General features: G+C 43.8%; 2 pseudogenes; both read left to right on the top strand.

Annotated features, from left to right (window-relative positions):
* The first annotated feature begins 4,621 nt into the window (after positions 1-4,621).
* On the top strand, positions 4,622-84,692 carry LOC127199049 (heterogeneous nuclear ribonucleoprotein K-like; annotated as a pseudogene).
* Positions 84,693-123,910: 39,218 nt separating this feature from the next.
* On the top strand, positions 123,911-124,744 carry LOC127199060 (keratin, type I cytoskeletal 18-like; annotated as a pseudogene).
* The last annotated feature ends 19,435 nt before the right edge of the window (positions 124,745-144,179 follow it).

Consider the following 144,179-nt stretch of genomic DNA (forward strand, 5'->3'; position numbering starts at 1 on the left):
CCCCAAGAAAGCCAGAAGAGAGAGATGGATCTCCTAGAGCTGGAGTTAGAAGCTGACTGGTGCAGTGCTAGGAACTACTTTCATGTGCTTTGGAAGAGCAGTAGGTGCTCTTAACCACTAAGCATCTTTCTGGCCCCTTGACTCTGCCTTTTAAAACAATGTTTATTGCCCTCACAGAGACTTATTTGGGGCCCTATCTATCTACTAACACATACCCACACATGAACATTAAATCCAACTTGGGTCTGGTTATCAGGCAATCTCCTGTATTTCTATATGGGATATTTCTATCAAAGTCTGGCATTTCCAGATAGCTTCTGAGCTCAGTATAAGAAAACAGATTCCATTTCTCAGCAGAGCTCCCTCTCAACCTGATCTGGGGAATCCCAGAACCTCTAAGGAATGTCACATAGGTCTCAGGGAAATTACAAGCCCAACCATTTCCTGATAAGAATCCCATTCATCAAGCACCTGGGGAATCCTGGAGATACCTACCTTATGTGTCTCAGCTCTCAACTAGTGACCTTTGACAGTACCTGGAGTTCTCCCCCCCCACCATAGGATAATTGAGTACTGGTTTCCTCCCCTTACGATAGGGTTGTTTCACTGTATGTAGATCAAGTATCCCTAGCATCCTTAGCCCCAGATAATAGAATTCGTGTACCCTTGAAACTCTCTCCACTGCCCAAGGTTTATATGTCCCTGTTTCACAAAATAGAGCTCTCTCGCTCCATTCCTTCACTATGGCTTGCCTGAATCTCATTTATTCTGGGGAAGGAAGAGCTCCCATCCTCCTTGAAGACCACCATAAGCTTCTGGATGCCACAACCCTCCCTTCAGCTGCCAATTAGGCAGCCTCCCACTCAGCCACTGCAACCTGCTGCTGTCCACTTCTATGTGATGGTCAGGCAGCAAGCAACAGCAGAACTGTCCCCAAGAGCCACTGACCATGATCAGTGCTCCCCTGGGCGTGCATCTTGCCTGAGCTGTGTCTCACTGGACCTGCCTTCCAGGAGGATTTCAGCCTTTTACTAGCACCCTTGCTGTTAGTACAGCAGCTTAACCAAAGAGCTGTAACACTGCAGTATCAACCCAGGCTTTTCGAACTCCCAGTTCCCACTGCCATCTGATACCAGAAACCTCATTTTAAAAGAGCTAACTGTAACATCCAGTGGAAAACTCATTTCTACCTCCTCAGATGAGGCTAGGAGCCTTGCCTAGCTCATAAGCCTCACCCCGAGCACTCTAATAATTCCTGAGAGAAACAGAACCTTTAATCCCAAGGTTTCCTCTGTTCTTGTCCAGGATCAAACAACACCTGGACCCAGCCTTTGGGAGAAACACATCTGTTTCCTGCCCAGAAGCCCAGCATTCCAGCAGCTCAGAAGCCCAGCAGCCCAGCAGCCCAGCAGCCCAGCAGCAGACTATGCCCTGGGACTGCCCAGGTTACCTAACAGTTATAGCAGTAAAGCACTGAAACTCCTTTGCAAAGTACATATTTTTTTTTTTTTTTTGCAAAGCACATGTGGCCTCTTTGATAAGAATGGGTTCTACTGAGTGAGAAACAGTGCTAAGGATAGTGTCTAGGGAGGAAGAGATTGTAATAAGCATAATTGTAAACTCTTTTTACAAAGTACATGAGACCTTTTTCATAAGAATAGATTCTATTGACTGAAAAACAACTCTCAGGAGTCTGAGGGATTGGAATGAAGCCTAGCTCTACAGAATAGCATCACCCAGCTATTAGCAACATCTAGCTTTATGGGTGGAAAACAGGTGTAAATCCCTCTCATTGAAGAGAAAAAAGGCTGTGTGCATAATATTCCTGGCTTCTCTATTTCTATCTATGAACACAAGGACCTAGTGCCCTTCTACAAGGGGCTCTAAGAAAAGTTCAGATTCTGATGCCTTAGATAAGCAGATAGCATTGAAGGAGCCCTGAAGAGACATTGGGCCTGGGAGGCTGTCTTCTCTTAGAAATCTCAGTGGAAGGAGAGTATTTTATGCTGCATAGTTAATGAATAGTCCATAGCATGGGCTGGCCCAGGGACACAGCCACCTACCTAGTGCACTAGGAATTTTCGGAGGCCAAATGGCAGCAGGGGGAACTGTGTCAGTTCTCACCCAGTGGGAACTGTCCTAGCTGTAGGTCAGCAAGAAGATCCAGCCTCAATCATGGAGACTGGGGTTGGGGTTCCTCTGCTCCCCATGAATCAGAGAGGTGTCCACAATCTCTCCGAAAAAGGGAAGCGTTTATGTGACTAGGATAGGAGAATTCGGCTGGTGTTGTGTGCAGAAAGGTGGCAATCAGGTAGTTCAGGGGAGCCCCAAAACCAAGGAAAAGGAGAGGAATTCCACCCTCAGAGATAGGTGAAAGGCAGGAAACTTAGGCTGTTGATTGGCACTACTTATCTGGATTCCATTTGAGCCGAGAGATAGATTTTCTGTAGCTTACAAGAATCCTTGTAAGGTCATAAAGGGAGATAATTTTTAGACACATTAGCATCATCATTGTTTGAAATCTGTGGTGAAATACACATTGTTAGACATGTACACATTGTAGGAAAAGGCAGTAGATATACAGCCTAGTAGAGGCTTGGGAAAATAACTTTGTGTTAAAAACACAAGTACTCTTTGAGGTTCGGAAGGCAGAAACCTTTCTGACATCTCTGGAACAGCAAGATGGGGAGGACAGAAGTCTCCTGTACTGCAGAAGGCAAAAGCTCACTTTAGCATCAGTGCACATCATGAAAGAAGAGCTTCTTTCCTCTGTTCAGAAGACTGGAGTTATATAACTTAAGCACAATAAGAAACATTTTAAGAAAAAGACAAAAGGAAATTTAAAATCTTGAACTCAGAGTTATGATAGGATTTTATAGTGGAATGTTTTACCATAGTTAGACTAATAAATTAGAGCTCCATTGGTGAGTGTCAACACTCTGAACAGTTAGTACAACAATAGCATAGCAACAGGATAGCAACAGGAATAAATTTTAAAAATCCTTTTAGGCATTTTGACCTTTACAACTTGCATTTACCAACTTAAAACACTTTCTTAGACCTTCTGTCATTCATAACTTACATGTATCAACCTTAAAACACCTTATTAGACCCTCCAATATTCATAAACACCTTCTTAGACCTTATAACATTCATAAAATTTCTTTCTGAAAGCTTTAAGGCATAGGGGAAATTACTATAAGCAGTAACTGTAACTGTTCTTGAGTGAAAAGAATGGTGAAAAGAAGATAGGTAACAAGATAGACTGTATCTAGACCTGACAGTTAAAGTTTGGTCTCCTGCATATGAAGAGGGCTTGGAAGGTACCTGAAGTCTCCCATGATAGACGCTGGCCATGTGACTGGGTAGCCCAAGTATGAGTTTAAAACAGACCTGTAGCATTACCCTGTTTGGCAAGGCTGCTCAATCTAAGAGCCGCCTGTACTCCACCAGGTTAAGGAGCTTGAAGGCTGAAAGTGTCTAAAGCTCTTGTGCTTGAACCTCCAGTGGCTTGGCATGGAGAACAAGCCTGTGTGTGAGCAGTGACATCCATAGGCTAAATTTGCCAACAGGCAAGGCTGTGGGGCCAGTGTCCTTTTCTGGCTGCAGCAGCTGTGGGACCAGTGTCTTCTTTTTAGCTGCATCTGAAACAGGTCCCTGGCAGAGCTGGCCCAGGCTGGACCCTGGCACGAGAGGGCATTGCAGACCTCTATTTTCTTCCCTCAAGGATAGTGGCTAAGGCCTGGAGCACAGTTTTTGCTGTAGCTGAGCATGTCAGGGAGGCTCCTCTCAGGTTTTAAAGATTTTAAAACTACTTTTACCAGTTCTTATATGGAGGTTTAGTAAAAATCCTCAGCCATTTAGTTGAGATGGCAATAAGACTGCAGTCTATCTTAAGAATATTTACATAGACAAACTTTGTTTATAATTTATTTTAATACTTAAAGACTAAGACTTTAGATTTTATCCCTGTTAAGTTGGAGCATTAAAAACATAAGTACAGTCCAAAAAAGGGCAGAACAGTTTTTTGTATGATCAATAACATCACATTCAGAAAATAAGGATAAATACATTTATAAGGCAGTGATTTAAGTCTTAACTTTGTAAATACGTGACTGTTTATACAGTAGAACAATTATAGAATAATTTTAAAACCATGTCAAACACATTGGCCAGGAAGCCTGTAGTTGAATGCAGGGTAGCTGGTGACAGAAGGAACAGCATTTATTTACTTCTCTAGGAATTAGTAAAGACAGAAGTTAGAAACGAAACCATGTTGGATCAGGGTAAAAACAGCCTTAAAAATGTGAAAGTCAAAATTAGGTAACCATTGTAAAATACAGAAACTGTATTTGGAGTTTAGTAAGGATTTGAGCATGGTTGGTGAGTGGATTTACGATATCCAGAAAGCAAAGATGATGGGTAGTCATGTGGTTGCCCTTAAAGATGGCGGCTAGTCATGTGGTTGTCGGTAACAAAGATGGCGGCTAGTCAGGTGGCTTTCCTTAAAGATAGCGCAGAGGACAAATGCTCCACCTGCTCTATCCCGAAGCAACATGGAGGCTGACACGGGTTGTGAGCAACCAGTGGTGGGCAGATTTTAAAATGCTGTCAGGCTGCCATGACTTCTAGCTGCTGTAGCTGCCAGCGCAGGGGCACGATTGTACAGCAGGCTGCAGTAACCAGGCTGCACAGTGTTTTAGCAGCTAGGGAAGCGCTGTGGTACCCAGGAGTACCAGAGACTAGTCCCCAAAACCCCAAGAGCCCGAGGCTAGGATCCTGGAGCTGCAACCTCATGGCAATAGGAGGGACCCAAAATTCGTCACATTCTGCGGTGGCCATTTGCTTACCAGCCGCAATAGACAGTCTGTCAGGAACAGTGATGGCGGGGCATTTGGACAGTAGCCAGATTACTCCAAGTCCAAGGCAGTGGCAGTCCGCTGGTCCACACCGGGGTGCGCCACAAACAGCGCCATGGTGGGGCGGGTGGCCAGACATAAAGCAGAATGGATCACCTGTGCTCCACGCTGGGCTCCAGGAGAGAAGAAAGAAGCAGAAACTTACCTCATCTTAGAATCTAGGTCTGAAGGCAGGGCGGTGATGGGTTCAGACAAGAATGAAGGGAGATATAGAATGAAGTTTGGAACAGAAGGAAATTGTTGTGGGAAGTGTGTTAGACAAAACAAGTTCGGTAGAAAGGACTCCAGACTTAAGACAATTCTGGAAGATCCTTCCCAGTATGGGGGCCACCAATTTAATAATAAGGAATAAGATAATAAGATGCCAGACACCAGATATTAGATTATATGCGATTTATTAAATGAGCATGTGGAGAGAAGGAAAGTGGGGGGAGGGGTACCCTAGAAAGAGAGACAGAGAGAGAGACAGGGAGGGGTGCTGCACGGGTTGGGGGTTAGGAGTGCTGCAGGGGCAGCAGCTCCAAACAAGAGCAAACAAGCAAGAAAAGCAAGCGGCTTTTTGCAGGAGTGAGTTTTTAAGAAGGAAATGGGGAGTCTGTTTTCGGGTGAGTTGGTAAATTCTGATTGAACATGTTAGTCAAATCATGAATTTGGATTGTTGGACCTTGGAGTTTTTCTCAGGAAGGAGTCAGTGGCCAAGGAAAGAATGGACTGGCTTAGGGGGCCCCCTTGAGGAATGTTAACTTACCATTTAGCAAGGGGAAGAAGGGTGAAAAGCAAAACCTGTCAGAGCCATGTTTGCCCGCTAGAGCTCTCCACGACCTCTACACACACTAGAGATGGCTAGGCTCCTTGCAGTTGCTTCAGCCATCTCCCTGTCTTTGCAGGAATGTGAAACCACATATTTGTTATGATTTCATTACTCAAACCATGTATACTTTATTTCCTTGATATTTTGTAAAGTCCCCAACTGCCAGACCAATCAAATTAAGTGTCAGTTAGAAATTCTTTGTCTAGGGAGTCAGAATGATGTGAGGCTGCCCTCCCCTTGCTTCCTACACTGGTTGTTTTTACCTACCTGGTTGGGTTTTGTTACCTACCTGGATGCGGTTTTGTTACCTGGTTGCAGTTTTTCTCATAAAAAGCCTACCTCAGAAGCAGTTTCTGAGTCTGAGCTGCATCCCTGATCATGATCGGTCTTGGGTGTACATTCAATGAACCATCAATGTTTGAGATCCATGTCTGGGTGATTTGTGTAGCTACTCTTGGACTCTAACAGTTTCTGTTGTTGTTAATATCCAGTTTAAATTGTAGTGGTCAGATAAGACGCAGGGTGTTGCCTCAGTATTTTTGTATCTGTTGAGATTTGCTTTGCATCTAGTATGTGGTCAATTGTGGATAAAGTTCCATGAGCTGCTGAAAAGAAATTATATTCTTCTGTTTTGGGGTGAAATTTTTTATAAATATCTGTTAGGTCCATTTGATTTATGACGTCAGTTAGCACCAGTGACCTATCTATTGGTGAAAGTGGGTATTAATTCACCCATTATCACTGTGTGAGGGTCAGTGTGTTATTTAAATGTTTGGATTTTTTTTTAATGAACTTGGGTGCCCTTGTGTTTGATGCATAGATATTAAGAATTGCAATGTCCTCTTGGTGGATTTTTCTTTTGATGAGTCTGGAGTGTTCTTTCCTATCTCTGTTTTGGTTTAGTCTTTGTCAGATATTAAAATAGCTATACAAGCTTGATTCTTAGGTTCATTTGCTTGGAGTATCCCTTTCTATCCTTTTGGCCTGAGGTGAAATCTATCCTTGATAGTAAGGTGTGTTTCTTTGATGCAGCAGAAGGATGGTTCCTGTTCATATTTATTTTGTTGGTCTGTGTCTTTTTATTGGTGAATTGATAACATTGATGTTGAGATTAATCAATGAGCAATGTTTATTGATTCATGTTATTTTGTTGTGGTAGTGTTTTCCCCACCTCTTTTAATTTTCTGTTCTGGGATTATTCATTCCTTGCATTTTCTTAGATGTTAGCCTCTTTAGGTTGAAATTTTCCTTCTTGCTCCTTCTGTGTGGCTGGATTTGTAGGTAGATACTACTTAAATTTGGTTTTTTATCATAGGATGTTCTATTTTCTATATCTATTGTGATTGAAAGTTTTTCTGGGTATAGTAGTATGGTTGGCACCTGTGATCTCTTAGAATTTGTAGAACATCTGTCTAGGCCCTTCTGGATTTTAGAGTTTCCACTGAGAAGTCAGGTGTTATTCTAATAGGTTTGCCTTTATATGTTACTTGGCCTTTTCTTTTGCAGCTTTTAATATTATTTCCTTTTCTTTACATTTAGGGTTTTGATTATTGTGTGCCAATGGGAATATTCTTTCTGGCCCAGTCTATTCGGTGTTCTGTGTGCTTCTTGTACCTTGATAAGCATCTCCTTCTTTAAGTTAAGGAAATTCTCTTTTATGATTTTGTTGAAAATATTTTCTGTGACTCTGGCCTGGGTTTCTTCTCCTTCCTCTAAGTCCTATTAGTCATAGATTTAGTTTGGTTTTGGTTTGGCTTGGTTTGGTTTGGTTTTTCAAGACAGGGTTTCTGTGTATACTTGGCTGTCCTGGACTCACTTTGTAGAACAGGTTGGCCTCGAACTCACAGCAATCTCCCTGCCTCTGCCTCCCAAGTGCTTGGATTAAAGGCATGCACCACCATGCACAGCTTTAGATTTGTTCTTTTTATAGTATCCCAGATTTATTGAATGTTTGGGGCCTAGAGTTTTTTAGATTTAATATTTCCTTTGATGGAGGTATTTATTTCTTCTATCTTGTCTTCAATGCCTGAGAATCCTTCTTCTTCTTCTTCTTCTTCTTCTTCTTCTTCTTCTTCTTTTTCTTCTTCTTCTTTTTCTTTTCTTCTTCTTTCTCTCCTCCTCCTCTTCCTCTTCCTCTTCTTCCTCCTCCTCCTTCTTTTCAGTTCTTTGAGACAGGGTTTCTTAGTATGTAGCCCCAGCTGTCCTGGAACTCACTGTTTAGATCAGGCTGGCCTCAAACAGAGATCCACCTGCCTTTGCCGCCAGAGTGCTGGGATTTAAGGGCATGTCCAACCACCACCTGTCTGTTTCATTAATTTCTGATCTGATTTTTATTATTTTTTTGCCATCTGCTACCTTTAAGCTTGGATTCTTTTTGCTTTTCTTGAGCTCTGAGAAACATCATTAGGCTATTTGAGAGCATCTTTCTTATTAAGATGGACACGCATAACTATAAAATTTCCCCGTAAGATTCCCATGGCCATATCCTAATATTTCTCATATATTCTCATCTCATTTTCATTTGACTCTAAGAATTTCTTCATTCAATGCCTGGTTTCCTCAATGACGCATTTCCTAAGTGATACCGTTCATTTAAAACTGTGTTATTGGTTTGGTCAACAAAATGGCTCAGTGGGTAAAAGTGCCTACTTCATGAAGTTATCCACCCCTGACAGCCTGAATTAAATCCCCTGAACACATGTAAAAGTGGAAGAAGAAAAATGACTTCACAGACTTACCCTCTGGTCTCCACATGCATGCTGTGGTACACACACACACACACACACACACGCAGTGAAATAAAATTTACTTTTTAAAAATACATTGTTGGATTGGGAAGACACTTTGTGGACAAAGTGTTTGCTGTGCAAGTATGCGGAGCAGAGTTCAGCCCCCAAGGCCCACATGAAAGCTGGGCAGGCATGGTGGCCACCAGTAACCGCAGCACTTGGAGACTAAGACAGGGGGGTCTGATATAAGCTAACTACCTAGACTAGCCAGGATTAGTAAGCTCCAGATTCAGTGGACTCCCTACCTCAGTGAATGAAGTGAAGAGAAGTCCAGGAGGACACCTTACGGCAGCCTCAAGTTCCCCCCACATACAAATACCCATGTGTACATGCTTCAATATAGACACACATGTATTCATACATGTAAGTACACATGCAGATACAACACATACGATGCACACATATAGAAAAGTGTATCTTTTGATTTCCAAAATACATCTATGTATTTTCTGAGGTTTGCTAACTTTATTTTTTAGTGGTTTGGGCTTTTCTTATGTGCCCAACTCTTTTTTCTTGTTTAAATTATTTGCAAGGGGTTGGTGAGGTGTCTGGTGAAATATATAGGTGGTTTCTGCTATGCCTGCAGACCTGAATTCCATCCCTAAAGTCCCACGCGATAGGGGAAAGGAAAGACTCCTGGGAGTTGTTCTCTGACCTCCACATGTTTTCTGAAACTCATGGGGATGTGCACGTGTGTGCACACGCATGAGCATACATGCACACACACATGCACACACAATAAATAATAAGTTAAATTTTCTGCCTCAGTATCTTTATTTACATTTTATCCTTCCTTTGAATTCAGCCCATTCTTGCTTTTATTTTGTTTTATGAGGATATTTGTTTGGGAGGGGTCTTTTGAGGTAGGTTGGCACTGTTTGGTCCACTTGCACAGATCTGACTTCAACCTCTCGAGGCTGGGATCACAGGTGTGTGCCACTACGTTCAGCTTAGCTGACTCCCCCATCCCCACCCCCAATTCCTTATAGTGGAAGTTGATATCATAAACTTTTTTCCAAACCCAATAATTTAGTAAAACAGACTGATTATCCTTAATCCAAAAACCTACACACACACACCCAAAAAATTGAGAGCTGACATGAAAAAAAAAAAGTTTCAGGCTTTAGAGAATTTTTGATCTGGGGTTTCCTGGCTAGACATATTGAACTTATAGTGTCTAAGCAAGACTTCTGAAAAACTTCTGGTCTCCACATTTTTGGAAAAGGAGATGGATCCTGAGTAAAGGCCCCTCAGTGCTGCCCATGTCCCTGGTATCCTAGGGAATTGTGTTTTGCATTTTTCACTCAAGCCAAAAGAGTCCTAATTTTGTTTTAATTCTTTGATCCGTGTGTTATTTAGAAGTTATTTTTAGTAAATAGTTGGAGATTTCCCAGGGATCTTTCTGCTTTTGATTTCTAAAATAATTTCATGTGGAAAGAGAACATTTCCTAAAATATCAGAGTTTTTTTCATTACCAAGCTATGGTTATATTTTCTATTTTTAGGGGCAAACTAAAAAAAAAAAAAAATGTCAAAAATACGTGAAGGCTGAATTAGAAACAAAACAGAAAGTTCCAGTTTGTGCTCATTTCTTGCCCTTTATCCCAGAGGCAACAGCAGGGGTTGCTGGTGGGGGATTCCAAATCTGGAGCCAGCCACTGAGAGTCAGTCACATGCTGGCAAACTGTGTGGACAGGGGACAAGGCGTGAACCCACTTTCACACTGGTTTCTGTGGTCCTGTAAGCAATGATGACACCTCAGGTGCTTTGGCTGCCAAGAAGACCAAACAAATGCACAAATGCATCATAAAATACTAAACGCCGACCTGTAGTGAGTCCTGTGCGCGTGTCTGATAAAAGAAATTGTACTTCTGGTAATTCATTTGATAGAACATGGAAGAAACTCAGCTTCCAGAGATCTGAACTTAAAACCCATCAATTCCACAGCTGGCTTTGAAGAGCATCCATATGTAGGACTTTGAGATGTCGTTTGATGAGAGAGTTTTCTTAAATTCATCCTTGGAATGTGACAAGCGGAGCGGTTGGGACACCTATTGCTGCAAGGGACCACTCAGCCACCACCACACGAGGTGAATCCGAAGCTGAAGTCTACGTGAACGTGAGTCCGAGACCTGTGACACACAGACTTCCAAGAAGTGAAAGAGGAGAAAAGACGGGAAATTTGTTTTTGAAACACTCCCCAAAATTTTTGGCATCGATGTCATTACAGCCTAAAACAGTTTTATAAAATCCGCTTTATTGTCTCGACTCCTCTTTCCCTGCAGGTGGCGCTCGTGGGCCGCTGTGGCCCGCGTTTAAGCTCTGTGGTCCCCAGAAGCCAGACACCTTGACTGGTCCAGGAGGTCCAGGAGCGTTTCTGAGTGGGACCGCCGTGCTTTCCTGGGGGAAGATGTTTTCTCACAGTGGGAAAGGCTTTCTTATAGGAAGTAACCCCAGTTACTCGGTAAAGTAAGGGCCAACCCGGAGAAGCCTGTCACATGTCAGAGTCCCTATGCTCCTGCTCCTGCTCAGTGACTTCCCGAGCTCAGGGCCTGCTTGGGGTTGAAGGTGGGGGCTTAGAGGGAGGGTGTGCCCTAGGTAACAGCCAACCAGAAAGCTCCAGAGCCTGATGTCCACCTAGAGCACCTTTGCCTCCTTCTCATTACAGATACCTTGTCGCTAAAGAGCAAAGGTCATCAGAGTGCAGGGACAGGAGGCCATGAGGGACCCTGTGAACACTGACTGTTTGAGACATAGGAGACCCAGAACTTTCTTCTTCCTTCCTAGTCCCTTTCCTGTCTATCCCTTCTTTCCTCCTCCCTATGCCTTGCTTTCTTTCCCTGTTCCCTTCCCTATCTCCCCTCCCCTCCCCTTTCTTTTTCTCCGCCTCCCCGCCACCCCCCCCCCCTTAAATCTTGTCTAAACAATTCCATTGCTTAACCACCCTTCCAAGCCTGTGTTCTTTTCAACTAATCTGATTCCCAGATGCAAAAGCAAAGCCCATGTGGTTTGGGGTTTTTATCAGGCTTGCTGAGAAAGGCTAGCACTTGTTTGCCGCCCTCCAGTGGAGCTGAAGGCCCCTGTCTGCTTTTTTTTTTTTTTTTTTTTTTTTTTTTGTGGCCTCAGAGTCCAGACTCTCTCCCCTGGTCTTCCTCTCACTTTTGAGTTCTGGAGACCACACTGGAATCCAAAGGAAAAGCGATCACCCTAACAGCCAAGAATAATTAAATTTACTAGTTGAATTTTGTTTCAACAAATACAATTACAACATCCAATCTCGTCTCCTGGGGCTTTTTGCATGTCTCAGCAAGGAGGCCTTGGTAACAATGCTCCAGTGATAGAGAAAAATGTTTTCTGCAGAGGAGAAAACCGAGCATACCAGGTGCACAAGTTGCTAGCCATCTCTAAAGGAAACTACACACTTAAGATTGTCCTGGCTAAGTGACGGTTGCATTACAGAAAGTCTAAAATAAACCCAGTGTCACCAGGGAAGGTTATTAAAAGGATAATATTACTCTAATGTTCACGAAGTTTTTAATATCTCTGAATCCCCATACTGTGTGACCAATACGAACACACACAGAGCTACAAATAGCCGACCTTCTAAGAGAAGCTTAAAGAGATAGGGACTCATATTCCGCTCAAAATAAGAAGCTCTGAGTTAGGAGGGGCTGGCACCTAGTGGTGTGATGACACTACCAAAGGCCAAGCTTCCTTCCTTTTCACACTTCCGAGTACAGAATGCTGGCCCTTGCTTCAGAGGCTCTATGATCACTATGGGGCTGCCAGAGCTCCAGGCTTTACCTCCGTTCAAGACCACGAGGCTGGGAAAGGGGGAAGGATGACGATGTTGGTTCCTACTTCCGTTTCAAAGCGGAGGGATACTTTAAGATGGCTCCGTCCGTGTATGCAACGCAGGAAAGCAAACTTTCCCGCAAACGTGAAGACTTCTCTGTTAACAATGCAGCGCATTCATTCATTCAGGTACTCAGTTATTGTGATTTAGTGGATAGTTTACCCCCTTTGCTACAAAGCAAAGTCAAGGTTAGCCTGAGCAAATTAGTGAGACCCTGTCTCAAAACAGTAAGGAAAAGAAAAGAAAGATGTAGCTCAGTGGTAACATACAGCAATTCCCATTACCACTGTGTGTGTGTGTGTGTGTGTGTGTGTGTGTGTGTGTGTGAATGTTTTCCACTTTTTTTTTAAACTTGGAGTTCTTAGCACTTCAGTTAGAATATCAGATACGATATCCTGTGCAGCCTAGGGTAGGGCACTTGGACATTTCCTAAGAAACTGTTGTGAGGGGTCCTAAAGTAAAGTCCTCTCTAAATCACATTTCCAGTCCAAGAATGGCTCAGCACACAGAAACAGTGGAATGGCCGAGCCCATTCTTGTTCGGAGTTGCCTGCTTTCTATGGAGTAGAAGATTTGGTAACATTCACTAAACTAGGGTCTCAGACTAGGGTGTCACAGAAGACCCAGCTGCAAAAGCTGCTGGTCTAAGACCAAAGGTCAACCTGTAAGCCCCACCCGCCCAATGACCAACTTACTTCCTGGAATGCTGGGAGTTGTAGTTCTTGGGAAATAACAAAGCCACATGGGAAAATTTAACGGTGTGGGCAAATGGTTTTGCCCTTAAAAGCCCCTACAACACAAAGCTCATCGCCACTCACTGGGAGTTCCAGAGAGTGGTCTTGACCAACACCCGTGCTGGTCACCGTTTAATTAAAACTTGCTTAAAATTTTTGGCTCAAAACTGTGGAACTGATTTTTCTTTTGTGAATCACTGGCCAAGCCCTGTGGTTCCAGACACTAAAGCTCCCATCTAAAATTCAAGAGATGGAGCTAAGCCCAGAAAACTCCGTGCTACACGGTCTAGGGCAGCTGGCTTCTCATCTGTGAGTAAACAAGGCAGCCTGTGCCTGGGACTGGTCGCCAGGAGGAGTCAGCATTTAACACTTTGCCTGGTCAGAAGCTGAGCTCCAGGACTCACTTCCCTCTGTGGAGACTGCAGCTCTGCTTCAATGGCCCGCATCTCCAGACCAGCATCTCAGCCAGCGCCCTGGCAGTTAGGGTCCTCGAACCGTTCAATAAAGACTTAGACCCAGAAAAGCTCCACACCCTTTTTTTCCATGTCTCTAACTTGGGTTTGAATGTATTAATTTGGCCAAAACCTAAAGGGCAAATCAGAAGGCACCCTGACGGTGTTCTCAGACTCTAGCGACTGGGAAGGGAAAGCGCTCTACTTAGATTAAGAGAGAAGGGCTGTGCAGTAAGGACCTGGCTGCCGAGTTTAGTCAAAGTATTTACATAGCATCCTACTTGGTCTGTAGTGGGAGCCGGGGGGGGGGGGGGGGGGGGAACGGGACACGATTCCTAGTAAAGTCAAAAATTGAAAACAGGGAGAGAATTAATCCAAGAAGCCTTAGAAACTTAGATCTAAATTGATACAGCCTTCTAAATTCAATTTGCTTTTCATTATGAAAAGACTGGGTGACCATATATACATACATGTTGTTAAAGAGACATCGGTATCCATGTGTCTACTGCAGCGCCATTTATAACGTCCAAGATAGAGGATCCATGTAACAGCACGGGGATGGATAAAGAAAGTGTGACAGGTGCACACGATGGCCTACCTTAGTAAGAATGGAATCCTTTCACCTGCAGCGACACGGACTGAAGAATGTGATAAGTGAAAGAAGCCCAAAAGAGACAAAACCATGTGTGGATGCTAAAATTTAATCTCACAGTAGGCAACAGAATAACGGTTACCAGGTCCCAGTGAGGGGATGGGAGAAGGGAGCTTGGAGAAAACAGCTAGCTGATGCCAGGTGCAGCCGCCAGGTGCAGCTGGAGAGGGAAACAGGCTCTAGCATTCTACAGCGCAGAAAGACAGGCGTTTAGTGATCATTAACTGAATACTTGGAGTCAGCAAGCACAGAACCATTAGGTGCTCGCAAAGCATAGAACTAATACATGTCTGAAGCAGTGGGCACACAATTACCCCATCTGACGTCCCTGATGTGCCTGTCTTGGAATGTGTCATACTGTGCCCACAAATAATGCACAATTACTGTGTCTGAAAATATGTTAAATGATGAAAAGATTTTTAAAATCAAAGAAAAATATTAATATATGCACATTAAACCAGCTTACAATTTTCCACAAGCTTTTAGTTAATTTATCTTTGTCACATGGGCAGTCTCCCTGTGGACCACCTGTGGGTGTTAACCCTGCTTGTTAACAGAACTGGATTGAGAAACACTTAATAAATGTGAATAAACATACTTCTGAGCCCGTGTGTGAGGACATTCCCAAGATTATTGGTCTGTGGGTCGGTGAGCTGACTGGGGAAGGGCTGCCCTCACTATGGGGCACTGTGCGGTGGCGTGGGTGCCCAGATGGGACAAAAAGCAATAGAAGAGGAGGCGCGCCCACACCATAGACTCAGTGCTTCTCAACATGTGTGCTCTGATTGCTGCCGCCAACCCATGGACTTCAGACTCCAGCTTCTTCAGCCTGGAAACCCTCAACTCATGTCAACTACTCTCCGGAGACTGGGGCTGCATCATTAGGTCAGTCATCTGGAAGTTTCTAAGGTCTTGAACTGAGCTACTATTGGTTCCTGCAGCCTGAAGATGGCAGCAGTGGGACTATCCACCGCTCATCATAACAAAGCCCCTTTATGATTCTATATTCTATGTGCACTCTATTGGTTTTCCCCCCTCCTCTATAAAATCCTCAATAATATATCAGGATTCTTTATGGGGGTACATACCCCATTATATCCATTTGAAGACCTACAACAGTATGATGATAAGTACCTCTGTTGGTCACAAAGTGTATCAGCTACCTTTGCTATGTAACAAATGGCCCCTCAACCTTAGGGTCTGTGGTGGTTTGAATAGGTGTGGCACCCCTTAGACTCATGTCTTTGCATGCTTACCATAGGGAGTGGCATTAGGAGGTATGGCCTTGTTGTAGGATGTGTGGCCTTGTTAGAGGAAGTATATCACTGTGGAGGTGGACTTTGAGGTCATATATGTTCAAGCCATGTCCAGTGTGGTACACACTTTGCTTTTGTTGCCTGCAGACCAAGATGTAGGACTCTCAGCTCCTTCTCCAGCACCATGTCTGCCTGCATGCTGCCATCCATGCTCCCCGCCGTGATGATAATGGATTAAACCTCCAAAACTGTAAGCCAGCCCCAAGGAAACGCTTTCCTTTCTAAGAGTTGCCTTGGTCCTGGAGTCTCTTCACAGCAATGAAACCCTAGCTAAGACAACAAGTACTTACTTGTCTCCCGCTTCTTCCTATGAATTTGTGTTAGGCTCAACTTTCCAGCTCCTCTGGGAATTGCACGCTTGCCTATACTTTTGTAGTCAACACCGAGCTCAGATGCTGTCTGGTCTAGGGGCCGCAGGCCCAGGGCCTTATCTTTGTTCTCTTTGGTCTTTTGTCCTTGAATGGGCCTGCACAGACTTGGTCCCCGGACAGCAGACTAGGTTTCCAGAGAGAGAAAATAGAGGTCCCTTGAGGCTCCAGGTCAGACCTGGCACTTCTGCTAAACTCTATTATGCAAAACAGCTCACAAGCCCAGACCAGACTTGAGGGAGGCTAATAGCTCTAGCTCTTACCGAAGGAGTTGCAAGGGCGCATTACAAAGGCACGAGTGCTGAGAAGAGACTTGCTGGGTACCACTGAGCACATAGGTAAATCAATGGCGGCTTCCTCCTCCATCTCCAGGAAAGGCTCATCTTTGCATTCATGTGCCAAGCATTAAGTAGGGGGTAGGCTAGCTCTGCAATAGATGGTCTGCAGTTTTGTATAAAATATGAAAGACAGACCAAGGCTAGAGAGACAGCTCAGTGGTTAAGACCACAGGCTACTCTTGCAAATGACGCAAGTTCAAGTCCCAGCTCCCACATTTGTCAGCTCACAACTGCTTGGAACTGCAGTTTTGGGGGAGCCAGCATCTCTGGCCTCCAAGGGCACTCATGTTCCCATGCACACATCTATACACAGATGCACATGCCAACTCATAATTAACATAATAAAAAATGTAGCTGAGCACGCTGGCTCATACCTGTAATCCCAGCACTCTGTGAGGCAGAGGCAGGTGATTGGTGTGAGTTCGAGGCCAGCTTGGTCTACAAAGCAAGTCCAAGAAGCCAAGGATACACAGAGAAACCCTGTCTCAGAAAACAAACAAACATCCAAACAAGACCTGCCACCAACAAAACCAAAAGCAAAAATAACAACAACAAAAAACAATTTAAAATATGCTTCTCCTAGATAGGCTAGAGCAACTTATTTCAGGGTTTTAAGCCAGAGCAAACTTTTCTTGCTGTTTGGCAAAAATGAAGCTGTTTCCATCTTACACTGTGAATATATTTAAAAATCAACCAGAATATAGAAATTTGGAGATCTGCCTCCACCACCACCACCACCCCCCGCCTTTAAATCAGTGGTTCTCAACCTTCCTAATGCTGCAATCCTCAAGTTGTGGTGACTCCGTCGCCCCAATCATAAAATCATTTCATTGCGACTTCATAACAGTAATGTAAACATTTGATATGCAAGCTATCTGATATGCAATCCCCAAAGGAGTTGAGAAACGCTGCTGCAGATGCTATGTTCCACAGGGGCTGAGAAACCCTGCTGCAAATGCTATGTTCCATGGGGGTGAGAAACCCTGCTGCAAATGCTATGTTCCATGGGGGGGGGGGAGGCTGAGAAACGCTGCTGCAGATGCTATGTTCCACGAGGGGTTTGCTGGTTCTCCTTGCTGCTGGGTGTCTTGTACCTCATACCATCTGCCATATATGAAGCGCTCAAGCCATATTTGAATGCTGATGTATCCCTGTACCTAGTGCCTCGTGGGCAGGAAAGGCAGGTCAGATGACAGTGTCCTCTCACACACAGCATAGTTTTTTTTACTGTTTATTTCTTCTTTTCTGATATTATTGAAGGAGAAGAAGCTGTGAGAGTGGATTGATGCAGTGACCATGTGGTCAGCTACACTGGCCAGCAGATGACGGAATAGAGTTGGGAATTGCCTCGGATGCTCGGATGGTTGAATAAACAGGTTTGCAAATGAAGGACTACGGCAGTCACAGCAGGAAACAGGCAAAAGCAGCCTCTGCAGTTTATTCTTCCGGAACTAAAAGCCTGGGTCCTCCTTCCAGTGACTTTGAAGTTGCCTTCAGCTAGATCTGGACCAACAGAGAGCACTAAGGTTGTGGGCTTGTTTTTGTATTTGTTCGCTGACTGTGTTGCAGTGTTGGTGCGTACGTGGTAAGGAACACAAGGCAAGAGAAAGAGCTAGTCGTCAGGTGATGAATGAGAGAAGTGAATGGGGACCAGCCAGCGCAGGTGACGGGCAGACAGGCCGAGTGGGTGGGCTGAGGGAACCGCAGCGGTGTAAACCGGCAAGGTTTGCTGAGGACCTAAACTCACCGCAGCAAGTCAGTCACATCCTCTGCTTGGGATGCATTACCGACGGGGCTGTTTATTTAAATGGTGAATTGAGAGATCTAGGATGAGAGACACGAGGTAAAGGTGCTTTCTGCCAAGGCTCACAATCTGAATTCAATCCCCGGGGGCCACAATGATGGAAGGTGAGACCCGGCTCTTGCAAGTTGTCCTCCTCTCTACACACGGGCACCATGGTACATACACCACCACCCATAGACACAACAAAGATAAGCAAGTAAACAAATGTAAAAAGAAGAAAAGAAAGAAACCAGGACGAGGAGAAATTTTGCTTAATTGGGAATCTTACAGGCGCACTGGCTCTTTCGTTTTAGGATCGAACAATATCCATTAATTTTATCTCAAATGGAGAAAACTGTATTCTGGAATCAACTAGACTCAGCTCAAAAGTGCACTCCACCGATTCTTGGCTGTGTGGGTTTTTAAAACTCCGTTTCACATCGTAAACGGAGAAAATAATAGCGGTGTCCACTGAGGTCTTGCAGTTAGATGATCCATAAAGTCCGCCGCCTATTGGTGGGTTCAGAAAATGCCAGCCAGAAGGGCGGGTGCAGGAGGGAAATCTGGCAGAACAGCTGCCTGGCATGCCTGAGGACCTGGGCGTGCCTAAGGACCTGGGCTCCATGGCGGCGAGTTCTGAAGAAAGAAAGAAAAAATTTAAAAGGAGAGTAACGGTGAAGGAGAGGGAAAGAAAGGAGTGGGGAAGGGAAGGCGGAGGGAGGGAGAGAGGTTTGTGTTGCGTAGAGGAATGGTCGTAAGGATTATATCAGAACGTGGTAGAGGGAAAAGTAATAAAATGAGACCCTTCGTTACTCAGAAAACTCAAGAGGAGCAAGGCAGGGAGTATCAAAGAAAAGTGGGGTCGGAGGAACCCCTTTTACCTTCCCTCCTGCAGGCGCTCTTCGCCCCAATCAGAAACCGATATTCCTTCTCCTCTGAACAACAGTGTGAACTGCCCCTCCCTCTTCCGCAAGGTCTGTTCTGCTTTCCCGAATTTCCAGTGTTAGCATACCTGCCCTCAGGCTGCCTAGCAACTTATGATGTCATCATAGGCCACCTACCACCAGATGCGTCCCCCTGCCCAGGATATAAAAGAACAGGCCCACCTCATCTCTCTCTTTTCCTTTCTTCCTGTTCTGTCTGTCCATCTGTCCATCTGTCTGTCTGTCTATGTGTCCGTCTCTCCCCTTTTGGGTGGCCATCCCCCTTTCCTGCTCTCCCCATGCTTCTACAATAAACGTGTCCATATCATTTCTGTTACCTGGCATCCCATTTTTCATTATTTACACCCAGCATTAATACCAAGGTTGTGAGGAGCACACAGCCAAGCCTTCTGCTCATCCACAAAGAAAAGGCTGGTTCTAGAGCCCACAGGCACAGCTAAGCGCCCAGACTCGCATCTGAGCCCAGCCACTATTGGCCTTGTACTGGACCTCTGGTGCCCAGGCTCCTCCTCTGGTAGCTGAAAATAAGAATACTGAGGGCTTCATGGGAGCCTGTGAGGATTAACCGACTTAACAATTCTAGTGGCCAGAACCATAGCAGTGTGATCCAAGTAGACCCTAGTAGGGCACTATACCATGTTGCAGTTGGAGGAAGCTGTGGGCAGTCAGGCCTCCTGTGTCCCTGTGCTCTTGCAGCCCAGCAGAGGTATCCTGGCATTTTGGGTGCCCCACAATGGATGGGAGGAGGCGACAATGACCACACTTGCCATTCGTCAGCTAGGCTTGGTGACTCTTGCCTGTAACTCCAGCCTCCCAGAGGAGGCTAAGGCAGGAGGATTGCTACAGGTTAAGGAGCAGCCTGGGCTGCGGAGTGAGTTTCTGGCTAGGCTGGGTTACAGAGTAAGACCCTGTTTCAAACAAGCAACAAGAGTTCCAAATAATCCTCGGGTTCACAGTTCATTAGGAAGAGGCTTCCAGTTGCTGAGACTGGATAGCTAATAGGAGACATTAAGAATCTCTGTTGAGCCAGGCGTGGTGGTGCATGCCTTTAATCCCAGCACTCAGGAGCAGAGGTAGGCAGATCTCTGTGAGTTCAAGGCCAGCCTGGTGTAGAAAGCGAGGCGAGGACTACAAGAGAAACCCTGTCTGGAAAAACAAAAAAAAAATTAAAAAAAAAGAAAAGAAAAGAAAAAGTCTGTTGAAGCCAGGCACAATGGAGCACGCCTGTGATCCCAGCACTCCGGGAGGCAGAGGCAGGTGGATCTCTGTGAGTTCGAGGCCAGACTGCCCTACAAAGTGAGTCTAGGACAGCCACTGTTACACAGAGAAATCCTGGATAAAAAACGAATATACAACAACAAAAGATTAGAGCCCAGGATAGAGGCTGCATAGCTCTTGGAGCATCAGGGAGATTTAAGCACCAGACAGCTGCCTCTGCAGGGCCCTGCGATGCCCCACCCCCAAGCTTCAGCTCTGACTTGGGACATGGATATCTCATCTGCTCGCCTCCTCCTCTGCCAGCCTGGTGACCTGGCAGACTGCCAGCCTATCAGCCAGAGTATTTGGGGAGGCCTGATTCTAATCAATTTCTATTTCCTGTAGAAACAGGTTTTTTCAGTGGCTTTGTAACGCAAGCGCTTTTGATCACATTAGGACTCTCTGTGGCAGCCAACTTGGCAGCTTGTGTGCAGATTGCCTAAATGGCAGATTGTTTAGCCTTTATTACAATTCAAAGCCACCAAAGGAAGAGGGAAGGAAGAGAAGAAAAATGAAAAAGTGAAAGGAAAGAAATAATAAACCAAGCCCCGTGTTATATAATTGCATAAAGCAGTGATAATTCTCTTTAAGGAAAAATCAATTCCTCCTCTCACCTGTCCTATCTCTGTCTCTTGAAATGCAATTTCTCTCTCACAAGCACTAGTGTACACACACACACACACACACCACCACCACCAACAACAACAACATGGTTTAGTGAATAGAGTGAGAGAACCCTCAAGCAACAAGCTCCAACTTGTAATCTTTTTTTTCCTTTGTCTTCCCCCTGCCCCATCATATCTTGTATTTGAGGAGAGCTGAAATAGTGAAAAAATCAAGAAAACCCTGAAGTGAAAATGTAGATTGAAAGACCTCAGTGATAGGAAGAGAAAAGTGGCTGGTTTTGAGTAAATGAGAAGATGCAAAATCAAATAAAAGGCAATAAGAACCAGAACACTGGGCCAGCTAGATGGCTCTCCAGGCAAAGGTACTGGCTGGGAATCCGAAAGACCTGAGAGTTCAATCACTGGCATCCACATGGCGAAAGGAGAAAACTAAATCCCACAGGTTGTGACACACATGTGTACACACACACACACACACACATGCATGCGCACACATACACACATGCACACAAATAAACACATTAGTACACACATAAATAAATGACTTTAAAAAGAATCAGCCTATTAAAATATTTGAGTTAAGGGGGGTATTGGGGACTATGGAATTTGGAATTAAATGAGTTTAATGATCAGATAATATCTAGTTCAGTCACATATTCTTAAGCCTGGTTTCTCAGCTTGATCAAACATTTCTGCCCTGCCTGCTCCTCCCATGCTGTGAATGCATTAATCTCACAGTGCCTTCAGAGAGTCCCTGCAGGCCGCCCATTTGGTTCCCAGGATGCCTTCCTAGCTGTCCAAACTTGATTGACGCATGTTCTACTCTCGGGGCTATGTGAGCTAACTGGATAAGCTAGTGTGTGTTTACAGACTGCAATGTGTCCGTGCTATGCTTGAATTGCTCTAGAGGAAAGAATACATATGAAATCAGGAACTCTGGGTGCCTATGCAAGCATGTTGCAGAGGAGTTCTCTGAAAGAACTGTCCTCCTGGGTTCAGTCACGTGAGCTCCATGAATCACTTGCCTTGGACCTGGTCATGTTGGACATACTTTATCACCAAGGGCAAACACTGGTTTATGGCACCTACAGCAAACCTCAGTGTTCTCAGTAGCCAGGGACCAATGGGCTGAAATGTCCCTGGATCCCACCAGCTATGCACTCCAGCAGGGAGAGATTGCTGAGAAGGTAAGCCACTGAATAAAACCAAAAGTGTGAGCTTGTCTATGCTGCACGGCCAAAGGATTTTAATGGAAACAGATGAGAAGACAGAAGCTTTAACCCAACTGCACAGTGAGTGGCCTCTGCGCTCCATCACAGCCTTGGTGCGGCTTTGCATTTAAGCTTATAAAATGGGCTTCTTGACACCCATACTTCAGTCTCCTTGGGGGAGTGAGGAATGGTGGTCAGGGGTCATCATGCACATTCACGGAGCTGTGAGAGACAGAGACGGGGAAAGAACCAGAAAGCAGACTCCTGATGCTGGGTATGAAAGCGACCTTGTAGAGAGGAAAATGTGCTTACCTGGCTTGAAAGCTCCCAGAAGATTCAGGAGTACATGTGGGTCCTGGACATTGATTAGCACCTCTCAGCATTACTGATCATAAATTTATTGAACTATAGGCTCCCCAGCCTCAACTGCTTCCAGAGTTGTTGGTTCAGCAGTTAGAAGTCGCCAAAATGAATGTTTTCATTTATTTCTTCTAAATGACAAATAAAAAGTCTATGTTTGTATTGTACATTATGCTTTGCTATATTTATATATCCTGAACTCTGTGACTCTAGCTACTTAACACACCCACTCCCTTGCACACTTGTCACTGTTTTTTGATAAAGATACTTAAACTGTATTCCCGGTCCTTTGAACTGATTCTTCTATCTGACAGAAATTTCATAACCTTTGACCAACTCCTCCAGAACTTCCTGCCTGTGCTGACATCTACTCTGCTGTCTGCTTCTATGAACTGGGTGTTTAGATTCTGCATGGTGTTTCTGTTTGTGTGCCAGCTTATTTCTCTTAGCACAGTGACCTCTAGGTTCATCGATGTTGTGACAAATGATGGGATTCTTTTCTCTACAACAGTATCCTGTTGTATTTGTCTACCATATTTTGTCCACTCTCCAGCTGATGGACACTTGTGCTGCTCTGGGTTGGCTGTTGTTGTAAGTGCTTCTGTGAACATGGCATGTAGACTTGTCTTGACACGAAGCTCCCCAAGACATCAGCTGCTGGAGCATGTGACAGCTGTTTGGGGCTTTCAGGAGCCTCTATGTTGCCGTCCATCATGACCCTACTAACCTACACTCCTACCAACGATGTACAAAGGTTCCCTTTTCTCCAAGACTTAATTTTCTTCTTTCTGGTAACCGCTGTTCTGATGGAGTGAAGTGGTATCTAGGAGGGGTGTTAATTTGCAAGAAACGCACATTGCAAACAACTGTTCCAAATAATTCTGAAATAAGTATGTTTAATGAGTACTAATTTTTAAAAAATTAAAAATTACTGAGCTAGATAAAATTCAATTACTGGAAATATATATGGCTCAGTGGTTAAGAACCCTTGGTGCTTTTGCAGAGAACCAGGGCTTGATTCCCAGCACCTTCATCAGGTGGTTCACAACTGCCCATAACTCCAGTTCTAGGGCAGCCAATGCTCTTCTGCCCTCCCCAGGCAGCTGAAGGCATGTGACGCACACACGTGCACATACGTACATACACATAGATTTAAAAAAATGAAACAATATTTTAAAAAGAAATGTTGTTAGGCGTTTTCCATGAGGCTAACCACTGAAGAACTAGGACTCAGGAGGTCCTTCCACCCTGTATGAGAGAGAAATGCCACAACAGAGAGGTGCAGCCAATGGATTGTGGACAAGGGTGATATGTGGTGAGGGGTGGGGGCTGAACAAGGCTGTGAGAACTCAGCTCTGAAGAAAGAATAGAAAGTCTATCAGAACAGGAGATGATAAGTGTAGCATACTCTAAAACACTGAGAGCAAGAAGCTGCCGTGGAAGCCTGAGTTAGGGTTGTGCCACTATGGTGTCCCACAGAAAGCTCAGTCACTGGGTTCTGGGGACATCTAGTGTTCAGTTCTTGGCTCTGCCACCATCATTGTCAGCAAGATGCATGAGTTAAACCAGGTCTGTCTCAAATCTTGAAATAAGATAACAGTCAGGTTTGCATCCACAGAAGTGCTCCATAAGTGTTAGCATTATCAAATACTCTACAGTGTCTAATGCTGAGCCAGCTCTCAGGGCACTGAGTCTTTTGAATCTCTCCATAACCTTGAGAGGCAGCCAGTATGACTAATCCCGTTTTACAAAAGTGAACGAAACTGAAAGAGGATAAGAAATCCATACAGGCTAATCACAGTTTAGTTTTGAACCCAGGTCTCTTAATCTCTAACATAATCTCTTAATCTCTAGCATAATCTGTCCTTTCCCTTACAGCAAAACAATGAAATCGGATTATAGAAGCTTTGAGCATGGAATTCATAAATCATGCGGAATTCTGCATACGAGAGGGACTATTGCAACAGAGAATGGGCATGCTGGAGTAAGTGATGCCAAAAGATGAGAGTCACCTGAGGTGAGTGGGAAATGGACCCCCTGAATCTTGAGAAGGAGGAAATCAGTTGGTAACAGCATTTGGGGGAGAGTTCGGTTTTGTTTGTTTGTTTTTGTCAGCTTGACACAGCTAGAGTCATTTGGGAGAAAGGACTTTCAATTAAGAAAATGCCTATAGGCAAGTCTGCAGTGCATCGTCTTGATTAAAGACTGTTGTGCGTGGTCCAGCATATGGTAGGTGGTGCAGTCCCTGAGCAGAACGTCCTGAGTTGCACAAGAAAGCTGCTGTAAGCCAGTAAGCCGTGTTCCTCTATGGCTTCTTCTTCCGTTCCTGCCTCTAGGTTCCTGCCATGCGTTTCAGCCTTGTCTTCCCTCAGGAATGGAGTATGACATAAGAGTTGGAAGCTGAAACAAACCCTTTTCCCCCTAATTTGCTTTTGGTAATGGTGTTTTATCACAGCAATAAAACCCCTGATTAAAAAAAAAAAAAAAAACCAGGTAAAACAGAGCTGTAGCACAGAGAGGTTTGTGAGTACAGAGGAAACAGAGGAACCATGGGTGGAAAAAAAAAAATAGGAATGAATCTTAACAAGCAATCAGAGTCAAAACAAAATGTTTAGAATTGTATTATTCCTAGCTGCTGTTTTCACTCTAGCTCCTGGGGTCAAAGGCTGGTAAAATTAATTTCTGTTACTTTCTCAATTCTGCATGACCTAGCATTCTTTCTGCAACTTTCCACGAAATTTTCTATTCGACAAGTGCTGTGGTCATTGTGTTTTTGTTTTGTTTTGTTGTGCTTTTGTTTTTGTTTTTACTATTTTGCAGATTAATGTTCAAAGTCTTAGCACTTAACTCTGAAAAGTGACATGTGGGACTGGCTCTCAGGGCCTTGGTGGTGAGGAAAGCTGTTCAGCATTGGAAGCACTAATATCTCTCAAGTAAAAGCATTGATTGGGAAGGCTGAGTAGACAGACTTAATTGAGGTAATCTCAGAGACGTCTGCTTCACATCCTGGGTATAAAGAGGAAGATGTTTTATGCAGTCTGTTAATGTCAAAACTAAATGCCACAAAACTGCACTCTGGGAAACTCTTTTCCAGAATCCCATCTATTCCATTATGGGCTATTCTTTCATGTGCGTCAGTGCAGGTCCCGTTGCACAGCCAGGCTTAGGGTTAGGTCAACTATAGGTCAGGAGGTGGAGCAAGCAACCAGTTGACAAGGGTAAACAGGAAAAAAACCACAGAGAGTGAGAGTAATTCAGGAGGATGGATAAAGAGATGCACAGGAAGTAGAAAGGAGGGACGTTTAGTGTGAGAGGTTTTTTTTTTTCCGGTTGTTTTGTTTTTGAGACAGTATGGAGAAAGAGGGCTTCTTTTGGGACATTGGCTGAGGAGGAAGGTCAGCTGGGTGCTTTCTATGCCTCTTTGAGGTAGCAGGCTTCACCCCAACATCTGGCTCCCTATTCTATTTTTCAAGACAGGGTTTCTCTGTGTCACCCTAGCTGTCCTGGGCTCGCTTTGTAGAACAGGCTGGCCTCGAACTCACAATGATCCACCTGTCTTTGCCTCCCAAGTGCTGGGATTAAAGGTATGTACCACCATGCCCAGCTGGCTTCCAAGTCTTTATTGGTAAAATTGAATGACTGAGATTTTGTTAAAAAACAAAAATAAAAACATTTATTTTTATTGTTTTTGGGCTTACTGAAGAACGTGGCCTTTACGGGTAATTTTTAGATAACTTGTGATAAAAAATGTTCAAACAGCAATGAGGTAGCTGGATCAGAAAGCAAAGTCACCTTCATATCTCTGTCAAAGGTCAAAGGTCATCAGCAAATGAAGTACCATCTAGAAAGCTCAGGCATGGGCACCTCGACTCTATATGTTGTTACCTTTGAAAAGGTCTGAAGGACATCCCAGCGGCCCACTCAGTAACCTATGTTCCTCTTCCGTAACAGCACAACACAGACTGCACTGACAAAGATCTGCTCCGTTGGCCTTCAAAGACCCTTTCCAGGCCATGGGAGTCAATTTAAACCATTTCCCCAATGAAGGGTATTAAGATTTATTTGATTTTGCTCCTTAAAAGATACTTACAGGGCAAAGATGTAGCTCAGTTGGCAAGGTGCTTGTCCAACATGCACAGACCCCTGAGTTTAATCTCACCTCTGCATAAAGCAGGTATGGTGGCCTGCCGTCCTAGAACTTGGGAGGTAGAGGTACATACAGATGAATTTGAAGTTCAGAACTATCCTCAGCACATAGGAAGCTTGAAGCCAGATGTGATACGTGAAATCCTATCTCCAAAATAAAAATACCTTCATCACTACTCATGGCTTGTGTGTCCTTGTGAAATAGTGTTGATATAAGAAAACTAAAAACCGGGCTGGAGAGATGGCTCAGAGGTTAAGAGCACTGTCTGCTCTTCCAGAGGTCCTGAGTTCAAATCCCAGCACCACATGGTGGCTCACAGCCATCTATAATGTGATCTGATGCCCTCTTCTGGCATGAAGCTGTCAATGCAGATAGAGCACTGTATACATAAAAATAAATAAATATTTTTAAGAAGAAACTAAAAACTGAGTTACTTGAATCAAAGAAATATTTGTCTTTTACTTTAGGGATATTTAAAAGGCCTAGCTGCCCCTCTAAAGTCTCATCTCAATGTATCCTTCAACAGATTTTGATGCATTTCTCAAATCCTTGCAATCACTAAGTATTGCTAATTTAAAAAATTTCTTCCAGTGGGATCAATTCATTGATCCATGCAATACATAGGTGTTACATACCTCTCACACACAGACACATTTCCAGCTCCACGAGTTTTTTCAACATATAAAAAAAGGAAGTCTCTATCCACATAAGTAACTTTGCTTATAAATATGATAACAAAAAAGTCTATCCTGTGTATAATAGGAAGGCAGTAATAACCGTTGTGAAGAAAACGGCACAACAAGGTAATCCTGTGCCATGCAGCTTTCTCTTTCCCCTGGTGCTGGGCTAGAACCCAGGGCTCCCAGCATGCCGAGCATGCGCCTTCCCACTGAGTGATGCCTTTCCATGAGAATGTTACATCATACCTTTTGGGACTCACATGTGAGGTGCTGACCTCAGCCACTGGACTCCAAACTGCTACAAGCTTGACAGACACCAGTAGCTCAGGCCCTGGCAGCTGACCCTCAGCCTGTAATGGGACCACACCTATTTAGCACAGTGAAGCCTTGTCTACCAACAAGCTCACGGGCCTGGGCATGGAACATGCTATGCCTTTGCTGATCTGGTGTTAAGTTGGGTGAGCTCTATCTCAAACTTCTCTGACATTTGTTTTTGCTTTTGTGCTAGCTCTTAGCCAGACTTCAATACTAGGACCCCCCAACAGGATTATACCAAACTTGCCCTGTGATTTGTGTATCTCATCTATGAGGTGTGCTCTCTCTCAGATGTGTCCATTGGATCCTCCCTGTCTCTAAGCATGGGAAGACAAAGTGGGAGGACCTCTGCATGACAATACATCATATAGTATGTGAACCCATACTTTATCTCCTCATTATAAATATACAAAACAGGTTGGTGAGAGATGTAAGAGAGAAAAAGAGCTGGAATTGAGTGGTATGCTTATGGAAGCCTCTTTTTTAAAATTACTTTATTTATTTTTATTTCATATACATGAATATTTTGCCTGCAAGTACATACATACATCACATGCACCCCAGGTGCCCACAAAGGCCAGAAGAGAGCATTGGAGACTCTGGAACTGAAGTTCCACACAGTTATGAGCTTCCGTGTAGATGCTGGGAACTGAACCTGGATCCTCTACAAGAGCAGCAGTGCTCTTAAGCACTGAGTCATCTCTCCAGCCCATAATAAAGCCTCTTGTCAGCCACGGAGAAAACTGTGAGTGTAGGGAACAGGCCTAAAGCACTCACCTGGTTCAGAGAAAAGCAGGTGCTTTAAAGACCCCAGGAAGGAAGCCTACCTACTGGGTCCAGAACAGAGAGAGGACTGTATGGTGGGGAAAGGATGAACAGAAAAGGAAGAGTGGCAATAGGTTTGAGCCACAGCATTGAAAAGCCATGTCAAGACTTGTTTTACAGTTAGAAGGATGGCTCAGCAGGTAAAAAGCCTTTGCTATCTGTCTTAGGGTTTCATTGCTATGAAGAGACACATTTAACTGAGGCTGGCTTACAGTTTGGAGGTTTAGTCCATTGGTTTCACAGTGAGAAGCATGGCAGCGTGCAGGCAGACATGGGGCTGGAGACGCAGCTGAGAGTTCTACATCTGGATCCACAGGCAGCAGGAAGTGACAGTGAGCCACTGAGCCTGGGCTTGAGCTTCTGAGACAGCAAAGCCACCCCCTAGTGACATACTTCCTCCAACAAAGCCACACCTACTCCAACAAGGCCACACCTACTCCAACAAGGCCACACCTCCTAATAGTGCCACTCCCGATGGACCTATAGGGGGCATTTTTATTCAAATCTCCCAACAATGCAAGCCTGGAGACCTGAGTTTAATCCCTGGGACCTGAATAAAAGGAGAAGAAGACTTTTCATGGAGGCTCACCACACTACTACTAGTAGTAACAACAACGACAATAATAAATTAATAATAACAATACATTATTTATTATTATTATTATTATTATTATTATTATTATTATTATTATTATTAGTGGTGGTGGTGGTTGTTTTAGTCAAATCCCAAGTGACATGAAAACCTTGGGATGTTTTGGGTTGAGGTAGAGTATAACCTAACCTGACTTAAAAGGCATTGCTCTTATGTGAAGAATAGAATAAAGGGAAGAAACTCGAGGTGAGTTAGGAGCCCAGTGATACACAGAGGGCCACAGGATGGAGTACAGAGAGACTTTAATGTGCAGTTTATAGAAATTGCTGATTGCTTAAATGTTGGATGGGAGAAAGATTTGGTAGTCCAGACCAACTTAAAAGGTTTGGGCTGAAGAAATAAGAAAATAGAGTAATCGTTTACTATGTGAGAATGTTGTATTGTGCAATGAACAGGTTTAAGACTAGAAGAACTTAGGTTAGTCTGTCATGGTTAGCTTGAAAAAAGACAAAAGGCTAATAGGGTGATAGAGAGAGGGAGGGAGGAATGGGAGGATACAAGGGATGGGATAACAATTGAGATGTAATATGAATGAATTAATAAAAAAGAAAAAAAAAAGAGGCTGCCATTCCAATAGCACCAGTGGTTCTCACTGAGCTAGGTGGGACAATCAAGGCCCATCTTTAAAGGCTGCTGTTAGCACAAAGCTCTCTCCCTCCACAAAGCAGAAAGAAAAAGAAAACGAAGCCAAGGTTAGGATCAGTAAGCACAAGGCCAAAGACTTCAGCCAGAGCTGAAGAGAGCCTCATAAACCATGAGCTGGAACTGTACTTCATTCATAGCTTGGGAAGGCAGCAAATAATCTAGATGTGACGTAGGCAGGCCAGCATTTCCTGACTGACAGGCCAAATCCACCTGAGGTTGGGCTTAACAGAAGCTTGTCTTAATCAACTTTGGCTATTGTAACAGAGTATCAGAGACTGGGCAGCTTAACAGAAGACATCACTCCTACACTCCTAGAGGCTGGGACGTCCAAGGCCAAGGAGCCAGCAGAGGAAGAGCCTGGTGAGGCTCTTTTCCTTAGCAATGATGATATCCATCTGTTAACACCACTATGGAGCCCACAGTCATGTTACTTAAAGCAAGTGCCCTAACTCTCAGCTCTTTCGCATGGTATATGAAAAGAACAGTCATGCCGACAGCCCTTGGATCTCCAGCCTGGCTCCTGGTATTTGCTGTACAAACTTGCTCTGGTCTACAGCACAGGACCACACCTTACTCATCTGTAAAATCAAGATAATAACATCTATACACCTTTTGGGATTTTGCAGGTTTCAAATAAACAAATGTACAGCAAAGCACTTTATAGACACAAAGCAGAATTCACGTAAAAGGTCACATCTCTTGAATATCATTATAGCATGATAGCAGCTCTCATGGGACTCTACCTGCGGACGAGTCAGTGAGGTTCTGGAAACATCCATCCAACATTATGTCCTTACAACCTGTGGCATCTCTTTTCTCCCTGATGATACAGGTGCTTGAATGTTTATTGACTTGAACCCTCCTTGTTGCTAACTCTTACAATATGCATATAAGAAAATTGCCTCTCTTTGAGAATGCTAAAGCTTTATTACTGGCGTAGGAAAGCACTCATACTCTCAGGGAAAGCAAAGTTAAGCCTTGGGTTGCTTGGCTTTCTGTTTAGAATTTTCTCTCCTTTCAAGACATATGTGGGCATCTTGCAGGATTAAACAAGATGTTAAAGGACAATTAACATCAAAACAAAATTAGTCCCATTAAAATGAACAAAGAGCCTACAGAGCAGCGGGGTAGCATTAAGCACCTGGAACGGGTTAGTTACTGCATTTAAGGCAATTAGTGCCGAAAGCATCCATATTTTTCTTTGTTTTATTTCTTCCTTAGTGAACAGTAGTTCTCAGAGAATGGGACTTGTTCCCTCTCATATGCCTGCATGTTAGATTTGTATTTGCTCTAGATATGCATCCGACTGGTTTCCACACTTTTTAGCAGCTGTGCAGCCAGTGTTTGGGGAGCACCCTCGGATCTGAAGGTGTCATCGCTCTTAGCTGCAAGCCACACTCATTCTTGAGGCAATCGTGCCTTAAAAGCACAGTACATTAATTGTTACAGCATTGTGCGATCCCCTTGGAAAAGCATATTACAGCCTCATTAAAACCGCGTCACTTTATCATGATTCACAGGGAGTAGAAGAGGAAATGAATTATTGAGTAACTTCTTATTAACACAAAAGAAGTCTGTCACGCTAAATTATGCGCTGTAGCTTAAGACATCAATTACAGGCCCTAGAAGCCGTGTATACAAAGATATTCTTCAACCCAAATGCCTCTACTCCCCGGCGCTGCTCACTGCCTTCTTAAACATCACTATCTGCAAAAAGATGCACTGCCTGGGCAGGCAGGCTCCGACAAATTATTTACACAGAAATGAGTCTTAGCGGCACAGGTTGTCATAAGAGATAAATAATGAGTGTAGGGCCTGGGATGCTTCTATGGCAGGGAGGTTCCAGTCGGCTTCACATCTCAAGCATAAAATCCATTAAAAGAAAAAGAAGTGAACAACCACACAGCACCCACCAGGCCAGCATGCTCACGCAGTTGTCTCAGCACTGTGGTCCCTGCAGTTCACTACTACACTGCATGAAACTGAGGCCCCAGTGGGATAAAGAATCTCTAATTTGGAGGCACAGTTAGGATCCCTCTGTCTTGTTATATATAAGCATATAGCTTTCAAATCATGAGGCTTCCTTTATCTACCAAGTCTGGAAGGAAGAATACAAAAGTGATCCTTCCCTTAGGCACAGCGCTTTAGAACAGGCCATATTGGTGAAGTGTGCTGCTTTTCTACCTCAGTAAACACAGTGCAGGCCAGTGCAAGAGCACTTGCCTAGTGTGCACAAGGCTCTGGCTTTGATCTCCCAGCATCACACGAGCAAAGTTTTTTAGTAAATACAACTTACCATAAAAAGGACATTGTGTAATGATTAGTCGGCCCTTCATGGAGATATACCAATTTTACATGTCCAGGAACTAGTCCATCTACTAGAGTGGATCAGAAACCAAAGAAACAAAAAAATAATGATTGAAAAGGACAAATAAACAAGTCCATAGTCCTGGGATGGAAGGGCAAGACTCTGAAATAATGCATAGCAACTGAATTCACAGGCAGGAGGAAAAAGACATTAATGAGGGGCTGGAAAGATAGCCCTGTCCTTAAAGGTTAAGGCTCCCAGCCAAAACTTCCAAGACTTCAGTTCCCCACACCCACATTAAAGCCCATCTCTCGGGGGCTGGAAAGATGGCTCAGAGGTTAAACGCACTGTCTATTCTTCCAAAGGTCCTGGGTTCAATTCCCAGCAATCACATGATGGCTCACAAACATCTATAATGAGATCTGGTGCTCTCTTCTGGTGTACAGGCGACAAAAGGGTACAGAACACTGTACAAATAATAAATAAATCTTTTTTTAAAAAGCCCATCTCTCCAGCTTCCCTTTTCTCTTCTACAATGGCACCTACATGCACACTCATCAGTTTAAGGAAAGAAAGAGATACATATATAAAGTGAGGAGAGTTAGAGAGATGGCTCAGCAGTTAAGAGCACCGACTGCTCTTGTAGAGGACTTGGGTTCAGTTTCCAGCGCCCACCTGGTGGCTCACAGCCATCTATAATAGCAATACATCACTAACTAAGACAAAGGGACATATAGCTCCTGCCAGGAGGAAAGTTCCTGAATTCTCAACTCTCAGACCTAGGCTCAGGATATCTAGCCAGGATTTCTGCTGTGCGCTACACAAGCTTGCACTGGCTTGTGAGAGCTGACTGTGTGCCGCTCTGTTTTCAGTGTCATAATGTCACTAGCATGGAGGTGCCATGCTTGGAGTATTTACACTATAGGAATCCTAAGTGCTATTTAAGTGAGGTTCATGCCTGAACTCTTAACATGTAGGACCAACTTGGCTGTGATAGGTGTGGCAGGCAGCATGAATTATTCTGTCAATTAACAGGTGTTAATAACACATACTGTGTGCTATATTGCAGGTAATATATGAGGTTCTTTAGATATAATCTTCTTATAACCCTGTGAAACACAAGTATTAGCCAGTCCCAGATCTTATAAGCAAGGCACAGAAGGACAGAGTGGTCACGTAAGCTTGCCAGAGGTAGTGAGTGACAGGACAGAGATGAGTGAGTGAATAGTAGCTGGCATGCAAGCAAGCAGTGATGACAAGGGGAAATCTACTGTGCTGTGAGGCTTCTTTCTTTAAAGCAACACACTTAGCAGATTACAGGGCTGACAGTGAGGGACCAGTAAACTGCCTGGCTTCCACTCCAAGCTCAGGCCATGCACGGTAACAAAGAGACTTAAGGAGTGTGTGTGTGGCTCTTGCTTTGCTGTGCGTAGTTCCAGTTGAGGCTGAGTTTGGCTAACCCAGCAGCCCCAGAGTAAGCCCCTGGCTGGCATCCGTTTCTGATATTTGCCCCTTGGAGTTGTCAGTTTTCTGAGGGTCTGCATCTCCTCTCACTCCTGGCATCTGGCCACAAGGAAAAGGCCTCAAAGACCAGGAGTTGTTTCTGTTTGGATCCTCCGAATGAAGCTGCTGCTGCCAGAGGCATTTCCAGGGGCTGGCCCAAGGCCTAGCAAGTGTTTGAATGTGGCCAGACTCAAAAGCTGAGCAAACCTCAAAAATGTTGTAGTTGGGAACCCCCTGGAACTGGGAACCGCCAAGGGCCTGGTACCAAGGAGTAGAAGTCTAGTGCTGGAAACTCCCGCTTTCTGCTCAGCAGCCTTGAGTGTCCCAGTCTAGATAGGTGACTGCACGCCCCTCTTGCTTTCCTAGTCATTGTGAAAGCATCCTAAGACTGACAAGTCCCCATGGCATCAGCCTACTACATCTGCAAATCCGGCCATCTAATGCTACCTAAGAGCGGGTGGACAGAATGGAATCGTCCTCAGCCAAGGCTCTGCATTTCATAGCAGGGAGATCTTGCTGGCTATATTGTTAACTCCCTGAGGCCCCTCCCTGGGAAAGGGAGACTCATGCTTACCTCAGGGAGTGAGTGCAGAGATACATTTGATGACATGATCATGCCTCAGGGTCATATAAGCAGTATTATCACTGCAGATCAATTCCTACCACACTCTAGAGACTGGAAGCTGGGAGGCACAATGGCTCATGCACTTACTGGGGAGGCTGAGGGAGGAGGGTTGCCATAACTTCGAGGCTAGTCTGGGCTACAGAGTAAGGCTGTCTCAAAAACACAAAACAAAACAAAGTCTGGAAACTAATTTAGATAATGCAAGCATCCTAGCAGGGGATGCTTAGTATGTTCATTTGTGGATAGATGGGTCTGAAGAGATACTGAGTCCATCAGGAAGTTCTTGCAGTTTTCAGTAATAACCCTACAAGGTAAATAATAGCATCCTCATCTTAGAGACAAGGAAAGGACAGCGAGACCGAGGAACTTTCTCGAGAGCATGTAGATAGTAAGTCAGCACTAGATTTGAACTTGAACCCAGGCAGTCTGGCAACAGACAGGTCTTTTCAGTCAACTCATACTTCCTTCCAATAGTGCCTGTTCCTTTGGAGGAAATGAGAGGATCATTTATATCTTATTTATTTCAGTCATATCATTGAATCAGTTACTACCTGATAGCATTTCAGAGAATCCAAGTCTTGCTCTCATTTTACACAGGAGACTCTGCAAAGTTATGCTGTTTGTTGGGAGAGGATAGGGCTGGAACCAAGCATCCCTGACCCCTCTAGCTTAGGCTATCATCTGTAATTGCTGCCCAGGTCCTTATCTGGAAAGAGCATCTTCAGGCTGTCTCTAGATATATGGCACTGGCCCTGGGGAGAGAGTTTGGAAATAAAGGCAGGTCCTTTAATGATGGAGCGACCACCCCTGTACATCCCTGGTTTGGAATATGGTTTCAGCTAATATTTATTCAACTATCAGTCACGCTGGACACCGTTAGGAAAACACAGGGTCTCAGCGTTAAGGGCAGGGTATCTTCTGCCTAACTCCCTCCTTTCTTTTCCTTGTGTACAACTTTCTGAGGGATGTTGGCTGCTGAGTATGAGCTCAAGATTTGGAAGCACAAGAACAGGGGGCTTGGGAGAGCAGCCACTGCAATGAAGCAAGACCTGGGTGTTTAAATGCCCTGGCCAGTGCTCAGAGGCCAGATGTAAGTAATGGCTCCAGTTTCCAGAGAGATATTAACCAAGTCACTCACCATCTCTAAGTACTAACTTTTTAATTTGTGAATAAGTCCTGGATTTACCTGTTATGGGTAAGCTGTCCGAACCAGATGGTGTCCACTCACAGGAGAAGAGGCCTGTGGTATCCCACGACATTTAGCACAAGCATTTAGGAGACTGCTGCTCGCTGTGGGGCTCACTAGTGATGCTGAGAAGGATAAATTATGTTTTCCTATCACGCAGTAACCTGCACAAGTGTCTTGCTGTTAGCTGTTGTTAGAACTGACCTGAAGCTTTGGGCTGGAATTTAAAAGTTGTCTGAGTTTAGCTTTGCATTGCTATCTTCCTTTAGCAGAATAACTGGGGTAGATTTTCCCCTCGGCCCAGGATCTATCTAGTGTCTCGTTATTGGCCGCTTTAGTAGTGTCATGTATCGGGTCTATCTCATGGAACTGGCCTTGAATTCAATCAAAAAGTGATTGTTTCCTCCAGTAGCATTTGTGCTGCTATTGCACGGGTATAGCCTGTGAGCAGATCTCTGCTGCCGGTTGCAGGGTTTGTAGCCTTCTCCTCCAGGAGCGTGTAAAGCACCATCACCAAGAATGCCAGTCAGTAGGGGTGAGGCTCCTAGCTGAACACTATTTCAATTTCTCCATGTTTGGTGACATAAGTACGTTGCGTCTTACACAATAGGGCCTTATCATAAGGTTATGGAGAGTAACCAATAGCTCTAGCAATAGCCTGTGATGTTTGAGGTGGGGCATGTGGGACCTCTTTGGCCAAAAACTCAACAAGATGTAGCCCATTTCTGACACTGGAGGTTTTTCCGGTGCCATAAGGTGTCTAGCTGGGGGACTGTTGCCTCCCTTATTTAGTGACTTCACTTAAATCCCCTTCATACATGTACGTACGTCATGATGTTTCCATGGCAGTGGGTGTCCAGGTGGCTTTTCAAAAGCCTTTTAGTGTTAGTTGTTCCACCCCATATTCTTTACTTTCCTTATCCTGCCCCTTCCCCATTTAACCTTCCCATTCCAGGTTCCCCCTTTTCTCTTTATAGCACTATATCTATTCCCCCTTCTTTGGAAGATCTTTCCTCCATCCTGGTCCCTTAGTAGCTACCTAACCTCTATGGTTGTTCAGGTTAAAACACTCATATATAAAGTTTTAAAACTAGCACCCATATATAAGATAAAACATGTAATATTTGATAAAGAGAATTTTTTAAATGTGGAAGTCATGAGTTCACTCTTGAACATATAGTGATGAAGGATTTAAAGAATCCTTTAAATTAAAAAAAAAATAGCTTTTTTTTTTTCCTTTCTTTCTCTTCTGTTCCTGGCTTTTCATTCTAAATATTGCTTCATTCTCAGAGAGGGTTCCCTTTGAAGTACAAAGTGGTACCAGCTTATCCCAAGATGACATGCTTCCTACTTCTTATCCAATGAGAAAATCCAAGTATCTCAGGTGGACCACAGAAAAGAAAGAGGTTAGTTATACCCTGAGGACTCAGAAAATGTCTTTAAGGGGCTAGACACCCATCTCTGAACCAGTCTGCGAGGCAGGAAGAGAACTGAAATGCTGTTGTTTCTCTGGTCCATCTGATTCTATTCTTGAATGTTGTGTCAGTCACGTTCAACCACCTGGGCTGAGCACAGGAAATCAGGTAGAACAAGAACACAGATGCTGGGAAGCATCCAATCAGTGTCAACTTCCCGTTCTTTCCTTTTCAGCCCCCTGGGTCTTTATCACTTCCTTCCCCTTGTCTTCAGAGACAAATTAGTGCTAGGAGCCAGAGCTACACACATGAGACTAACTGACGGCAGCAGTGGTCATTACAGTAACGGATGCATGTTAACTCTAGAGAGATGGGAAAACACAGAGACACTGAATGCTGATGGACTGAGAAGGACAAGGTAGGCTTTCTAGAACTGTAGAAACATGCGTTTATTTTGCAGGCTGAGTAGAAATGTACTAGTTAGTGACAAAGACCAGTTCTCTTCCCATTGGAGGAAACAGAAAACATTAACTCAAAATAGAGGAGAAAGACTGAAGGGAACTCCAGGTGATTCTGCATGAGCCGAAGAGGGTGATGAGAGGCCTGGAAAGAAAGAAAGGAAAGACAGGGTTTCTCTGTGTAGCCTTGGCTATCCTGGACTCACCTTGTAGACCAGGCTGGCCTTGAATTCACAGAGACCCTCCTGCCCTTGCCTCCCAGAGTGCTGGAATTACAGGTGTGTGCCACTGTACCAGGCTAGGATGCTTCTTCTTAATGGGTTATTATCATGGGTAATGTGTTGATCAGATAGTTCAAGTTAGATGTAAATTCAATATAAGGAGGTAAGGGATCATATGCAATTGGAGGAGCCAAGATAAAAGCTTGGCAAACTGCTGGCACCTCCTCCTCCTGCAGCTGGCCTGCACTCAACCAAGTGCTCTCTTCTCTCCCTTAATGGACTCAGATAAGTTGGTACATGTGATTTCTAAATTTTCACTGCTGCAGAAAAATGATTCCCAAATATCTAAACTTGCTCTGCTCTACACTCCCAAAGTCTTCTATCTCTAAGACTCTACTTCCCCACCCTTAAAAAGTCTTTTATCACATATTTCTTTGAATTCTGCTATCAAAAGAAATCTTAAGATGATGTTGTAAATTCTTACATAAGGATTTGTAAGTTATTTATTGGATATGATTTAAAATGTATATAATCTGTAATGATATTTGGCTTTAAACTTATAATTGTATACACACACACACACATATATTTCAGCTATGTGTGTATGTAACTCTAATTCAATTCCATATATGTATATGTGCATGTATATATATTTTCAAAAAAAAAAAAAAGCTTGGCAAAACTCTTTCTCACTGCAGGGAGTCTTTAAGTCCTAGAATCCCAGGACAGCTGCCAGGGTCTCAGTGTCCAGAATCACTCAGTCAATGATTTCCAGGAGGGCAACCCGGGGACCCCAAGCTGCTTCCAATAAGCAACAGTTCTTGTTTACCTTTGAAATCTCATTTGCACACATGTCACTGGCAGAGTCTAATCAGAGCTCTGTTGACAAGGGGTTCTGGGAAATGTCACTTCTAGGTTTCAGCTTCTCTGGTACAAGGGACTTTTGAAGGGTAGAGAGGGCATCAGTCCCAGAAGTTCAAGAGTGCTCCCTGGCACTGGTGGGTGGTCAGTGCTCCCAGACTACCAGGATGAATCTCCTGGGGAACCTGCATTTGCTTATGATGGATGGTAGGATATTATTTGGAGGGCAAACAATGCAAATGACAGCTGAGATTTCAAAATGATTACCCATGGTATCTTCAGTATCATTCGGTCCTAGCAGTAATGTGTCATCAAGGTTATGGATTTCAGAGTGTTAAAAACCAGTGTGTAAACAGCCAGACTTCAGCCTATTAATCCTCCTACTTCTCAGTTTCTTATCTGTAGAATAGAGATAACAGATTCGCTTAAGTTTGTTTGAGGATTCAGTTAAGTCCATAAAATAAACAACACAAGGCTGGGAACTCATGAACCCCTTGAGAAGTAAGGACCATTTGTATCCAAGACTCACTACGTTTAGCAGTTACAAAATCCTCAGCATGTATGTGATCGCATAAGGAGGAGAACTGTGATGAAGAAGGACGCGAGACAGGACTTCAGAAAAGGGCCTAGAGGTACCTGGGAAAGGATGCGATGCAGGAAGTGGCAATGGAAGGCTGGTGTGGAAAGGTGGCCTTCAGGGTCACTGCTGGGTGTGGAGCTGGCACACACACCGTCTTGTCAGCAGCCTCCCTTGTGATGGTTCTGTTAAGCTCGGGGACAGGAAGTATAAAGAAGTGCTAAGAGTCTATAAAGGCTCCAAGTGCTTAGATCCCATGACGACTATGGCTTTAGGTATCTTTTTGCCAAATATTAAAACAGAACATGTAAACACTGCAGTTTGCCTTGGGCCCTCATGCCAGCCCCCGCGACTCCTATCTGCATTTATGACTAACAGTTAAAGAGTAAGAGACTGTTACTTTCCTGGGCCCATGAACTTGGTCTCAGTCACTTGGGGAATCTGCATTTTATCCTTTGATGATTGATCACAGATGAGATATTTCAACTGTCTTTGTGATTTTTTTTTTCTCTTTACCGATTCTTCAGAGAGCAACACTCAGTCACCATCTGTGTCTTGGTTTTGGTCCTTTTCTCTGGGAACAGAAACTCAGTCTTATGTACTGTGGGCAGGCTCAGAGAGCCACTGTGCTGCCCAGAGAGGTCAGGAATTCACAGCCACACCAGTGACACTTCAGTGTCACCACTTTGATCTTCTTTATTACTATTTTTTAACACGACCGTGTGATATTTTCTCAGTCTCCGTATTTGTGAATCAAAGCCTTTGTAGATTATTTTTTAAGTTGCATTAATCTGTCACATGCTGCAAGTTAACGTGTTTGTTATGCAGAGTTGGATTTAAGTCAAGTTTCAAGCACCCTTTACAGTTAGCTGCACTCCTTATCCTTAACAAAAGGCTCGGAATTGGTATCCTGCATCTTGTTAACCATATAATTGAGTTATCTACAATTCTGCAAACCTCAGGCTCTTCTGTAAACACAGAATAACTGTCTCTGTTTCTTGGAGTTGTTGCAAATATTAAGTAAACAAAACAGGCATGATATTTGGCATACAGCAAATATTTACTAAATATTCACTGTTATTATGCTTAACCACAGTCAAGTCTGAGATCTTACAGCTAATAAAAAGTAAAACCGTTTCCAAAGAAAATGGTACGTTAGACGCTGCCTCTATGTGACCTAGTGAAGGATTTTGTAAGAATACAAAAGGAAAAAACCAAACAACAACAACAAAAAAACCCAAAAAGACTCTTTTCCAAAGAGAGAGACAGAGAGCTTTGGAGATACACAAAAGGTGCAACAAGATTGCTGAGAAAGTGAAGAGAACAGAAAGGCATGAGCCCAAAAGAAAAAAAGCCAAGCTGAACCCTGCTGCCTGGTGGCTCCCAGTGGCCAGAGGGGAAGCAGGAGTCTCACCTAAAAGGTGAGCGAGAAGGCCTAAGTGAGAAAAGACCGGCAGTCCTACCCACAGAACAGGACCTTGGCACTGCCTGTCTTGAAGAGGAGACAGTGACAGGTCAGCAGTGGGCAGGGCTCCACGCAAAGGCCTGTGGCCAGGTACTGTTCTAATCTGAGTTGCCTCGGGAGCCTGAGGCCAGGGAACAGGTCAGAGAGTCAGAGCTTATCCTGACATAGCCAGAGGGTGAGAGAAACTTGTGGACCGTGAGAGTCCAAGACACTGAGAGTCCCAAAGTGAGGATAGGAGGAAAAGGCTTTGCTCAGGCCGTGGAGTGTACAGAGAAAGACACACGGGCCCTCAGAGGCAGGGAGCGGGGCTCCCCAACGGAGAAAAACTCTGGATACTGGCAGTGGCTTTGAAAATGCTAAGGCAGGTCACGTGTACTAATGTCAGCACTGCGGTTGCTGGCCCAACTCTCAGTGAGAGACTTCCCCATGTTAGAACTTTTAGTCGGTACAGTGTTTGAAATTGGGAGTCTCGGAAGGGTGGGACAACCTGACCAGCTAATAAACTGCAAAGCTACATATGGCCAGAAGAGGCCCCTGGTAAGCAAAGTAGAAAAGTTGCTACAGGAAGACAGCTCTGACAGGAGCTTGACCCACACTGCACAGTGTAGGAGAGGCAGTTGAGCCGCCCCACCTCACACACAGGCTGCAGTCTCAGTTTTCTAAGGATCAAAACAGAGGTTGCTCCAACACTTCCCCTTCATTTTCCTTTTATTGTCCCTTGTGTGTCCCTTCTTTCCTTTAACTATGCAGTAGTGGCATCTTCATTGTACGAAAAGCCAATTTGAAAAAAATTTTACTCCCCTCCAAACATTTATCTAAAACTTTTGTATATTTTTCATTGTTAGGAAAGGTTGCTTTCTTTCCTCCGTTCATCTGCTCCCCTTTTTCCATCTTCTCCATTTCAGCTCATGCTATTTTCCTTTTTCTTTATTTTATAATAAAGTGTAATCTGACTTTATCTCATTTTTTTCAAAGCTTTTATGATTATATTTTTATTCCTCTTCTTACATTTATCTAATTTGGCTATAATCTTTGTGAATTTTGTAAAAATATTTTTGTTTTAATTTCATATTTTTTCTAATTTTTACTTTTAATTCCTCTTCATATTCTACTTTTCTACTCTTCTTAATGTAACCTCACTTTTCTGTTTCCCCTCTTCCTGCTCCTATATTTGCCAGAACCACTTGCTCTTTCCATAGTTGTCCTATAATTCTTTTTTTTTTTTTATTAATTTATTCTTGTTACATCTCAATGTTTATCCCATCCCTTGTATCCTCCCATTCCTCCCCCCCCCCATTTTCCCATTATTCCCCTCCCCTATGACTGTTCCTGAGGGGGATTACGTCCCCCTATATATTCTCATAGGGTATCAAGTCTCTTCTTGGCTACTTGCTGTCCTTCCTCTGAGTGCCACCAGGTCTCCCCCTCCAGGGGACATGGTCAAATGTGAGGCACCAGAGTACGTGAGAAAGTCGTATCACACTCTCCACTCAAATGTGGAGAATATTCTGACCATTGGCTAGATCTGGGAAGGGGTTTAAAGTTTACCTCCTGTATTGTCCTTGGCTGGTGCCTTAGTTTGAGCGGGACCCCTGGGCCCAAATCTGCCTATCATATTGTTCTACTTGTAGATTTCTAGGACCCTCTGGATCCTTTTATTTTGCTGTTCTCCCATGCGTCTCTCATTTAGAGTCCCAATAGGATGCCTTCCCCTCTGTCCCAGTTTCCTGGTAAGTGAAGGCTTTCGTGGGACATGCCCCTTGGGCTAGTATGCAGATATAAGTGAGTATATACCATTTGATTCTTTCTGCTTCTGGGTTAACTCACTCATTATGATCATTTCTAGCTCAATCCATTTATCCACAAATTTCGGGAATTCCTTGTTTTTAATAGCTGAGTAGTATTCCATAGTGTATATGTACCACAGTTTCTTTATCCACTCTTCTACTGAGGGACACTTAGGCTGTTTCCATGTTCTGGCTATTATGAATAAGGCTGCTATGAACATGGTTGAGCAAATTTTCTTGTTGTGTGCTGGAGCATCTTCTGGGTATATTCCAAGGAGTGGAATAGCTGGGTCTTGAGGAAGCCCTATTCCCATTTTTCTGAGATAGCACCAGATAGATTTCCAAAGTGGCTGTACTAGTTTGCATTCCCACCAGCAATGAAGGAGTGTTCCTCTCTCCCCACATCCTCGCCAGCATGTGGTGTCGCTTGAATTTTTGATCTTAGCCATTCTGATGGGTGTAAGATGGAATCTCAGAGTTGTTTTGATTTGCATTTCCCTGATGACTAAGGAGGTTGAGCATTTCTTTAAGTGTTTCTCAGCCATTTGATACTCCTCTGTTGAGAATTCTCTGTTTAGTTCCAAGCCCCATTTCTCAATTGGGTTATTCGGTTTGGTGGTGTTTATGTCCTATAATTCTTAATTTCATAATATATACTCCATTAATGTTGACATTTTATGTTTTATGGTAATTGGTGGTATATTAGTGAAGATTAAATTATTTTAGTTATATTTCTATATTTTAATATCATATATAGCTTAAATTTTTAAAGATTTATTTATTTTGTTTAAGTGGGTTCCTTGCCTGCATGTGTGCATGTGCACCACATGTGTACCTGGTGCCCACAGAGGCATTGGATTTCCTGAAACCAGAGTTAGGGATGGTTGTGAGCCTCCATGTGGGTGCTGGGATCTGAACCCAGGTCCTCTGGAAGAGCAGCCAGTGCTCTTAGCCACTGCCTTTATGGCTTTGTGTGGTTGCTGCTAAAATATGTGTATTATCTTCTTTGAGTGATACATTCAGGATTGACCCAAAAGTGTAGGTTGTTCACTAAGAAAAGCCACAAATAAAATGTGGCAGCAAAACACAAGAAACATGAAAAAGTAAAGCAAGAATTTCACCTCCAAAGGAGCATAGTTCCTCAGCCTCTGAATTCAAAGACTTAAATGAATAAAAAGATAGAAGTAAATCTCAAAACTTTACTAGCAAAGATGAGCAGCAACTCTGAAGAAGATACAAAAAAGGAGATGAAAAATAAAATTAAAGAAATCAATCCAGGAAGAGAAGGGAGCCAGAAACATCAGGAACAAAACCAGAAAATTTATGAGGAAAACAAAAATATGGGTGAATAAGTTAGCAAAGAGAAATGAGGTAATTGAGATTTTTAGGACACCCTCACAACAAATAGAAATGTCAGCGCTAAATAACTCAATGAATATTTTAAAAGGAAAGAAACAAACAGTGGAAGAAAAAAACCAGGAAAAGAAGATAAAGTTGGCAAAATATTACATTCAAACATTAATGAAGAAAAGGCAATAAGAGTGACCATAATGTCCAAAGGACTCAGACATGAGACCAAGAGGCAAACCCTGGGGATTCATGAAATAAAAAAAAGGAGGTGAGATAAAAACTGAAGGTATAAAAGCTGGGCATGGTGGTACACGCCTGTAGTCCCAGCATTCAGGGTGGCAGAAGCAGGTGGATCTCTGTGAGTTGGGGGCCAACCTGGTCTACAAAATGAGTCCAGGATAGCTGAGGCTACACAGAGAAACCCTGTGTCGAAAAACCGAAAACCAAACCAAAACAAGAAACTGAAGGTGTTGAATATCCATTCAATAAAAGCAACAGAGAATGTCCTAAGCATAGGGAAAGAAATAGGCTTCTAACTACACGGAGACATTTAGAACCCCGGAGGGACAACCAGAGAAGAAGCTCTCCATGCTACAGTCAAGACATCCAAAAACACTGAGCCAAGAAACAATACTAGAAGCTGTAATAGGAAAAACACCAACTGATATATACCAAAGGCAAACATGCTGTAATAATACCTCAGCTCTCATCCCTAGCCCTAAAAGCCAAAAAAGCACGGAGTAATATGTATCAAGCCCTACAAGTGAAAGAGTGCCAACAAAGCTTGCTGTCCCACAAGGTGTCTTTACAAATGGACAAAGAAATAAGGGCACTTCAAGACAAAGGTGAACTCAGGTAGTTCATAAACACCAGACAGCACTGCAAAAGGTAACTTAGGACACTATTGACACAGAAGGAAGACAGACAGACTCAGTCACCAGCACACAGGAAAGAATACATTTCATGCAAGAGCATTTGAACAAGGGAAAGCTAGGAAAGAATCCGTGATGTTTAGTGCAACAACCCTTTAATAAGAATGGGGCCAGGGGACAAAGCAATGCCAATTAATCCAACAAAGCAGAAAAATGAGCAAAAAAAAAAAAAAAAAAAAAATGCAGGCATCAACAAACCTCTCCTAACAATAACAAGTCACCAATAAAGAAGCATTGGCTAGCCAGGTGGATTAAAAAACAGCATCCTCTGCTGTCTCCAAGAAATATACCAAGTGGGGAAAGGCAACCACAGCATGAGAGTCAAAGAACGGAAGTCAATCACCAGGCAAACAGAATCTGCAAATAAGATGGGATGGCTATTCTGATATCTGGTAAGGCAGACTTCAAGTGGAAATTAGTCAGAAAAGATAAAGAGGGCTAGCATATATTATGAAGGGAACAATTTAACAATTGTTGTTGCTGTAAGTTTTTCTATGGAGCACACACTCCCAGAATAATGACTAATGAGACTCAAAATATTATCCAAATACCTAAGCCATATAGCTAGGCTCTTCTCTGACAACCTCATAACTTAATGGCCCATTTATACCAATCTACATTGGGCCACGTGGCTGGTTACCTATGCTCGGATACCATGAGTTCATCCTCCTTACATCTTGCCAGTTGAATCTCCTGCACCTGGCCCTCTCCCAGAATCCTTTCTGCCTACTGGATGTCCCACCTCCTATCTCCTATTTCCTGCCTTCCTAAGCTGTACGCCAATAGGCCAACAGATTTGTTATTGACAGCTGCTACATCCACTCAATATACAAAATATTCCTTCTACTAGTTGTAAGGATGTATGTACCAAAATGGTGTGGCTCACAATTAAACAATATTAATGTGAATTTAAAAGTTTGGATAGGTTCCAACACAAGGATATTGGGTTGGGGGCTGGAAAGAACTGGCTGTTCTTCCAAGAATATTGGGTGAGTGCTATTTCCAAAATGACTTCAAACTAAAAACCAACAGAGAATCTGCAGTCTTAAGCTATATCATAGCTGAAATAAAATTCATATTACAGAACATTCCATATAACAGATATGGGATATTACATATGCTACTTGTTAAGTCCATGGACCCATCTGTAAAATAACCCCATTCTAGGTCACAAATACAAAAGAACTGACATTTCTTGTATTTAATCAGATTATGCTCAAGGGACGCTAATTACCAACAGTAAGAGAAATCAAAGAAACCACACAGATCCTTCGAAACTGAACAATACATGTTTGATTGACCAGTAGGTTATTGAAGATTCCAGGGGAAAAGATTTAAAAGTCCTGGAATCAAGTGAGAACAGAAACACAGTTTATGGGAACCATTGGGGCACAGATTAAGCAGTTCTAAGCTAAAAGTTTACAGTTATGAATATTTACACTAAAACAACTGGAAGGCCTCAAGCAACTGAGCTACCCACATGGTGGTGGTGCACACCTTTAATTCCAGAGTTTGGGAGCCAGAGACAGGTGGATCGCTGTGAGTTCAAGGCCAGCCTGGCCTACAGAGGGAGTCCAGGACAGCCAGAGCTACACAGAGAAACCCTGTCTCCAAAAAAAAAAAAAAACCTAAATTAAATTAAAACCAAACAAACAAACCCCCAAATTAAGGATGCAAATCAAAGTGCTAAAAAAAAAAAAGACAAAGACAAACTAAGAAGCAATATATGACAAGAAGGAATGAAAATCAAAGGAAAAAAATTAAAGAAGAAATTAATGAAGTTGAGAACAAAATAACAACACATAGACGCAAACACAGTGTTTAACCAGTGTTGCGCAGCCGTTTCCTCAGCTTGAAACCCTCCCTTCTGGAAGGTAGAGGAAGGAGAGTCTAAAAGTCAAGATGCAAGGGCCACAGATGAGGCTCGGGAGCCCTGACTTTACATGATTCACCAGCTCCTGCCCAAGAGTGGAAAGTCGTCAGGGATCCCTGGGCAAAGAGACTCCCGACAGTCGAGCTGCCCGCAAGACATGAAGGCAAGACGCGATGTGCACAGCCCACGCTAGGTGGGCTTCCTGATGCAACTGGACTTCCCACCCATGTACCTATAAATAATTAAGCTGGACGTGGGTAGAATTGCTTCCTTGCTCTGCCATCAATGCATATGTGGAGTGAATAGTTAATCATTGACCTCTCCTCAGGAAAAGTCATGCAACATAAGCAACGCTCAAACAAGCATCTGCAGAGTAAAAGATAATCTGAAGAGGAGCAGTTTCATGATGGTGATACGAGCTGCAGCTGAAGCTGTTCCATGGGAGCCTGGAACATTTCCAGAAAAGTCTACTATGGCTCCCTTTCCCTGTGTGATGTTGCCATGGCGTGCCTCTTTGATGAAGGTATGCTTGCATATGCTCCCGAAGAAAGGTGATAAGACATGAAACAAAGGCCAAGTCTTCCGAGAGTGAGGCGTCCTCAGGGGATTCCTCTCTGTTGTACAGGGTGATATGCATGCTTGGTGAATGAAATGCCCTCAAAAGAGCTGACTGACTAAAGGGCACGCTGCGACCAACAAGTATGGGACAGAATCATAACCAGGTTCTGGCATCATTTGTGGGCATAACGCAGAACTAAGGCCAAGCTGTCTGTACAGAACTAATTTGCCTATACAAGTGAAGAATTACAGTGGTGGAAGAGATTAGCCTCTGCTTTAGAAGGGAAAGTGCAGGAAAGGGAAGAGAGGACGATGTCATTGGGTTGTGGGTCCTTACAGCTGACTGAGTGGAAGGGAAAGACTACAAATTAGGTACATGCTGAAAAGAGACTTCCCGGACGCTGAAGAGACTTCCCGGGATTAAAAAACTTGAAACTTGCTGGAAGATTTAGACAATGAAGAGAGAGAAAGTGAGTTAGAAGTGATAGAAGGTACATCCTTCAAGTCAGACCTTTTATACAAGGAGGGAAAACAAATCCATGATCCACCACAGGCAGATGCTCTCTTTCTAAACCTGCATTTTATTTGAGGTATTTACTGCCTCTGCCTCTTTTCTCTAACCCTCTAACTCTGGGAATGAGAAATAAGGTTAGTATGGAGAGAGGGCGTAGACTCCTTTGCTTCTCCCAGCTGTTTAGGGTCAATTGACTTTTTTGGGGGAAATACCAATCGCCATCAACAGCAAACTCAGCATTCAGTCTCCTCCAAGTGGCTGAGTTAAAACATTTCTCTCAATCTCCAGGCTGCCACACCACCTCTCCAAATTGCTACCTGCCACACGCAACATGCCACATGCCAGAGCCACATGCCAACATGGCACGTCCCACTTTCTCTCCTGGAGCTCATATGTATCTCCTCAGAGTCCTGGACCATCACTCTCTGTACTGCACAAGACAGGCAATATCAGCTGGCAAAAACCATGCCCCGCACAAGACAGTTATCAGCAGTGGACAAACTAAAGCCCAAACTAAAATCCCACACTTGGGATTAAAACAAAAGCACATTTACATAACATAACTGAGTTTACAAAGAAACCAAAACTTCCATTACAGGCCTTAATAACGTTGGCATATAAAACTTATGCTACAGTGAAAAGACTCAGTATCCTAACAACCTGAATTGGGAAAGACCTTCAAACAAGCCATGAAAGAACATCTCATAGCCCGGCTCATAGGCTGTGTTTGGGACATGGGGGTGGATGGGACCAGTGTGAGTGGTATGAGACAGAGAGACTGGGCAGTACGCCCATCCTTCCTTGAGACAAAGGTCACATAAACTGAGGCATTATGAGGAAAATCCATCCCTGATGGAGACTCATGTAAACTTGTGGGCACACTTTATTTTCACTATTTGACTATCAGGGACTTCAAAAAGGGCAGGCATTACTGAGGGAGACACATGAGACGCAGTGTTTGGTGCCCAGTTCATTGCTTTAGAACAGACTGTATTTTCATAGAGAGGTAAGGAAGAAAGTAAATGAGCAGGAACCTCGGGGCTAGTATGTGGCTTAAGTGGCTTTGTTCAGTCAGCTGGGAGCTTTATGGGCTAGGAGAGGCTCTGGCAGACCTGAATGACTTAGCTAGGCACTTAAACTGAGTTTGTAAAGTGCTAAAACAAAAGATGAGGAGAGCAGGACAACACAGACAAAAGGGAATACATTGCAATCCCAGCAGCTAGTATGTATGGGACAGAATCAGTCTATCTGGATTATTTAGAGGCAAATGTGGCAAGATTTGTGTTGAGCCAGAGTTAAAAGGGAGAAAACTTAACAGGAAGCCAAATAAATGCCTTCCTAGTGAGCTACGAGGAGGCTTTAAAGCCAGAGTAACAGTTCATGGAAAATATAAATGATAAAACAGAACAGGTGGAAAAGATTAAACTTGACCTACCATCTTAGTGTTATGTGCCTATAAAGAGACACCATGACCAAGGCAACTCTTACAAGGAAGAAGCATTTCACTGGGGCTGGTTTACACTTTCAAAGGTTTAGTCCATCATCCTCATGGAGGGAGTAAGGCAGAACACAGACAGACATGGTAGCTGAGAGTTCTATATCTGGATTGGCAGGCAGCAAGGAGAGAGAGAGAGCCACTGGGCCTGGCCTGGGCTCTTGAAATTCCCAAGCTCACCCCTAGTGACATACTTCCTCCAAGAAGGCCACACCTCCTAGTATCTCTCAATTAGTGCCACTCCCTAGTGGCCATGCATTTAAATACATGAGCCGATTGGGGACATGCCTATTCAAACCACTAAGTGAAAGGTGGGCAGTTATTTCTGCAGAGTATGTTGTATGCATTTCTCCCCTAAATGAAAGCATACTGGGGGACAGGCTGTTCACTCCGGCTGCGGCAGATTCAGGAGTCAAATGTAGCTGATGAAAAGGGAAGGGCCAGGGCTCTGAGTTTGACTGGAGATCTGGCTCCAGAAGCAAGCATGGTAACCTAGAGTTCAGCCTTGCTCCCACCTGGGCCTGAACCAGCTGAACAGCACCAAGTGGCTGCTCTGAGGCCCTCAGGGGCAGGCAGGTACCCCAAGATGAGGAAGCAGATAGTATGGACTATAGAGCGCTAGACGGGGTAACATCTTCCATCCATGCTACTGTGGCCAGCATTGCTCTTTTGAAGACACAACTGATATGCCTGATGGAACATTTTAGTTTTGGTGTCCATTTAGCCATCGGGGACCAACTGGTACTTGCTTGGCACAGATAGCAGTAGGTCTTCAGAGATCATACCCACCTGTTCGTAAAAAGGTGTTTTTGTAATGGAATGCTGTTTGGTACCTTACACACTAAAAAGGCATCTGAGCGAGTATTCAGGATGGGAGCTAAGCGAGTTAAAGGAAGATATCCTGTACAGTGGAGCAGGGCACTCCCAGAAGATTTAAGGTCATTAAATAAAAGTAGCAGAATCAAGGGACTCGACGACCTCACTGTGAGCCTCACCTCAAGGCTCCTCTGACCATAAAGGCTATGACCATTGCTGTGGCTACATGCCAGACAGACGCCCACACCTGTGTCTGAAGGTGCCACCTACTGTGGCTGCAGGACATGGAGAAATCAGCTGGGACTGCTATGGAGGCTCTCTCCTTGTTGGCTTGTTCTCATATTCAAAGAGAATTGTCACCAACGGCTTTGTTTGGCTATGGATCCTGAACATTGTGTTTCTGTTTTTAAACTGGCACAGGACATGTGTTTCATTGACCTGAATGAATTGTTTGTGTAAATTTGACCTAAGCCTTCAGCTTTCCTTCCTAGAGGGTCAGGAACCAAAGTCCCTAAGAACCTAACAAACACACTATTATTTATTGACTACTCTGAAATGTGCCAGGCAGGGAGTAATCAAGTTATAGAATAAAATTCATTTAATTTTTCAAAAAAAAAAAACCCCAGATGATACATGGAATAGAATCTCCATTTTATAAAGAGGGTTAATGAAACTCAAAAAATAAATCAAGACTCCCACACACAGCTATCGAATATCAGAATTGTCCTCTGGCCAGCTAACTCAGGTCTGATTGGCCTGAAAGCACACTGTTAACCATTGCTTTCATGATGGCCTAAGCTGGGACACACAGATAGACACACACACACACACACACACACACACACCCCTAAGACAAGGGGGCTAGGGATGGCAGGGGGATGATGACAGATGGGGACACCTAGAAGCAAAAGACAGAGATGGACTTGATTTTGTCTTATTGCAAATCCTGCACTTTGAAGAGAGTGCTCTGCTTATATGTTGAGGTTCTAAGAGGGCTTTAGAGCATTCTAGAGGCAGCTACAACAAGCATAATGGTAACCTTGAAACCCACTCCCCTGCCACTCCAGCATCTTTCCAAAGGCTCTCACCACCACACCTGCATTTCCTGTTTCATCTAGACCGCTTCCCCAGCCTTCTAGGAAGCTATGAATGGCATATAACTGCGCCCTGGGTGGCACAAAACAGGGGGAAACGGTGTGTACCCCATTCAGGTTGAACCTTTCATTTCTTCCCGTTACCTTTTGCTGGTCTCAGTACCAGACCATAAAAACATGTTGCAGATGGCAGAGCCCCGTTAATTCAAGTCACTGAGAGGCTGTCTGGAGCTGAACAGTCATGACCTTGTTCACTACCAAATAGACTTTTCGTGAAGTAAGGCATTCTGTTTTGTTACGTGATGGCCACACCTTGGTTAACACGCTCTTCTGCCAGATCTGAAAGGGTAAAGAAAAGACTCCTTGCTAAACCAACTCTTGCTTCGCCGGGTCTTGGTTCACCTGTATGCACACTGGAGTTCTGATGCCTGGCTAACAACCTTACTTCCTGTGGGATAGTGTGGGACCTTTGACTACCGTTCCAGGAATGCTTTCAGCCAAATTATTTGCTCCGTGTAGAGATGAACTGATGATGATGAGCAGGCCTTCTCCCACTCTGGCTTGGAAGAGGTCATGAGATCACGCAGCCACTTCTGTTTGGCTTTTGGCTATATGCTCCTCCCTTCTTCAGTATATATGTAATCTCCCGTTATCACGAGTCGTGTGAGGGTGGTAGAGAGGATCACATTTGAAATTTCTCAGAGAACCCTGAAGACCTGCTGATGCAAGACTGTTGCCAAACAGATACCCAAGGAAGATGGTTACTTGTCCCTTGTCCCCTGCCACCTGTCAGGGAGGCACAGTCAGTGCAAGCACAGGTGGCAGAGTTCCTGAGTGAAGGAATTGGCCTCAGATATTCAGCAGGGATCATGGGGAAAAGCCTCCATGGTTCATGCTTCACTGTAGAAAACAGCCGTGTCTCTGCTTGCTCAGACACTCAGAAGTCAGAAGCAGAGAGACCTCTGTTATTTTGAACCATTTCCATGTGCTTTAGTTCATACCATAATACAGCTTGCTAGAAATGAATCGCTTCCTCATCCATCCCACATAGTCAGCTTCATTAGATGAAAGACATACCAAACAGTTTTGCTTCATTGTCCTCTCTTTCTAGGCAGACATAAAGCAATGTTGTCATTGGCATCTATGGAACTGCACCTTAGCTTTCTTAAGCATCCTTCCTCTAACTAAGAGAGTTTTCTTGGTGCCAGTTTGCTATTTCAAGGTTTTTTAATAAACACACAAATCTTATCACTTTTCCCATGCTTTGTTCTGGCCCCTGAGGCTGTGTCTTACTTTGAGATTGAGATTGACAGCCCTCTGGAGAAACTGAAAATGTGAAATAATTTTATTTTTTAATGCAGTGAGTCCTAGTTCCTCTAAGTTTCTTTAAACTCTGCTTGAAGACAGAGCAGTGGCCCCCTTAGCTCATCTCCATGGTAGTGGGAGACTCCAGCCCCGGATGTGTCAAGAGCTCTCTGTAGCAAAGCCCACTCAGGCTGACCTGAATCTAGAAGAATGAAAAATTTCCTAAATCCACGCTCTCTAAACAGACCAAATTTCACTCTAATTGGCGGATTGACTGACACAAATGAACACAAGACAGGAGGATGCCTGCCTCTGAAGGAACAAGACAATGACTTCTGGGATGGCTCTGAGGCTTGGGACAAAGGCAGATTTTTTTTCTTGAGCCCTGGGACATGAGAAGATTTTAGAGGGCTTTCATTTTCAGTGAGGAAGGTACAGGACATGGAGTCATTCCACTGTTAGAAGAGAGATGCTGCTGGCTTCCTGCACTGTTGTCACTGAGGCAGGCAGTAAGCCTTCCTGAGCAAATGATGCTCTTTCCTTTCCCTGGACATGCCTCCTTACATGGACATCTTTATGGGCCTCTCTGTGACACAGGGCAGGGCACTATGACCTATCAGAATGGCAGGCTGTACCACCATGCTCTCTGAACTCCTGCTGCCCAGATTCTTTTACCTGCACAGGCTGGGCCCCCCCATACACCTTTACCCCCCTCACCCCACCTCCAATCTGTCCCCATCGCAAGCAGCTTGATACAAATTAGAGTCATTTGGAAGAAGAAATCTGAATTGAGGAAATGCCCCCATCAGATTGGCTTGATGATAGGCAAATCTGTGGGGCATCTTCTTGATTAATGATTAATGTGAGGGAGCATTGCCCAGTGTGGGTGGTGACATCCCTGGAACTGTGGTCTTGGGATATATATAAGCAAGCTGAACAAGCCATGAGGAGCAAGCTAATAAGAGCAGTCCTCCATGACCTCTGCTTTTGTTCCTACCCCCCTCCCCACCCCCCACCCCCGTGTTCCTGCCTCGAGTTCCCGCTCCGACTTCGCTCAGCAATGGACTGTTGTTTGTAAGCTGTAAGGTGAAATAAACCTTTCTTCCCCAAGCTGCTTTTGTTTGTAGTGCATTATCTCAGCGATTGAAAGCAAAGTAGGACATAAGTATGAATTGAATTGATAAATTAACAAGAAGCTGAATCCCCAGCCATTGACCAGAGAGCAAGGTTACCCAGCATGAGCCAGCCCTCTTTCCTCAGCACATGCAGACAAGTCAAGAAAAGCCCATGTGGCTCACAGAGCATCAGCAGTCTCTGAGAGTGGGTACCAATCCCCTTGGAAACAGTGAAGTAGCCCCAGAAACTTCCTCTGGAATTTGGATGGGCCTGGAGTTAGCCCATACATAATACTTGAGTGGGTTCTCCCTGCTATTGAGAGCAGCTCCTTCAGGAAACTAGCTTGAAGGTGTTCAATGTGGCACACTGTTGGTGAAACTACATTGAGTAGAGGACATGGTAACCTCACCTACCTAGCACTCCTTTCTTCTAGGAACGGAACTTTCTTCATTCAGAACACTCTGCCCACTGGAGTGCCATCACTGCATTTTGAATGAGTCTCGCCCAGTTCTGGCAAACGCTCTTCAGTCGCCTCCAAATAAGTCTCCGACATTTGACTCTTTGGTCCCATCATTTGAGGAGGCTTAAGAAGTGTGGCTTTGCTGGAGGAAGTGCATCACTTAGGGGCGGGCTTTGAGCTTTCAAAAGGCCAGCGCAGTTTCCAGAGTGCCTTCTCAGCTTCCTGATTGTGAGTTAAGGTAATCGCTCTTGGCGCTTGGCTTCTAGGTCTAGTCATCATCTCTGCCTGCTGCCATGATGGTGGTGCAGTCTTATCACTCCAACTGAAAGCCCCAAGTCAGCCCTTTCTTCTCTAAGTTGCCTTGGTCGTGGGTTTATCACAGCAACGGAAAACTGAATAATACACACCCATATCGGTCACAGGTCACAGTTGGTTGGATCCGAGCTTAAAAATCCTTTAAAGTGAGTACCTCACCTTTTTCCCTTATTCCTTCCTTTCCTTCTCTCTCTCTCTCTCTCTCTCTCTCTCTCTCTCTCTCTCTCTCTCTCTCTCTCTCTCTCTCTCTCTCTCTCTCTCTCTCTCTCTCTTTCTGTTACACTAGTGAGAGAAGGTGTTCCGGTCTTTCTCTGATGGTGAAAAAAAGTCGTAACTGTGAAACCTGGATACTGCTAGTGTCCTGAATTCCCACAAAGCCAGGAAAACTGTTCTGTAGGGAAAGACTCAATACGAGGAGGTGAAAATGTCAGGAGAGAGTATAGGGAGCACGGGCCAGGCAGCATGTGCACGTGACTCAGGTAAGCCCCTGTTATCTCCCGCCACGTGCTCGCTCTTCTACCACCCACTTAGAACTCCCTAGGCTCCCCAGGCCACACCTCCTCTCTTGGTCCAGAGGAGCTCCACATGTGATTTTCTGCTGCTTCTGCTGGGTTTCTGTTGACTTGGATCTCCAACCCCTCATCTGCCTCCCGTAAGGTTGAACACCCCTGAGAGCAAACAGGCGGCTTTCTAGGACCTGACATCACAGAGCTAGGTGCAGCCTTGTAGTCAGGGTTTGAATTGAGAATAATAAAGAAACAGAGCATGTCGTATGTGATAATTTGTTATGGTCTGTAATCCTCACAGTGATCATTAGAGGAAGCATTATTTTCCCTAAATCATAGACTATTAGCCAAGGTTTGGACAGACTAAGTAATTTGTTCAAAGTCTGTCCATGAAGAAGATGGGTGTGGGATTTCTTCCTTTTCCAGCTTGCTGCAAACTCTTTGCTCTCTCCAACCTGCCCCCAGGAATTTAGCACCTGGGAGGAAACAGTCCTGAAGCCAGAGACTTGTCCTCGCCTCCACCCGTCCTAGCCAGCATTTCCTTCCCAGGACTGGTGTTTTGCCTGAAGAGAGAGGCAAGGCCTCCACTTGTGTTTGCTCACACCTCTGATCCAGAGGACTTCTGTGCTCCACTCTTGACATTTCCCACAGGTGCCATCTTAGACATAGTGCCACAAAAACCACCACTGAGAGGTGTGGGGAGAACACCTGCTCCCACTTGTACCTCCAGGCCTGCTTTGCCTCTAAGCAGTTTAATAAGCATTTAAGTGCTCAGCCTATGTCCCAGGTGCCTATAACCTATTGAAATGTGTATATGTATCCAAACCACACACTCTGCAACAGTAGGCAGAAAGTGAAGAGCATCTCACTGGGGCTGAGATGTGAGAATAAGTCTAGAGCTTCCTGCCTCAATTAGGACTTCAGGTGAGTTCTTCATTTTTCTGTACCTGGATTACTTCACTAAAAACCAAAACAGTGCAGGGTGTGGTGGTGTAAGCCTTTAACCACTGAATCTCTGTGAGACAAAATAGAACTTGGTGTATATAGTGAATTCCAGGCCAGCTAGGCATACATGGTGAGACCATGGCTGAAAACAAACAAACAAACAAACAAAACCTTCCTGGGAAGCCTATGTGGCATCACAAAAGGGACATCTGGCATCCAGCAGCTGGCATACATGCTGTCACAGTGGTCATTTTTGTGCTCAACCTTTATAAACTACAGAACGCTACCATGGAAGGATCTGAGGATTTTGTTTCTCAAAAATAGATTTCAAGTGACATGAAAAATGCCCACAATCTCTCTGTGAGGCATCATGGCCTGGGGTGGGCAAAAACAGTGTCGTTCAAAGATGGGAACCTGTCTGACATTCTCTGTGCATTTATTTGATTTCTGAGTCAGAAATTCAAGTGCTTTTAAGCTTGAGTGGAGAGATCCCCAGATGAGCGTCAGTGCTCATCCTTCATGTATGAGATGTGTGTCTCCTCAGACCTTCCTGTAGCAGTGACTTACTTTTGTCTTATTCTCTCAGTTCTAGACAAGTGCTCTCTACCCCTAAGCTCATGCCAGCTTGTAATTCTTTAGTCAAATGAAAACGTGGGGAAATTTATTTATTGAGCATAGTGTTGTTGACTCTCTTCTACATCCAATCAAGACAAGAAAGTAGAACTGTTTAGTGTCGAGGTGATAATTCTGAATTCTGCCCATTGTCATCTCATCTGTTCCCCCATCTCTTCTTGTTCCTTGGAATAGCCCCCACAGCACCCAAGGGCAGCACTGAGGCAGCAGAAGGGAGAACTCAGTTTCTGCTAACAATGGGGGAGACTATTGGCCTTATATCCACTAACACATGGTGTTCTTTAATGTTCTTATGGAAGCTGCTTAGCTGCCCCTCCCAATGAACTGAGCCTCTCAGGTTTAAGGTATTTATCGTGCAGTCTCCTAGACTTGGAGTCCCATGCTGCCTCATGAGCCAGGAGCTCTGGTCTCTTGCCCATCTCCAGATAGCTACTGAACTCTCCAGCCATGCGTATTCCTCAAAGTGAGATACAGCAAGTCACCAGTCGGGAGGGCCCTTTGGTGACTCAAAATGTGGCCTCTAAGACTGGTCAAGGCGGAAGGTGGTCCAAAAAACAAGAGGATACTGGCTGCTATAGGCTGGTATCCATCCACCCCTTTGAGTCTCTTCCATTAAACAGTGCCACTGCATCATACTGACCATTTGGGGTACCATAGTCCAAACATGGGCTCAGACAGGAGTTATCCATGTATTTCACTAGCGCAGATTGGCTCATTCAAGCATACCTTCCCTTAAGACTGACAGGAATAAAAGGCAAATGAAAACAGAGAATTACACATTGTTATCTAACCGTGTAGCTGCACATGGCCTGGACATGATTGGAAAATATGCCTAGCTCACTCTACCTAACTCTTAACCTTCCCTGAAGAAGAAGCCTCTGTCTGTCCTTTCTGTGTGTTTTTATTACTTTAATTTTTTTGTGATTATAGCATAATTATGTCATTTCCTCTTTCCCCTCCCTCCCCCCAAATGTCCCTATATGTCCCTCCATGCTTTCTTTCAAATTCATGGCCTCTTTTTTCATTAATTGTTGTTACATGAATATATGTACACACACACACACACACACACACACACACACACACACACACTCCTAAATATAACCTGATCAGTCTGTATAATGACACTTGTATGTATGTTTTCTGGACCACCATTTGACACTGAATAACCAATTCGTGTGCCCCTTTTCTGGGGAAAACTATTTCTCTAACTCTCAGCTTCCTGTTGTTGCTTGTAGTTCTTTGTGTGGAGTTGAGGCCTCCTGGGCTTTCCCCATCTGCCCTAGCATGTCTACTCTTGTATTTGTCCAGCTCATGTGTAGGCAGTCATGTTGATGAGACGTCATGGTTGTAACTTCTGAGACACGAAGGAAACATGGTCTCATAGAAAACTCCCTAATCCTCTGTCTCTTACATTCCTCTCACCCTGCTGGGCATGGTGGCTCACACCTTTAGTCCCAGTGCTCTGGAGGCAGAGGTAGGCATTTCGCTGTGAGTTCGAGGCCAACCTGGTCTACAAAGTGAGTCCAGGACAAGCAAAGCTACACAAGAAACCCTGTCTTGAAAAACAAAACAAACAAACAAACAAACAAACATAACAATCCTCTCACCCCCTCTTCCACAGTGCTTCCTGAGCCTGAGGTGCAGGAGATGTGTTGTAGATGTATCCGCTGGACCTGGGATCCACAACTCTGTATTTTGATTGGTCGTGTTTTCTGTTGCTAAGAGAAGTTTCATTGGTGGGGGAACAAGGTGAAGACTGCACTTACCTGTGGATGTAAGACAAATATTTAGAATGTAGTTAGGGATTATGCTTGTTTAGTAAAATTGTGGCTATCGGCTCTCTTCCAAGACCCATGATGTCACTAGCCCTGAGTAACTACTGGTGTCTTGCCAACAGCTAAGTTGTTTGGCATCCATATCCTGGAGAATAAGAACCAAAGAAAATCAATTGTTCCCTTCCATGTCTCCCTGGCTTTCTAAAACTACAGCTTAGGGATGGAGAGAGGACTCAACAGTTACGAGTGTCTCCTGCTCCTGCAGAAAACTAGCGTTTGGTTCCCAGCGCTCACATCGGCTGTTTAGGACCACCTGTTGGCGACAACCCTAGCTGCAGGAGAATCACATGCCCTCTCCTGGGTATTGTGGGCACCTGCACAACTGCATGTGCACACACATACATGTAATCAAAAATAATACAAATAAATCTTTAAATTACAGCTTTAAAAGGTACTTTATTGCAGTGAAGGTGGTGAGGTATAAGTGTCGTGGTCTGCATGCGGAAGCCAGAGGATAATTTGCAGAAGTCAGTCTTCTCCCTCTACCAGGTAGGTCTGGGGGACCAATCTGGGTCGTTAGAAATACCTTTACATGCTGAGCCATCTCACCAGCCCTAAAACTGCACCTTTTGAGCTCTGGTTTCTTGTCTCGTGCTCTGCTTCTACCTAAAGTGTACATAAGACACGGATAATCAGGAGAGGGAGTGGACTTGGCCCCCTTCCTCCATAAAGTGACATCTACACACCATACAAAAGTGTCAGTGTTGCTCAAAAGCTGTTCTGTGCATTTTTGTCATTGCGCTTGGGTTAGGGTGTCAGGTGAGACGGCCCTTTAACACTAAAATAGATTTGCTTTAGGTGGCTGCTATGAGTCAGACATAAAGCTGTCTGCTCTCATATAGTTTAAAGGTTTTAGTAATCCTCAGAGAAATCTAATATAGTAAACATTATTATTAATCCCCCACTGTAAGTGGAGAAAATCAATGCTTAGAGAGTATAAGAAAATTTCCCCATGACCCTTGCCAATAAGCACTGAAATGAAATGTTAACTCCAGAACCAAAACTCCAACCACTAACCCTGCCCAGAAGCTACTGTCACTCAGCTCTGAGTGTTGTCATAGTTGCATAGTTGTCATAGTTGCATAGTTGTCATAGTTGTCTCCCAAAGTTATTCTACCCCAGCCCAAAACACTACAGTAACCCCTCTTGCCAGTGAATGACTTGGGGATGGGATACTCAAAGTAGTAAACCTATGTGGAGGTCAGAGGTCAGAGGTTAGTTGCCTAAGCTACTTTGAGTCAGTAAGACAAGAGGAGAAGCTTAGTGGGAATTCACTAGAGAAAACAACTTATATGGTGTCAAAGGGACTCAGCCTCACTTTTTCATACTGAATGCTGACAAGGGAACATGTATTCTTAATAGCTGGAAGAAAACAGCTTTGAGATGAATCCAACATTGTGGGGCTCCCAATAAAAGAGACAAAAGGATGCATGGTCCTTGTTAAAGTCACCTGGCTCTCCATCACCTAAGGTCTCCCTACTCAGAGCTCTGTCTCAACAAATGGACACTGCACAAATCACTTTGATTTGGACATTCTGACACCTGCAAGCCAAGCACTTCCCTTGAGACAGATAATGGTAGTATACCTTTGCACTGTCAAGACTGATCACCAGTCTTAGTCTAAGAGGGCAGTTGTGTATTCTGGGTAATAGTGCCCTCAAACATCAATATGATACACTAATTAAAATCACTATCCCTGGGGTCTGAATTTAAATTCCATCTCTTCTGTTAAACAGCTGGGAAATTTTGCATGAGGGATTTGCTTCGTTTCCATTTCCTTGTCTACAGAATGGACACAGTAGTAGTGTAGCCTCAGAGGAGTGCTGTTAGGCTTAAAACAGAAAACAAGGAGGAAGCAGTAAAGATAGGACAGAAATGGTAAATATTAGAGATTTCAGTGACAAATTAAGGGTGGTTATTCTATCTGTTTCCATCTTCCAGGATACCCTGCAGCATGCAACAGCTGAAGTGACTATGTAGCTTATCTCCCAAGCTTGGCTGCTTTTGTCTGAGATAAACACTAAACTGGAATATCGAGACAATCTATCCCAGGAAAATCTGGAGGTATGACCACGTTAGAGATACCAGGTTGGATCCTGAAGAGCATCACTGTCCAGAGATTCTCCTTCATCTAAGATACAGTTATTGTGTCCTACTGTAACTTCTCCGAGCGTCCTGGAACTTCACATTGTGGTCCGTGATGAATGGGAGTTCTTTCCAGGACCACTGTAGAAGAGTGTTGCAACAGAAAGCTAATTTCTAGCATATTTCCTTTCTGCACTTATAACAACAGATACTTTTTTTTTACAAGCTCTTTGCAGACAGCACTCAGCCTTCCCTAATCCCATATCTGTAATGTATTTCAAAGAGCTGTTAAGAGACAGCATTGAGGAATCATCTTAATGTAATTATATGAGACGGATTATTATCCCAACTTGAAAAGATGACTCTCTTTTTCTTTATTCCATGCCAAAGGAAATTTCAGAAAATGAGTTCAAGCTGTAATTCTTCCTGCTGCTACCTCAGTGCCAGTGTGAGAGTCCAGGATCTAAGAGCACATGTCTTGTGCCAGTGATGCTGAGCTAAAGGTGGGTACCATGAAACCTGTAAGAAATCCTTCTAACTTCAAATGCTTTCGTCAGCAAAGCTGCCTCACTTCTGGTGAGGTCCAGAGTGGAGTCTTTCTTAGAAATCTGTCAGGCTGTGTGTATGTTCCTTGTCTTTCCCAACATATAACAAACATTGCAGGCAGTTGGCTGTCTCTACCATACAGTTACACATGTATGCACACACATGGCATTGCAGGCAGTTGGCTGTCTCTACCACACAGTTACACATGTATGCACACACATGGCATTGTAGGCAGTTGGCTGTCTCTACCACAGTTACACATGTATGCACACACATGGCATTGCAGGCAGTTGGCTGTCTCTACCACACTGTTACACATGTATGCACACACATGGCATTGCAGGCAGTTGGCTGTCTCTACCACACTGTTACACATGTATGCACACACATGGCATTGCAGGCAGTTGGCTATCTCTACCACACTGTTACACATGTATGCACACACATGGCATTGCAGGCAGTTGGCTGTCTCTACCACAGTTACACATGTATGAACACACATGGCATTGTAGGCAGTTGGCTGTCTCTACCACAGTTACACATGTATGAACACACATGGCATTGCAGGCAGTTGGCTGTCTCTACCACAGTTACACATGTATGAACACACATGGCATTGTAGGCAGTTGGCTGTCTCTACCACAGTTACACATGTATGCACACACATGGCATTGCAGGCAGTTGGCTGTCTCTACCACACTGTTACACATGTATGCACACACATGGCATTGCAGGCAGTTGGCTATCTCTACCACACTGTTACACATGTATGTACACACATGGCATTGCAGGCAGTTGGCTGTCTCTACCACAGTTACACATGTATGAACACACATGGCATTGTAGGCAGTTGGCTGTCTCTACCACAGTTACACATGTATGAACACACATGGCATTGTAGGCAGTTGGCTGTCTCTACCACAGTTACACATGTATGCACACACATGGCATTGTAGGCAGTTCGCTGTCTCTACCACACTGTTACACATGTATGAACACACATGGCATTGCAGACCTAGTGTTTGGATTGACTTGACTTCTTTTAGTTTCTCAGAGTCTGAACTGCCCAAGTTGGCCCCAACAAAGAGAAGTTGGGGCTCTTCTTTGACTAGTTGTGAAAGTACCCGACTCATCCAACTAAGAACAAGTATGCATGCTGCCCCAGAGGGTGCTGGCAGCACCTTCACACATTGCAGGACTCCAGCTGAGGCAGCAGCTACCTTACTGAGGAGACAGGACTGCAGAGTGTGGTGCGGCAAAGAGGAAAGAGAAGTGCCTGCAACGATCAGTACTTAAAATCTCCCTGCGTTAGAGCCCCCAATTTCACCTTGTGCAAACATCCTTTAAGAACATTCACAATTGCTTTTTAATGACTTTTTCCTTGAAGAAATATAAAGAGCAATGCCATAAAGACCTAGAGAAATGATTAATTCAAATTATATAAAATTGCCTACACTTGCTTATGTTTTCTATAGAAAACAATTGCATGTTATTCAACCAATTAGTGAAAAAAAAAACTTGCTTTTCAAAACTATGGGGCTGAGGATATTTGCCCTACATACAAAGCCTCTTTCCCAGCCTTCTCTTCAATGCTCATCCAAGGCAACACCACCTCTTTCCTGGAAGGCTGCTCCCCACTGTCTCGCCAGCCCCATCTATTCTCTCTATTGCACCAGAGCGATCTCTTCACCATGGAAATCTGACCCTCTCCTGCTTGAAGTCCTGAAACAACTTGGTGTTACACAAAGAAAAATGTTTCAAAATCTCTAAGGAGCTCCAGAAATGTCTGCAAGCTGAGGTCCCAGCTCATCTTGAGACTGTCTGAGCTCTTCTTCCCTTTCTCTGTCCTTCCATGCTCTCTTCTTCTCTTCTAGGATTGAGCTGCTCTGTCATGAACATTCTGTCACCTGCTCATCAGTCTCTGGCACCAACTTGGCACAGCCATGCCTGCCTAAGAATAAGAACTGCATGCCACCAGACTCTCTCTCCTGCTGGCAACAGAGGGCTCTGTCGGATTTGGAAAGCAGACATGGAAGTCTTTCATTCATCCAAGGCCATGGTGGCCATCTGACAGATGGAGAGCTGGATTAGGTATGAAAATAGTTCAAACCATAGCACATTGCACAGGACACCATGCACCATGGAGGTTAATTTTATTTTCTCATTTATATGTCCTATTTTATCTTGTGTGCATATATTAGATGCCTACTATACACAGACATTGTGTTAAAAATCTAGGGAGTTAAATTCAGTAGAATGTCGCCTTCAAAAAAGTCTGAGTTTATAGGGTGTCTTACTCAGTGTTCTACTGCTGTGAAGAGACACCATGACCATGGCAACTCTTACAAAAGAAAGCATTTAATTGGGACCTGCACATAGTTTCAGAGGCTTAGTTCATTATCATCATGGCAGGGAAAATGGTGGCACACAAGCAGACAGAGTAACTGAGAGTTCTACATCTGAATCCAAAAGCAGCAGAAAGAGGAAAGACTCTAGGCCATGGCGTGGGCTTATGAAACCTCAAACCTACCCACTCCAGTGGCATACTTCCTCCAACAAGGCCACATCTACTAATCCTTCCAAATAGCACCACTCCATAAGCATTCAAATATAGGAGCCTATGGGGGCCGTTCTTATTCAAACCACCAGATTGGGAAAGGCAAACAGGTACTTGGATGCTTAGAGCTTACAAGAATAAATCGAATTTTGTTGTAGCAACACTTGAAATGTCTCAGAGAGCACAGCAAACAGTGGCTTAGGAAATAAAGAAGTATGTCGTATCTTGTGCACTAAATCCCAGAAGAGAGGTGGGCTTTTTACTCCACAGATTCAGGGACCTCAGTTCCTCTCACTCTACTGTTCTGGACCTAGTAGGACAGGCCTCGTCTTTGTACTTAAGGCTGAGCAGTATGTCTGTGCTCCCACTAGCAGAAAGGGAAAAGACTGAGAAAGAGCCAGGAATGAAAGTACAATAGCATGTTATTGCCAATCGTTTAGTTCCCTAAACACAGCTATGTGTGGTACAATTAGGCTTCTAGCTGCCTATCAGGAATCACTTCAGGTACCACTGTTGTCATATATGAAGGAGAAAAGAGTGTTATAGGCAGTCAAAGCCCCACCAGCTAAGTGAGGATGTGATGGGAATTCGGATGACAGGCAGTTTCCTCATTGGGACAGACACAAGGAAGTTGTCATAAAAGAAACATTTCCTGAGCTGTGGGTCTTGAAGAATAAATAGGACACAATCATTCTAATAAGGTGGCAAATTACCCCCTTGGTGCAAAAAACAACTACCCAAGGGGCCGTAATTCAAACGCATGGGTGAAACTAAAGTCACATTCCATAGCTTTCCAGTCATGAAGTGCAACCAAAACACAACCACTGCAAATCTTCTGCCACACCCTCCACTAGATACCCACAACAGGCGAGGGCGGTTCAATTGCTCTCCCTTCTCCTCACTCTACTTCTTCCTTTGGTTGGTTGCTGCTTTGGTGCCTTCATGGACTACCAAGAAAAAAGAGATGTAAAAGCCTAGTACAAAATTGCTTGGTCTAGTCATGCACTGACTTTTAGTTTTCTAATATAAGAGAAGCATAACTGTTAGCTTTGTCTTGAATTACATTGTGTGTGTGTGTGTGTGTGCGCGCGCGCGCGCACATGAGCATGCAAGCAAATAAGCACACACTCTGGTGCGTCCATGCCACAATGCATATGTGAAGGTCAAATGACAACTTGTATTAGTCAATTCTCTCCTTCTGCCATGTGAATCCCAGTGATTGAACCCATTGTTGGGCTTGGCAAAAAGTATCTTTTCATACACTGAGCCATCTAGCAAGTCCTGGCTCACTCTGCTATGAGGAACTTTGATGGGTGCCCCGGGGCATTCCTGCTAAAAGGAACTTTCCTGAAGTTTCCCTGAGACAAAATTGTGGCCTCCAATGAGTCATAGAGTGGTCTAACTTTCTGTTGAGTCTCATTTTTTTCACCCAAGGGACACACTTATAACAGGCTCCTTTTTCTATGGCCCTATATCTTGTCTTTAAGAAATGCTGTCCATAACCACAGTGCCCCTTCTGTTTTTTTGTTTTGTTTTGTTTTGTTTTGTTTTTTGCTACCCCAAAAGCCATTAGCTTTCTCTAGGAGTTGCTGCATCCCCTTAGTTCCTGGGAGTATACACCAAGCTCTCTAGATGAAGGCCAACGTGAGTACCACAGGAGGAGTCGGGGAAGGTGGAAGTCAGCACAGTCAGGATTTTCCCATCTCTCCTGCTCACCTGTTCCATCTCCTCCTCTCTAGGCTAGCAGCAGGGGTATTTCTGCTGCCTGAAGCTCCTCTTGGACAAGCCAGGCACAGGGGGCCTAGCCCCTTTAAGCATTCAGGGGTGTTCTTGACCTTCTGATCCACCAGGGAACCTCAAAAAAAGCAGGAAGACTTTCTTTTTACATATGTTCTTAGCATACTCAATGGAATTATTTAAAAGAGGGGAGAAGGGAAGAATGAGAGGAAACAGGGGAAGGGCTAACAATCGAGATGTAATATGAATAAATTAATAAAATAAAGAAAGAAGAAAGAAATAAAACATGTATGAACCAGTTGGATTTGCCTTTAGGCTGTTCATTTGAAATGTACTTAAAATGTTCCCCCCTCCCATTAAAATAAAATAAATGTTGGGTAAAAAAAAAAAAAAGACAGGGATGAAGCTCAGTGGTAAAGTACTTTCCTAGTACATGTGATATCCTGGGTTTGATCTTCAGTAGAGGAAAAGAAAGAAAGAAAGAAAGAAAGAAAGAAAGAAAGAAAGAAAGAAAGAAAGAAAGAAAGAAAAAGAAAGAGAGAGAGAGAAAGAGGAAATTTTGTTTTGCAATGCTGCTTGTCCACTCATTGGCTCATTAGAATAGTGGGTCATTAAACCAGATGAGAAGTAGCCAGATGGGGTGGGGTGTGTTTGTAATCCTAGCCCTTGGGGCCAGAGGCAAGGGGGAATGCAAATTCAAAGGCCACATAGCTTACAACCTTGTTCCTCAATAAAGCCAAAACAAATCAATGATAACCGCCGCCCCCCCCACAGTAGTGGCGGCATATAGATATAATCGCAGTGCTCAGAAAGCTGTTGCGTTTGGATCAGGAATTCAAAATGAGCTTGGGCTGTGCATCAGGGCCCTGTCTCAAAGCCAATGTGGTTTACTGTCGTCAGCCACCACCCCTTCCCCTGCGGCCCTCTCTGTTCCTCCCCTGCCCACTGACATCTCAGGGACCATCACTCATCCCGAGCACCTACACTTTATGGGTCCCTGTCCTGGGTGCTGAGAGTACAAGGTTTATAAAGCAGATCAAATCTTGCCCCTTAAGGGTTTTTAGGGGAATGGGATAAAAAAAAAAAAAAAAAAAAAAAAACTGACAGGATTGTGTTGGTGTGTGATAAGTGCTCTGGTAAACCTCTTCCAGATGTGAAGATTCTCCATGTCAGAGCCTGGCGTCCTGGCAGCCAGCATTCTAGAGAGGAGGAGAATGGTGTGTAAACACAATTAGAACACAATGCGACCTAGTGAGTCAGATGGGTGTGTGTGCACAGAATGCTAAGTGACTCGCATGGCTTCGGGGCTTCCTGGGAAGAGTCCACAGACTTTCTGTTTAGACAGCACAGGATTGTGTTATCGAATAGGAGAAGATGGCTATCTTCAAGTGCAGCCTTCTGCCAGCCTTTCCCCCAGAGCCTCAGGCAGTTCCCACCCAGAGGATGGCTCCAGTTCAGCACTGGGGCCAGAAGTGAGACTGCACAAGGTGCCTTCTCCCAACAAAGGCAGCACTGCAGAGCAAAAGACCAAAGAAGAAACTGAAGAAAGGGCTCTATGATCAGTCCCTGAGACCTAGAGAGAAGGTAACCAGTCAGCTGCTCCCTCCCTGTGAGGCTGGGACCCAGCAGGGCGTGGGACCCTGGCAACACTCATAAAAGGTGCTACAGGAGTTGAAGTATTTGGAGTTGTAACTACAACACCTCTGAGCACCCTCCAGCCTGCCGCATCCACTAAAAACACCCACAGCTGGAAGAACCAGAACCATTCCAATTTGGACACATGTCCTAAGCGCTCTTGGCGTTCTCTTTCTCTCCTCCTATTTCCCTACCCCAAGAAGCCTTTGCCAACGCTTTCTCTATTGTCTCCTCTTCTGTCAGAGAGAGAAAATTTCCCCTTGACAGTTCACTCTGGATTATCCTGAACCTTCACTACAAGAGTGCGCTGCTCGGGCTGGAGAGATGGCTCAGTGGTTAAGAGTACCGACTGCTCTTCCGAAGGTCCTGAGTTCAATTCCCGGCACCCACATGGCAGCCCACAACTGTCTGATGCAGTTTTCTGGTGTGTAGATGTAATGTAGACAAAGTATCCATATACATTAAATAAATAAATTTAAAAAAATAGTGCGCTGCTCAGCCAGATTCAGAACCTACATAAAGGGCTTACCATTTCTGTATCCCAGGCCTCTCTCTCTTTCACTAGAGATGCTTCTCTCTACAGCCCAGCCCTTGTAGACATGGGCATATCACCCAAACATGATGTGGCGGTTTAAGTAAGAATTGCCCTCATAGGTTCATAGATTTGAGTACTTGGTCACCGGGAAGTGGCACCATTAGAAAGGCCTTACTGGAAGAAGTGTTTCACTGGGGATGGGCTTTAAGATTTCAAAAGCCCCTCCCAAGCCCGGAGTCTCTGTCGGCCTGCTTCCTTGAGATCTGGATGGAGAACTCTCGGCTACTTCTCCAGCGTACTGTCTGCCTGAACGCCGCCGAGCTTCCCGCAGTGATGAGAACGGACTAAGCCTTCAAAACCATAAGTCAGTCCCAACGAAACGCTTTCTCTTATGAGACTTGCCGTGGTCATGGTGTCTCTCCACGGCAATAGAACACTGACCAAACACATGATTCATAGAGTTCTACATGCCCTAGAGACAGTGCAAAGTCAAGGGATGGCCAATGACAGCTTAGCAAACTCAGCCTCAGGACTCTCGCTGAGGATGTGGTGGCGAAACTCCAGTGGGCAGGGGCAGGTCGTCGATGTGGGGCTCAATAGAGAATAAAGCCAGCACAGGAAGGAGGTGTGAGGTACCCTGCAGTGCTTGGGCTCCTGTGTAAACTTCCCTCAACGGTAGACTGTAACCTACAAGCTGAAGCTGAAAGGAGCTGGGTCCTCCCCTAAGTGGCTCTTGGTGGTGCTGTTTGTTATAGCAATGAAATGGAACCAGCGGACGGTCTGCCTTATTGTACTTCATAGTCATTTAGCCAGTGGGATGAAGTGTGGAACTCATGTCACTGGCATAGAAGAAATGACCATCATCCTGCCTCTTAATTCCCTAAATTCCGAAGTCCCTGAGCAAGTGGGTGACTGGTCCATCTTGAGGATGTCAAGGAGGGGACGGAACTTATTAGCCTGAGAGGAATACTGTTAGTGTCTATTTAAGTCCCTCAAGCCCTTCCATTCCACTGCCAGCATCTGGATGCCATACATGAGGATAAGTTATTTCTGGTTAGGGAAGGCTGCTCTGTCCTGGGCTAATGATAAACAGAAAAGATAGGGCCCCTCGGGCCCTGGGAATAGCCCTCAAAAAAACTACCTGGGACCGGTGTATCAATACCCCAGGTCTATTGCTCCTGGGAGGGTAATTCTGAGAAGTCTGGCTGCACCCTTTCCCAGAGTTCCTCAGAGAGGACACTGCAGTGGTAAATGGGGTCTGAAGGCACACATGAATCTCTTCATGTCCTTTCTTAGTCTTATGCTCAGGTCTCTAAAATAACTATGGGCTCAAGCTTTGCTTCCGGGGAAGCTCAAATCAAAACGTCAACCAACAAGGGACTAAATACAAAGACGAGAAGAAAGTCCATTGCAAAGCACTTGCCTCACAAGCTTAAGGACCTGTGCCCTATCTCTAGAGACCATGGAGGAGTTGGGCCTGGAGACACGTAACTATAATCCCAGAGATGGGAAGGCAGAGACAGAAGGACCTCTGGGGCTCGCTGACAAGCCAGCCAGCCTAAACAAATTGGCAAGCTGCAAGCCCAGCAAGAAAATGTCTCAAACAGCAAGGTAGATGGATGGCTCCTGAGGAGCAATACCGAAGGTGGGCCTCTGACCTCTACATATGCACACATGTGTGTACACATACAAGAAAGAGAGAGAGAGAGAGAGAGAGAGAGAGAGAGAGAGAGAGAGAGAGAGAGAGAGAGAGAGAGAGAGAGAGAGAGAGAAAATGTAAACTCTACAAAAATAAGAAGGCAGACTTAGTAAATCAGGGTGAAACTGGCCAAGGTGGGATGCCTGAGACAGGAGACTTCTCTGCCTATCTCTTAAGCTTTCCTCAGCAAGGTTTTGAGACGGAGCAGGGCAATCATAAGGACAATTCTAGAAGCCAGATGGGCAGTGCAGTTTTAGGAGCTGGGCATCTCCTGAGCTTTGTAGGTGTGGAGTGTGAGGGAGTAAGAGGGTGCAGTCTGTGGGTTAGGCAGATATGTGTAATGTGCTGGGGTGTGCTGCCACTAGCCTCTTTGCTTCCCCTCTGCACACATGGCAATGACGTTCTGTGCCACTCAGTCCTTTCATGCAGAAGGGAGAGAAATGAGGCCCCAGAGAGATGGAATAGGAGCTTTGAAGGCTGTGGTGCTCCATCTACCTGTCAGAAAAAAACCTTTAATAAAAAAAAAAAAAAAAAGGCAAGGGGGAGGTGTGCGGCAACAGCGACAGGGAGAAAAGGATGAAGTGTGAAAGCTTCTGGACCTGGCTCTGAACCAAAGCATCTTCAGTGCCGAGATAAAAGAGTGAAAATGGTCCGAAGCTGGGCCTCCCCTCTACTGTGCAGTGCCCCAGGCCAAGTAGAGCACTCACGTTCCTGCTCTGTTTCCAGAGAAGCTCCAGGGCTGCGTTAGTGAGGTAGAAAATCCCACCTCCCCCAGAAAGGGGTCCCCAGGAAACACAATCAGCCCCTCTAGTGTGTAGCATGGGGGTGGGGTGGGCGTAAGACAATGGATGGATGTCATATAGAATCCGTTTTTAACTTCTTCCCCAAAGTAAGCCACTGCATAGACTTTTCCAAGGCCCGGAATAATTACCCACCATCCCCAGAGAACATTCCGGAGAAGCACTTTTTGATTGTACCACCTCACCTCAGACAATAAAACAGAATTCCAAAACGGTTGTTGAAGTGGTCTAGAAAGTTGTAAAGAGAAGTCTGCAAGACCCAGGCAGCCTCCTCCTCACACCTTCTCATCAATGCCCAGGTATGATGTGCTTTTGGTGGAGGGCTTTGTGTTCAGCTTTGCTGAAGAACATTTGCTGATTAAAAAAAAAATTTTTTTTTAAGGAAACAAAGAAACTGTCAGGAATTCACTCAGCTCAAATACTGGCGCAGTTAACGCTCACTAAGTACTGAGATGTCCCAAGGACTCTCTGTTCACTAATCTTTAGTCTGCTTAACAGGCTGAGAGTGACTATCTTCCATCCTACTCTTGTTGGTCCCTGGATGAGCAGTGGGCAAGAGCAAGGGCCATGAGATTTGCTGGAATTATCTAACCACAGATTCTTACTTTGGCTAATGCCCCCCTCCCGCCTGAGTACCAAAGCCCTAACCTTAGGAATCTCTAAATGTTTCATTTTGTTTCGTTTCTTTTTTTTATTTTTTTTTTAGACATTTCATAACGGCTGGGTGTCATTTCATCTTGGGTAGGGTTGTATTGTTGCCACACTGGGGATTAAGCCCAGAGTTCCCTGAATGCTCTTCGAGCACTCTACATGAGCTGCATCCCTTCCCCCCTGTCACCTTTTATTTTGATAAAGCATCTTGCAGGCTCCCAAGGTGGCCCCAAAGTTGTGATCCTCTTGTCTCAGCCTCCTGAGAAGCTAGGATTACAGGTATGCACCGTGAGACCTAACTAATTGTACAAAATAATTGGTATTATTATGACATTTTCATGCATGTGTGTAATATACTCTTGATGGCCTCTCATCACCGCCTCCCCTGGGTCCCCTTCTTCCCAAGTAACTTCCCTTTTATGTTCTCACTGTTGCTTTTTAACCCAGGTTGTACGTTTAAAAGGAAGAATGTAAAATCTGTCTTTCTGAGTCTGGCTTACTTCACGAAACAAAGTGATCCCCAGCTCCATCCCTTTTCCACAAATGACATAATTTCATTCTTCTTTATGGCTGAGTAAAACTTAATCGTGTATTTATCAGTGCATGCTTTTATCTGGCAAAAGGGACTGGGCAGAAGTGGTTCAATTAAAGTGAGATGGGGATGTTATCAGGTTACCCAGGTGGGCCCTGAATATCAATGAGACACAGGGAGATTTAACAAAAGCGAGAAGGTAATGTGAACGTGAAGTAGAGACTAGAGTGACATTGCAAAAACATAAAGGCCAAAGCCAATGAGGATATAACGGCTAAAAGGACAGCCAATATTTTTGTCCCTGCCTCTATATCAATCAGACCCCAGGAGACAATGGGACACTTCTGAGAGAATTCTGTCACTTTATTAAGAGATTTAGAATAGAGAGAAACTGAAAAAAAAAGATTTATACTGAAACTTTTTAAAACCCACCTTTCTTTGTTTGTGAAAATCATTCTTTGAGTTTATAAGAGGAAGAACCCCCAAAGTCGCTGGCTCACTGCAGGCTTTGGTCACCGGAAATTCTGCAACTTATCTCCTAGGTTAACCCTATCTGATATGAGAACATCTCCAGCTGTCCTAAGGTTTCTGTTGTTGTGAAGAAACACCATGGCCAAGGCAACTCTTATAAAGGAAAACATTTCATTGGGGTTGCCTTACAGTATCAGTGGTTTAGTCCATTACTGTCATGGCTGGGAAACATGGTGGCATACAGGCCAGCGTGGTGCTGGAGACCGAGCTGAGAGTTCTATATTTTGTTCTGCAGGCAGCAGAAGGGGACTATGTACCACACTGAGTGGAACTTGAGTAAAAATATGAGACCTCAAAGCTGGTCCCCACAATGACACATTTCCTCCAACAAGGCCACACCTCCTCCAACAAGGCCACACCTACTCCAACAAGACCACACCTCCTCTAACAAGGCCACACCTCCTCCAACAAGACCACATTTCCTATAATGCCACTCCCTATGGGACAAGCACTCAAACACTAGTCCATGGAGGTAATACCTATTCAAATCACCACACTGTCCTTTTCAGAGATCCCCAGTCTCTCTCCCTCTTCATGTGGCCACAAAGCCCAGGATTGTTAAGAGCCACCAGAAGCAGAAAAAGACCAGAATGATTCTGCCACACAGCCTCCACAGGACCCGTGGATCTGCAGGCACATTGGCTTTGACTTAGTGAGACTGACTGCTGCTGCCTAGCCTCCCGGATGCATGTTGATTTGAGGCACAGGAAGTTAATGCAACCACCGGACTGTACTGCTTCCCAGAGGGGCAGGGCCTGACACTGGTCAGAAGGTGATGGAGCGAGAACTCAAGGCCACAGAGCTTTGCTCTTCCACTGGGCTCATACTCCTCCCTACCCTCACTCCCCAACCCCACCCCAGTCCTCTTCAGGGGCTCTGTACTTTGAACAATAAATGGTAGTTGGAGGTCTTCATTTTTCTCTTTTTCTGATTTGTGAGGTTGTTTCACAGTTTTGAAAAGCCGGGGTGGGGGGGAACTTCAAGTCCCACCATCCTTGGCTACCAAGTCCTTTCCCTGGAACTCATGAGGAAGACAAGAAGCAGCTGAAGGCAAACTCTGTCCCTTGCGTTGAGAGCCAATCTCTCTCCCACAGACAGACAGAAGCATCTATCTGCATTCAGACCTTTGAAGACTTTGAAGCATTCTCCCTCATTGAAGCTCACTTTTCTTGTTTTAAGACTGCTGTGTGAGGGGTTCCTAGGGAGGTGGCACAGTAGGTAAGAGCCTTTGCCATGCAAGCATGAGGACCTGCACTTGGATTCCCAAAACCCATGTCAGAAAGCATTAGGCTTGGATGCGCTTGGGAGTGATTAGGAACAGGAAAGTTGCCGTTTGCCACCCCGGGTGAGCACAAAGTTCAACAACCAACCTGTCACAGGGGAAAAAGGTGGATAAAGAGAGATGAGGACACCTAATGTCATGCTTTCTCTTCTGCATATGCATACACACACACACACATACACACACACACACACACACACACACTTAAATTTACTGTAAGGGGGTCTTTTTGAACTATGAAGCTTCTCAGGCCATATACATATAATTTCATGTCAAGAAGACATCCCAACTCCTAGATAATTACTAAAATCACTAAGGACAGTTTCCTTCAAACTGTACTTCCTGCGCAGTTACATCCCACAAGTGACAAGAGTATCAAGAGGAGTTGTTAAGTAGTGGCTGCCCTCAGAGAGACAGCACTTCACGGGAAGGCAACCAGAAAGTGAGCGAACAGCTGCACAGAGGTAAGCTATGAAGAGACAGGGCAGGACACAGCTTATCCTGAGGAAAACTGTGACAACACGTGTGTGGGAACAAGCAGGGGGTTGGAGACCAAAATGCAGCCGCTTCAAGGACATTTATAATAACTGCACACAGCATCCCGAGTACGGACATTGTTGCTTCCCTTTTAGTGACAAAAAGGGTTTGTCACTAACCCTTGTCCTTGAAGTGAGTGTCAGGCTCCCAGACACAACTGTCGCGGACTCCACCCCTGGCCTACACATAGGGCTCTAATTGTTCTCTGCAACCACCTGGCTGTCCTCGCGCCTGTTCATTCCCAGTGCCCGACACAGTGCACAGCACCGCTATACAGTGTATTCTTAGTCCCTGAAGCTCAGCTCTCAAAAGATAGCTCTCCTGTACCTTCTCCCAGCTCTGCCCTCTCAGCGAGACCCTCTTTCTTCCCCCATGCAGAGAGTAGAAGAACCGTGAGTTCCTCGGAGCTTCTAACTCCCCCTCCCAAGCCCCAAACACATTTTTTTAACTGATAATAAACAAACAACCTCATAGAAGCTACTCAACCTGCTCTTCCTTTCCACATCCCTCTCCAGGAGGCATCTATGAAAGGCAGACCTCAGTAGGTCATAAATATGCCTGGTGGCCACAAGTTCACAAGCAGGAGGCTTCCCTGCCCCTTGCAAGCCAGAGACAGAAGGACTCATTGCACTCTCTGTCGGGTCTCCTGAGGGCATCTCAACTGACTGAAAGGACAGGCCCCATTATCTGCCAGGATCCCACGGCCAGATTGTTGGCTAGCTAGACTTGACCCGAAGCCCAGGCTCGTCAGCCTCAGTTTCCACAGCAGGACCTTAGCAGTATCTCAGGGCCTCTCACAGTACCCTACAGAGAAAATGCTCTATAAATATTTATAAAACTAATGACTTTATTGCTGCCAGAGATGGGACAATCTCAGATTCCTCTCCCATGCTGAGATGATCTAGAAGGTAGCACATCAGGGATCCCCAACGGAGGGATCCCTCTCCTTCCCTCACTTGTCCCCACCCTGCTTCTCTCCCTTCTTCCTCCTCTGCTCATTGTAGCACTATCTCTTTGAGCCTCTTTCTCTCCCACTTTAGAACATCTTCCTTCTGGTCCTCTTGTTAGCAAGAGATGGCGTCTACTTTGGAAGCTGGTAGGAAAGCTGAGAGCAGACTTTCCAAAAGCAGCCTCTGCCTCAGTGCTTCTCAGCCTTCCTAACGCTGCACGACCCTTTAATACAGTTCCGACAGTCCTCATGATGTGCTGACCTCCAACCATACCATCATTTCATTGCTCCTTCATAACTGTCATTTTGCTTCTGTTATGAATTGTAATGAAAATATCTGATCTGTAAGGATTTTCAGTATCAAACTAAATAAACATCTCTGGCACTCCACAACTGATGATCATTTCATGGGTACCATTTATATTGTGAGTGGCAATGTTGGCTTTCCATCTCCCTGTGTGTAGTACCATTGCCGCAATCTTCCAATCAGAGCACAGTCCTTGCTAGCGCCCTCCTCCTCATCTCTACCCATCCTCCATCACCATCTCCATCATCATAAGAATAGCTCAGAAGCTCCAGGATCCTGTCAAATGCCTGCCAGGGAGCTGTCTGCTTATTACTCACTTACTTTAACTTTGAGGCTTCAATGTACTCTTTAGTTTGCTGTCAGCTCTTCAAGGAAAAGAATTTTGACGGGGCATTATGTTGAATTCCACAGGGGACATTTTTCACTTGCCTCCTTGGAGATCTGGCCTGTGGGTTGGGAATGGACCGTGACACAGTTACACTCTCTGGTTTTCAGCGGGGCCTCATAACTCACATTGTGATCTGTGATGTGTGCCAGGAGAGCTTGTGTTCCAACGGGGCATGTTAAATACAAGACATGAAAAGGTAATGGCAGTGGAGTCTCAGTCTGCAAAACTAATCAGGCATCCCTGAAGGGGTTGGCATTCTAACAGCAAAATATCTGGGAGGTTAGAGTGGGGGCGCAGTTAGGTATCCATGCATGGAAAGAGTTTCCAATCCCACTTTCCTCTGGCAGAAAGAAAAGCTGTCTGACAAAAGAGAACCCACATACAGCCAGAGATAGAAGTTGTACTGAATACATATAAAACTTTATGGTCAGGGGACCACCTAAAACCCAGCCAACATCAACAATCCACCACAATCACATCAGATGCACACACACATACTTGGTGTGTGTTCGAAAGTGTTCTAGTCGCAAGACAGTGCCTTTTCTTGGGGCGTGTAGCTCACATCTGATTCAAGAAGCCTGTCCTCCACACTGGCTGGCAGCATTTCTTCACCCATTTCCCTGGTTTGCTCTCAGCAGCTGTCCTCTTCTGCTCTAACTCTGGGGCTGCCTACTCCCTGGCCTGCTCCAGACAGACAACTTGAGTTTCTAAGACTCTTTCGAGTCCTTTCACCTACCCTGACCCTTCAGTTTTCTTATTTATAAAATGAATAAGACAGTGTGCTTTTAGTGTGGGCATGGTGAAAGTGTCCAGACTTTTGCCTCATGACAGTGCTTTGGCAGGTGATTGTGGGTAAGCAGCACAGCGATTGGCTCCTTCTGCTTCTGGGGAGTCCTGTGCATTTCTGATTATAATGTAATTGCATGAAACTATATGAAAACCAGGTACCCTAAAAGTAAATGTAAACTGCCACGTGATAACCAGTTCCACTTCTAAGATGTACTCAGATGAGTGGAAAATCAGGGCTCGGATTTCCATTTGCTGGCTGATGTTTGTAGCAAAATTAGTCAGATTGTTCATCTGTGTATAAAGAGGTATACAAAATTTGGCCTTCTGGATAAAGGGAAGTCTGATATAAGCGATAGCACTTTAAAGACATTCCACGAAAGGAGCTAACGCAGTCATTAAGGTACAAAATGCTACATAATTATACTTATACGAGACACCTGGAGTACCAGTAGCTTAGGAGTGATCAGGGATTGATGTGGAATCATTAATTATTGATTACTTGATTCAGAGTTTGTTGGTGGATGCTAAGGAATGTGGAAGAAGACGGTGGTGGAGGCTTGAGCCAGTGCAAAAGTATTTAATGACACTAAACAGCAGACCTAACAATGGCTAAGCTAGGAAGCTTATATATATATGTTTCCTGTAGTTTTTAACTTGTATATCATTTAGAAATGAAGGGAAAACTAACTGTTGGGTAAGGACAAATTCTAATATTGGGAAACTTGAGTTTTCTTTGGGACACACTTTTTCCATGAATATGAGTTATACTGTTGCAGAAGACAGGATAGGTTCTAGCCTGACTGAGCAGTGAGAAGATGGGTGGAGAGCAAGGTAGCTATTGTAAGTCAGTCTTTCCTACAGCACACTGGGAAATGACAGAGAAGCTCTAAGTCATGTCAGCCACACTCTCTCCTGGCGTGAGAAACAATTTTCAGATGCTCAAGCCAATCATCTATCATTACAGAAGAACTTCCTAGATGAGGCAGCTCGATCCCTATTTGCTTGTTTATGTTCAGTTGAGGCAGAATCTCACATACTCCAGGGAGCCTCGAACTCTGACTCCTGGGCTTGCCTTCACCTCCCAGGTTCTGAGATTACAGGCCTCTTTCACACCCCGGATCTCTTTATTTATTTAAAAAAATATGTTATATAAGATGCTGGAGAGGTGGGTCAGTGGTTTAGAGCCCCTGTTGCTCTTTAGAGGACCAGGGTTTGGTTCCCAGTGTCTTCAGGGTGACTCACAGCCATGCATAACTTGAGGGCCAAGAAGACTCAATTTCTTCTTCTCACATCTGTGGACACCAGCGTGCATGTGGCACACAAACATACATGGAAACAAAGCTCTCCTAAGATAAACACATCTAAAATTTAAAACAAAACATTATATATAAGGCATCAAGATAAATTCTGCCTTAAGGTTTGGAAAAGCAGTATGCCTGGCTCTGTCCACCCACAGATCAAGACGTGGCACACGACTGCTCGGGACAATGGGTAGCATGAACTAAGTGAGACCACCATTGACCAGACCCTGGCCACAGTCGTGCCAGGTTGGGCACCTGAGGAGTACCCACTTTGAGAGCAGGATTTGGTTAATTATTGAGACGGGTTTTATTATATGACAACAGGTTAACCTTGAACTCATTAACTTCCTGCCTCGTTCTTCCAGGTGCTACAATTATAAGCATGTGCCCCACACAGTCTTATATTGTCACCATGCTATATACTGGGCTCCTATAATTCCTAATGTTTTCATGTGTGTGTGTGTGTGTGTGTGTGTGTGTGTGTGCATGTGCGCGCAAGTTTGAGTGCGTGTCTATGTGTGACTGCGTGTGGAAGCCAAAGGCCAGCATCCTCAAGTGTTTTCAATGGTTTTTTTTTTCCTTTTTGAGACAGGGTCTCTGCATGTTCTGGAACTCACTAAGTGGGCTAAGCTATTTAGCCAAGTGAGCCCTTTGTTTCCACTTCTGCAGCACAGGGTTACAAAAACAGGCACCACTACACCTGGCCTTTGCTTCCGGTTTTGTTTTGTTTTGTTGTTTTATCGTGGGCTCCAGGCATAGAAATCAGGTCTTTGTGCTTTCAAGGGGTACATGGCCAAGCGAGCTCCCCAGCTTTTGTTTTCTCTGCTCTTTTTAAAAGGTCAAAAATGTGTTCTATTACTCACTTTAGTTTTTGCACTGTCTTCAGCTTCAGAACGAGAAATCTTTAAATTGTCATTTCATATAAAATTTCCCCACATGGTATTTGAAGGTCATTATTTAAGGGTGACTGTTGTTCCTAATGGCCTGGAAACAACATAGACATGCACTTCTCCATTTTAGGACAAGAAAAACAAGCCGTGTGTTTTCACAGAAGAATTCATCTTCTTCAGTTTCTGCAGCTAATTAAAATGTTTTGGTTCAAAAAGAAGGACTAAACCAGATTTCTGGGTCTACATTATCCAAAGGGTGGTGTCAGCCTAGAAGATCAATCATTTCTGTTCCTTCTCTCCATCCCCATTGGCACAAAGGCAAGTATCTAAAATAGTGAGTGCACATTAAGATGGATCTCCACAGTACCCCCATGAAATTATGGATTCAAACATAGAGAAATAGGGAAAGTTAGCTAAACATTCTCCTGGAGGTGGCAAATATGAAGCGGGAAGTGCAACTCCCCACCCCCGGCTATGGCAGACATCACCAAGGCCCACATGTGGCCTGAGATATTTCCTACACCACCACCACTGCCACCACCACGGCCGCCATGGCCGCTGCTGCCCACCACTAGAAACCATGACTGGGTGATTAGAGTTTCAATTATAATTTAATAATTTCCAATTAGGAGAACATCCAGACTTGCCCAAGGCCACTAGCAACTGACCTTAGCTAGGACTAGAACTCTTTCTCTGTAGGGTATCTTTTTTTAATCCATCCTATTAGGAACTCTGGGTCTTAATTGACAACGGCCCTGACTCTAGAAGAGCACAACAGAGTCTGACAAGGTGTATCATTCCTGCCTGTTTTTTATGGATCGGTGGAGCCCACAGAAACAGGTAAGGACAGACAGCAGAGCAACACTGCTCCTTCATTTACAGAGACATGGGGGAGCAAAGAGAAATTGAAAATATTTTCACAAATTCTGTGGAGCCTTCCTAACTGAACAATAAGGTCAAAAAAGACATCCCCTGCTAGCAACAGCTCACAACCGGACCAACTGCCTCACGACTTGCTCAGGGCCCCACGGTCTGGGCTTGGAAGTCATTCATAGAGGTCATGATCTTGAACCGGTCATGATCTTGAACCCTTTCTTTCTGGGTGCTGGAACTGGGGTGATGACCCAGTGGCCTATACGGAAACTTTGGTGGGACCTGGGATAGAAGAAGCCGATAATTAAGGGTCATACCTGCTTGTGGCTTCTAAGGAAACAGAATTCGTAGCTGTCACCACAGCAGCTCCAAGACCCAAGGTGGATGTGAGACCATGAGGGGAAGGCAAGAAGGAAGCTGGGTGACAAGGGAGCTCAAGCTGGGGGACTTTCTCCAGGTCCAGTTTATGGCCCCTGAGATTCAGAGTGGAAATGGGTGAGCAGCCTGGTGCTGTTCCAGAGACATGAAACCAAGGCCTTAGGGCTTCTGAAATGGGGGGGGGGGGGTTAGGGGGAGTCAAAAAGAGATTTTGAATGCCATTAATTTGTACCCAAGCATTCTCCACACCACATAAAGTGCCACCAAGCCATTCTCTTGAATAGAAAAGGCCTTCAAGATGCAAACAGAAGCCAGATGAGATCCTGGAGGAAAGGAAAGTTAGTGAGAGAAATTTAAAGAGGCAGGACAGTAAGACCAAATTTTCTCTTTTCAGAAAGGATCCATGTGGGGAGCTAGTCTCTCTAAAGGGATGGCTTAAGTCAGGCAAAGTCTCTCTCTCGCTGGAACTCAACTGGGAGATGCAGTGGCTGAAGGCAGCACAGTTTTCTCATGCCAATTTGGCAAAGGATGCCGGCTTGAAGGCCCAAGGGCATCTCATGCCAGCTTGTGCACAGCCCTTCACTTCGCCAATGCATTTCTCTGATTCTCAGAAAAGGAACAGTGACTTCTCAGGCTTCCTCGGTGCACTTGGTCATCTGTCCTTCTGGAGATGTCTGTCACCCTGGTGGGAAGGACCAGACACTACATAATAAGCCAGCATTCTGTGCACTTACTTGTTGGGCAGTCACACACTCTGTGTCACATTCATCTTGTCAGCATATCCTTCCCATGACACGTAATACTTCCACTTCTCAATAGAAACCTGAGGTTCAGAAAAGTTAGGGCCCTGACCTAAGACCCTGAGCTGGCAAACATGAGATCAGAACCCAGGCACGCATAATTCACTCTCAGGCTCTGATCAGGACTGTTTACTCAGCAATCACAACCACCACTATCCTGTCAAGAGTCAGTGTAGCCAGAGGCATCAGTATGTTGTCTCGTTTATTACTGAAATAGTTTTTTTAGAGTATTTGACGTCTACTAACTGAAACTGTGCAGCATTCTTGCCTATCTGGGAAGATGGGTGTTAATCCAGTTGATGTCCTTACAGGGTTTTTCAAGGCTTGTCAAGAGAAAGCACTGAGAATGAGAAAATAAGAAACTCTGTTCAACCTGAACACTAAATTTCCAACAGTCAGGAGTGAGGTTTATAGGCTGGATAGTCTGTTGCTGCCGCTCAGCTCTGCAAAGCAGCCATGTACTGGCTATGTGAGTGGAAGTGCCCGTGTTCCGGTGAAACCTCACTTAGAAAACAACACACCAGGATTTCCTTCCCCCTACTCTGAGTCTTGGTGTCCCCGACCTGCGGGTTCAGTTATTCGTGGAGTGGCGAGGAGGGTTGTGACCTGTGAATAAAGAATAGGCGAGAAAGAGGCACGGGTCCAGGAAAAACGTTGCTTATTGAGGGCCATTTATTGTAAGGGGGTATCCAAATTTAAAGTGAACTTCTGAGAGGGCGGGGGGGGGGGGGTGAGAAGGAATGCAGTGGAAAGTTACAAAATCTTCTGGGCCAGGCCCAAGGACAGCAGGTGTGGAGTGGGACGATTATACAGAAGTCTCGATACACCGAATGTCCTCTTTCTCAAGGTCAGGCTGGATCTTTGTGGTTGCCAGGCAGAATAATTATCTCAAGTATCCAGACAGCTGTGGCTTTCAGCCAGCAGGGCCTCTCAGCCACCGGGGCAAGTCAGGCAAGGTCCTATGGCTCCTGACATCTTGGAAAAAAGAAAGTGTTTGAGATGCCATGGCCTTGACCTGTAACAATTGATATCCCCAGATTCTGAGTGTGGCCCCAATTTCAAATGTTCTTCACAAAACTAAATGCCCCAATTTCTGCTCCTAAAGACACCATTACGACACTATTACACAGGACTTTACCCTAAGATTTTGTAGCTTAAAAACTCATAAATATGAGGATGGAAAACATCAGAGTACACATTTATCATGTGTGAGATCCAAAGTTTAATGCGAAGTGAAAGAGAAAGTGGAGTGGGAGAAGGACAGAGGGAAGAGAGAAAGAGAGACACTATTTTATCATTTCAGAGGGCCAAGAATCTCAGTATGGCTTAGCTAAGGCCTCTGCCTCTGTGTTGTCACAAAGGTACAATCAAGCTATCAGCTGGGGCACAGTCTTATTGGAAAGGGCTGAGACAGAGCTTCTGCCAAGTGCACTCTTCCAGTTCCTTGCCACGACATCCTCTCCATGTGGCAGCTTACAACAGAGCAACTGGCTCCCAGCAGGGTAAACAAGTAAAGGAACAAGGGAAGGCCAACAGGAGGGAAACTAGAGCCCTTTGATAACACCTGATTGATCTTAGGAGTAGCCCGCAGTTGCTTTTTCCACATGATACCTGCCAGAAATAAGTCATTTCATCCAAGCCACACTGAGGGAGGAGATTACAGGAGACCGAATTCCAGGAAGGTCTAAGCAGGAAGGCCAGTTAGAAGAGGATGTTGGCTTGGTTGGAGGTGGTGAAAATATAAAAGTCCACATCTTACTTTGACTGTAAGAAGTGAGATGCTACTCTAGAAGGCTTTGTTAGCCGAGCTTAATCAGTAAGTGTTCTGTTTGTAGTGGGCAACCTGAAAAGATGCTGAGAGCAAATCCTACCCTGGACTCCTTCAGTTAACGGACTGCAACACGCACAACAGTTGACCTCGTTAACTTGGAGACTATAGGTGCACGCCATTAATGGAAGACAGATTCAGAACAAATGAACAGGTTCATTTGAAGCTTGATCTTAGTTTGTGAAAGGAAAAAATTCAGAAATTCCAGAGCTGGATCCTCAGAAAAACTATAAAACAACTGGAAGAAAATTGATATCCTTGGGAGAAACCTGCATCTAATCTTAATGTAGCCTGGGGCATAAAGAGACCAAGAGATGTGGATCAGTGAATTTTCCCAATGCAGATGAACAGACTCAAATCAAACCCCACATCAGACAAGAGCTTCATCCTTAGGGAACAGGTTTTGTGGACAGCCCACTCACTGTAATCTCTCTCCATGTTCCCACATGCTTTGATAAGGCATTGCCCTTAAATAAAAGGATTTAGGATTAGTTTTTCCCATCTAACTCCCCTGGAAATCCACCTGAGTAAATGGGTTGGAGCCAAGAAAGCATCCTCAAACATTCAATGTAAAACAGGTTGAGACTTGGCCACAGCTGCCCCATTAGGCAGAGAAAAACACAAAGAACCAAATACTCTTTTAGTAATAAAATTCTATGTTCGAGTTGTTGGGGCCACTGCAAAGGGTTCAGACTGTCATTTGGGACTGTCCTTATGCACCAACTGCATGTCTGTGTTAAATCCTGTGTTCCTCATGAGCACCTGGCATCACAGACACTGTTCTCTCAGAGGCAAGAACTAAGCTTGACTTGCCTAAGAGCACGTGGCTTGTAAGAGCAAGGACCGTTTGCAACACCCAACCTCTTCCATGCTCCCGGCCTGCTCTTTCTCCGTGCTTTGTCTGTTTCTGATGTCCATCATTGGCACTCACTGAGTCCTGAATTAAATATTAGTCACACCCAGCCCACACTCTGCTCATCTTCACTCTGAGATTAAATGTCATCAGTGCATTGGGAAATAAGGGCACTGAAGTAAGTCAGAAATTGTGTCAGACACAGACTTGCCAAACAGGCACTGACTCTATGAAGCCGAGTTGGGAAAGTGACAGTGGCCTGTGCCTTCCAACTGGTCTAAGGACAAGCAGCAGCTTTAACATTTGGTAGCCACATAATCTCAGGGCAAATTCTTTAAAACGGGAGCAATAATTACATCTGTCTCATTAGGTTCGGTGGATGGTGTTATGATTAATATAATATATAAGAAAATAAGATGATAAGATAACAAGATGCCAGGCAACAGATATTATATTATGTGAGGTTGATTAAGTGAGTGTGGAGAGAGAAAGAATGGTGGAGGGGTACCCCAGAGAGACAGCGACAGAGACAAAATAAGAGGGAGAGGAGAGAGAAGAGGGGGTAGAGAGAGGGAGGCCACAGGACGGTTTGTCCTTTTATATAGCCCTGGGCAGGGCCACGCCCCCATGGCAGATAAGCAATGACATCACAGGTAGGCAGACTAGAACAAAACTCTACCAGATGGTAAATATGACAACTCATGACCAGGCAGCGACACAGGCCTGTAATCACAGCACTCTGGAGAATGAAACAGGAGAAGAGTCAGCTGGTGGCCAGCCTGGGCTACATAGTGAATTCCAGACCAACCTGGGCTACTATCTCAAAAGACAAAGGATGGGGAGAAGATGGGAGAGGAAGAGAACAAAAGGGAGAGGGTAGGAGGGGAGGGGGAGAAAGGAAAGTGACAAAAATCTTATGCTTTCTGAGAATAAGTGTCTCCCCCTCCCCAAAAGCCTTGAGGAACACTGAGAGAGAAGAGATGAAAAATACCCTAAGAGCCAGCAAGGTCAGAGGTGAACCACTGCGTTTATAAACTCATGGCAGTGTGTTTTCCTGTCTAAGACCTTTGCAAGAACAAGCCAGTCAACACTCCAGCATGGAGCAGGGAGGAGCTCACATACATCTACCCTTAAGTGAGGAGCAAGAATGCTGGAGCAGTGATTGGAAAAGGAGGCAAGAATATTAAGGCTCTTCATACAGACTACTATGCCAGTGTTTCAGTCCCAGCAGTGGCCCAGAGCGCATACTGAGTATCAGTGCTGATACTGAAATGATTGGAGAAATTCTTAAGATATTCATCCCTACCTTGGAAGAGGGCCTGCAGTTGCCATCACCCACTGCAACCAGCCAGCTCCTGCTTGAATCCGATGCTGTGGAATGCTTAAATTACCAACATTATAAAGGAAGTGACTTTGACTGAGAGTTGAGACTGTTGATCCATCAAAGTCTGGCAGGAGGAATTATTGGTGTTAAAGGTGCTAAAAATTAAAGAACTTCGAGAAAACACTCAGACAACAATCAAGCTTTTCCAGGAGTGCTGCCCTCATTCTACTGACAGAGTTGTTCTTATTGGAGGAAAACCTGATAGGGTGGTAGAGTGCATCAAGATCATCCTTGACCTTCTGAGACCTCTGAGTCTCCTATCAAAGGACGTGCATAGCCCTATGATCCCGACTTTTATGATGAAACTTATGATTATGGTGATTTTACCATGATGTTTGATGACCGACGTGGATGGCCTGCGGGAAAGAGGTGGTTTTGACAGAATGCCTCCTGGTCGGGGTGGACATCCCATGCCTCCTTGTAGAAGAGATTATGATGATATGAGCCCTCGTCGAGGACCTCCTCCACCTCCTCCTGGTTGAAGTAGCCGGGGTGGCAGCCGAGCCCGAAATCTTCCTCTTTCTCCACCCCCCTCCCCAGAGGAGGAGATCTAGTGGCTTATGACAGAAGAGGAAGGCCTGAAGACTACTATGATGGCATGGTTGGGTTCAGTGCTGATGAAACTTGGGACTCTGCAATTGACACATGGAGCCCACCAGAACAGCAAATGGCTTATGAACCACAGGGTGGTTCTGGATATGATTATTCCTATGCAGGGGGCCGTGGCTCATATGGTGATCTTGGCGGACCTATTATTACCACACAAGTAACTATTCCCAAAGATTTGGCTGGATCTATTATTGGCAAAGGTAGTCAGCGTATTAAACAAATCCGTCATGAGTCAGGAACATCAATCAAATTTGATTAACCTTTAGAAGGATCCGAAGATCGAATCATTACCATGACGACAGGGCCACAGGACCAGATACAGAACGCATAGTATTTGCAGCAGAACAGTGTGAAGCAGTATGCGAATGTTGAAGGATTCTAATGCAAGATATTTTTTCTTTTTTATATTGTGAAGCAGTCAGTATTCTGGAAAGTTTTTCTAAGACTAGTGAAGAACTGAAGGAGTCCTCCATCTTTTTTTTTTTTAATCTGCTTCTGTTTAAAAAGCCAACATTCCTCTGCTTCATAAGTGTTCTGCATTTGAGGTGTAGTGAAATCTTTGCTGTTGCCCAGATGTAATGTTTTAGTTCCTTACAAACAGGGTTGGGGGGAGGGCATGCAAACACTAACATTGAAATTTTGAAACAGCAGCAGAGTGAGGTGAATTTTATTTTTTGTTTGTTGTTGGTGGTTTTTTAAAAAATTCTCCCATGTAATTATTTTGAACACCTTGCTTTGTGGTCACTGTAACATTGGGGGTGGGACAGGGAGGGAAATAATAGTCCACATGTCCCTGGCATTTGTTCAGAGCAGTGTGCAGAATGTAATGTTTTATGATTTTTAAAATAAATTTAGTGAATCTTAAGAAAAAAAGATATGAGTGTTCAGCTTTAAACAGAATATTTGTACCATGCCCTACCCCAGCTCAGGGATCTTCCCAGCAAAGAGGGCAGAAAGACTACAAGAGACAGAAGTTGTAGAAACAGTGTTTTCTAGGTATAACACAACAGTTGCACATATAAACTTGCAGTGACTGTGGCAGGATGCACTAAACTATGTGAGTTCAGTTTAGCTAAAACTCTCACACAGAATAGGAGAGGTGAGCTTGATGTCCCACACCTAAATGAAGACCCATTAGCATTTGATAACTTCAAGCACAGATTGGCTACTCTCTAGGGCAAGTCCCACACCCAAGAATATTTGGGCAAAATAAATTGGATTCCGTGGGTTTAAAACAAAATAAAGGGGGAGAGAGAGAGAGAGAGAGAGAGAGAGAGAGAGAGAGAGAGAGAGAGAGAGAGAGAAGAAGAAGAAGAAGAAGAAGAAGAAGAGAAGAAGAAGAAGAGAAGAGAAAAGAGAAGAAGAAGAAGAGAGAAGAAGAAAAGAAGAAGAAGAGAAGAGAAGAAGAAGAAAAAGAAGAAGAAGAAGAAGAAGAAGAAGAAGAAGAAGAAGAGAGAGAGAGACAGGGAGAGAGAGAGAGAGAGAGTTTGGTGGGGAAGGATTGAGAGAAGGGATAAACATGATCAATCTATATCCCCAAAGAATTGATAAAAATAATTTAAATGCATATGATGAGGGGCTGGAGAGATGGCGCAGAAGTTAAGAGCACTTGTAGCTCTTACAAAGGATCTGAGGTTGGTTACCAGCACCTACATTGTGCCTAACGACCATGAGTAACTTTACTTTCTGGGTTCCAATATCTATTTCTGGCCTCCAAGAACAATGGGATATAGCTGGTGCACATATAGTCATGCAGAAAAAAAATCCATATATATAATTATATAGTATATATTGGATGGATGGGTGGATGGATGGACAGATTAGAAATAAGTCTTTTTTTAAAAAATGCTTCTGAGATGTGCTCTCTGCACAGATGCTTTGGTGCAGCACAGGATGGTTCCCTATAGGCACAGCACTGTTCAGCAGACCAAACGTGCTCATGCTGCAAACTGAGCCATCAAACTTGGCAGAGCACAGCTCCCACCCCTCCATTGCGCCCCGGTCCTCAGGCAGTCACAACCCCACAGTCTGACTCTGTGAGCTCCCTGCTTCAGAGGCCTCATAGAAGATGGATTATATAACACCTGCCCTTTGCAATCTGGTTATTTTATCAAGCATTAGATCCCCAAGGCTCATCCATGTTGCACATGACAGAGTTTCCTTCCTAAGACCCGATGCTGTTGCATTTCATGAATATTCCATGTTTTCCGTATCCACCAGTGAACAGTCACCTTGTTTCCACCTTTTTCTATTACAGATTGTGCTACCCTGAGCAGAGATACAAGAATGTGATTTCAGTGCATTTGGGAAAATATCCACATTGAGATTGCTGGATCTGCGGTAGTTCTATTTCCAATGTTTTTTTATTTTGTTTTGAAGATAATTCCATTCTGGTTTCTATGGAAACTGCACCATTTTTGCATCAACAGCCATGCTGTAGAGGGCTCCTGTTTCTCCATAGAGGTAACTTTCACACAGTAATAAGCAGACTGATCGAACATATGGTAATATGAGAGTCATGTCATCAGATTGAGGAGCTTTGGATCAATGGTGGGGAAGCCTGGGGATGCAGCCCCCTTCAGTCATAGAAAAATAAAGAAAATTAAATTTTGTACTTGTGATTGCTTAGTAAAAATTATACTTCCTCCACTCAAAGAAATTTGATTTCTTCTTTCTCTTCTCTCCAACAACTCCTAGTTTAATGTAGATATTACCATTTGATAGCTTATTCCTCCATTTAGTTATTTGAGAAAAAAGTTACAAGGACTGGTAGCTCATAATTTGCCCTTATATGAATTTGGATCATAAGCTCTTTGCAGATAGGATGGGACCAGAGCAGCTCTCTGGTCCTCAGAGTGGAAGGTCCCACATTTCTCTAGAGTATTGGTTCTCAACCAGTGGGTCACTACCCCTTGAGGCTGTATGTCAGCTATGTCCATTGCTATTCATAACTATAGTTATGAAGTAACAACAAAAATAATGGTATGGTTGGGGGTCACCACAATATGAGGAACTGTATTAAGGCCACAGCATTAGGAGAGTTGAGAACCACTGATCTCAAGGGTCAGAGACCACAGTATAGTTAGTTCATAGTGCTTTCTTGGCCAATACTGATAATGAAAAAGAACATTCTTTTTTACAAAGGATGTATTTATCCACTCTATTCATGTAAGTCCCAGTGAACATCAATTGCCCATACCAAATAATTCCTCCTTAAAAAGAACTCTTTATTGTTACTGCGATTAGTGGTGGTTGTAGCCTTCAGAAGGGGCTCCTACCCCGGGTTTCTGTCACCACTGTCAGACCTCCCAGGATCCCATGCTCAATGTGACTTTGTTGCCATCTTCACTTTATCAAGTGTAGTAACTATTAAGAAAAATGCCCTGTGTGAGGAAAGCCGCTTAGTGCTGGTGACAAAAAGCAAGAAAGTAGCAAAGGCTAAGAAGTAAGGGAAAGCATTTTGTTTAGAAGATTAACAATTGTTTCAGTAAGGCCTGAGTAACCATGGAGACTCTTCAAACTAACAGGACTGACATTTCAGACTATATATTTCTGTGTATTTCCTGTCCATTTCTGCGTGCTTTATTTTCACCTATCCACGTGTTCCCATTTTTATGAAGACACTCCCAAAAAATAAACTGTTCTCATTCTTGTTCTTGCTGTTTGTATGTGATAGGACAGAGAGAGCAGTGACAGGCCGTCCTGGTTAGGTTTTGTTTTGTTTTGTTTTTCAACTTAGCAGAAGTGAGAGACATATTGGGAAGAGGGACTCTTAACTGGAAAACAACAACAACAACAACAACGTGCTTCTGTAAGATTGGCCTGTGGGCAAACATGTGGTGCATTTTCTTGACTGACAATTGACGTGGGAGGGCCCTGCTCACTGTAGGCAGTGTCACCCCTGGGGAGGTGGTCCTGGAATTGAGAAGAAAGCAGACTGGGTAAACCGTGAGTGACAAGCAGCATTCCTCCATGGTCTTTTCTTCAGTTCCTGCCTTCCAGTTCCTGCCTTGAGTTTGTGCCCTGCCTTCCCTTCATAATGGACTACAAAGGATAAGCTGAAATAAGCCCTTTCCTCCCCCAAGGTGTTGTTGGTCATGGTGTTTATCCCAGCAGTAGAAACCTCAACTAAGACGTAGGCTGTGGCACATTTTTGGAGGTCTGAGGACAGCTTCTTCCATTATTACACAGGGCCTGGGGATGGAATTTAGACAATCAGGCTAGACAGCAGGCAAGCACTTTTAGCTGATGAACTATCTCACCAGCCCCGTCACTAGTAAGCTTAATGAATGCATTTTATTTCATTATATTAGAGAGACACAACTGTTTTACTCATTCTTCTACTAAGCACTTTATCATTCTAATTTTAATTCCATCTAAATAACATTACAATATAAATTATTTTATGAATATTATAAAAGTACAACTTTATAAATTTTAACTGAAATTAGTATTCTTAGGGATATACTGTATACATGTTATAGAATATATATGTATGTATGTTATGCTTATATATTTACATATAAAGGTATAAAACTACTAAATCAGAAGATTATACTTTAATTTATATGACATAGATAGCAATTTCTGGAAAAGTTAGTCTAATTTGTACCTTTCCTAACCACATAAGAGATTAGATAAACTGGGTGTGGTGGCACAGGCCTGTAACCCCAGAACTCGGGAAGGTGGAGACTGAGGCAGAGGCAGGTGGATCTCTGTGAGTTCAAGGACAGCAAGTCCAAGACAGCCAAGGCTGCACACAGAGTAACCCTGTCTCAGAAAACCAAAACCAAAGAGAGAGACAGAGAGAGATTAGGTTCCTCACTATATGACCTTGCTGATACGGAGAATTTACAGCTTAACAGTGTAGTCTGAAGACTGAAGATGTGGCTCAGTACGCAAGTGTGTTTAGCATGAGCAAGGCCCTGAGCTGAATCCCTAGCCCTACATAAAAATGACGCCATCATAGGGCTAGAGAGGTGGCCTACCAGTGAAACGCACTTGATGTTCTTGCAGAGGACCCTGCTTTGATTCCCAGCATCCACAGAGAAGCTTACAACCATCTGTAGCTCTAGTTCCAGGGTATCCAAAGCCCTCCTCTGGGGTTGAAGAGGTGACTCAGCGGTTAAGAGCACTGTCTACTCTTACAGAGGTCCTGAGTTCAATTCCCAACAACCACATGGTGGCTTACAACCATCTACACTGGCATCTGATGTCCTCTTCTGGCATGCAGGTATACATGCAGACAGAACACTCATGGACATAAAATAAATAAGTCAAATCTTTTAATAAACCAAAAAAATAACAAAACAACCAAATCCCTCTTTTGGCCTCTTCAGACCCTGCACACACTTGGTGCCCTTACATACATTCAGGTAAAACACCTAAACCCGTAAAATAAAAATAAATAAATATTTTTAAATGAAACAAACTCAGCCTAACTTTAATGGTAGTTTAAAAGTCTAATACATTTAGGTCCAGTTCTTCTCCAAACTGTTTTTTGGAGCTCTTTGAAGAATAAACTGCTACCCTACCATACCTTAGCTTCTCTCGCTATTAAGTTGTTTGCTATAAGCCTTTCTATTTTTCTTCCTCACCCATATAATGTTTATACCTGGGCTACATACAATTACAGTTCAATATTTGGTGTCGCTGGTCCGTTACTAGCTTCTTGGTAAAATCCTAAGCTGATTCCACCTTTGTAAGACACTGTTAATTGTGTTTTATCTGACGTCATGGATACATAAAACTCGTGCCCCTGAAGAAACAGGAAACTGCTTAGGAAGGAGATTTTCCTGTTTTTAAAAGTTCTCTTTTCTATACCTTTTTTTTTTTTTTTTTTAACTCACAAAATATAGTGACAGCTTTTCGACTGCAGGCAATTGGATTCTGCCAGAACCAGCTCTGATGCCTGGAGCGATGGTTCAGTGGGTAAAGGCCCTTGCTGAGCAAGCATGGGAACTTGAATTCAGATCTCAAGAACCCATGTAAAAATCTGGGTGAACCTATATACCATGACTGTCTGCCCAGCATGGTGGGAGTGCAGAGACAGGACAGTCACTGTGACTTGCTAGCAACCAAGCTTGCTCTCGATTCAAGGAGAGACCTTCTTTCAGCGGACTACAATGGAAAGTGATAGAGGACAGGTAATGTCCTCTTCTGCCACCAGCATATGCAAGTGTGTGTGTAGGGAAACACACGCAAACACATGTACACATTGAATACACCGAAGTACAACACACACACACAAACATAAACACACACACAAACATACACACACACATACACACACACCATATACAGAGAGACATACATGAATAAACACACAGACAACCAACTTCAAAGGTGACTAGTGTCCTCTTTTCTGAATACCTTGGAATTTGGAAGATGGCCTGAGCTGTGGTCAGTCACCTCCAGCAATTTCCTAAGCAGAGACATAGAGAATTAGGTGAAGGAGATGGGTTCACCCACTGCCTTGAGCATGTCCTTCCACATGCTAAAAGAGCAACCAGAGAGTCACCCGCATGATCCAGGATGGGTGGAGGTACAGCCAAATATTAGTTAATTGTTATCAGCCAGTGCACTCACATGAGGCCTTGGTAGTATGTAAAATACCCGAGTGGCCAACTGGACCCACCTCTTCTTGAGATGGAAGAACAGTTATTACAGAGTCCAGCTATCCGCTGGGAAGGAAGGTCGGCCTACAGCCTGCCCAGAATCATCCTGGCTTCCTCCCAGCTATTTTCTGCATTTCTGGCCCCAGAAGTCATGCCCAAAGCAGGCTCTGGTGGAATCTCTTGTAGAGACATGTGACAAGAACGCCACTCTGCTGTACTCCCCTCAGCTCAGGCGGGACTCCTGTTAGGCATCTTAATCTGCACAAACTTCCTGAGTTGCCTTTCATCTGACCCAGATGGCCTATAATAATTTCCTATGATTACTCCTCAGTTCCTTTTATCTTTCATTTCCATCCAAATATATTTTGTTCCCCTGCCAATGTATTTATTATGTGACATTCTTTCTCCCTTCAGACATAATATCCGCCCTGGCCCATACTGGCACAATTCCCCTTAGCCTGTTGTGTCTGCCCTTGTATAAACTTTCCATATCCAAATTATTCAAAGTCTGTTTCTGGTTTTTAGCCCCTCCTTAGTAATCCTGGTTGCATAATGTGCCTATTATATCTCTTGTTTTCTTTCAGTCACTTCTTACCACGCATATGAAAACCATTTGTAAGAAAAGCTGTTTAGAATTTGCTCTTAGTTTTCCTCCTCTTGGGTTTGCTTTAGGGTTCTGCCTCCCTCTGTGGGGTTCTTTAGCCTCGACTCCCCTCCCTCTTCCAGGCCCCCTCCATCTCCCCCACCATAAGGTGCTCTTCTCACATGTATGCGCTCTTACCACAGTGTGTTGGTGCATTGCTGTGCCATTTTGCAGAAGAAACTGGCTTCTTCCATTCCCTTTGCAGTGTCTACCAGTCACATGTTTAGTGAGAACTTATTCAAGATGGCTTTTATCGCCATGTGTTCCTGGAATCTGAAAAAGTACAAAAAACTACTTTTACACCTTTATGAAGTTTTAGCTTCCAGTAAATGAATTGCCTGTTTGGCTTATAGGGGTCACAGAGCTTGAATTATTCTTTGTCCTTGTGAACCTCTTTTCCCCCCAAAGATTTATTTGTGTGCGTGTGTGTGTGTGCGTGTGTGCGTGTGCGTGTGCGTGTGTGTGTGTGTGTGTGTGTATGCCATATGTATCCAGGTACCTGAAGAGGCCAAGAAGAAAGTGTCAGACTCCCGGAGCTGGAAATTAAGCAGGTGTTAGCCATCTGATGTGGATGCTAGGAACCACACTTTGTCCTCTGGAAGAGCAGGAAGCATTCTCTCTCTCTCTCTCTCTCTCTCTCTCTCTCTCTCTCTCTCTCTCTCTCTCTCTCTCTCTCTCTCTCTCTCTCTCCCTCTCCCCTCTCCCTCTCCCTCCCCCTCTCCCTCTCCCCCTTCCCCTTCCCCACCCCTCCCCCTCCATACCTCTCCCTCTTCCTCTCCGTGTATGCGTGTGTGTGTGTGTGTGTGTGTGTGTGTGTGTGTGTGTGTGTGTAACTTTCACTTTTATGTTTATAGGTGTTTTGCCTGCATGTCTGTGCCTGTACACCACATGTGTGCAGTGCCCACAAGGGTCAGAAGAAGCCGTCGGATTCCCTGGGACCAGAGTCACCGGCATAATCACCTATACACTCCCTTAGAGTTGACAGAAAAACTCATCCAAAAAATGTAACAAAACACCTGTATTTCCTGTTTCTTTTAGCCCAGGCAAGTGGTGAAGAAAGGTGGGAGAAGGAGGGAGATAAAGCCAGGAGCATGAGTGAAAGTTTAGAAGCAACTCTGAAATGTTTTCATAAATGCAAATTCCTCAGGGAGAGTCTGTGTCTTTGGTTAGCTTGTTGCTTATCTCCCCCAGGCTCTAGGGTGAAAATGGAGATGCTGCTGAAATGAAATATGAAACGAAAGGAAATGAAATTACAAGATGTACTGCTGGGATCCTCACCAGGTTTGCTAGAATGCTTCTAGGAAGAAAGGCTGTGTGATTGGCAGGCCCTGAACGCCACCCCAGTTCGTTCAGAATGTATTTGTACAGGGAAAAACTGAGTCACCAGTTATTACAAAGGAAAGCAGGCACACCCTCATGGGCTTAGGTTAGTCCTGGGGAGTCCAGATGGGCCAAGTTCCCCACTCTGAGATCCATACTGATGGAAGTGTGGTTCCAAGCTTAGGAGACAAAACCCAGCAAATCCTTGAGCCAGGAGTGGGGCTATCTCCAGAAATGCGAATTTCAAGACAAGAAACCACAATTGTGTTTACAATAGGAACACAGATCTGGTAGTCCCATTGTTTACATAAAACTAACCAAGAAATTATTTTCCCAGTTTCTCATGATAGGCAGATGACTTGTTCACACTGAACCCCAGTTTCCTCTGATGTAAAGAAAGGGGTACCATAGTGTCTACCAGACGGGGAAGAATGAGGGTTTTTCTTTTAATGCCCAGAAAATCTTTATCCCTGTGTTTGGCACACAGTAAACACTAAATAACAATTTGCTGTTACTATTACTGTTTGGGAAAAGTGACGTTTCCACTTCCCAGCACCCCAAAAAGATACTCTAAAAGAACAAAGTGAAGATTCTCTCTGAAGGGGAGGTAAACCTATTTCTGTTTTGATCCCAAAAGCAGGATGCTTTTCCACTTAGAAGTCGAACTACTTCATGGGGGAGCTTGGTGAAAAACATCCTTGAACAGACTGAGAGGATATGTGTGTGTGTGTGTGTGTGTGTGTGTGTGTGTGTGTGTGTGTGTGTACATATACATACGAGCCCAAAACAGGAGAGAGGGCTTTTTGTGGGACTTGGTTTTTGGCTGTTCATCCCTGCACTTCAAGAAGCTCCTAAAGAGAACTGCTCCAGGGAAAGCTTCAAGGCTTTGGACTCCAGCTGAGGCTTCAGGTTCCAGCTGCTGCTCCTGGTTCCAGCAGCAACTTTGGTGGAATTGCTGGTCTGCTGAAATCCTGCTGCCTACACCAGGAGGATCATTCCTCAGAACTGATATCCTTAAGGTTTCATTATAGTGTTCTTTAATATCTGTTTCCAATTGTTTGGGTTAGTCGGGTTGTTAGGGAGGTAGGCTCATTTAACAAGTTCATAATAAAATATAATTGATAAGAAAATTGAGCCTACGTCTCTCTGTTAGTACCAGCTGTTAGGGATTTTCCGCTGCTCCACTAGAACCCTGATGCTTGTTCCCTGTCTCACCTCCTCTTGGTTCCACCTAGTATTTTTAGCAATATGAAATGCTACGTGGAGAAGACAGATATTAGTACTTTAGGCAGACATTATCCTGGATAAAGGCCACTGGTCTGCTGGCATGTTCGCCACGAGTGACACTGCTCATCATGTTTATCGACATGGTCCTCTTACCTTTCAGATGGCAAGCTTGCGGAGCAAGGGCCACCCCTGAGCCTTGTCACTTTGCAGCCATTTGCTGTGTCTCAGAAAGCAACTCAGGAATGGTAGTGATCACGCACCAACAACCATTTCTTGGGAATTTTATTAAATATCATTAACTCTTAAGAATTTATTATATATCGCTAGCTCCTACTTCTTGCTACAGCCCATTTTACAAAAAGAGGGAGGGCATCATGACTCAAACTTAAACTGTCAAAGTGGCTTGTCCAGGTCACACTGCATATACCTCCCTCCCAGGAGGAGAAGCCAAGAGGGATGAAACCAAATCTTTCCTTACAAGAAAAGGCAGGGGAGGGGAAATTGTACCATATTTTTTTCAGACATAATTAATCTGGCTGTAGTTTATTTCTGTTAAAACATACACACGTATTTTGTGAGAGGAGAGAATAAATTTCAATGGCTTCATTACCTCAAGTGTAAAGGCGCCTTTTTGCTGATAGAAAATCGACAAGTTTTTTTCTATTCTTTTAAACTTCCCTTTCTCTTTTCTTCTCTTCTCTTCTTCTCTCTCTCTCCTCTCTCTCTCTCTCTCTCTCTCTCTCTCTCTCTCTCTCTCTCTCTCTCTCTCTGTGTGTGTGTATGTGTTCAGAAATAAGCATGTGGACATCAGAGGACAACTTCTGGTGTTGTCTCTAGTTCTCCCTTGCCACTTTGATGGAATCCAAAGATTAAACTCAGGCCATCAGGTTTATGAACAGGCCTTCCCACTAAGCCACCTCACCAGCTCCAAATTAACATATTTTTGCTAACATCATTTACACACACACACACACACACACACACACACTTCTTTTCATCAAGGGAATGAATGGTAGCTTCTCGCTTATTTGAAGCACAAGCCATCAACTTAGTTCCTGCCCAGAGTCTGGGTGGCATGTGTTTAATTTAATGCACACATTTAATTGTAGAAGAATCAGTCATCTCTTTTATGTGACATTCTTTATATCCTCAAAACATTCTATTTTGATCTATCCCAGCTTCATGTTGAGGTTTGCTTAGAAACTAACAAAAAATGCTTTGTTATAAAGCACTACTAAAGAGGACCTACTGAGTAAATTATTGTTTCTACACAAGGAAATAGTCTTAAACTATATGTACTACAGAAATTGGAAAAGAAGAGAAAAGGGAACCTATGGCAAGCTTATTTATATCTGAATGACATATATATGTAATATGTGTGTATGTATACATATACATATATATACATATCACATATATGAGCCATCATGACCTTTTCACCATCCAGCTTTTATGACTTTAGGCAACGAGATAAAAAAAAAAAAATCTCTCAAACCCTTGAAGTTGAGGTAAACACTGATGGTAAGAGACTAAAAAAAAAAATCATTGTCAATAAAAATGTCTTCACACTGAATGTCAATGAAATCAAAGGAGAGATTTTATGGAGAAACTACTTGTGAAAAAATGTTCATTTTTGTTTCATTTTGGAGCTTTATGTCAATTTGATCCCCTAGCATATAGGGCATTTCAGTCAGGACCTGGGTAAGAGATGTTCTCTCGGCAGCATAAAGGAAGGCAGTCTGAAGCACGGCGTCTTCATAAACCAAGTGTTTCAAACAACTGCCTTGCTACACAACTGAAGCTGGCTAGGCTCTTGTTGAGAGTCATTATATTTTTGGTTTCATGTTTTCATCTCCCTTTCCATATCCCCTTTCTCTCCGTGTGTGTGTGTGTGTGTGTGTGTGTGTGTGTGTGTATGCAAGCACACTGAGGATGGATGCTAGAATCTCAAACATGTGTCAACCACACAATCTGCCACTGAGATAATCCCTCTAAGACTACACATTTTCCTTTCGAGAGAATAAATTTACAATATCCTATTTCCACTTTTTAAAAAGCGTGTGTAGGCCTTTTGCCTGCATGAATGTCTGGGCATCGTGTGTGTACAGTGCCCGTGGAGATCTGAAGAGAACTTCAGATCTCTGGAACTGGAGTTGGAGACAGTTGTCATCCACGGTGACTCAACCTAGAGCAGCAAGTACTCTAACACCTGAGCCATCCCCGGACCCCTGTTTTCATTGTCTTAATGTGATCTTGGGGTCTTCATGGGTTAGGTAAGGTCATCAGAATTTTATCTGTGAGGGTTTCTCTAAAGGACAGGGGAGTTAGATGCATCCCTATTAGGGTGAAGGAGGTCCTGTACAGAATGTGCAATAGGATCCCAGAAGAAAGAGCCCAAGCCCCACAGGAGGGCTATAACCTGTCCCCACTAACACCAGAGGCCTTACTGTCTTGAGGTCTTAGGCCTTGGAAGAATGAAAAGAAAGCAAAAGTTAGCGCTAGAACCATAGCTAGGAGTAAATCAATACCAGCAAAGATGAAAGGATGATAAAAGATGAGAGAAGTGAGCTGTAAGTCTGTAACCATCAATGTCACTCAAAAGGACCAAATGCGAGAAAGAAGATAATGTGCCACGCAAAACAGAAAGTGTATATAGCATTCATACACAAACAGCACAAATGTCCCGCAAGAGCTCAGAGAGTGGTGCAGGAGTGGACACGGTTACGAGACAGATGCAAGTAAAAGGCAGCAGCAATATGAAACTCATTAAGAAGACCAAAAAGATCAATTCAAAACTGACAAATTAAGAAGCCAGTTCATAGCAGCCATGATGGTGTACACCTGTAATCCCAGCATTTGGGAGGCAGAGGCAAGAGGATTACCATAAATTACAGACTAGCTTGGTCTACAGATATAAAACACTTTAGGTACCAAAAAGAGCAACTCGAAAGTTTGAATGCTAATAATGGAACCATTAGAAATGCTGAAAATAGGTAGGGATATAATGGAAGAAATGTTTCCAGGAACAAAAGAACTGATTTTTAGTTAATTTGCAACACACACACCACACATAACATACACACACATTTGTGTACACACACACCACACATGCACATGCTTGTACACACACACATGCACCACAGTCACACACATACCACACAATCATATTTATACGTATACACCACACACACACTTGTCTACACATACTCACACACCACAGAAACAGAGAACAAGTTATGTGAAAACATTTACTGGCAAAGTTGTAAAATTTTTTAAATTCTCTAGATTTTCACGTCCCTTCCTGTCATGCCACAGGGCAGAAATCAAGCATACAACTGAGAAAAAAATGAGGTTATTTCTTGCTAAAAAAACCTTGATTGGGAGAAGACAAAGTAACAATGTTGTTAATATTTGAGGAAAAGGAAAAAAATTATACCCAGTGTTGTAGAAAGTGGTGGCCTTCTGCATTAGATCAGCTGTCCTCGCCTGGAGATGTCCTGACCATGGAGATAGAGTTTATTGATGACTTATAGCACCTCTTTAGACAGGCACCCAATATTTCAACTGCTCTTCTCTGCTATTTAACATACAATTATTCCCTAATTACCCTAGGAGGCCTGCCCGGGGGGGGGGGTGTCTCAAAAGGCGGTAGAGTATATAGGGGCGCAGTCAAATGAAAGAGGATCCTTCTATGGAACAATGGGGAAGCCATTGCCTGTGCGGGGTAAAGACTTTCCAGTGCAGATATGTTGGGGTCACTCACACCCCTGCCAAAAACTCCTCATGCATGCTCTGTAAATAAGCCCAATAAATTATTTAGTTCCCCCACAGTGAACTCTGGGGAAATCCTATTTTGCTTTATGATGGAGCCTTATAAGGATGGGGTAGATTCTGTTTACTCTCCCCACAGGAGGAATTCTTACAACACTCAGCCAAGTGTTTACTCAAGGGTAAAGGCAGCTTGGAATTTCTTCTCTACATTAGAAGAATATGCTGGCCACAGCCCACTTCACAACAGCCTACCAAATGAAGGTCACGATTGAAGGTACCCACGTGAACCCTACAATTGTTTAAATACAGGCTTATACCCAAAGCAACCAAAAGAATTTTGACTACAAAATAAAAGCTAATTTGTAATCTCTAAGCAAATCAAAATAAATCTGTAAATATGAAGAACTCTGGGTATTTGGGTTCTTTTTCATCTTTCTTAAGTTGTCTATCTGTCTTAGATAAATCTGTAACATGTTAGTAAAAACAATAATTCTTATATCTTAGATGATTTTACTTCTATCTAACCAGTCACTCATGCACCTGTCATTTCATCCACACAGTGTCTTAATATGTACAAATAAATATATCATAAACAGTTATGCCAATCAACCATTAATAGTCATTATTTGGGGATAATATCCTTTTGAATGATCTGTACCTTTCTTTTTATAATCTTTATTTTGTTCGAATTTTCAAAAGGAGACCATTATCACTGCAGTGCACTAAAGTTAGCCAGAAGTTCTCCGTAAGGCTTCTCCTTAGGAAGTAGTGGTGTCTGTCTCCAGTCATTGTGTCTGAGGTGGCATTGTGATTGGTGCTGATGAACAACAGAAACAGTGTGTTGATAACCCCCCTGACCCCCCACCCCCCACCCCCCATCCTCCCACCCCCCCACCCACCCCCACCCTCACTCACTTCTAGGATCCTAAAATAGCTGGGCTGTAAAGCTTCATATTTAAAAAATAAAAACAACTCTTGAAGAAATGGTCCCAGTGTCTCTACCACCTTACATGAGGTCCTAGCCACTAAGGGAGACTATCTCTCCCAGCAGAATTACCTGTGGCTACACAAGGGAGCCCAGGCAAAGCTTGCAGAATGTTCTAGTTAGTCACAAATTATGAGTTTTAATGGACAAGGTGATGATGCAGTTATAATAATAATATTATTATTATTATTAGGCCTATAATTATTAAACTACTTGCCATAGCAGGGCAGGCATAGAATACCTGCCCCAATCCCATGCCATCTGCTTCTAATAATTTCTATCAAGCTACCTCCCATCAATAATTCCATATACTTGCTAATTATCATCATCTGGGCCAAGTCCCCATGCACGCTGGCCATGTGCTTCTCCTTCACTTCACCCATGATGGCGCAAACTTTCTCTTCACCCTCTCCTCTCATCTCCCTTCTTCCCAAGATTCCTTCTGTCTCCCCCAGCCCCAGAACCTTAGCCACGTCCATCCCATTTGCCCCGCCCAGGGTGATGGCCTTTTATTGGTCAAACAGGTTAGGCTCTTAGACAAGGTGGGTCACAGAGACAAAAAACAGAAATTAACATCAAAATACATCAAACCAACCTCCAACAAGGCGACAGGTTTTAGAGTTATTTCTTGAGTAGAATAGTGTCTTAGTCTCTTTTCTATTGCTGTGACAAAGCACTTATGATCAAAGCACCAAGTCCAATACACCATGACCAAAATAGACATTGTAGAGGGTGAATCCATTACCACCAGGGTAGAGAGCATGGCAGCAGGCAGGCAGGTATCTAGGCAGGCAGGGCACTGGAGCAGTAGGTGAGAGCTTACATCTTGAGACATAAGAACCACTCTGACAGCACATGGGCTTTTGAAACCACAATGCCCACCCCCCCAGTGACACACCTCCTTCAACCAAGCCACTCCTCCTAATCCTTCCCTAAGAGTTCCACCAGTTAGGGACCAAGTACTCAAACATATGAGCCTATGAGGGCCATTGGAATTTAAACCACCACCTACAGCAATAACAACTGTTCGAAAATTTAAAACAATGCTTTTAAAACTTTAAATAAGACACTGAGGCATGCACTATACATAAAAGGGAAATACTTCTATGTAGCAGTCTCCTCTCCTTTAGTAATGACTCCTGAGGTTTTCTGTTACTGCCTGTCACACTTTCTCACCAACTGCTTCACTCTACACCAGGAAGAAATCAGTTGTCCTCACGGTGCCCCTAACACAAAGTATGTATATGTATCAACACTTACTGAGGGTAAAAGTTGAGCTAGAACAAAGGTTTTGTATTATTGATCTATTGCTAAGTGATAAACGTTTCCAAAACTTTGCAACTTAAGACAAACAAAAGATGCCTCTCACTTCACAGTGTGTATGAGTCAGGTATCTGGGGAGCAGTTTAAATTGGTGATTCTCTCCGTGGTCTTTCATTGGGTTTTACTGGAGAGGCTGGCCAGGGTTTCAGTCAATGGAGGGCTTTACCAGACCTTATGCATCCATCTCAAGATGGCACACTTACATGGGCTTTTTTCGGGTCCATAGAGGTGCTGAAGTTTTGATAATGTGAAACTCTTTTCCTCCGAAGCAAATGACCAGGAAAGCAAGAAAGAGCTTGAGATGGCTCTTATGGCCTTTTCTTAGAAGCCCCTTTTTGGTACAGTGTTCCACTGGTTACAAGTCAGACCTTCCCAACGGGAGAAGAGGCTGACAGGGCATGAATGCCAGGAACTGGCAATTCTCGGGGCTGTCTACACAGCCTTTTAGGCACTAGTAGGCATCAGTGTCTGAGATCTTCATATCCTTAGCATACTTGGCATGGCCAGACTGCAAGGACGCCCAGTGGGGAGGCAGGAACCTTTCACCAAAAGGCAGGTTGTATCTTCCCAAAGGAAAGGGTGACTTCTGGACTTCACATAAACCCACTGGAGAGACTGGATGTACTTCTGGTCCCAAATAAATAGAATGACTAAATAGATAAAAGTAAACATAAAATAACACAGGGGTTGATTAAATAATTATAGCACCGAATTGGGTCCATTCTGTGACTTCAAAATATTCTGAGTCTTTTGAAAAGTCACTGCAGAGCTGTGAGTCTGGGCCTAGTTTCTAGTATTTGAGTCAGATCAAAAGCTCCCCAAATTTGCTTTTCCATATGACTTTTTCCAAACTTACTGGTTCCTACCATGCCCAAGTTGCTCTTCTTCTGACAGCTCTTAGCTTGCATCCCTGAGATTTTCCAAAATTTTAGGAGAGTTTTGTGTTGTACTTCTTGGTAGAGTTCAATACTTCCATGATATCCAATTTTTCAAGATCAGTGGGAGAGAAATCCATGGGAGATAGGTCCTCATGTTTTGTATTGGATATCAAACTGGAAAACAAGACAAACCCCCATTGAACTGTGAATTTGGGGGTCCCAAAAGCTTTCTTGGCAGGATTGGTATCTGTTCTATCAAACACAAAGCCTTTGTAATGAATAGTAATCTAATTCAATCAAATTAATTTCCCAAACATTCCCAAGACTGTTCAGTACCCACCATACTTTGCTTTCCCCTGTCACCACTACTGCCAAGTAGTTTAACTTGACTTATGAAAAAGCCGTGTAGAGCTGGAGTCGCCTCTAGGAAGAGTGACAAGTGGCTGTGGACTTCTGAGGTCACTAGTGTTTAAAATAGATATTTCTAATAATCAATGACACTATAGCTTAAGGTGACAGCACTGTGCTCATCTGCAAGAACCAAAGTGTGGATGTCATGGATACACATCTACTCCTTTTTCTGTATCTAAATACGTTTTGTGATTATGAAAGTATTGACGCGTCAACAATCAAATTCCATGTTTTGCCCTCCTGTTTTAAGCTTGGGCCGATCTGTGGTGTGGTAAGGCACCTGGCTCACAGCCATCCTGTCTTCTGCTGGTGTCTGATGAGGTGCACCTGTCCTGGGCCATCATGTCTGCCAGCATCCATTAGGGTCCCCTTTGATCCGCTGTGGCCTCCAGCTGACAGGTGCACGGACACCTTATTCTTAGGTCTTTTGGCCTCTCTAAGTCTTGTCTACACACCTGCCTTCCTGCTTCCTGTTGTGTGTGGGAGATTGCAATGACATTGCCTGTAGACAAGTCTATAGTCACGTCCCTTGTCATCGCTTCTCTGATGCTTAGTAACAGGATCAAAATTGGTTTCTTTAGGCCTGACTCTTCCAGTCATGTACTAATAAAGTCTAGATTGGCTGCTGGCTGAGTTCTCACACATTTCTTGGGTCACCAGTGGTCCAGAGTGGAACAGCAGCTCAGTATCCTTTCTCAGGCATCAGAGAGTTCTTTTGTTCTCCAATCCCCACTGTACACTTATTTTATATTAGACAGAATTGTTATTCTTTAAAAATAAAAACTGTGTCTCTTTCAAAAATTTTTAAAGTATATCATATTTCTGTGCTAACTCTTACAGAATTTATCACTAGCCTTTAAAAATAATTTTATAAAAATTAACATACAAGGTAATGAGTTTTTGGGGGGGCATCTTAAAACATATGCTGCATTGTCCTTCGTTCTCATTTCCGCCCCTCCCCACTTCACGGTCCCCTTTCTTTAGACTCAACTTCTGCTTTTGTATTACATATATCCCATCACCCTTCCTGTTTTCCACCTTCCTTAAGATACCTTCCTATGTTGCAGGGCATGGTGGCAAACTCCTTCAATTCCAGCATTCCTGAGACAGCCAGTGTCTCTGCAAGTTTGAGGCTAAGCTGGTCTATATAGAGAGTTCCATTCCATGACAGTCAGAGCTACATAGACCCTGTCTCAGAAAAAAAAGAAAAAGATATCTTCTCTCCTCGTGATCCCCTTCCTAGTTTCATGACTTACCCCTACACATACACACTCACACATGTAGCTTTAAATTTACACTCTGCATGTGAGAGAAAATGTGCTGTGTTTTTTCCTTCTGAGTTTGGTTGAGTTTGCCTAACATGATTTCCAGTTGTATGTGTTTTGTTGCAAATGTCATGACTTCAGTTGATGGCTGCATAAAACTTCACTGCGTACACCTACCTCATTTTCTTTATCCACCCACCTGTTAGCAGGCATCTAGACTAGTTCCCTGTCCCGGCTGTTGTGAATGCTGAAGCTGCAAACATGGCTGTGCTGCGAGTGCAAGTGTCAGGAGTGATGTAACAAATACGGTACCGTTCTAGCAGTGTAACTGTATGGTAGTTCTAGTTTCGGCCATGTGAGGATCTCTGTGCTGATTTCCATGGAGGCTGCACTGCTCTACCTTCCCTCAGCAGGAAATAAAGGACCCTCTTTCCACATCCTCTCAAGCATTTGTTGTCAGTTGTTTTCCTGATGATAGCTAATCCACCTGGATAGCGCAGAACCTTGGAGCGGTTTTAACCTGCAAACCTTGATGGCTGAGAATGTTGAATGACTTTCCAAGTACTGGTTGGCCATTTCTTCTCTTAAGAACTGAGGGGGGGGGGGGTCTGCTCAAACTATTGCACTAACCAAGGACAATACAAGTAGTAGACATTGAACCCCTACTCTGATCTACTCAATGGACAGGACATTATCCACAGTTATGTGGAGAGTGGGGACTGACTCTGACATGAACTCTGGTGCTTCATATTTGACCACGTCCCCTTGGTGGGGAGGCCTGATGGCACTCAAAGAAAGAATAAGCAGGCTACCAAGATGAGACTTGATAGCCTATGACCATATAGTGGAGGAGGAGGTCCCTCTCAGTCATAGACCTAGGGGAGAGAAATAGGGTGAAAGCAGGAGGGAGGGAGGAATGGGAGGATACAAGTGATGGAATAACAATTGAGTTGTAATCTGAACAAATTAATAAAATTAAAATTAAAAAAGGTCTGTTCAGTTCATTACTGTACTGTATGTATAAACATGTGTGTGTGTGTGTATGCATGTGCATGTGGAAGTCATAGGTCAAGGTTAAATGGATGTTATAGAGAAGAAGGGAAGATAAAGAGAATTTTATAAAGGAAAAGAGCTTACCCCAAAGTAAAAATTAAAACTTCTAAAATGAAATTAAATAAATACAAAACAAGGAATAAAATTAAAGACATAAAAACTTTTTTTCTTTTTTTTTTTATTAATTTATTCTTGTTACATCTCAATGTAAGACATAAAAACTTTTTAAAGGAAAATAGAGGGTTGCTGATGTAGCTCATTGCTAGAGCAATAAAGTATCCAGCAAGACATGCAGTAATTGTTTGTTGCTGAAAAGTCACAGAGAAGTGAGACTGGCAAGATGGCACTGGCTGCCCTTGCAGAATGCTTGGCTTCAGTTCCCAGCATCCACCTGGTGGCTCACAATCATCTGTAACTCCACTTTCAGGGGATCAAGTGCCTTTTTCTGGCCTCCAAAAGCACCAGGCACACATGTGGTGAACAGACAGATAAGCAGGCAAAACCTTTGCACACATAAAATTAAAAGATTTAACATTTCTTTCTTTCTTTCCTTCTTTCTTTTAAAGAATAACCACAGAGAAGAAAATAGAAAGCTAGAGTGTTGGAAAAACTTCTTTCCAAGCCCCGGAGAACTGGAGATAGCCAGCACTGTGAATACCGGGAGGAGTAAACCGTGCGTGGGCTCCAAGGAAGGGAACGAATTGTCCCTCAGCCAGAAGAGGTTGCACAGAGGAAAATGATTGCTCAGGAGAAAAAAAGGGGGGAGGGCGGGGGGAGAAAAAAAGCCACAAAAACAAAATACCAACAACAACAACAACAAAAACCAATAAAAGCTACGGCACAGGAATCAATTCAGCATGAAGCAAATGCAAAGAAAACTTTTCCAGAATTGGCTCTGCGGCATGGTTAGTTTGGTACACAAGAACAGTGACACGTGGAAGCATGCCCAAAAGTATGTAACCGGTCTTAGTCCATCAGCCAGGATTGCTAGCTGTAAGCAACGGTGCTCCAGCAGGACCCAAGACCCAGGTCTGAAGGCTGCAGTGCCCTCCTGTGCTGTGGCAAGACGGTAGTGCAAAGTTGCTGTTACCTGGGGGAGTTCGGACCACTACTGGCACCACTAGCATCTCTTAACCTCACTCAAAGCCATAATCCCTGATGCTTCTAGGAAATGGGCTGTTGCGTGCTGTCTCCGTCACCATCACAGCTGCCATTGTCACACCCACCAGCAGAACTCCTCTGCCATTGGGATTTTTCTGTCCTCACTCCCTTCGTCTCCGTGGCCGGTGTTGCTAACTACATGAGCTCTAGGCAGACCCTGAGCTTTCGTATCACTTTCTCTTTAAGATCTGTGTGGCAGAGCGGGCATCATGTGATCAGTTCCCCACCCCCACCTCCACCCCCAAGATCAGAGAGGATACAAAAGGAAACATCTACAAATGTTTACTGTCCACAGTGAGATAATGTAAGAAACTACCAGACACAGAAAGAGTGTGTGTGTGTGTGTGTGTGTATGTGTGTGTGTGTGTGTGTGTGTGTGTGTGTGTGTGTGTGAACAAGTGTGTATAGCGTTGCTATTGCAGAGCCGAGAAGCTCCACCGCCCAGAGCCTGAGGGGGCTGCTCCTGGCGCAGTGCGCACTTAGCTTATGTGCCCTGGGTTCTGCCCCCTGCTCCAAAAGCAAATCAAGTTCCTTTATATCTTCACATGCATTAGCGGCCCACATGTTGCTGCACAATCCTAAAGCTTCCCTGAAGACACTAACACGAGTGCTCCGCTTTGCAAATCCGTAGCTAGGCACCTGCTTTGCGCATGCCCACACCAGCTGCTCCTCCTTTTCCGTTGTCACTCACTTCTTCGCCACCATTCTGCTTTTATGTACTTGAATTTCCTTGCTCCAAAAGATTGAGAGAGTCATAACCAATGACATGGGGAGTACAACTTTGTGAAGACTGCACGCACAGTAGACCCTTCTCAGAAAATTCCATGCTCCCATCTAGCTACAGTACCTGCTCCAGGTACTCTCCTAGATGTTGAGGGTCCCTTGCCTTGCTAACAAAGTTCCCAGTGTCCTTTGCAGCACTTTTGAAGCAACCTCACACTAGTCAAACCTGCGCTCCAGGATCTCAGCATCCGACCTACCATTAGCCGGCAGTGTGCCCTCTCTCCCGGTGTGCTTTCCACACCTCCCTTCCCTAGACCCTCTGTAATGATCAGCCCTTTTAATCTGTGCTCCTGTCCACCCACACCTTGCCTCATCTGTTGCCTGGCCTCCCAGTCATCTCATCTTATAGATCCTACTTATAGATGCAGAGAAAGAGGAAGGTCCAGACCTAGGGCAATCTGAAAGAAACTAGAGGAAAGACTCCAACACAAGAAGCCGGTGCCTATTTGAGATACCTTTTCAATTTTTAAAGGCGTCTTTCTCTGAAGCTGACTTCTCACTAGTATATCTTCCCTTCTTTCAGGCTCACAGTGTCTGAATCCTTTGCAGTCTTCTGTGGCATCTCAGAAAACCCACTTCCATCTAAATATAATTAGGAACAGGCTCCCGGAAGGGTGTTGGAAGGAACCAAACAGTGATTGTTCCATCCCAGTGAAAAGCTTAATCCTCAGCCATGCCTGAGGCAGCTCATTAGCTAGCTTGCCCTCAGCAGGACCCTGGGCCCTCCCTAGGAAAGGTATACCCCTCCTCAGTCCCTCAGGTCTCCACACAAGGCCTGTGACCTTCATCCCGAAGAAGGGCTACAGCGGGCAAAATGCCATTTTGTCCAGCAACTCAATCTCTTCTCTATGGAGTCTAGAGACAACAGGGCATGTGGCTCCTGGTAACAACCCTAGTTAGCTGCCCCCAGGAGAACACACAGCTACCACAAAAGTCAGTAGAAGAAGGGGCAACTTGCCACCAGGAGTCCTATGTCTGGCGTCACCTGTTGACTTTCATTGCTGACTTTAAAATTACATCTTGAGGTGGATCCCCCTCAAGGTGGATCCTGGTCCCATTTTGGGTTTTTTTGTGGGGTTTGTGGGGTTTTTTTGGTTTTTTGAGACAGGGTTTCTCTGTGTAGTCTTGGCTGTCCTAGACTCACTTTGTAAACCAGGCTGGCCTCCAACATATAGCAATCCGCCTGCCTCTGCCTCCTGAGTGTGGGGATGAAAGACATGCGCCACCACGCCCAGCCAGTCCAGTTTGTAATTGCTGTCACAACCCTGTGTTGCAGCTATTCACAACACACAGGCTTCTAGACACCATGATCGTGCACTCCACTGTTGGATCCTAAGTTTGATGGAATTCCAGTTTTGTTTTTTTTTTTTTTAATCTCTGTTTGGTGTAAGCATCCTCCATATGACCAAACTATGTTTAGTGGCCAGACTTGAAGAACAGTGTGGTTCACCCCCAAAAGTTTTGGTGCCCATTTCTTGTTTCTCCTAACGACTCCAAGTCATCTCGGCAGCAAAAACTTGCCAATGACACTGAATAATCGCCCTCACCATCCCGCTTCAGCCCACACACCACTTCAAATCCTTTCTGGAAGTTGGTTTCCTAAATAAACAGCAGGGGGCCTTCTCTGGATAGTGCCGGCATATGTGATGTTATTTCACTTACACCGGAAAGGCAAGCATTTCCTGTGGTCTCCCTGGAGTTGGATGGACACAGATTTTTGTCCTTACAACTGAGTCCCATGGGACCGACGTAAGAGGAGTTCTAGAAGAGTCTCTTTCAGTATGAGCTGCTCGAAGCAGGGCTGTCCTAGGAAAGTAACTGATTTGTATAGGAAAAGGATTCTGCCTCCAAATAATCTCAAGAAGCACTCTGCTAAACAAGGCTGACAAGGTGAAAAGGTGTCTGCAAATGAGTATACACAGATTTTAAAAATAGAAATTAAGAAATCTTATTTTGTTAAAGTGCGTGTGTGTGTGTGTGTGTGTGTGTGTGTGTGTGTGTGTGTGTGTGTGTGACTACATGCCACATGGTTGTGGGTGCCGACTGAGGAGAGCACCAGAACCCCTGGTCCTCTGCAAAAGTGCTCTTAACCACTGCATCGTCTTTGCATCCCCAGTCTCATTCTTACTGTCATTTCCATTTACTGTTCCTCTAAGAGGTCCTGTGTGTGTGACATGCTACATGCTTGTTCTAACATTTCAATGCAAAGCATTTTTCCATTTTTAAAGCTTCATGTGCTTATGTTTCTGGTACCCACTTACTTTATATGTTTCCGTATTTAATAGCAGTATAGACCCAATGAAAGTTTTATCTCTGGACCCAGCAATATGGCTCAACCTAATGGCCTGAGTTTAATCTCCTGGACACATGTAGGAAGGAGAAAACCAACTCCTACAAGTTGTCCTCTGTCCTCCTAATGTACTCTGTGATGCACCTACACACACACACACACACACAGAGAGAGAGAGAGAGAGAGAGAGAGAGAGAGAGAGAGAGAGAGAGAGAGAGAGAGAGAGAGAGAAAGAGAGAGAGAGAGAGAGAGAGAGAGAGAGAGAGAGAGAGAGAGAGAATGATTAATTTAAAAATTTAAATAATACAATTTTTAAAATAATAAAAAAGAAAAAAATACGATTTTTAAGATGTAAAAGAAAGTCCATGTGTGAGGGAAAGACTTGGATGGGTCTCCTGACTGCAGGACTTTTCAGAACCTTTGGTGAGCTAACATGTTTCAGATTACAAAGAAGATTTATGTATGACAGTTCCCACGTACACTTCACATAGAAAGTCTGTTATTGAGAATCTTCCAAGATGAGCTTTTGTGGCAAGTAAAGGTTGCCTACCATCCAACTTCCTTCCTCCTAAAATAGAAAGTCAAGCAAACAAAACAGAAAAGTCTAAGAAGTAAACAACATTTGTGGACAGAATCCTCCCCGTGGAGCCATCTGACAGAGCTGTCCCCATCACTTAGTGTTTGCGGCCCCAGCACACACAGACCTCCCAGAAAAGTCCAGCCCAGTTCTGCTCTGCACTCCTGCCTGCTTGTCTCACAGTCTCCGTTGGCTTCTCTGCCTGGCCTTCTGGTGGCTGACACCTCCCTAAACCATCCTGGTGGCAAGACATGTCCTTCACCAGGATTACAGAGAACGCTGTTTGCTTGGAGCTCTTGCTGTCCACCTGCCCTCACCCGCTTACGCTCTCCCACCTCCACACATGCCTCCCAGCTGCCCTGTCCCTGACCTTCACCTGTGGCTTGGCCCACAGCTACAAAGCAATAACACTGACTATTGAAGCTTGCCAGACAACAAAATATTGGAAGGATTTCCCTTGCCACAAAAAAGATCCACCCAGCTACAGAAAGAGCATGCATGAGCAGGAAGACTCCAAGACTCCATGTCAGCACTTGGCTTTTGCTGATGTCCCCAGGGTTCACAGTAATCTCACACTATAAGTCCCTGGATATCCTAGAGCTGTGCTCTGATAAACAGCGATGTTGCAAAGACTTGTTCTTTCTATATTTTTTAATGTAGAACCAGAAACTTACTTATTCACATTTTATTAAGAGCCATGACAACTCCCTGCTTATAAACCAGATTATGATCAGCCTGACATTTGATTTGATATTCCTTTGTTTTCAGTTATTTTTCCTGTTAAAGTGCCCAAAACCCTGTGGGCAGGAGTGCCTTGAAATTAAAATGTATTGTTAATATTCCAGGCCACACACACCGATGCTTCATGTGGCTTTGAGGTTTGCTGCTGAGATGAATGTGCCTGATATGCCGAGGCTGAGAGAATGTGCCCAGTCCAGCCTGCGTTGCAGAACGCCTTTGTTCCTGGAGGCAAATTTTGCAAGGTTTTGTTAAAGGTTCAACTGGGATTCACTGTCTTCTTCCCTCAAGGTCATTTGTCAATAAGTTTAATGAAAGGCAAATAGGTACGTGACTTCAACACAGCCAGACAAATTCTCTTTTCAGAAGTGTGTGTGTGTGTGTGTGTGTGTGTGTGTGTGTGTGTGTGTGTATGTAGCGCTTACATCTCTAAAGAAGTGTGTGCCCATGTGAATAGTTAAGGAGAGAAAGCGAGGCCTTCATTGAGTGCCATCTTACAGCCAGAACACTTAGACAATTGACAAGGTTACTTATCAACTGAGAAGAAGTTACCATTGCAAACAAGCATCAGAAAAATGCTTTTTTTTCCCCATTAACCTAGATGCTTGCTAAGTACTTAGTTTACGCTGTGCATCTTCATTTAGGGCAGCGGTTCTCAACCTTGCTGATGCTTCGGTCCTTTAATACAGTTCCTCATGTTGTAGTGACGCCCAGCCATAAAATTATGTCATTGCTACTTCATAACTGTAATTTGCTACTGCTATAAATCCGAATGTAAATATCTGATAGGCAGAATATCTGATATGTGACCCTCAAAGAGGTCGTGACCCACAGGTTGAGAACATCTGACTTAAGAACCATGACTTCTTCATGATAAAGGAAAGCAAATTCCAAGCTGATTCAGGCAGCTGCTCATGCCCACACTCTTAGTCCACTGAGTCCAAATTATAAGGGAATATTATAAAGAAAAGAGCTTTACCTTGGCACATGGGTTCTGGTTTAAGGGACAAATATGGCTACGGTCCTATTGACAGAGATATAGTTCAGGATATTGTGACAAGAGATAGGAGCACAGGAGTGATCTAAACAAACCACCTTTTTAAAAATATATTTCATTAATTTATACATATTATATCTCAATTGTTATCCCATGCCTTGTATCCTTCTATTCCTCCCTCCTTCCCATTTTCCCCTTACTCCCCTCCCCTATGACTGTGACTGAGGGGGTCCTCTTCCCCCTGTATATGCTCATAAGGACCAAGTCTCATCTTGGTAGCCTGCTATCCTTCCTCTGAATGCCACCAGGCCTCCCCATCCAGGGGATGTGGTCAAATATGGGGCACCAGAGTTTATGTGAAAGTCAGACCCCACTCTCCACTGAACTGTGGAGAATGTCCTGTCCATTGGCTAGATCTGGGTATGGGTTCGAGGTTTACTGCATGTTTTGTCCTTGGCTGGTGCCATGGACAAACCACGTTTTATAGCAGGCCCACTCTCAAGATAACTGTCAACCCAGCCCCAGCTGGGCAGGGGCCAAAATGAAATCTCTGCAGCTTGATCATCTCATAGAGGGAGTCATACGTGTACCAAAAGTAACTAGAATGCAAGGCCAATGTAACAAAACAAACAGGAAAAAAAATCTAGGCAAGAAGAAGAGCGGAAAGAGATTAATTATGTAAGATGTTTTCAAAAAAAAATTGAGAGTTGGACATGGTCATGCACACCTTTAATCCCAGCACTTGGGAGGCAGAGGCAGGCTGATCGCTGTGAGTTCGAGGCCAGCCTGGTCTAAAAAGTGAGTACCGGACAGCCAAGGCTACACAGAGAGACCCTGTCTCAAAACAAACAAACAAACAAACAAAATCAGACTTTGTGTCACTTAGGATTAACCACAGAGAGGCCAAGTAGCTCGTGTGACTTCATTGCCACACAGCAAGGCATCAGGGTGGACAGAAGGATCTTGTCCAGAGGGCCGAGCATACAGAAGCTTGGTGGGGGGAGGGCTTCTTCTCTGGAAAGGAACTTGAGCTGAGTGCTGGCCTTCTGCTCCCTGGGCAGTAGGAGTCGCTATGCTCTGCCTCCAGGTGGGCGGCAGCCAGTGAATGAGTAAGGGGTGAGCTCAGAGCTGAGCTGATGGCAAAACTGACCAGGAACTAAGCATGCCCTTGGTCACTGAGCCTGGAGCCAGCACCAAGCAGAGACTCATGCACGCATGCGCGTACACACACACACACACACACACACACACACACACACACACACACATTCACATGGGGTAAGTTTGAGGTTTCCTTGTTACACTGGACCAAGGCTGAAGTCATGTAATTCTTAGGGCTCTTGAAACGCTGGAACAACGAGACTATTTATTATCTAAGCACAACTGGAAAAGCCATGGGATTCACCCCAGATTTAATCCAGGGTGGGTTTTAACTAAGAAGACACAGAGAGTAAGAGAAAAATGATGCTCTCTGGGGGACAATCATCCGGTGACAGTTCATTTAATACAACCATTTTTCAGGTAGTCTAGCCAAATATCTCTAAGGAAAGGGAGGAAGAAGAAACAGAAAGTTACTGTTTGCAAATGTCATTACAGCATAGATCCTGATTCCACAGAAAAACAAAAGAAGGGAGATAAAAGTTGAATGCCATTGATAACTGAAACACATAAAGTCAAAAAACTAATCTTTAGATTATAATAAATGCATGCTGCCATGTAAGGAACATCCAAATCTTGACAGTGCTGTTTCCCACCCTTCAGAATGTTTCCTAATGGTTCTTCCTAAAATGGCCTGCAGAGGGAGCCACTGTTCCAATATCTGCCAAAGGAGATTAGCTTTGATTGTCCTATTTAGTCAAATGATGTTCCATCGTGTCTGACCTCTTATATCTGGCATACTGTTTTTGAAACTCATCAATACTGATATTGTATGTAGCTCAGCCTTGATAACTGTCAGGAAAAAAAATGCAGTATTACAAATACCCTACCTGCTCTCCTTTCTCCCACCTGTGGACACTCGCTTAGCTCTTGTTTGTGATTATCACAAAACTCACGATGAACAGCCTCGTGCAAAGAGCAGAATTCCTGAGATACACAGGAGTGCTTATTGACTCTCAAGAAGAAGTGATTGTTTAAACCCGTCACTGGTGGTAAAAGAGACCTCCAGTTGCTTCCCGCCTGTGTGTGTTGACTCGCACTGTCATGGCAACACCATCACAGGGTGGCAGGAGACAGAGTCTGCAAAGGCAGGCACTCCTTAAAAGCTGGGGGAGAAGAGGGTCCCTTCCAGCTTCTGGTAGCTCCAGGTGATCCTTGGCTTGGAGGGAGTGACTCAAATCTTCATCTCTCTCTTCACATGATGTTTCTCCTGAATCTGCCATTGGTCACCATGGCTTAGTAGACACAGAATTGTATTAGGATCCTTATCAGTTACATCTTGGAAGGAAGCACCTTTCTTACAACCAGGGAAGGCGTAGCTTCTTCCATAGGATGCAATTCTACCCATGGCAACATTTTTCTATTTATTTATTTATTTATACAATATTTTGCCTTCATGTGTGCCTGCAGGCCAGAAGAGGACACCAGATCTCATTATAAATGGTTATGCGCCACCATGTGGTTGCTGGGAATTGAACTCAGGTCCTTTCAAAGAGCAGCCAGCGAGTTTAACCACTGAGCCATCTCTCCAGGCCCCGACATTTTCCAGACTTTGACGTTGTTGTTGCTTCATTTTTATATTCTGCCAGGTATGAGGTAGTATCTAATTGTGGTTTAAAAGTGTGTTGACACTCGGAAAGGCAGAGGCAGGTGGGTCTCTGGGCATTTATTGTTGAGGTCAGCCTGGTCTACATAGCTTGTTCTAGGATAGCCAGAGCTACATCATAGGAAGGTCCTGTCTCAAAAGATAGATAGATAGATAGATAGATAGATAGATAGATAGATAGATAGATAGATAGATACATACATACATACATACATACATACATACATACATACACAGATAGATAATAAAAAGCCAGGTGTGGTGGCACACTCCTGTAATCCCAGAACTCTAGGAGGCAGAGGCGGGTTCAGGACAGCCAAGGCTACACAGACAAGCCTTGTCTCAAAAAACCAATAAATAAATAAATGATAAATGTGCGTGATCTGATAGCCACCGTCCATCTCCACAGATCTGTATAGAGTGTCCATTCAGGTTTCTTACTCACAATTTTTTTTTTCCTTTTTGAAGAGTGATTTGAATTGTGTCTATTTAAGCCTATAGCGTGATGTGGTTTCACCTTACGTATATTTTTTCCTTCTTTTCTTTCTTTTTCTTTTATGGAGCTGGTTAATGATTAATGTATAAGGGCTAAGCCCACCTACAGTGGGCACTGCCACCCCAGGCAGGTGCCTCAGGGCTACATAAGAAAAGGAGCTGAGCAAGCAGTAAGCAGGTTTCTCTGTGGTTCCTGTCTCTGTTCCAGGACCTAGGTTCTATTCCTAGTACCACAACTCAAAGGCAGATGTTATACATAGTACACTGTTTGGCTCCACTGGGATTAAATTGGAAATCACTAACACTGTATCTAGAATATTCGTAATATTAGTAAATTGTGCAAAAACATTTTCAATTAAGTGATAAGGTAAAGAAAAGTTTACAAATAAAATTACATTTTAATATATGTTTTTTTCTATTCCTAGTTTCCTCAAGGCTTTTATTATGAAGGGACATTGAGCTTTATTGAAGGCCTTCCTTGCCTAAATTGGAATGATCTCTGGTTTCTACATCACCTCTACTTATTGCTGAATTACACTTAAAAGATATGTGAATGCTGAGCTAACTTTGCATCTCTAGAGTGAGGCCACCTTGGTCGCAATTTATAATATTCTTATCATGTTCTTAAGTTTCCTTTGTAAGAATTGTACTGAGACTTTTTGCATCTGTGTTCTTTGGAGAAATTGATATTTATTAATGTTCTTTGTCCCGTGTCTTTACAAGGTCTTGGTATCAGGGTAGTGCAGTTCTTGTAGAAACATGTGGTTGTTCTCCCTTGCCACTGCCTGGAGCCATCTGAGGTAATCAGGGTTCTCTGTTGTTTAGATGTTTGCCTGACCACAGTGAATCCATCCGGTCCAGGGCACTTCTTTGTGAGGAGAATTTTTATTTCTGCTTCAATCTGGACTGTTATGTGTGTGTTGAAATTGATTATGTTTTGTTGTTTTCATTTTTATTGGCCGTACGTGTTTTAGGAGTTCATTATGTTCCTCAAAATTTAAGTTTGGTGGAATACAAGTTTTCAAAGTGCTTCCTAATGGTTTGTGAATGTTACTGGAATCTTACATAACCTCTCCATTTTTAACTCATTTTACTAACTTGCATAGCCTCTCTTTCTTTTGATTAATTGTGGTAGGAGCTCATCAATCTTGTTTGTTTGTTTGTTTGTTTAAGAACCAATCCTGTGGTCCATCAGGTCTGTCCGTTCTTCAGTGTTCTGTACTCTGCTTTGCTCTGTATGATTTCTCGCCGTGTATTACTTTGGGGTTTGCAATGTCATATTTTTTTAGACCTTGAGATTCATGATAAGGTTATTTATTGTAGGTAATATTTATTTTAATATTTATTATTAACATTAATTGTTGATTCTGGTTGTGTGTGTTTGTACGTGGTTGTGTGTGTGTGTGTGTGAGAGAGAGAGAGAGAGAGAGAGAGAGAACAGAGAGAGAGAGAGAGAGAGAATTGTGTATGTGTGCTGAAGCCAACAAGAAGAGCGTCAGATGCCCTGATGTTGGAGTTCTGGTCCTCTACAAGACCAGGATGCATTATGGACTGTGTAACCAGCCCCTATTCTTTGTTTACTTCTTTGTTTGGGAGAGGGAACTTGTTTTTTGTTTGATTTCTTGTTTGGTTTGGTTTGGTTTTTCGAGACAGGGTTTCTCTGTGTATACTTGGCTGTCCTGGACTTGCTTTGTAGACCAGGCTGGCCTTGAACTCACAGAAATCCTCCTGCCTCTGCTTCCCAAGTCCTGGGATTAAAGGCACGTGCTACCACAACGTGGCCTTTTTTTTTTTTTTTTTTTTTTTTTTTTTTTTTCTGAGACAGGATTTCTCTGTGTAGCCTTTGCTATCCTGGACTTACTTTGTAGACCGGGCTGTCCTCAAATTTACAGCAATCCACCTGCCTCTGCCTTCCCAAGTATTGGTGTTACAGATATGCAGCACCATGCCCAGCTATTTTTTTTTTTTTTTTTTTTTTTTTTTTTTGTCTTTTCAAGACAGGGTTTCTCTGTGTAGCCCTGGCTGTCCTGTCTGAAATGCTTCTGTGTGTTATGCATTCTAGACATTGTTTAATTTCCTCCCTGACTTCTTCAGTGTCTCACTGGTCACGTGAGTATTGACATCCTTATCTCAAGAGGATTTTGTTTAGTCTTGATGTATCTGTGTAGCCTCTGTAGTTTTCTTGCTATTAACTTCTAGTTTTATTGCACTATTCTCTAATACGACACAAGACATTATCTTGATTCTTTTGTACTTGATAAGACTTGATTTGTGGTCTATTTCAGAGAAGGTTCGTGTGATGATAAGACAAATGTGTGTTCTATTTCTGTCATATGAAATATTGTACAATTCTATTAAGTCCACTTGCTCTTTGGTGTAGTTTAACTATGAAGCTTCTTATCATCTTTATTTTGGATTCTCTATGTAGAGATGAAAGTAATTACTGAAATCAACTGCTACTATTATATCAGGACCACCTGACCATTTCAGCCCAATAGTGTTTGTTTCATGAATCTGACGTGTGTATGTTTCTAACTGAAGTATGGTCTTGGTGAATTGTTACCTTTAGTAATATGCAAGGTCCTTTTTCATCTCTTGTGTTTTCAGTGTACTCTACTGAGTCAGATGTTAAATAGAAGAGCTACACTAACCATTTGATTGATAGGCTTTTCTTCCCTAATTTTCCTCATTAAATTTCTAGTCTATGAGTATGTTTATCAGGAAGACGTGTTTTTTCATTGCAGTTGTTTGGGTCTGCTTTTGTACTTCTTATGGCAGTCAGCTAGTCTGTGCCTCTTTGATGGTTGAGTCAAGGTCATTTACATTTAAAGTGATCATTGACAGAAGATCGCTAGTTCTTAATGACTTGGTTTTTATTTCCCTTTGCAGAATGCAATGAATATGCCTCACCCTGGGAAAACCACCATCAGGATCATATTATTTCCCCTGTCAGGTAAGCACCATAAGACTTAGTGCTGCCCATGCCCTCATGACTGAGACTCTTTATCCATCTTCTGTATACGGCATCCATCTAAATAACATCGTAAGCATTTCTGGCTTGGTGGTCACGGGCTGCCTTAGTTCTTGCCTTTAAATTTCTTTATTCTGTATCCATTTTCAAAGACATCTTTGCTGGATATCACACTCTAGGCTGGCAGTTATTTATTTCCAGGGCTTAAAATATTTATTCTGTGCATTTCTGGCTCTGGGGTTGGTGACAAGAGATCTGACATTACTCTGATGTTTCTGCCTCGTGAGCGAGATGGCATTTTCCCTTATAGCTTTTCATAATATTTCTTTGCTCTGCATTTTTGGCATCTTCACTAGATGCCATGGAGAGCTCCTTCTCTGGTCATGTCTCTCTGAGCTTCTAAATGCCTCTTGTGTTTGAATATCTCCTCGTTTCTCTAGGCTTGGGGGTTCTGCTGCTATGATTTTATTGAACAGATCTGCACACTTTTAGTGTTTGTCTCAGCCTCCTATTCTGTCCCATGGATTCTTGACTTTGGTCTTGTCATTGTTTTCCAGATTTCTAGGGCACTGTGGTCATGCTTGCACATTTTTCATCCTCTTGGATGTGTAAACACAGTATTCCATCAACCCTGTCCTCCACTCCTCACTTCCCTCTACTTGGTCACATCTATTGGTGGTATTTTCCACTGTGGTGTTTTGTTTGATCCTTTGTGAGTTTTTCTTTTGAGACAATCTTTTATATCCCAGACAGCCTTCAACTCAACACATACCTAAAGATGTCCTTGAAGCTCTGGTCCTCCTGTCACTACCTCCTATTCCCTGAGACTTTAGGCATACACCACGACTTTCATCCTGTTCTGGACTCCGTGATTGCTACACACGCGCTCTCTTAAGGGAGCTCCAGCCCTCCAACATTTTCGTTTCCAACACTTATATTCACTTATTTTCTTATAAATCTCAAATTCTTTCCTGATGTTTTCTTCGTTATTGTTGACTATTTTCATCCATGTCGCTCATTTTCTCATCTCTTTTTGCCTGCAGTGGATTTTGTGTCACGGACTTTCCTTTGCTGAGTGGTAGGCTGAACTCAGATGCTTCTTTGTTTCTTCTTTTTGGTCTTCTATCCCTTTTAGTAGAAAGCTTTTGAGGCCTTCCTCGGGTGTATCTTTGAGTGCAGGCTGAAGGCGTGAGGAGGGCCATGCTGGTGCTCTCTTATAGCTGAAGGCCTGAGGAGGGGCCACACTGGTGCTCTCTCATAGATGAAGGCGTGAGGAGGGTCCATGCTGGTGCTCTCTTATAGATGAAGGCGTGAGGAGGGGCCGTGCTGGTGCTCTCTCATAGCTGAAGGCGTGAGGAGGGGCCGTGCTGGTGCTCTCTCATGGCTGAAGGCGTGAGGAGGGCCATGCTGATGCTCTCTCAGACCTCGTGCATCTCTGCATTGCTATGTGAACATGTGTGGTTTTGTATATCCCTCCTGGTTTGAGGAGATGGGTGCTTTCTTGATAAACAGCCATGAGGAGGAAGCAAACTGCTGTAGCAGCAACATCAAACCAGAAAAGATGGAGAGATGCACTTAAAATCAATTGCAGCCCAATAAACATTACCAATGACCGTACAACTAAATTAACTGGCAAAACTACTGTGCTTTGTGCTACTGAGAGTTAGAGTAAATGTGGAGACAGCAAACAAGAGAGGTGAAGGAAGGAGTCAGTGAGAGGGAAGAAAGAGAGCACAAGTGAACAAAGGGAGAAAGAAAGAAGAAGATACTGTGCTGTGGAGGGGAAGAACAGAGCAAGAGATTAGATGAAATAAAAATTCCTAACAGTAAATTTAAAACCAAAATTAAATGGGATTATAATATAAATATTATGTCATATCATACTATATTTGACTATGCGAAATAAAAATACCATGAGTATTGAAAAGAAAACACATAGCTCTATTAATAAAGTGCTAGCCTCGCAAGCCTGAAATTTGGAATTTGGGCCTCTGGAACCCACATTTGGAATCTGAGCACTGCCTCCGCCTTCCGAGTGCTGGGATTACAAGTGTGTACCACCACACAAGGCTCTTTTAAAATACGGGTTCTGGGACTTGAAATCCTTGGGCCCAAAGAAAAGTACTTTACCAATTGTACTGGCTAGTTTTATGTCAACTTGACCCAAGCTGGAGTCATCAGAGAGGAGGGAGCCTCAACTGAGAAGATGGCTCCATAAAATCAGGCTATCTGCAGGCCTATAGATCATTTTCCTTTTCTTTTTTGGGGGGTGGGGTGGGGGAGAGGGTTTATTTGGTTTACATTTCCATAGCACTGTTCACGATACAAGGAAGTCAGGACAGGAACTCAAACAGAACAGGAACCTGGGGGCAGAAACTGATTCAGAGGCCACAGAGGGGTGCTGCTTACTGGTTTTCTCCCTCATGGCTTGTTTACTCAGCTTTCTTATAAAGCCCAAGAAAACAGCCCAAGGATAGCACCACCCACAGTGGGCTGGGCCTCCATCATCAGTCACGAATTGAGAATATACCTTATAGCCATAGATCATTTTCTTAATTAGTGATTGATGGAGGAGGGCCCAGCCCATTTTGGGTGGAGCCATCCTTGGGCTGGTGGTCCTGGGTTCTATAACAAAGTGGTCTGAGCAAGCCATGAGGAGCAAACTGACAAGCAGCACCCCTCCATGGCCCCCATATCAGCTCCTATCTCTAAGTCCTTATCTTAAGTTCCTGTCTTGATTTCCTTCAGTGATGGACTATGATGTGGGAACATAAACCAAATCAACATTTTCCTCCCCAACTTGCTTTTAGGTCATGGTGTCTCATCATAGCAATAGCGACCCAAACTAATGTACCAACTGGGTCACCTTCTGAGACCAAGAATTGTTCTAAAATAAGTTCACTCATGAATTGTTTTGAATAAATCTTTGATTTGTATGTCTAATTTATACACCTAAACACTTGCAGGTTGCATAAAGTTTCTCAAATGAAAAGGGTTCATAGTAGAAAAAGTTTGAGCCTAGAGAGCAATTAGCTTAGCGACTAAACTTGTTGCTCTTGCAGAGGGTAAGAGTTCAATTTGCACCACCTACAGCAGGCAGCTGACCATTGCCTGTGAGTCCAGCTCCATGGAATATGGTGCATTCTTCTGGCTTCATAGGCACAAGCACACAGACATATAGTCATACACACACACAAACAGGCAGTCAGTTATACACACACACACAGACAGACAGGCAGTTTATACATACACACACACACACACACACACACACACACACACAGTCATACACACGTACCTGCTCATACACACACAGACAGGCACACAGTTACACACACACACGTGCACACATATCTGCTCATACACAGACAGGGTACACACAGTTACACACACATACAGACACATAGTCATACACACACATACATGCTTTTACACACACAGGCACACAGTTACACACACACACAAACAACCTGCTCATACAAAGGCACACAGTTGCACACACATACAACCTGCTCATACACTCACAGGCACGCAGTTACACACACACGCAGGTGCGTGCGCGCGCACACACACACACACACACACACACACACACACACACACCTGCTCATCCCTCACAGCAAACATTCCTGCACATAAATAAAAATAAATCTTAAAAAACATAGTTTTTTTTAAGTAAAGTTTGAATAATCCTGGTTTAGACTATTTCCCTAAGTCCAATATTAGGTTAAGAAAAAGAGTTTATTTACAGTGCTCCTGAGCAATGACACATGACTAATTAAGGAAAAGTAGGACCTTTTCATTCCCAGAGGATCTGTCCCAAGACTCTCAGATGATGTCCAGCGCTGTGGACAGCATCAGATCCTGGGTTTATTATGTTTCTCATACAAATTTATCTAATATAACATTTAAGGTATAAATTACACATAATTAAAGATTAACAATAAGTAGAACAATTAATATACTGTAATAAGTGTTATATAGCGCTCTCTCTCTCTCTCCCTCTCCCCCCCCCGCCCCTCACGTTAGTCACTCTTCTCCTGTGCCTGCTTGGTAAGATGGAGGAAGGTGCAGGATGCAGGCGCAGTATCCCAGCATCAGACTACAGGAGCAGGGTCCCTCAAACAAAAGCACCACAGGAGAGCAGACAACTGACACGACTACCAGCTAAGCGGTGCTCTCAGCATGGACACACTGAACACAAGGACGATTCGTGTCACAGGTGTGCTGGCTCTGAAGCCAAGATTGCACCACACTAGCTAAAGGTGCAAGGTTGAGAGCCTATGGATGGCTTAATTGTAGAGTGTTTCATTTAATATTCTCAGGCTATGGTTGGACATAGGTAACTGAGACTTCGGAGAGTGATGCCACAGATAAAAGGAACTGCAGTCTGAGGGGGGGTTTTCCTAGTTAATTTGACTGTATTTTTCTGATACATTAAAGACAAGTGATCTTATAAAAAGCCCGAATGTGCTCACACAACACTGACTAATCATGGGTGTTGTTATGTAAAGTGTTGTGACATGACACATTAACTAATACTGTCATTGGCTGTTCTATGACAAGTTGTGACCTTGGGTCTGACACTGGCTTCTGCTCTTTGGATTTCTTAAGGTTTTCTGTAAAGCTCACAGGATAAGCCCTGTCTTAACAAACTTCAAGGCTCTCCAATGAGAAGCAACGGGACGAGTAATTTTTAAGCAAGCTAATATAATTATGGCCTGGACATGTGTATTTTGTTTCTTTCCAACTCTGCTTTCTGCTGTTTTCTTTTTCTTTTAATGGCACCCTCACAGAAGATTGATGAAAGATGGCAGAGGTCCACATGCCACTATTGTTGAGATGCAAGTCCATGACAACCTGAGTCCAAAAACAAATGCTGGAGTCAGCTTTAATGAATCGGGACATTCATAATTGGAAAATAAGCTCTTTCTCCCTCCCCCTGACACACTGATACCTCTCATTAGCTGCTGGGTCTGAGAATGCCTGGGATAAGGATCTCAAGACAAAGTTGGATGGAGAAAACTTCTAATCCTATTGATAGGAGAAGAAAGGGGACCAGAGCTAGGCTGCCATTTTTTACCCACTTTATGGTATTTTAATTAATCCAAGACTCTGTTGTGCGGTTTACGAGCATAAGGGATACACAGGCAGCTGCATTTTATGTAGAGTGGCTATAAATAGAAGAATTAATATAGAGAAGATTAAAAAGCTGTGTGGATAATGGGTATCTATTGCCTCCTGGAACACTATTGTGCTTTGACTAAAGAGCACCAGTCTGTGTACCTGCTTTTTGGAAATTGAATTCTCTAAGCAGGAAAGATCAGATGAATATGAACCCTGGGGACTGATGGGAGACCCTCTTTCTGAATTCCCACATGTAATTCTGTAGGTGTGATTTATAATTATACATTAGTTGTTTAGCTCCATGAAAGGCCCTTTTGCTCAAACAATTGGTAAAACTAGAAACCATGTCTATTCTGTTCCCTGCCATCCATTCCTGGCATGACCCAGGACTATATAGGCCTTCCACACATAGTTGCACAATAAATGCATGTTTTTTAAGTGCTAGCTCTACTGTGCATGGTGGTGCACACCTTGAACCCCAACACTCAGGAATCAGAAGCAAGCAGATCTCCATGAATTTGAAGCCAGGTTCGTCTTAATGAGTTTCAGGCCAGTCTGCCCTACCTAGTGAGACCCTGTCTCAAAAAGAGAAAAACAGCTATTTCATAGTTTTTATGCACTCATTCACAATTGCAGAACTGATAGCAAATATACTCATTAAGAGAAGATTTAAGAGCCACGTGGTGGTGACCTTTACTCCAAGCACTCTGGAGGCAGAGGCAGGAGGATCTCTGAGTGTGAGGCCAGCCTGGTCTACAGAATGAGCTCCAGGACAGCCAGGGACACACACACATACACACACAACTATCTTGAACACCTCCCAAAAAAACATTTTTTGTTTTTTGGTGTTTTTTTAAAAGAGGGATTTTTTTTTTTTTCTTTTTTTTTTTTTTTTTTTTTTTTTGGTTTTTCGAGACAAGGTTTCTCTGTGATACCTTTGGCTGTCCTAGACTCACTTTGTAGACCAGGCTGGATCAAACTCACAGTGATCCACCTGCCTCTGCCCGCCAAGTGCTGGGATTAAAGGCGTGTGCCACCACGCCTGGCCCCTAAAAGAGGGATTTGTTAAATTGGCTCCTAGAATGGGGCCCTGGTTGCCTCAAACTGGAGAGGCCAAGAAACTGGTGGTCATTCACTCTATGAGTCTGAATGGTTCAGAAGTTCCAACCCGGTCCCAAAGGCCTGAAGGATACCCACAGAGCCACTGGCCTTCAATACACATTGGAAGGCCAAAGAAACTGGTTCTGACATCAGTGAAGGATGCCCAAGCCATGGGATAGACAAATGATGGTGAGCAGGCAACACGCAAGTCCCTTCTGTGTCTTTTTATCTGGGCTGTCGCTGGAAGGCACCACCCACGTTTAGGGTGGGTCTTTCTGCTTCAAATAATCTAATCAAGGAAACGCCTCTCAAGTGCCGAGCACCTTGTGTTTCAGTTGATTCCAAATATAGTCACCTTGACAACCCAGATTAGCCACCATACAGATCAAGCACTCTTAACTCCTGAGCCAGCTAGCCAGCCCCTCTTTTTTCTTTTGTAAGTAAAGTAATTCAAGGACACAGGTTAAAATGTCAAATAAGAGGCTCGAGAGATGTCTCAGCCATTAAGAGCACTCTTGCAGAAAAACAGAGTTCAGTTCACAACATCAGGTTCGTAACTGCCTATAACTCCAGCTCCGGGTGGCTCAGCTCCTCTTGCTACCTGCACACATACATGTATATCTACATAGAGACACACAAACATGTATTTATAAAATCCTTAAAATGCCAAATAAAGATCGGAGGATGGTTCAGTAGTTAAGAGCAATGGATGCTCTTCCAGAGGACCCGGGTTGGTTTCCTAGAACCCACATGGTGGCTCACAACCGTCTATAACTCCAGTTCCAGGGGATCTGATGCTCTCTTCTGGCCTCCCTGAGCACCAAGCACACAGGTGCTGCATAGACAAACATGCAGGCAAAACACGTGTCTTAATTAGGGTTTCTGTTGCTGTGATAAAACGCTATGACCAGACCACGTCCCTCAGCAATATAACAGATGGGGGCTACCACTCTTTGCAGACAAACTCCTGTCCTGGTTTCTCTCTTCGCTGTCCTTTCTAGACAAGATGAGCTTTCACCACTCGCTTCACCACCTTTTCCACCAACAACGGGTCCTTGGGCTCTGTGCAGAGGCTTAGCCAGCGGGTCCGGCTGGCCAACAGCATGGCTAGCGTCTTTACAGGTGCTGGGGGGTCCAGCTCCTGGGTCTCCGTGTCCCGCAACAACACCCGTCTTGCTGCTGATGACTTTAGAGTGAAGCATGAGACAGAACTGGCCATGTGCCAATCTGTGTAGAGTGACCATCCACGGACTCTGAAAGGTGGCGATGACACCAGTATCCCAAGGCTGCAGCTGGAGAAGGAAATTGAAGTGTTCAAGGAGGAACTGCTGTTCATGAAGAATCATGAGGAGGAAGTCAGGGGTCGGGAATCTCAGATTGCCAGTCCTGGATTGACAGTGGACGTGGATGTTCCCAAATCTCAGGACCTCAATAAGATCATGGCAGACATCTGTGCCCAGTATAAGGAGCTGGCTCAGAAGAACCGTGAGGAAATGGACAATTACTGGTCCCAGCAGGCTGAGGAGAATACCACACTAGTTCCCACCAGGTCTGCCAAAATCAGACACATTGAGAACACACTTATGGAGCTGAGACGCACCCTCCAGGCCTTGAAGATTGACCTAGAGTCTGTGGAAAATCAGAAGGTCAACTTGGAAAACAGCCTTGCGGATGTGGAGGCCAGATACAACACACAGATGGAGCAGCTCAGCGGGATCCTTCTGTATCTGGAACCAGAGCTGCACAAACTCAGGCAGAGGGCAGTGCCAGACCCAGGAACACGAAGGTGGAGGCTGAGGTTGCCGCCTACTGCTGCTCACTGGACGATGCTCTGGACTGTAGCAACTCCATGCAAGGTGCCGGAGGACAACCACCCACAGGGTCGTGGGTGGCAAAGTGGTATCTGAACCAATGACACCAGAGTTCTGAGGCACTGAGGCTGAGAAGGCGGGTACTCCTGGAGACCAAGGGACCAATAAAAGTTGAGAGGTCATTGAGTGTAAACAACAACAACAAAATAAAAAAACAAAACAAAAAACAACCATGACCAAAAGCAACGTGGGGAGGAGAGGGTTTATTTCTTTTGCATTTACACATCACAGTTCATCCTTGAAGGCAAGGAATGATGACAGGAACTCAAGCAGAGCAGGAACATGGAGGCAGGAGCTGATGCAGAGTCCATGGAGATTACTGGCTTGCTCTCTATGCTTGCTTAGCCTGTAGAACTCAGGACCTCCATTCCAGGAGTGGCACCATCCACAATGGGATGGGCCTTCCCGTAGCAGTCAGTAAATAAGAAAATGTCCTACAGCTTTGCCTCCAGCCCAATCTTATGAAGGCATTTCCTCATATGAGGTTTCTTCCTCTCAGACAACCCTAGTTTGTGTCAAGTTGGCATAAAACCAGCCAGCACAATGCCCATACACACATGTAAATTAATAAAATGCAAATAAAATTGAAGGTCAGATAATACTGTGTTTTAATAATAGCTATCTCTCCTGTGTGTCTCTCTCTTCCCAGTGTCTCCCATTATTAAGACTGTGAAATTACAACCATTTCCACCTACATGATCCATTCTAGTGTTGACCACCATATTATTACTAAATTATGTTTTAAATGGTACTTAACTACATATTACTGGAGGCCGTGATATCTGTATTCTTCACATACCGTTTTCCTCCATCTTTCCAAAATAGTTAGGTCACATATTACAGCCCTAGTCACAGTAGAAGAGATATGGAATCAGTCTATGTGGCCATCAACAGATGAATGGTTAAAGAAGACAACAGAGCATCACTCAGCCACGACGGAGAAGGAAATCCTGTCATTTTTTTTTTTTCACCAAAACGGAGAAAACTAAGGACATTGAGTGAAATAGTCCAGGTACAGAAAGCTAGACACTGTATATTTCCAGTTGTACATATAAGCTTTAAAGAGTTGGCCAGCACACATAAGGAATAGTGATTGCTGGAGACTTAGAAGGACAGGGAAGGGGCAACCAGCACACCTTCTCCGCATTTCTGGAGCAGCAACAATAAACATCATTATCACATACAGTTAATCCGAGTTCATTGAAAATTAGGGCCAATGGCGTGACCCAGTGACCAAGGCATTTGCAACACAAGCATGACAATCTTGGTTCAATCCCTGAAAGCGGAGTATGGAAAGAAAACACCAGCTCTGCAAAGTGCTGTGGTACACACGTGCCCACATTCGCACACATCACACACACATATGTGCAATAATAGTAAATCATAACTTTTTTAAGTTTTAAGAAGGAAAATTCAGCCAAGTGTGATGGCGCACGCCTTTAATCCCAGAACTCAGGAGGCAGAGGCAGATGGATTGCTGCTATGAGTTCGAGGCCAGCCTGGTCTACAAAGCGAGTCCAGGACTGTCAAGGCTACACAGAGAAATCCTGTCTCAGAAGGAAAAAAAAAGAAGGAAAATTCAGATCACTATTTGTAGCTAAATCATTAAGACTTTTAAATGAGCCAGGGGGTGGTGGCACATGCCTTTAATCCCAGCGCTTGGGAGGCAGAGGCAGCTACATCTCTATAAGTTCAAGGCCAGGCAGGTCTACAGAGTGAATTCCAGGACAGCCAGGGCTCCACAGAGATACCCTGTCTCAAGACACACACACACACACACACAAACACACACACACACACACACACACACAGAGAGAGAGAGAGAGAGAGAGAGAGAGAGAGAGAGAGAGAGAGAGAGACTTATTACCTAGAGCGTGTGTGCCACATCTCTCCTTGCTTTCACTATGAATTTTATCATAATGATATTTAATGTCACTTTGTCTGTCACAGGCAAGGCCACAGTTACACAGGCTGAAAGCCCCATGGATGAGTCTATGTTTTTCTCAAAACTCGTTCAAGGGGTAAAACCCTCCTTTCCTCCCTCTGCCTCTATCGATCCTCCAGATGTGACCATTAATCCTGGGTAATTTGGGACATATAATTATGTCCCTAGAGAGACAGCCGCAGTCACATTGAGTAAGCCTGTGGCAGTGTGGAGAGCAATGGGTCCTGCTTGTATAAGTGTTCTGGGGAAACTGTGTCTGCTGAACAGAGACTTTAAAAAATCGTTCTTGAGAGATGGTATCAGAATTTTATGGATACATATCAGGAAAGGTTGTTAGTACGATGAGCTCCTCTCGGTCTGCAATTTAAAAAGTATCATGACAGAGGGATGCTATTTAATGACGGATGGTGGGGAGGGGCTAACTTTAATTTGTAATTTCAAAACTAGAGGCGGGGTAGACTTATGCCCAGAAATGGTTAATTTGTCTTTCACCTTGCACAACTGTGCAACTGTATGTGCTGCCAGCTGGGTATGTGCTCATGTCTGCAGGTCATGCCTGGATAGACATTTTTTTTTTGGCTTGCTGAAATTGTGCTTTGTAGTGCAGGGTAAGGTTAGAGAGTGATTGTACTAGTGGGAGAGGGAAGGAAGAAGAGAAACTATAGGGGAACATGGGTTTTTGTAATGATGGGGCTTATAGATTACTGATGTTTATAGCCCTGCTAAGGTGAGCAAGTTTATGATTGTATAAATAAAGACAGCTCCAAGCTAATCAGGGTGACTTGCCTGAAAATTAATAGTGTCTTCACTCTCACTGACACCACACCTCTGTCCTTATGTTTCAGAACCCCGCTGAAGTGTTGATCGCAGGCATTAGGTCCCTGGTTCACAGCAACAATCTCACTATTGCAGGACTGTTTAGCCACACTCTTGACATTCTCTTCAAAGTGTGCTCTCTCTCTCTCTCTCTCTCTCTCTCTCTCTCTCTCTCTCTCTCTCTCTCTCTCTCTCTCTCTGCCTGTCTCTCTGTCTGCGTGCCTCTCTCTCTCTCTTACACACACACACACACACACACACACACACACACACACGTACACACGCACACACCAAAGAAAAATTTGAGAGTCTTTTCCTTGCCTTCCGTTTCTACACTTCCCTTAGACTTGAAGCTGCTATGCTTCGCTGTGCTCTCACCTCTGTGCTGGGAGGCTACAGCACTACAAGCCCCTCTCCTGCCAACACTGATGCCTCCTGTTAGGACTTTTAGGTGTATTTTTGCTACAAGCCATTCTCCAAAAGCTCCTTCTCTCTTCTGGAGATGAAAGTAATAGAATCTTTTTCTGTTATATATAAAATAGTATTGAACTGGGTGTGGTGGCATAAATTTTGTTCAGCTTTGAAGAAGCTGAGGTAGGAGGTTTGTAAATTCAAGAGCAGCTTAGGCTCCATAGTGAGACCCTACCTAAAAACAAACGAAAGAGGGCTGGAGGAATGGCTCAGTGGTTACAAGCACTGGCTGTTCTTCCAGACAACCTGGGTTTGAGTCCCAGAAACGATATGGTAGCTTGCAATTATCTGTAACTCCACTTCCAGGGGATCCTCCATCATAATCTTACCTGTATCAAACAGGTCACACAATGATACACAAACTATATATATGCAAAACATGCATACACATAAAATAAGACATAAAAACAATAAAACAAAAACACCGAAGAGCAAAAAAAAAGTGTATGTTAACAGAATCCAGTTTACCTACTTATCAAAGCAATTAATTTCTATCAGTCTATCTCAATGGACGTGTCCAGGAGGCAGTTTGGGATCAGAGTTGAAGAGAAAGACTAAAACTCACGGCATGGAATCTGCAGTGGACACAGCAGGGGGAGGGACAGTTTGGATGGGGACAGAGGAGGCTTCTCAGCATACAGCAGCCTTCATCAAGTCAGTTTTCACTGACAAGGGCATCTCTGCTTTATTGAGAGCTAAGAGGTAGATTTACATCTAAATATGTCATCAACTGACTTCAGAAAAAGAATTTAAACTATGTAAGTAAACTCAGGCTCTGTATGTTGTCTTAAACAAGTAGGAGACATCTTGAAGTTTGAAAATAAGCATTTGAAATAATATTAAATAGTAAAAACAGGACACAGAATCAGATACAGTGTCATGGAATGTAAAAGCCTCTTTATGAGGTGCAGAAAAAATACAGAACTTAATGGTTGGATTTTAAAACGTTTGTAGCTTTTTTTTTTTTTAGAAGATGCTATAAACATTTGTAGAAACAGTATTTTGAGTTTGAAATATTCTTTAACTTGTTACTATGATAAGGTTATTTATACTTTTTCTCTGGCTCATGACTAAAAAATGTTAACTCAGTTTTGTTTTCTAGACATGGAAATGCCAAAAGTTTGTTTTTCAAATGCAAATCACCCTATGTGGCAATTTTTAAATGTATAAGATAAACTTTATTTAAAGTATGATGCATTTAAGATAAAAAAAAAATTACATCTCTGCTATAAGCCAGTACATCTAGAACCAATTTACCAAACTCCAAGGTAACTTAGATCACATAATAAAAATATTATATAATAGAATTTTTAATTTCCTTATATTTTCTTATTTAATTTCTTATTGGGATTCAAGTTGGAATCAGAGTTGAAGAAAAAGACTAAAACTCACTGCATGGAATCTGCAGTGGACACAGCAAGGGGAGGGAGAGTTTGCATGGGGACAGAAGGGGCTTCTCAGCACACAGCAGTCCTCATCAAAATGTTCTCCTTGGTCCTGGAGAGATAGGTCAGTGGTTACAATCACTGTCTGCTTTTCCAGAGGTCCTGAGTTCAGTCCCCAGCAACCACATGGTGGATCACAACCACCTGTAATGTGATCTGATGCTCTCTGCTGGCATGCAAGTGAATATGCAAATAGATCACTCAAATACATAAAATAAATAAATAAATCTTTAAAAAAAAAAAAAACAGTTCATATTGATGAGGACAGTGGCTTCAATCTCTGCTTTACTGGGATTTAAGATTTTGAGAGAGAGTTCTCTCTATGCACCCTGGCCTTAAATTTATAAATCTCCTGCATCCGCCTCTGAGGATAGTGCTAAAGCCACAAATCCACACCTGGCTTGGCAAATCTTAAAAGGTGTTTAAATCTAGAGGCTTGGGAGATACCTTAGTGGATAAAGCACTTGCCCCACAGGACCAGGGTTCAGATCCCCAGAACCCGCATAAATACTGACTGAGAGTGGTGGCCCACACGTTATAATTCCAGGACTCAGAAGTCAGAGGACAGGGGATCCCCGAGAACAAGCTGGCTAGCTAGACTAGTTATATTGGCTAGCTCTGGGTTCAACAAAGAAACCCTGCCTCAGTAGGGTAGGGTAGAGAGTGATTAGGGAAGATTCTCAGAGTCAACCTCAGTCAATATGCATACGCATGTTCGTCAGTGCATACACACACACACACACACACACACACACACACACTTAAGTCTAGCAAAACCTTCCAGTGGTTTGATGAAGATCAAAACCTCGTGATGGGAAGTTACAAGGTTTCTGGAGATCTTTCCAGGACTAGAAAGCAAAGGCAGATATTTAGCCTCTTTGAAACACCTTTAATTATGCAGTAGTTCCCAACCACTCAGCAAAAGCAACTCCCTAAGTGTTCCATGAACTTTCTTTGGAATGGCCTAGGGAAGGTATCCTTCCATTATGCCTTTACAACGTTAGCAATGTATTTGTAAACATCGTTGCAGGTTGCGAGGGACAGGAAAAAAATCCTTCTAATATTAAAACCCTATGTCTCCTGCTGCAATGTACTGCTTAGCCTCAATCTGCAAGTATGTAGATTTGTTTGTGTTCTTAACCCATGCACACATATTTTAGTTTTACACAATATGTGTCATTGTTTTTAATGAGCATTGTCAGAACTTTCTGGAAAACAGAAAACATGTGTCAGCCTTGTGACTGAACACTAACTAGACTGCTTCTAAAAGTATTTACTTACGACATTCCTGTTTTTTAATATCTAGTTCAAGTCTAGCTTCTTCAGCTGAAGGAATATGCACCTTTAAACAAACTATTCCCTTTTGGATTCTCTCCCTGCAGGATATCTCTTAAAAGAGAATTTATACATTATTGGAAATTCAGAATTGATCACCTCCTTCCTGTCTGCTCTGTCCTGATTTTACCTGTGCTATCTTGAAAGCAAACATTATATACACATAGGTAGATTCCTTTCTAGTGACTTTTCTTAGGAATATAGAATTCATTTTCCACCTAACTTTCTCCTTGCTTTTAAATTATATTGGTAGATAATTCAAACATCTTTATATTAATAGAATCTTCACGATAGTTGATGGTGGCAGCATCTACTGGCATCTCTGAGTTCAAGATCAGCCTGGTCTACAAAGCGAGTCCAGGACAGCCAAGGCTACACAGAGAAACCCTGTCTTGAAAAACCAGAAGAAGATGAGGAGGAGGGGGAGGAAAGGGAAGGGGAATGAGGAGGAGGAGAAGGAGAAGAAAAGAAAGAGAGCTAGAAAGATGGCTTTGTGGTAGAGAAGTCCTGTTGCTTTTGGGTAGCACAGGAGTTTTCTTTCCATCATCCACATCTATTTGCTCACCAATGCCTGTAACTCCAGCTTGAGGAGATCTGATGCCATCTTCTGGTCTCTGCAGGCATCCACACTCAGGTGAATGAGTGCAGGACACACACACACACACACACACACACACACACACACACACATTCTCTCTCTCTCTCTCTCTCTCTCTCTCTCTCTCTCAAGACTTAGAAGTAAATATTTTAAGAAGACATTGTTTAGACTTTGGGTCTTATTGGGTTTTATAGTTTTCATTTGTATATTTTTAAAATGATTTTAAAAAGGAAATATATTTAAGTGACTTTCTTTATATTGATGAGGGTCTTCTGTATTCACTGTAGGAGAATCAAATAAGCAACAAGTAAGCTTCAGTCATAGAACTGAATGCCTCTAATGCTAGATTCATAGCTACCAGACAGGTAAAATTGGAAACAGGGAAATCAAGAAGGCTTTGGAGTTCGTTTCAACAGTCTGTAGCATTCTTCTTGGCTTTTGACAATCCTGAGTACAGTCTTTCTGTGGCTGTCTCAGGAAGGTACAGGTCTTTCTGCATCAGGGGATGCACAAAAATCCATCATTTACCTGAAAGTAGCTCCACTTCTTCTACTTGTCCTCCATCTATACACCAAAAGGAAAAAAAATCCATCCATCAAAGTCTAATAATAGATATTGGTCGGGAGGAAGTCTGGGCCCCAGAATTTCAAAGGCTGTACTGAGATCTTCAAATGTTTAAAGATCGCAAAACTGTCCTCCTGGAACACTCATCTCAAATTGAAAGCTATAAAGGTGGTAAAATTACATTGAAATATTCTCTCTTGCTACATAAAATTTGTATCTAGAAAAAAAACAAGTCATTATTTTAATTTTCTGATAATAGCTTTGGAAGGGAGTAAACCATCCAAGATTTTGAAATATCTTCAAATTCCAAGGTGTCAAGAAAACTAATAACTAAAAAAAAAATCTCCATTCATGCTTCTTTTAAAAAGCCTGGCTAGGGCCCACCTGTTGCCATGCAGCTCAGGCAGATAGAAGACAATCAGAGGCATGCAGCTGTGTCATTCACCCATCGAAGACACCACTACAAAGAGCAAGAATGTAATGGAGAGATGAGATGCCTTTGGGGGCCATGTTGATTTCCAAGAGCTGCACAGAGCAATCCCTGCCCTTTACTGGCTGCAGCATTTGGGAGAGCTGGCCCTGCCCTCACCTAGGCAAAGCAGGAGAGCTGTCCCTGCCTCACCAGGCAAAGCAGGAGAGCTGTCCCTGCCCTCACCTAGGCAAAGCAGGAGAGCTGACCCTGCCCTCACCTAGGCAAAGCAGGAGAGCTGTCCCTGCCCTCACCAGGCAAAGCAGGAGAGCTATCCCTGCCCTCACCTAGGCAAAGCAGGAGAGCTGGCCCTGCCCTCACCTAGGCAAAGCAGGAGAGCTGGCTCTGCCCTCACCTAGGCAAAGCAGGAGAGCTGACCCTGTCCTCACCAGGCAAAGCAGGAGAGCTAGCCCTGGTCACATAGGTGCAGGACACCTGAGCTCAGCTTCCACCCAGGTCCAGATCAAGGGCTTTGAGTTGGCACACCCATCTATGAACTCTTGGAGAACATGAAGGGGCCAATCCTACAGACCCAATGCTTCAGGATCTCCATGACACAGGGCAATAACTAGCTATCCAGTGGAGTCCCAGTGAGGATCCAGTATTTGTAGTATAGAAGAAGCCAAAGGCCTCAAAGAAGACCAATAACTCATTGCAATGAACATTTGCAAGTATAGCTGTTTGGGCAAAAGAGTATACTGTGGGACACACTGTGAGACACTGCAGCTTTCATGACAGAATGTTTTGTTTGTTTTTTGTATTTTATTGTATTGTTTTTATTTTTGTTTTTTTTTTTTTGTGGGGGCAGGTTGCAAGGGTGGAGGGCAAAATATGAAGGGATGTGGAGATTGGGATTGGGGGTACATGATGTGGGATTGCAGTGCATGATGTGAAATTCATAAAGAATGACTTTAAAAGTTTTTTAAAAGGTACGGCCAGGCTGTGGTAGCACATAACTTTAATGCTAACATTTGTGAGGCAGAGGCAAACAGATCTACAAAGTGAGTTCCAAGACAGGCAGGGCAGTTACACAAAGAAATCCTGTAGCAAAACAAAACAAACAAACAAAGCAAAAGCATATAAACATGGGGCTGGAGAGGTGGCTCAGCCATTATGAGCACTTACAGCTCTTGCAGAGGACCTGGGCTCAGTTCCTGTTCCAACAGTGAGGGAATGCAGCTAGGGAACTCAAGTCAAAAACCTGAAGAAAGGAGCTGGTACAGACACTGTAGAGGAATGCGGCAGTGGCAGTAGCAGGGGTAGAGGTTACTGCTGCTGCTGCTGCTGCTGTTGCCGCTGCTGGCTCTCACTCCTCTTGGCTTGCTCAGCCTGTTTTCTTATACAGCTCAGGACCATCTGCCCAAGGATAGCAGCATCCCCATGGATCATTAATGAAGAAAATGTCCTCCAAGATTTGCCTATAGGTCAATCTTTCAGAGGAAATTTTTCAGTTGAGTGTTCCTCTTCTCATATAGCTCTAGTTTGTATCACATTGACATAAAACTAATACATCAGCCCTGTTACATTTTGTGTTACAGTAACATTTGCTGTTTTGCAGGTGTAACTGATGCATATTGTGTGAAGGCTGAGCTCAAATGTTACAAATATCTATAAAACACACATCTGTCTACACATGCAGTTTTCATATTTATACCTATAAAAAACGTTCACATTCTCCCCAGAAATGGAGATTTCATCTTTCTCTACAAGTCCATTTTCTGACACCCACCACCACCACCACCTAAAATGAAATGCAGTCTATTAAAGAATCAAGAGCTCTCACTTTCTTATTCCGTCATTTTCATTTGTTTCCTATTTGGAAATTATTTTAATTAACAGCTTTTGTTTTCCCTAGAGTTTCTAGTTACCATTGTTACTGCTCACTTACCTATAAAAACTTTATCAGACCCTCAACGATGGACTTGCCTTTTTCATACAGACAACGCTCTCTCAAAGAACTTCGGCAGCTTGTAACATGGTGCCACTCTTCAGCAACTGCTGGCTAGGTGACCCTAGAATTCATCTCTGTGTTCTGCAAAGTCAGTCCTGTGAAAGATCTGCTGTTGCTTGCCACCATCCTCATTTCCTTGAGGAAAAAAAAGCTCAAATTGTAACTGAGCCCACATCAAAAAAACATAAGCACTATGGGGCTGGAGAGATGGCTCAGTGGTTAAGAGCATTCATTACTCTTGCAGAAGACCTGGGTTTGGTTCCCAGCACCCACAAGATGGCTCAAAACCATCTATAACTCCAGTTCCAGGGGTTCCAATGCCTTCTTATGACCTCCATAAGTCACATACATGTGTGATGTACATGAGTACAGCCAGGAAAAATACTCAGATACACAAAATAAATGATAAGTGTGTCCCTGGAACTTAGAACTAAGATCTGGTTGGCTTTGAACCTATGCTGATCCTTTTCTCTGTGCTTTCTGAGTGCCAGGGTAATGGGAGGGTGCCAGGGTAATGGGAGGGTGCTGCTATGCCTGAACATAAAGTATTTTAAGGTATCCTAACTCAGCAGCGTTTTACGCCCTGGAGTTTTGCTTCCTCTAGACAATGGGTATGATTTCCACTACTGATCCCACTACCTGTCCTGATGATGCAACCTTGCTAGGAAAATGTAAATGCCTAGTACAAAAATGATGTGTGGTCATCATATCAGCCTTGTGCCTTGCTCATCTATGTAGAAATGCAGTAAACTGGGGTATTGTTTACATTACTGTTACTGGGTTTTGTTTGTTTGTTTGTTTGTTTGACCATATGTAGCAGATCTGCTTCTAACTGATATGGGTTCACGGTGACAGTATCTTATGTCTTCCTCCTTCCCTTCTCTCTCAGTGCTGGCCATTGACCACAAGTCCACATGTCTCACAAGTGTTCTACAGCTGAGTCCCACCCCAGCCCCTGAGATGCAGTCCTACAACCCTTGACGTAGCATTGACTAGTTTTATTCACTAAGTCTCCAGGAATTTCTTATTTTATGACTCCTAGCTGAAGCAAAGAGACCACCTGACTAGAATGGCTGGAAATCGTAGCTACCTCATCCTGTGCATGAGACCTCAGACCTCATGGCCCTAAGAAGGTAGAACATGATTAGAAATGGGGACAAAAATCCTACCTCATTCACAGAAGCCTTTCCTTAAAAAACGATGAAAGTCAATTCTCTTCCCTATTCCATGGACCAAGACTGCTCCTACAGGCTCACTAAGAAATAAAAGGAGCTGAGAAATGTGACTTTTAAATTTTTATTTATTTTTATTTTCAAATGCATTGGTGTTTTGCCTGCATGTATGTCTGTATGAGGATATCAGATCTCCTAGAACTGGAGTTACAGACAGTTGTGATCCACCATATAGATTCTGGGAATTAAACCCTGGTCCTTTGGAAGAACAGCCAGTGATGAGGCACCTCTCTAGCCCCAAGAAATCTAAATTTTAGCCAGGTGTGGTGGTACACGCCTTTAACCCCAGCAGAGGTAGGCGGATCACTGTGAGTTCGAGGCCAGCCTGGTCTACAAAGCAAGTCCAGGACAGAGAAACCCTGTCTCGAAAAAAAAAACAAAAAACAAAAATCTAAATTTTAAGTTTAAAATTATTATACAGAATCTGGGTGTGGCAACACATGGTCTTAATGCCAGCACTCGCGAGACGTAGGCAGGAAGATCTCTGTGAGTTCAAGACCAACCCGGTCTATAAAGAACCCAAGGATTGGTGGCATAGTTAAGTATGATCAACATATATGACATTCTGGGTTCAAGTCTCAGCACTACCCAAAAAAGAAGAAGAAGAAAAAATGTAGAGGCTAAAGGTTGCTGGTCATCTCTGAGATAAATCATGAGACTCAGTGGGCAGTTTCTGTACTTTAAAGCATTTCTCTCTCTCTCTCTCTCTCTCTCTCTCTCTCATGTTTACTAATTTCCTATATTCTTGTTCCATCTTTTAATTGGGAACTTGGATCTTTTCCCATCACCTTCGATGAGCTCTACACGTACAGACATTGATCTCTTACTTCCTCCAGTAAGGTTCCACTTCCTAAAGGTTCAATAACCTCCCTCAAACAGCAGCAGTGGTGTGAGAGCAAATGCTCAGGTACATGAGCCTGTGGAAGACATTTCTCATTCAGAGCACCTCAGTACCTTCATCTACTTGGTGGCTTTCCATGCTGAGTGTCCTGGAGTGCCCTGGGCTCAGTGCATTGTCCCAGCATTAATGTTTTGCCCACCCCTGTAGCCAGTGGGGTAGTCTGCCACCAGAGAGCATGTGTAGTACAGATGCACCTGCCGTGGAGTCTCTGAAAGGAGGGCCTATCTTCCTCCTCTCTGCACACCTTGTCTGTAAGAGTTCTTAAATCTGCTGTGAACTAGGATACTATTTTAACTAGGAAATTTTTTACAGTATTGAGTATAAAATACAGATGATCATAAATTAATTCTCATAAATACCACATTATAGCTGATTATCTCAGAAAATGTAATCAACTTTACACCCCTGGTTATCATATTTGATTCAGATTCAAAACATGCTATTTTATTTATTTTTTCATTCCATACTAATTCCTCTCCTTTCCCAAAAATAACTTGAAAATGATTTCGTGAGACATGACCCATTTGATAATGAAAATAGTAATAGCAACTTTGTAAGAGAGTGTAAGTTGCTGTCTAGACCCTCTTCCATTTCATTGATATTTTTTCTGCTTTTAAACTAAAGCCATGTTGACTAATAAGATGGCTCAGTGGTGAGATGTTACTGCTCTTGCAGAAGACCAGCGTTCAGGTCTCAGCACCTGTGTCACAGCTGCCTGTAGCACCAGCTCCAAGGGATCTGAATCTCTCTTCTGGCCTGCTTGACACACATGCACACTCAACACACACACACACACACACACACACACACACACACACACACACACACACTATGCTACACCAAATGTGATCTGAACAAAAAAAAATATTTGAACAAAAAATTAAACCATTGTATTCTAGATCTGTTTGCCACAGCAATTGACAATCTTTCTACTAAGCATTTTAATCATAATTTTTAGATACTGCTGTCAAGAACACAGGGGAGAGTCCATCTACTGAGCAGCTTCTCTGTGTCCAATGAGCTCATCATGACTCAAAACCGTGGTTTAGTTCACTTTTCCTTGTCTTGTCTCCAGACTTTCTCTCTTAGTTCTATTAAAGAATACCCCAAAGGATTGTCTCCCACTAACATTTTGGCTAAGAGGTTTGGTCTGCTTAGGCTGTGTGTGTGGGAGGTGGAATATTTGGGAAAGCATAGATTTAGAGTCACACTAAATTCCATTTCCGTCAATGGCATAGTTGATTTTTGCATGAACTGTTCTGAATCTCAAGTTTTCTTTTCTGAAATTACACTTCCTATCCTGGAAGATGGTATGTGACGTTTTCTGGGGAGATGTGCCTATTTACCAACTGAGGGCACCAGCAACAGATCAAAGTAACAGCTTGTTTAAAGATTTATTTAGTTTTATACGTATGATCGTTTTGCCTGCATGTATAGATGTATAGTGTACCTCATATGCGCAGTACCTATGGAGGCCAGGAGATGGTGTTGGATCTCCTGGAACTGGGGTTACAGATGGCTATGAGTTGATGTGTGGGTGCTGGGAACCAAATCAAAGTGAGGGGTTGCTTACAGGAGTGTATGACCCAAAAACTGCACTGCAGCAAGTCTCACTCAGGTATGAATAATGGCTTCCTTGTAGCTCTATAGATGGAGTCTCCTCTCGTCAGTTAACTTTCTACTATAAATTCGTATGCTATATACTTATGTACTATTTACTTACATACTTTATACTACATAGCTTTGCTATAGACTCTTGCCCTCCTGAGACTACTTACATGCACCTGGGACAAAATTACATATACCTGGGAGGGAAGTGCAGGCCCAAGGGAGGGGCTGGAATCTCAGGTGAGGGTCTAATAGTGCCACCCATGGTGTCCTTCTGGGAAGGGAAGTCAATGGGCCCAACCTTGCTGAAAGGTGCTAGTAGGCAATCGTAGCTCTCTTGATTAAGATAATAATGGCTATTATCTTCAAAGGGCAGCGTTCCACAGCAGAGGGGCTATAAGGATTAGTCAAAATAATACACATAAAATACCCTGTACACAGTTTAACCTTAATAAATTACGATTAATATCATTACTCTTAGTTTGGCATGAAATTCTGTCTCTTCTCTCTCAAGTTCTCTTGATCTTGCTCTCATTTTTTCCATCTTCTCCTCACTTGTGCCCTTTTAGAGTCCAGAACGTTTATCCATAGGAAGAATTTAGGTCTTAAATTAAGCCACAGTGTTGCCACATATTTTTTAAAAAATACTTATTGTATCCCTTCTTGTGAGAATAAGACCATTTACTCCTAGTTGTTAAAATCTGAAGATCATGTCTTCCTTGCAATGCATTGATGTCGAAAACCTCCTGAACTGTTTTTGTCTTTACAAATCTTTGGGTATTGTACAAGACCTATTTTATAACATGTATTTCTCTAGGGAAAGATATTAAAGGGCTCATCAGAGGGATCCCAACTCAAAAACCATGTCTGCCTTAGATCCAGTCACCAATCTCTCAAGCCCATTCCTCCTCCATGCGGACAATTATCTGCCTAGAAACAGATGTTTGCAGCCTCATCTTGAGAGTGGTCCTCATCCATGCTTGAGGTCCCATCATTCCCCTCACCTCTGTTCCTCCTTCTAACTCTCGGACTGCTCATCAGTCTGGATACACTCTAGTTTCATCAGGATGACCTCGCAAAATGGGCAACATTATGACCTTTTCACCCAAGCCATAGTGTCTTCCCTGACCTGATCTCAGCTTCTGAACATGAATTTGAAACCTCTTCAGGGGAATCTGTATTAGCCAGGGTTTTCTAGAGCTGTGGTTCTCAGCCTTCCTAATGCTGCGACCCTTTAATACAGGTCCTCATGTTGTGGTGACTCCCAACCACAAAGCTATTCTCATTGTTACATCATAATTCAGTAATTTTGCTACTGCTAGGCATTGTAATGTAAATATCTGTGTCTTATGATGGTTTTAGGTGAAGCCTGTGAAAGGGTCATTTGACCGCCAAAAGAGTCACAACCCACAAATTGAGAACCACTGCTCTAAAGGAACAGACTGGTCTTGCTTTCTCCTCTCTCTCTCTCTCTCCCTCTCCTCCTCTCTCCTCTCTCTCTCTCCCCCTCTGCTCTCTCCCTCTCTCTCTCTCTCTCTCGCTCTCGCGCTTTGTTGGGTGTGGTGTAATGTGTTGTGTGTGTGTGTGTGTGTGTGTGATTTATTGGAGTGATTTTCAGGTTGTGGTCTAGATATAGTCAGATATAGTCCAGCAATGGCTGACTACCAATGGCAAGTCAAAGAATTGCATAGTTATTCAGTTCACAAGGCTGCATGTCTCAGCTGGTCTTCAGCATATGCAAGAATCTCAAAGAAGTGGGCTCTAATGTTGGTGAAGGAATACACTTGCCAGAGAGACAGAGGGTGATCAGGCAAAGAGAGAGCAAGGTTCCTTTGTCCATGTCCTTTGTATAGGCTGCCAGCAGAAGGTGTGGCCCGGATTAAAGATGGGTCTTCCCCCCTTCAAAAGTCCCAGATTAATGATTTAATTTAGAAAAATTTCTCTCACAATTGCACACAATTGCTTGGGTCTTAGTTAACTCCAGATGTAGTCAAGTTGACAACCAAGATGATCATCATACAGACCTTCTCAGCCACAGCCTGGGAAGCACATCCACCTTTCCACACGGCCTTTCTGCTGTCTCTCTGAAGTGAGCAAAGCTTGCATGCCAAGCGTTCGCTTTCTTTTTGAACTCTCCTAACAGCATCCCTTTTTCTATGAACTTCAGAAGCACAGTTTCCTCACCTCCCATTCCCCCCGTGACACATCAGCAACCAACCCTGCACATCGTAACTCCACCTTGCCTTTTGAAGCCATTTCCTAAGAAGCGACACATCGATTCTCATGAAGCCATGGTCACTGGCATCCACATTTGCTTTCCCCTTTGACCATGATCCATTACTGCCTCCTCGGCTTTCACTCATCAGCCTACCCTTTTCAGAGAACTCTTTCTAGGCACAAGCATGGCTTTTGTTTGTTACTACACAAACGGTATCAACAGTGAGTGATCTTTCTGAATTACATTAAACAACCATCACCTTGACAGTCATACCATACTTGGCTTCACCTACTCACTACATAGCTTTCAGCTCGGGTTTCACACTAACGCAGGCCCAGGTTCAAATATGACTTTGCCCCTTCCCAGCTATAGCCTTGAAAAAACTGCCTTATCTCAATCTAATCAAACCATAGTATCAGTGATATTCATCAATTCATCAATAGTAGATTACAGGTAAGCTCAGCCCATCTGTCAAGCTGTTGGCCATCAAAGATTGAGGTACAGTTTCAGGCATGATGGCTTATACCTGTAATCGAAGACATTTTGGGGCTGAGGCAAGAGAAGTGCTCCAAGTTTGAGACCAGCCTGATTTACATACTTGGTTCTGGGATAGCATAAGGGACAGAGTAAGACCTAGTCTCAAAAACAAACAAAAATAAGGACTCTTTCCCTACTCCTTAGAGTTGGTCCTGTGACACGCTTTGGTCATTAGAATCTGTCCTTAGAGTTGGTCCTGTGACGCGCTTTGGTCATTAGAATCTGCAGCACTAATCTTGTACAATTTGCCGACTCCATGCTGTGGGTGAACTTGAGCTGGCCTTTTGCAGCAGCTGGATGGCAGAGCTGTACCAGTCTCCACTTTGTCTTCCACTAGGCACATAACAGAGGTTGAGATAATCTTCTCTAATGAGTCAGATTGCTGCAGCTGCTGGGTGAGCATAGGCGTTGGCATAGCACCTTGCAAGGATGCCATAAATGTTAAATAAGGAGGTCCGCAATGACAGAGGACAGCCATCACTCTGTACGGTATTCTCTTGTTCTGCACACTCCAGTAGCCCGTGACTTGACTATGTACTGTTACCTAAGTGACCTCTGTTCCTTCTTTCATACCTTGCTTATGAATTTTAAGCAGACTGAATGCACTTCCCTCTCCTTGCCTAATTGCTCTCATCCCACCCATAATTCAAGCCTCACTTCGATGCCCGATTCTTGAGGAAACCTCTGACTTATCTATAACTAGGTAGGAATGTATCAAAAGGATAAGACTTTGAACCCAAACAAACCTGTCTCTGAATTCTGCCTCTTTGCTACCACTTAATTAGATATGCAAATTTGGTTAATATTTTAAAAGCATTTCCAAGCTTCATCTTCCAGTTCTGTAAGATGTGTTGTTATCGCAAGCATTAAACGGCAATGCCTGATCTGCAATGCGCATTCAACGAGCACTGCGTCCTTTCACTCTCCCTGCCTCCAAGTCCCACGGCTCTGTCTACCACTCTGCATTTGGCTATTATCTCGAGGGCTTGTTTCATGCCCTACTTAGAGAAAGAGTGCCTTATTTATCTTGGCGTCCCATACAGTACCTTATATAGTTATTTTCACATGATAAACACTCAATAAATATTTACTACATTGGAATTTTAAAATTGCCAAGTTTCGCAAGCAATACTGGAAGTGCAGCTCATTTTGGCTGGGTGGCCAGAGTAGGATTTATAGAAATCCTAGATTCAAACTCGTGTGTGTGTCTTATGATGGTTTTAGGTGAAGCCTGTGAAAGGGTCATTTGACCGCCAAAAGAGTCACAACCCACAAATTGAGAACCATTGCTCTAAAGGAACAGAACTGGTGCTTTCTCTCTCTCTCTCTCTCTCTCTCTCTCTCTCTCTCTCTCTCTCTCTCTCTCTCTCTGTGTGTGTGTGTGTGTGTGTGTGTGTGTGTGTGTGTGTGTGTGTGTGTGTGTGTGTTAATGGGAGGGATTTTAAAAGGTAGGGAAGATGGAGAGAGAATCTGAGACAGATGTGAGTAAAACCATCTAGGCCATGCAGGATCATTTAGGAGGCCATTAGAATGCACCAGTTTAACTGGTGCTGAAGGCTGAGGCCAAGGCTAAAAGGAGGGCTGGAGAAAGCTTATCTTGTTTGGTGGCCAGAGTCATTGGCTTTGCCTTCAGATAATAGAGTCATGAGGAGGTTGTTATTATTGTCTCTTTGTGTAAAAAAGTAAAAAGCCTATGCATTATAGAAAGCATGGCAAATACAAGTAAGAAACAACAGAAATGAGAAAGTGCCTGCAATCAGATTCAGGAACCAATGCTGTCAAAACTGTTAACTCCTTCTACACACACTTTTGAAATACAGGAATGATGCAATCCTAAACATTTTACATACTCCTCTATCGAAATATTTCGACAGCTGTCATTTCCCAGTGTTTTTATTATTCTCTTCCTCTTTCTGAACCACTTGAAAACAAGTGGTATATGTTGACCCACTAAATACTTCATTATGGTTTGTTTTTTGTTTTGTTTTGTTTTCATTTTTTAGGCAGGGTCTTCTATCTCCTAGGCTAGCCTCCAATGTACTATACATCTTATAATAAACTTGAACTTCCTCCTGCCTCCATCTCCTGAACACTATATGATTACAGGAGCATGCCAATAAACTCCATTTCCACAGTGCTGGGGACTGAGCCCAGGGCTTCCTGAATGCTAAACAGGTACTCTGTCAACAGGGCTACATACTCAACCCTTCAGTGTGTGTGTGTGTGTGTGTGTGTGTGTGTGTGTGTGTGTGTGTGTGTGTGTGTGCATGTTAAACAAGAACACATTTCCCAATAACAAATGTGCACGCATCACAATCAGAAAGCAGGCATTGATTTAACACTAACATCCACCCACAAATTATTTGTTAATTATCCAATAATCTCCATGAGCCAATCCAAGAACACACATTACACGTAGGCATCTGTCTTTTTAGGCTGTGTTACAACCTGGAAGAGTTCTTCAATGTTTTTCTTTCAAGACCTTGCCATCTTCTGAAGAGTACTAGCCAGATTCTTTTAATCTGTCGGTGAGCAGATCTGAGTGTGAGTTTTTATCCGGAGTCCCTGCATGAAGCCCATCATTCAGGCAATGCCAATGTGTCTCATTGATGATGACTAATTAGGATCACCGGCTCAAGAGGTAGGCTGCTATTCCTCACTTTTCTCTGTTGAGTTTTCACTTAGCTTCACGGCCAGCTCTGGCTCTTGCTTGAGTCAATGATCAGGAAGATGTCTTTCAAAGAGTGGTTCTCCAAGTTCTGCATTCCTTCTGTGTCTTGGTTGTAAGACAAGGATCCTATCTGTCACGGTTACTCATTATTTTAGACTGATGTCAGGATGAGCTCATGGTCCTTGCTTTGTTTAGTGGGCTAGGGGTTATGACCATCATTGTTGAAGCTTACGTTGTCCTAGGATTCACTTAAGGAGCTTTCTCAAGCTGGCTCTTATGTTCCCTAGCCATGTCACATAATTCTCTAGCAAATAGAAGTACTCCAATCACACATGGCATTTTCCCTACCCTTTTTAGTGAATGTCACCAAATATAAGCCTTAGTAGCAGGCAACCCTGGAAAATAGAAATATAAATATACACACAAACACAGAGAGAGAGAGAGAGAGAGAGAGAGAGAGAGAGAGAGAGAGAGAGAGAGAGAGAGACCCAAACACATATATGCATGTGCCATTCACATCTGTATCTACACTTGTAATAACTTCTGAATTCTGGCCCACACTCAATTGCTATCAGGATTACTCTAGCCCTCCCCCCTGTATGTCTTCACTTCACTCGTACTGAGAAACAAGGCTCCCATTGTCTTCAGGGGACCTATTGGCTAAACTCCCACCCCTATTCGGAACCAATCTTTCTGAGACACTAGACTGATCATTGTCTATCTCTTCAGCCCTAATCGCA

This window comes from Acomys russatus, chromosome 2 (assembly GCF_903995435.1).
Source record: "Acomys russatus chromosome 2, mAcoRus1.1, whole genome shotgun sequence".
Taxonomy (NCBI): Eukaryota; Metazoa; Chordata; class Mammalia; order Rodentia; family Muridae; genus Acomys; species Acomys russatus.